This window comes from Xenopus laevis, chromosome 6S (assembly GCF_017654675.1).
Source record: "Xenopus laevis strain J_2021 chromosome 6S, Xenopus_laevis_v10.1, whole genome shotgun sequence".
Taxonomy (NCBI): domain Eukaryota; kingdom Metazoa; phylum Chordata; class Amphibia; order Anura; family Pipidae; genus Xenopus; species Xenopus laevis.
In genome coordinates this window covers 107,356,033-107,500,211 of record NC_054382.1, presented here as the reverse complement: position 1 = coordinate 107,500,211, position 144,179 = coordinate 107,356,033, and the positions used below count along the sequence as shown (strand labels likewise).

General features: G+C 39.5%; 1 protein-coding gene across 1 annotated transcript; it reads right to left on the bottom strand.

Moving 5' to 3' along the window:
* Positions 1–55,647: 55,647 nt before the first annotated feature.
* On the bottom strand, positions 55,648–117,074 carry crispld1.S (cysteine-rich secretory protein LCCL domain containing 1 S homeolog). The gene is made up of 15 exons (XM_018223813.2): positions 116,887–117,074; positions 115,808–116,122; positions 90,299–90,417; positions 90,091–90,223; positions 88,414–88,529; positions 88,083–88,183; positions 82,376–82,555; positions 81,195–81,255; positions 79,285–79,351; positions 75,716–75,846; positions 73,860–73,903; positions 73,686–73,758; positions 62,998–63,073; positions 57,594–57,727; positions 55,648–56,186 (listed from the first exon to the last, which is right to left on the bottom strand). Exons 2-15 carry the CDS (start codon positions 116,063–116,065, stop codon positions 56,135–56,137), a joined length of 1,545 nt encoding a protein of 514 aa, XP_018079302.1. The 5' UTR covers positions 116,066–116,122; positions 116,887–117,074; the 3' UTR covers positions 55,648–56,134.
* Between the last annotated feature and the right edge of the window lie 27,105 nt (positions 117,075–144,179).

The window sequence follows — 144,179 nt, the reverse complement described above, 5'->3', positions numbered from 1 at the left end:
CTGTTGCTCTATGCTCCCAGTGTTCAGTGTTTGAAGCTAATGTTTAGTGATTCTGGAAGGCATCCTAAATTATATATCTCCTCATCCAAACTGGATATTAAGTAGACTCCCTGGAATCATCCACTACATTTAAGAAAGCTTCTTTGTTCAACATTCTGATTTTTGTATATGAATTCTTCATTGTGTACTGTACTGTATATTGAATTTCTAAGGGGCAAAAAATGTTATATATATATACGGTATATATATATATATATATATATATATATATATATAGTTAAAGGGGTTGTTCACCTTCAAATTAACATTTAGTATGATGTAGAGAGTGATATTCTGAGACAATTTGTAATTGTAATTTGTAATTGTTTTTCATTTTTTATTATTTGTGGTTTCTGTTTTTTAGCTTTTTATTAACTAAGTTACCCTAGCAACCATGCACTAATTTGAATAAGAGACTGGAATATGAATAGGAGAGGGACTGAATAGAAAGACGAGTAATAGTTGCAATAACAACAAATTTATAGCTTTTAGTTGGGGTCAGTGACCCCCGTTTGAAAGCTGAGAAGAATCCAAAGAAAAAGCCAGATAACTAAAAAACTATAAAAAAATAAAAAAATAAAGAAGACTAATTGAAAAGTTGCTTAGAATGGGCCATTCTATAAAATACTAAAAGTTAATATAAAGGTGACCCACCCCTTTAACCTTAACTAACCCAAACCATGGACCTTCAAACCCTCAAGACCTCTAATCTAGTCAAGTTTGTTAATATGGAGAAGCAGAGAAGGCTTGCCCGGGAAAGGGCTTAATTTTTGACAGAATCGCAGTCAGGACTTTGATGTGTCAGGGTCGGACTAGTGGGTGCAGGACCCACCGGGGCTGCTGCCCCAGGGGCACCCTTACCCACAAGATGCCCCTGCCACACCCTCATACCCACCCATCCTCCCCCAAGAGTGCGTTAGTTAAGCCTACCATCAGTGCCTCAGGGGAGAGAGATCAGTGGCCTGACAGAGTGCTGGGTATCAGGTCAGGGCCAACAGGGCCCACCGGGTTTTTTCCCAGAGTGACCCTGAGAAGAGAGGCAGCTTATTTTGAGAGTCCAAACGTGAGGATCTTATTAAGAGGGACTGGACAGGTATGTAGCCCAGAGAGTTGTAAGAAGGTGTATGTGATTGTCCTATGTATCTGTGCCAAAGGCAGAATTTACCGTCCCTTTCATTCCTATGACCAACACTTGTGTATGCAGTCATATGAGAAGCTACATACCCTACATTTAGCACTAGCTCAACAATACCTACAAAAAGAATCTGGTACAAATCATTAAAACATGGTTAGAAAGGATCTTCCATTAACCTTATTTAAACCTCAGACATTTGGTTTGGTTTGCTCTTTGTTGTTGAGGTGTATGGTATCACCCCAAGCTTAGATTGAAAGAGCTCTCTGAGACCTTAAGAAATGAGGTTATAGTTGCCTATTAGTCTGGGAAGGGACATCAATCATTCCATTGTCTGGAAGGTTATCTACCAGTAAAGACGGTTTCAAGCAACTACCAACTTACATCTGACAGGTCATCCCAGCAAGTTCAGCCCAAGAGCCCAACACAATAAGCTAAAAGAAGTCACCTAGAATATCAGAACTTCATCTCTGGACCTACAGGTAGCTCTCACCACTGCTGATGTTAGTGTGCACCATACCAGAAAAAGAGCCTGCACCATTCTAAATGGAAGGTGTGTCAGGAGGAAACCTCTACTGTCAATAAAAAAATATCAGGCAAGATTTGTCTATGAACACCTAGGCAAAGACCTAGACTTCTGGATTAATGTGGTTTGTACAGATGAGACAAAGATAGAGTTATTTTGTCATAATACAAGAAGACATTTGCTGAAAACCAAAGACCAAAGCATGGTGGTGGTAATGTTATGGCTTGAGGTGCTTTGCTGCATCAGAACCTGGGCAGCTCATCATCATATAATCCACTTTGAATTCTTCATTGTACCAGAGGGTACCTGATGATAATGTGAGACCATCACATTGAAGCTCAACCACAAGTGAACCGTGCAACTTGACAATGACCGTCAACATTCCAGAAGAGGCTGGAAAACAGAAAGGCCTGTTGTGTGATTTGAAATGCGCCCATGCAATGTCCTTGCAAACTAGATAATTAGATTACCAGTCGACAATACAGGGGATTACAGTCTGAATTTGAGGTTTAAACAATGCAGAGGCCAGTTAATCTCTGTAGTGATACCTTTTAAAGTTTACACATGGTAAGCAGACACAGCAGGCAGACTTTCATGTGAGGGGCCAAGAGGGCCGCCAGTTGAACAGTCCTGGTCTAAAGGGTAGTAGGGGACAATATTCAAGCATTTGTTCAAAACAGACAGTAGAGATACAGACAGTTCGTAGGAAGAGATATTGACTACAAAGTTGTATACCTGGTCTGTTTGCGGTTTCATTTTGGGAACTGTTTCATTGTAAATGATGTTCCTTTGCTGCAGTTCTTTCTCTGATTCTCCTCTTGTGTCCCACAGCTCTGTTCCAAAAAAGAAGAGGAAGGAGAATAGCTTGAAGACGATTGGGCCGACAAGAGTAATTCCTCGCTGCTGTACCGCTCTGCTTCCTTCTCAGTGTGCCTCTCAGGGCACTAACTGTGGGGTCTGCTAAGATGTGTAGGTCTCCTTTCCACTAGTGCTGGGGGGGGGGGACTGGAAGTCCAGTTCTGTGTTTCTTGCCCTAGTCCAGTTTCGTGAACAATCAGAATACTGCTAATGGTAATTAATGGCAAGTTACAGCTTGTAGACATTTTAGAAGCTTTGTAGAATTGGCCGGCAGGCTGAATATATAGGTATTATCGGTACTGCTGATTCTTTTTGTGTTCTTTACTTTTCACAGTACCTTACAACATATGCACTATTTTAATTCCACGGGGACTCACTCTGGAAGAACATACTCATGAACTGGAACTTAATAAGTTGGACTTTGCGCTATTTAGCCTTTGCGATATTTTGACTTTATATGGACACTTTAATTAACCAACCTTTTTATAAGTGACTATTATCTCTGGGGGGAGGGTACTTAACTGTGTATGTCACTTCCTGTAAAACACTTTAAATATGCAGCACACAGTGCTGTGTCACACTTGACAAAGTGCAACACAGGCTTATTGCCACATGTTGTGTGGCAATAAACATTTTGTTGAGCAGTTAATTTCTGCTGGAGTGTCTTATTCTTGTGCACTATTTTTGGATACATTTTGCACCCACGGTGGAGGTGCCCACAAGAATATTGGCATATTGGTGTAACACCCCTAATTATGCGATAAATACAATCAGCAACTCACCACAACAAGGAGCCTGGATTTCTATAGAGTTGCAGGGACAGTAACAGAACTACATTTCCCAGCATGTAGCAGAGCTTAGGACCCTGCATGGGCCTTGGGTCTACCAGAAGAAAGGGCGCAAATGGCTTTGGAGGAGGAGACTGTCCTCTGACTTTGGGGTAAAGGAGAGAGCTATGGGACGGCAGGGAACTTCTGGCTGCTGTGTGTCTCCTGCTTTGGGAAGAGAGATCTGCCAGAGAGAAAGAAAGCCACCTGCAGAGATCATGAACCCAGGGAAGCTGCCTTACTGTTTGTTGAGAAAGTCCCAGGCTGGGAGTACAGAACACATTTTAGGACATCCTGCCGCTAAATACCCGTCCTTCCTGCGATGTCCTATGCCTTCTGAATGGCGCATCAAGTGCTTTTACCGTCACTCATCGTCCAAATCTGCACTTACACCTCTGTCCTGTACCCTCCCTTCTCAGCTGACAGCCATGCTAACTCCGCCCTCAGCCTTCCGCTCTCAGTCTTCTGCCCTCAGTCTTCCATCTTCCGCCCTCAGCCTTCCGCTCTCAGTCTTCTGCCCTCAATCTTCCATCTTCCGCCCTCAGCCTTCCGCTCTCAGTCTTTTGCCCTCAGTCTTCCGTCTTCCGCCCTTAGCCTTCCATCTTCCGCCTTCAGCCCTCAGGCTTCAGTGGGCTGAGGGCTGAAGACTGAGGGCTGAAGACTGAAGGCTGAGGGTGGAGTTAGCATGGCTGACGGCTGAGAAGGGAGGGTACAGGACGGAATTATGAGTACAGATATGGACAATGAGTGACGGTAAAAGCACTCGATGCGCCATCTCAATATCTGCTCATATCTGCTACTTACAGTAAGTGATCCAGTGTTTTAGGAGTACAGACTGTGAGTAAACTTCCAACACCCTATCTTATTGGGGAACTCTGAACTTATTAACCCATAGGACTGAACTAAATCATATGCCAAGTGATTTCTAACCAGGAAGGATGGTGATTTTCACTTAAGTGGCAAGAGTTATACTGCTGGCCAACAAACGAAAGGAACAGCACTAACAGACATTGATTTGGTGAGGATTAATACCAAAGGGCCCCAACGTGAACAAATCATTTGGGATTGTGACAGGGGAGTTCATACAGCATTAAGTTGCTTTATACATTACAGTATATGATTGTGTTAAACTGCTATTATTTTATAACAAGCTGTTTGTTTAATGTTGCTGGTTATATTCAGATCTCTCCCATTTGCTTCTCTCAAATAATAAAAAGGGATCTTCTTGTTTAAACACCATTTACCTTGTTGTGGTTAATCTGGGAAAAATACGGGGGTGTCACTGAGTTACCTATTCATACATATTGGCTTCACCCAAGGGTGTGATACACTAATTAAATTTTTCCCTGCACAGTTTTAAGGATAGACAGTCAAATTTACTCTGTATATTGCACAACATGCTGCAAGTTGGGAGGAATTGAACTGCTACACTGGCAGTTAAAGGGTTAAACATTACTGTGTATGTTCCGTGGCCGTGTAACTTCAGTGGTCTCTATATACAGCAAATAATGTCTAATCACTTGCTAAATACAACTCTAGCATCCTCTCAGTTCTATTATTACCCAGTATTTAGGGTGCCACCTGTACTTCTTATCCATTCCCTCCTCATTTATAGCACTGGCATCAAGCATCATTTTCCAGACACTATGCATACATACAATGGCCACATATAGTACCAGGGCCAGGGAGCCATACTCCAGCTGTGACGTAGCTACACATAAATGTAACTCTGCGTTCACTAACCAGGTAAAGAGGTAGTATATGGGGTGTTGTTACATAGTGGAAGATACACATTTGGGGAGGAGAGCTAACACACTACTTCCCAGCCAGTTAGTGGTTTTGTTTTTCTTTAAATGGAAAGTAGATCCACTCCAATGTTTAGTGTTGCATTTGCTTTTCCACTCAGGTGTTTAGTGTTGCTCTATTCCTTTTAATAGTTGAATAGTCAAAAGTAACATATAACAAACAGAACTGCTCTTTTTGTTTTTCAGGTGTGAATCACAGAGCAGTGAGGCAGTATCTGGATCAGAAGCCTATGTAGCATGAGAAGTTACCGTATATACTCGAGTATAAGCCGTCCCGAGTATAAGCCGAGGTACCTAATTTTACCTCCAAAAACTGGGAAAGCTTATTGACTCGAGTATAAGCCTAGGGTGAGAAATGCAGCAGCTTCTGGTAAGTTTCAATCAAAAAATTGAGGGTTTCTGCTCCCATTGGAGGTGCCGGCGTCTTGTTTTTGGACACCGACGACCATTCTTGGATGCCGGCGACTATTCTTGGAGACTATTCTTGGATGCCAGCGACTATTCTTGGAGACTATTCTTGGACGCCGGCAACTATTCTTGGATGCCGTTGACTATTCTTGGATGCCGTTGACTATTCTTGGACGCCGGCGACTATTCTTCGACGCCGGCGACCGTTTTTGTGCTTGATCCGAGTATAAGCCGAGGTAGAGCATATTTTGGGGGCTGAAAAACTCGGCTTATACTCGAGTATATACGGTACCAGCAGCTTGTTATCAACAAAAGCCAGCGAGAATACTACATGCTTGTCATCTCTGTTTGACACCAAATGCCGCCGTCCAGTTAATAGTGCTGCTCCGTAATTTGGAAATCTAACATGAGCTAGACATATTGTCAGTTTCCCAGCTGCCCCCAGTCATATGACTTGTGCTCTGATAAACTTCAGTCACTCTTTACTGCTGTACTGCAAGTTGGAGTGCTATCACCCCTTCCCTCCCCCCAGCATTCGGTTACATCGAGTAGGAGAAATAACAACCTGCCAGAAAGCAATTCCATCCTAAAGTTCTGGCTCTTTCTGAAAGCACATAATGGAGGTCCCTTTGTAGGTTTTGTAAAGGTTTGTATATGTAATGAGCCCCTATATTCATGGGGTGTAACTGTGTTTAAAGAAAGAGTTTGGTTTCCTTTAAAATATGTGAGATAGCAGAAAAGGCAATATCTGTTATTCAGATATGGGATTTGAGGAGCATTACATCTATTTACTTGCCTACAGTTTTTGCAAAATAGACCTACTTCTGAGTGTGGGGTTAGGTGAGCATTTCACTGACACTGAGCCTAATTGCATAACCTGCAAGACACAACAGGAATTACTCAATTGAAAAGAGGAAACATATTTGTCTGTAGGAATATCCCTGGCAGAGTTAATAACAGGGGATTGGGGTATCAAGCCTGAATAATAAGGGTGACATTTATGGAAATTATTTCTACCTTTCAAGATATTCCTGGAAGCCAACTCTGGAAGACAGTTAGGACACAAATATTAAGGAGAATGTATGTCCATCCTAGAAGTTCTTTAAACTATACCAGAAAGACAGAGACAGGCATGGGACCTTTCCATAATTTGGCTCTCCATACCTATAACTCAAACTGTAAAAAAAAATTGTAAACATTAAATAAACCCAATAAGCTGGTTTTGCCTCCAGAAAGGATTAGTTGTATCTTAGTTGGGACAAAGTAAAAGGTACAGTTTTATTATTACAGAGAAAAAGGAAATAATTTCCAAAACAATATTGAATATAATTATCTATGGGTGATGGCCTTCCTGTATTTCAGAGCTTTCCATATTTTTCATGTATATAACCATAACAATGGGCCTTGAAATCAAAAAGTCTGAAAACCACTAATGCACAGAAGCAGAAATCGAGTAAGATAAAAGGAGATCATATTACCCAGAGACTACATCCTAATGAAATACTTCCTAGTAGTTGTCATTTTAAATATTCCAGGCAGCTATATGTGAATCCTTGCTTAAATATAGGTAATTCAAGCAAGGCAAATTCATTCACAGCACTGGTGCCATTTTTATTCCAAGAGACCCCTTGGCATAGATCATGCAACATGACAACATGAGCCAAATCCTGTTACACATAAGTTGGGTCATTGCATATACTTTACAGGGAGTGGAGCTGAATTAGTGTGACACATCATCATTAATTAACAAATGTCACTGTATTAGTACCAGGGTAGGGTACTGTAGGCACATTTTAATCCATATACAGGTGTGGGATTCGTTATCCGGAAACCTGTTATCCAGAAAGCTCCGAATTATGGAAAGGCCATCTGCCATAGATTCCATTTTATTCAAATAATCCAAATTTTTTAAAATAATTTCCTTTTTCTCTCTAACATTAAAACAGTACCTTGTACTTGATCCCAACCAAGACATAATTAATCTTTATTGGCAGCAGAACCCACTTATTTAATGTTTTAATATGATATTCTAGTAGACTTCAGTTGCAAGATCCAAATTTCGGAAAGATCCATTATCCAGGTCCCAAGCATTCTGGATAACTGGTCCCATACATGTCTTGCTCTCTGTATAGCTCTAAACAGTAAACACAATGCAGTACTGACGCAACAACAACACATTTTAAAAGTAAGAGTATTCTGTTTTTTATAAAATCTAGAAGGTTTAACCATAACAATCATTCTAAAAAATAAATAAATTTCTTCTACAGATGCCTTAACATTATCAAAATAATTAATTCTGCTTTCCTGTCAGATCAGTCTTTTGGTCACTGGATAAATAAGCTTTTTGGGGATTTATAGTATAGTTTTTCCACCTGCTGAATTGTAATCAAACTTGGATGTTTACTTTTGTTCACAATTTCAGCTTGTACTTCTGGCTAATTTTCATTTTTCGTATTGTTTTTGGCTCAATATGAAGACCAAGGAATTTGTCTGACTATATTATGGAAAATAAATTAAAAAATAGAAAAAACAATAATCATAATCTTTTTTTTTCTTAACTGTTTTACTAATTTCTATTTTTAACAGGATCTCAACAGAAATCAAAAGTTAAGTAGACGTTTGGGGTTCTGGTGATGACATACGATTAATGGTCCCATAGCCCCCTAGAATTTTAGTAAGCCCCTTTTAGTAAGCGCATGGAAGAAAAGTCTACATCTTGGATATAAAGTTCAAGGTATGTGGTAGGTTCAAAAGTCAAACTCTCTGAAGGGAATATTTATAAAAATATTTAACTTTACTTCAATAAATGTAAATAATAAATGTAATAAAATGTAAATAATAAATGTAATAAAATGTAAAAAAAAAAAAAAAAGTAAATAAATTAAGCTTTAACATAATTTTTTTTACGTTAAGTCTCTGGGTGCACTCTCTATAATACCATGTACAGAATAGTTAAGAATTTACACCAAAGTTATATACTACACCAGAGTTACCAAAGAAATAATTCTTGAGAACTTCCCTTTCATGAATGTTGTCATTTGTATCAATCTTTACCACAAATCTTTACTGATTTTTTCCTTTGCCCCTTCTAATAGACTGTCCACTAGTTCCATCACACACTGATCCCTAGAAACAGGCGAACAACTCACAGATGGAGTCTATAGGGTTTTGGCAAAAAATTACCCAATACACTTTTCTAATGCTGGAAACCTGTTTCTTCAGCCTGGTTTACCTTTCTATTACTCTTCCTAAATCCTTTTCCTGATTACCTAACCCACAGGGTGTTTTGAGAGTTGAATCACTGCATCCACAAAATCGTCATGCAAAATGGCAGATCTATTTGGGAAGAGCAAGTTGTGGACAAACCAACTTTGCCTTCCATTCACTACTTCCCTTTGTAAATAAAAAAAATGTTTCCAATATCGTTAGTTAGCAAAAATATAATGTATAGGCTGGAGTGGCTGGATGTGCAACATAATAGCCAGAACACTACTTCCTGCTTTTCAGCTCTCTTGGTTTCCACTGATTGGTTACCAGGCAGTAACCAATCAGTGACTTGAGGGGGTGCATGGGTCATAACTGTTTGAATCTGAGCTGCATGCTAAGGATCAATTGCAAACTCACTGAACAGTCATGTCCCATGTGGCCCCCGCTGACTAAAGGTGGCCATACACAGGCAGATTAAAGCTGCCGATATGGGTCCTTTAGACCAATTCGGCATCTTACCTGCCTGTGTGTGGGGGCTCCTGACGAGTCCTCGCGATCTATATCAGGTCAAAAATCAGGCAGATATCGATAGCACAAGTTTGATCGGCTAGTTGATGCGGTCCTGCAACTCGTTGGCGCCCATTCGCAGCATTGTAATCGTAAACCCCAGTGTTTATGACGTTCGGATTTACTCAATATCGCCCAGTCATTAGTGGGCATATTGGGTTAAGATCCGCTCGTTTGGTGACCTCGCTAAACGAGTGAATCTTATAGTATATGTCCCCCTTAACTCAGAGAACTGAAAAGCAGGAAGTTGGGTTCTGTTCTGTTAGACATCCAGTCACTCCAGCCTTATACATTACATTTTTGGCTAACTAACTATATTAGAAACATTTTTATTTACCCAGCTTTTATTTTTACACTGAACTGTTCCTTTAGGACAACATTTCAGGAGAAGTTAATTAGCATATTTGCCAAAAACAATTACCAGGAATGGTTGTTTTGTCAGCAGTGGTTTTTTTTTCTGGACAACTCCCATTCCTAGCATTCCTGATCTCTTGGTTTGACCTTGAGTGTGATCTTAACAAAAACATAAAAGCCTAACATTTGCCTGCTTGTAGATTTCTGATTTGATCTTTTTTCAGATTTAGTTTTGCCTTTTACTTCAGCAAGTTCACCCCCTATCACTGCTTTGACCTGAGACTGTCTACAGTTTCAGTTTCTGTTATGATTAGGTAGATCACTTTGAGCTACTCCATCCAGTAAGAGAATTGGAATTTTTTTTTCATCTTTGTCTCCGGATATCAACACATAATAGGCACCTCAAGGATGACAGTGTTTATGACTGTTGCCTCTGCCTCTACTTTATGTTACTCACGAGTTTCATTAGTGATGTACAGGGCTGTATTTACAGTTTCTGCTGCCATAGGCATTCTTTATTGATGACAACCCCCTACCAAAAAATAAAAAAAACAAGGAAAAAAAGCTCCTTGCTCTGCTGCCCCCAAGATCCTGCCACCCTAGGCACAGGCCCTCATTTGCCTTATGGAAGATACGGCCCTGGTTATGAATGAATCTGTCCCGTTTTGTGGATAAATTCACGAAATGCATAAAAATTGCCGAAATGTATTGAAGTCATTGGCCATTTTTCTTTTGCCGACATTTTTGTCTCAATGACAATTTTGCCATAGTGACTTTTTTGTCCAAATGCATTAAAGTCAATTGGAGTTTTTTCTTACTTTTGGTTTCTGTGACAATTTTGTGTTGGCAACTTTTTTGTTGCAGCAAATTTTTTTGCGGTAGATTTTTGCTGCAGTTTCGTGAAAAAATTTGCAGATGGCAAAATGCTGAAATTTGCAGCGAATCCATGTTAGCTCATTACTAATTAGCATCTAATTTCGTCCAGCTACAGACAATAAGTAAATTAGTTTCTTGTTCTTATCAAGCCACTGCATGAATTCCAAGGGTTAAACAGCCCACATGTTTCTTTCTGCCAGTCACTTACCTGTAGAATTACTTGACACTTGGGAGGTGGAAACTGGAGAGCAATGACGTTGTTCATATTTGTGGGATTTCAGTTTTCTCTGGTTGCATGTTTCCCGTCGCACTATTGAACTTTAACATCCAAGAATTTAATGTTAGTAAAATTCAAGGAAAATGTAATGATATTATATAATTGGTGTATATATGTACCCTAAATTATTTTAACCTAGGTAATGACCCTTTCCAACAAGGAAATATTATCCAGATAAATGGTTGTAATTAAAAATATCTAAAGGAAAAAAGTTCAGCCTGTAAGATTAGTTTATCTTCTCGCTACATCCCACATAAATAGGTTTGTGTATTATGGTGTCATATTAGCCACGTTACTCTATATTTTGTAAACAGTATTCTTGAAACTTCATGCACAAGTTCCCACTTAGCTCTGTCTGCAAAGCTGCACAGAAAAAGTTAAGCGCACGTCATGTGGCATACTTTTACTGGACTAGTCACATCCATAGTGCACAAATACACACCCCATTAAAAACTTGAGACAGCCACCTCTTTTGGATTATTTTACAAAATGTGGCATCTTTGAGGGATGGTAACTTTGCAGTTATTATTATTAAACATCCATTTTGAAGCTGTCACTTGGGAACAATTTAGTATAAACTGATGCAGGGACAGGCCCGATTGCCATCTTGGGGCCAGGAGAGATTTTTTTTCCCTTTGAGGCAAATCAAAGAGACTCCAGGTGGGTTTTTTTCAGCATCTTCTGCATAAACTGCCAGTTAGGCAGGATTCATTCAGGCGAAATGGTTAAATTGGATGGATGTGTCTTTTTCCAACTTAAATTACTTTGTAAAAAAAAGTGATGTTAATATTCAACTGCCAAATCAGCAACTGAACTACGGTTATCTGAACTAACTAACTGAACTCTAAGTGCAATAGAAAACATCACAGCTTTTCTCTATTTCTGTGGAATCTTGTAATGGCTGTACCACAGCCACCATCCATCATTTTTTGAGACCCACGTGCTACTTTACAGGTCTTGACCCCACTGGTCCTCACTCAGTCGAGAAAACTTCTCCAGTGTAACAGGCTGCAATTAAGCCAAATCTTCCTGTTCTACAGTGAATATTTAAAGTGATCATTTAATTAAAAAACCACATCCTTTTGCATTCGGGTAGATATAACCGCTCTTGCTCACCGCAATCCTGTAATTGAAGACTGGCAGCACTTGACACACGACCGGGTGCAGGGAACTCTTAAAAGCTCAAGCTTTTAACAAACAGTCCAGTGTGCGGAACTTCACCTTTTCTCCTTTCATCCCTTTGCATTTGTCTAATGATATTAAGAGGAATGTTAAAATTATCTTTTGGTAGGGGCTAAATAATTCTTTAAATATGCGTCTAATTCTGTTTGGAGATTCTACCCTTCACTATTGTGTACTATGTACTATGTACTGCTTCACATCATTCCTTTTCAATTCCTATGTTTTTCTTTTGTTATTGTGATAACAGACTTACAATTATTCATGATAGTTCAATGCACAATCTCAGCTGGACCATGGCCAACTAGAGTAGCCATAAGAAATCTATCATCCAGAATGGTTGGGAAAAGGGGTTTCGCAGATAAAAGATATCTGATTGTTTTGGCATTATATTGTGATTGCTTTGTACCATGACATCAGGGAAAGAGTGCAAATTGATTTAACATGGCTTTATGGGAAATTACATTGTAGCTGTAGGCTAAAGAAAGAGCAGAACAACTGCTTAAAGCTGGCCATGCATGTCTAGATCTGGTTGGGAAGTTTGTCTGAATCAACCATACTGCCTGGCCATCTGGACATGTATGGCTGGTTAGGGGAACCATTTAGACTGATAATCCTGTGAAGGTGGATGGAGGACTTTAAGAAAGGTTAGGCAGGGTGAGATTATTACTATAGGTTTCACTTTGCCGAAAAATTTGCGAATTTCGCGAAACGGCGAAAAATTCGCGAAACGGCGCCGGCGTCTCGTTTTTGACGCCGGCGCCCGTTTTGACGCCGACGTCCGTTTTTTCGCGTTCGCGGGCGTTACGCGAATTTATTCGCTGGCGGCGAATCGCGCAAATTCGCCGCAAATTCGCCCATCGCTAGTGAAGGGGTTGGCAATCGGTGGAGCATGAATGGGTAGAGCTTGTCAATGCTATTATAACTAATTTGATGCAGGAATGCAGTTCAGCCAGACAGGCTTTATTCTTGCTTACATTTATATGGCGCTTAAAGGGCATGTAAAGGCAAAAAAAAATAAAATCCCCATGTTTACTTTCTTTAATGAAAAAGAAACCTATCTCCAATATACTTTAATTAAAAACTGTGTAATTCTCCCTTCATTTACTGCTGTGGATAGGAATTGTCAGATGGTCCCTAACTGCTGAGCAGGGAAACAATCATACTTATGAACAGCAGGGGGAGCCCCCGCCTTACTTCCCAGCCATGCAGAACTCAAGCAGCTTTGTTTATGACGATCCCTAAGCAGCCCAGACCACACTGAGCATGTGCACAGTCTTAGTCTTGCAAATATGTTTAACAAAGTTGCAAGATGGTGACCCGCTGTAGCCAACTTTGAAAGCATAAATTATTTGTTTGATTAGGCTTGTGGTGCAGTAAGTTCATGTTTATATTTAGTATACAAAATACAGCATTTCTAGCCTTATTCTATTTTAGACTTTACATGCCCTTTAAGTAACCTATCCTTGTCCACACAACCGGGAGGGTTGCAATGCAGGTGAAGGGGTGGTTGATGAATGGCATATTGAAGGGGTATCCTTAGGTGACTCCAGCAGCCGGCTGCAAGCCAATTAGGCGGGTCTGAGACACATTCTGATGCTCATAGACACAGACTGCCTACCCCATACTTTCAGTCTTACAGTCTCCCTGTTCATTCCCTCATTTTAGTGTTTTTCCTGGATTCTCCTTTTTAATCTACTTAGTAAAAGTTATGTTTTAAATCGGTTCACTGAGTGATCAGATTATGGGATGGGGAGGTGCAATTTTAAGGGTCAGTTCTTTTCCTCTCCAATTGATGGACAGTGCTCCGTAATCTATACTTTTCTATACTGGATCGAGGATTATCAGTCCTGACATCTCTGTAGCTTTTCTATAATTCCTGCTGTTCCAATTGTGGGCATAGTTGGCCAATTGAACTGAACAATAAAAAGGTGACCATATATATCTATAGTCCCTTACATGGGATGGTATCCATCTGTTCAGCCCATGGGCCAAAGAGTTGAAGTACTATACCAGTTGACCCATGCATGGCCCCCTTAGGTGTGCTCAATGCAGATTGTTCAGAGGTGTTCCACAAATCTATGTTTCTATGTATACAGGAAAATAATGGCAGCAATGCATGGGCTATACGGATATCCATTGTTCTGTTCTACTGGGCTATGGAAATCAGAGAGGTTCCCATTATCATATCATTTGACCATCCAGTATCAAAATGTTAAAAAGGCAAGCAGTCCATTTTACATGAACTGCACCACTCTTGCTTATAGTTGCCTATTTTAATCCCTACAGAATTGTGGACAGAAAAACAGATTTAATGTATATTACTATGTTCAGCATATATATTTTTTTGCTTTTCCTTTGTGCTCGCATTATGAGTTTTCAGACCCAGACTGAAAGTGCCCACATTGTTCACCTGTTCACATCTCAAACAATCTGCTGAAGGGGCACCAGCACTGTGTACACTGTATCAAAGGTCCATCTTAGAGTCCTGATAAGTTTCCCTGTCTCCTACTCTATTCTGCCTTCTTTATGCTCCCAGTGTATGCCAAACTCTCCCTGCCCTATGCTCCCTAAGTGTGCAATATTCTGCCTGCCCTATTCTCCGTAAGTGAGCCATATTCTGCCTGCCCTATGCTCCCTAAGTGTGCCATACTCTGTCTTCCGTATGCTCCCTAAGTGTGCAGTATTCTGCCTGCCCTATTCTCCCTGTGTGTCATTTTCTGCCTGCCCTATGCTCCCTATGTGTGCCATACTCAGCCTTCCCTATGCTCCCTGTGTGTGCCATACTCTGCCTGCCTTACTCTGTATCCTATGGGACATGAGCTTGGAAGGGTGTGTTAGCATTTGGAAATTGATGTTAGGGGTCCCTAAGAAGTTTAATCACGTGCTGGGGGTGCTGTGTTATCCATAGTGGAGGAGGAGGCTTTTGGATTTAAGGGTATGTTTATGGTATATTTAAGGGTATGACTTAAATTTTCACATATGAGTGATGAGTGATAACCCTGCAGTGAACACCAACCAGTTTTGGGTTTTTTTTTTTTGGTGTGTTATCACCACCATCGGCAAAAAATAAACCTGGGTACATAACTTTTACTTAGCCAGTACTTTTTTATGTGCTGTTTGTAATGCAAGAAAAAGAAAGATAAAGAGGAAAGAAGCTGCAGTCATATTTTACAGCAACCATTTTTGTTGCTGCTTTTACAGTTGATTTCAACTTGATTAGAAACAGTTTCAGCTCGCAGAGTTGTAGCTGGATGTAGCATTCATAGCTGCTGCTCCTCAGTTTACATTTTTTTTTTCTTGGCCTTAGAGAGAGTAGAATCCATTCCTCTTCCTTTCAAGCCATCTGCTGTGCTGTGTTCTATGTACTTCCAAGCAGCTCTGCTCTCCCATTTCTATCACACGAAGGAAACTTTAATGTTCGGTATAAAAGACATCTATCTATTCTACCTTTTTTTATTTTAGCAGACATATCAAAACAATAAAAATATTCTTTGCAGAGATTAGTGTGTGGCTTGAGCAAGCATCAGAGAGATAAGGCTTCTAAGATGAGGCATTTACTGTATTTTGCTTTGAAGAAAAATATGTTTCTATTATAAGATTATATAGTTCACAAATTGCCCGATTCTCTTGGTTCACTTGGCAAACCCTACAAATGTATTTGCCCTGGGATACAATGATTTGTCTAAAGCCTAGAATAATAAGGGGTGCCAATATTTTCCTATATTCTGGCATCTTAAAACAAAATCGATAGCAGATAATGTTTTGGGTTTTTTTTGACACAGTAATCACTCCGATTCTGCGGAGAAAGCTAAAAAATTGAGAAAGGTGTTATGATGAAGAAGAGGTAAAAGATTATATTATTGGAAGCATGGAAGATAAGCTGTAATAAAGGCATACCATACATGGGAACTAAACCCTAAAACAATGTGGCTAGAGGTGCCATATTTTCCATATTGCATATACTGAAGTTATCAGGCCAGCCTAAAGGTTCTTCATCTGCAATGATCCAGGACTCCAAAGTTGTGCACAAGGGATCTACATCTTGGATTTTTTTAGGAGTTTCAGTGACACTGTAAATAGACAGTGGGCTCTGGGCATCTGTTGAGAAGCTAATCTTAGGGGTTAGGGATGTCGCGGACTGTTCGCCCGCGAACTAGTTCGCGCGAACATCGGGTGTTCGCGTCCGCCGAATGTTCGCGAACGTCGCGGGACGTTCGCCAATTTGGGTTCGCCTTAGCTGGCGCTTATTTTTGACCTCTCACCCCAGACCAGCAGATACATGGCAGCCAATCAGGAAGCTCTCCCTCCTGGACCACCCCCACACCCCCTGGACCACTCCCCTTCCATATATAAACTGAAGCCCTGCAGCGTTTTTTCATTCTGCCTGTGTGTGCTTGGAAGAGCTAGTGTAGGGAGAGAGCTGTTAGTGATTTGAGGGACAGTTGATAGTAATTTTGCTGGCTAGTAATCTACTTGATACTGCTCCGTATTGTAGGGACAGAACTCTGCAGGGATTTGAGGGACATTTTAGGTTAGGTAGCTTTGCTGGCTAGTAATCTACCTTCTACTGCAGTGCTCTGTATGTAGCTGCTGTGGGCACTGCTGCTGATCTCTCATCTGCTGACTGCTGCCTGTAACCCAATAGTCCTTGTAAGGACTGCTTTTATTTTCTTTTTTGTTTTTTTACTTTGCTACTATAAGAGCCCAGTGCTATTAGTCTAGCTGTGTTGGGGAGTGGGACTGGTGTGCTGCTCCTAGTAGTTCAGCACCAACCAGAGTAATTTTTTTTTTTTAATATATATATATATTTTTTTATTTTACTTATCTCACTGTTCTTTAACGTGTCCAGTGCTGTTTGCTGTTCTTTATAGTAGTGCACCAATAGTAGTGCACTTGCAGGCATTATTTGCCCAGTGTGTTCTTCAAACAACTGCCACCTAGCTGTGTGAGCTTGTTCACATTCTGTCTAAATATCAATAATAATACCGTCTCCAGAAACACCACCTGAGTGACGTTTTTCAAGCAGCAATAATATATTCCGTATCCACTGCTGTAGTGTATACGTTGACCTTGCAGGCATTGTTTCAATTTGTTTGCCCAGTGTGTTCTTCATTTTCAAACAACGGCCACCTAGCTGTGTGAGCTTGTTCACATTCTGTCTAAATATCAATAATAATACCGTCTCCAGAAACACCACCTGAGTGACGTTTTTCAAGCAGCAATAATATATTCCGTATCCACTGCTGTAGTGTATACGTTGACCTTGCAGGCATTGTTTCAATTTGTTTGCCCAGCGTGTTCTTCATTTTCAAACAACTGCCAGCTAGCTGTGTGAGCTTGTTCACATTCTGTCTAAATATCAATAATAATACCGTCTCCAGAAACACCACCTGAGTGACGTTTTTCAAGCAGCAATAATATATTCCGTATCCACTGCTGTAGTGTATACGTTGACCTTGCAGGCATTGTTTGCCCAGTGTGTTCTTCATTTTCAAACAACTGCCAGCTAGCTGTGTGAGCTTGTTCACATTCTGTCTAAATATCAATAATAATACCGTCTCCAGAAACACCACCTGAGTGACGTTTTTCAAGCAGCAATAATATATTCCGTATCCACTGCTGTAGTGTATACGTTGACCTTGCAGGCATTGTTTCAATTTGTTTGCCCAGTGTGTTCTTCATTTTCAAACAACGGCCACCTAGCTGTGTGAGCTTGTTCACATTCTGTCTAAATATCAATAATAATACCGTCTCCAGAAACACCACCTGAGTGACGTTTTTCAAGCAGCAATAATATATTCCGTATCCACTGCTGTAGTGTATACGTTGACTTTGCAGGCATTGTTTCAATTTGTTTGCCCAGTGTGTTCTTCATTTTCAAACTACTGCCACCTAGCTGTGTGAGCTTGTTCACATTCTGTCTAAATATCAATAATAATACCGTCTCCAGAAAACACCACCTGAGTTGTTGTTGTTGTTTTAAAAAAAAATGCCAGGCAAAGGCAGGCCGCCACGCAGAGGCACTAGGGGCCGTGCTGCTATGCTATCCTGTGGCCCTAGGAAATTGCCCAGTTTTACAAATGCAATTACCCTGAACTCCCAAAATGCTGAAGAGGTAGTTGACTGGCTTACACAGCACACCCCATCCTCTACCGTTTCTAACTTTGCCACAACATCCTCATCCTCCTCTGCTATGGGCACCCCACGTAACACTTCCTCCACCACCGGCGCCCCTTCTTCACTGGAGTCAGAGGAGTTATTTACACATGAGTTTTTTGAACTGAGTGATGCGCAACCATTATTGGCAGAAGAAGATGAAGGAGATGAGGACGTTACACCAGATATAATTCTGGCAGACAACACAACAGAGATGGACATAATGAGTGATGAGGAGGTCCCCGCTGCTGCTTCCTTCTGTGAGCTGTTAGAAGAAATTGATGCATCTGAGGAGAATGATGATGAGGAGATTGATGTTTTGTGGGTGCCCAGTAGAAGAGAGCAAGAGGAGGATAGTTCAGATGGAGAGACGGAGAGTCAGAGAGGCAGGAGGAGAATAAGACTTAGAAGAAGCAGGGAGGACAGCTCGCAGAGAACAGTAGGGCAACAACGTGTATCGCCACCTGTGGTCAGCCGGCCAACGCACCCGCCATTGCCGCCAACTTCTACTGTTACCGCCAGATTGCCAGCTTCAAATAGGTCAGCAGTATGGGATTTTTTTAATGTGTGTGCCTCTGACAAAAGCGTTGTAATTTGCAATGAGTGCAGTCAGAAACTGAGTCTTGGGAAGCCCAACACCCACATAGGTACAACTTCTATGCGAAGGCACATGAACGGCAAGCACAAAGCACTATGGGAGCAACACCTCAAAGGCAGCAGACAAACTAAAAGCCACCCTCCTTCTGGTCCAGCATCTTACTGCTCTACCTATGCTGTCCTTGACCCGTCTGAACCACCCTCCACTCCGCCTTCCACCTTGACCACCAGTTCCCAGTCATCTGCCCCCAGCCAAGTTTCTGTGAGGGCCATGTTTGAGCGTAAGAAGCTAATGTCTGCGAGTCACCCCCTTGCGCGGCGTCTGACAGCTGGCTTGTCTGCACTCTTAGCCCGCCAGCTTTTACCATACCAGCTGGTGGACTCTGAGGCCTTCCGCAAATTTGTAGCAATTGGGACACCGCAGTGGAAGGTACCCAGCCGCAATTTTTTTTCAAAGAAGGGAATACCACACCTGTACCACCATGTGCAGAGCCAAGTCACCGCATCTCTGTCACTTAGTGTTGGGGCAAAGGTCCATATGACTACTGACGCATGGTCCTCCAAGCATGGTCAGGGCAGGTATGTCACCTACACTGCCCACTGGGTGAATTTGGTTATGGCTGGGAAGCAGGGAATGCGTGGCTCAACAACAACAGTGGAGTTGGTGTCACCGCCACGGATTGCACGCGGTTCTGCCACCACCTCTACTCCTCCTTCGCTCTCTACCTCGTCTTCTTCCTCTGCTTCCTCCTCCTCTGCTGCTGGGTCCTCCTCCTCCACACCTGTGCACCCCCAGCTCCCCCTAGGCTATTCGACGTGTCATGCTGTCTTGGGGATGACGTGCCTGGAAAGCAGAAACCATACCGGATCTGTACTCCTGTCATCTCTGCAGTCACAGGCCGATCGATGGCTGACCCCACACCAACTGAAGATCGGAAAAGTGGTGTGTGACAACGGAAGCAATCTGTTGGCAGCACTGAGACTGGGCAATTTAACACATGTGCCCTGCATGGCACATGTTCTGAATTTAATAGTCCAACGTTTTATCTCGAAGTACCCAGGATTCCAGGACATTCTCAGGCAGTCCAGGAAGGTGTCGGCCCATTTCAGACGTTCCTACACAGCCATGGCACGCCTTGCTGACATTCAGCAGCGGTACAACATGCCAGTCAGGCGTTTAATTTGCGACAGCCAGACTCGCTGGAATTCAACGCTCCTCATGTTTGAACGTCTGCTGCAACAACAAAGAGCCGTCAATGAATACCTGTTTGAACTGGGTGGTAGGACTGGATCTGCAGAGCTGGGGACTATTTTCAGCATTTATATGGCATATTTTTTCTGGCCTCTGTGCTTCAGTGGCTGCGACAAAAAAAATGACTATTTTTAGCATTTATATGGCATATTTTTTCTGGCCTCTGTGCTTCAGTGGCTGAGACAAAAAAAATGACTATTTTCAGCATTTATATGGCATATTTTTTCTGGCCTCTGTGCTTCAGTGGCTGCGACAAATTTTTTTTATATTTTTAGCATTCATATGGCATATTTTTTCTGGCCTCTGTGCTTCAGTGGCTGCGACAAAAATTTTTTATATTTTTAGCATTCATATGGCATATTTTTTCTGGCCTCTGTGCTTCAGTGGCTGCGACAAAAAAAAAATCATATTTTCAGCATTTATATGGCATATTTTTTCTGGCCTCTGTGCTTCAGTGGCTGCGACAAAAAAAATTATATTTTTAGCATTCATATGGCATATTTTTTCTGGCCTCTGTGCTTCAGTGGCTGCGACAAATTTTTTTTATATTTTTAGCATTCATATGGCATATTTTTTCTGGCCTCTGTGCTTCAGTGGCTGCGACAAAAAAAAAATCATATTTTCAGCATTTATATGGCATATTTTTTCTGGCCTCTGTGCTTCAGTGGCTGCGACAAAAAAAAATTATATTTTTAGCATTCATATGGCATATTTTTTCTGGCCTCTGTGCTTCAGTGGCTGCGACAAAAAAAACATAATTTTTCAGGAAAGTACACATGCCTAATTTTTCAGGGTTCTGCAACAGTGGCAAAATCGCATCTTTTATGGTCACCGCAGGTGATCAATAAAGTAGACCAAAACTGGGCCCACACTGCAGAATCAGTGTTTTTTGGTTCACTTCACTGTACATTGAATTACCTCTGCCTGACCGTGCACGTGCGCACAAGCACGGTGACTGCTAAACACACCACTACAGAAATATTGCCACCAACAGGACGAACATCCTGGAGGTGACAAGCAACTAGTAATTAAAAACTATTATTTGCTCACTTGACGGTATCATTCATAAAAATTGTTACAAAGTATCTTATTTGCACCTGTTAGCTGTTCTGAGCTCTCTGCCAAAAGCTAATTAAGTTAGAAACTGTTTTTTTCCGGCTGTTCAGTGCAGAGAAAAGAGGGACTTTCCAGTACAAAAGAGGGACAGGGGGTTGAGTGGTCAAAAGAGGGACAGTTGGGAGGTATGCAAGTGCCACCTAGCTGTGTGAGCTTTTTCACATTCTGTCTAAATAATAACAATAATAATTCCGTGTCCGTAAACATCACCTGAGTGATGTTTTTACAGCAGCAATAATATATTCCGTATCCACTACTGTATAAGTTGCCCTTGCAGGCATTGTTTGCCCAGTCTTTAACCAAGTGCCACCTAGCTGTGTGAGCTTTTTCACATTCCGTGTCCAGAAACATCACCTGAGTGACGTAGTGTGATTTCTGCCCTTTACAGCACAAAACGCAGCGCTGTGTCAACAATAGAGATGTCGCGAACTGTTCGCCGGCGAACTTGTTCGCGCGAACATCGGGTGTTCGCGCTCGCCGGAAGTTCGCGAACGTCGCGCGACGTTCGCCATTTTGGGTTCGGCATTGTTGGCGCTTTTTTTTGCCCTCTCACCCCAGACCAGCAGGTACATGGCAGCCAATCAGGAAGCTCTCCCCTGGACCACTCCCCTTCCCTATAAAAACCGAAGCCCTGCAGCGTTTTTTCACTCTGCCTGTGTGTGCTGAAGAGATAGTGTAGGGAGAGAGCTGCTGCCTGTTAGTGATTTCAGGGACAGTTGAAAGTTTGCTGGCTAGTAATCGTTTTGATACTGCTCTGTTATTGGAGGGACAGAAGTCTGCAGGGGTTTGAGGGACATTTTAGCTTAGGTAGCTTTGCTGGCTAGTAATCTACCTTCTACTGCAGTGCTCTGTATGTAGCTGCAGTGGGCAGCTGTCCTGCTTCTGATCTCATCTGCTGACTGCTGCAATAACAGTAGTCCTTGTAAGGACTGCTTTTATTTATTTTTTTGTTGTTTTACTACTACTACTACTACTACTATAAGAGCCCAGTGCTATTAGTCTAGCAGTGTTGGGGAGTGGGACTGGTGTGCTAATCTGCTGCTCCTAGTAGTTCAGCAGCACCAACTTTAATTTTTTTTTTTAATATTCATTTTTTTTTTATTTTACTTTTTTTTATTTTACTACCGCTGTAGTAGTGTATAAGTTGACCTTTTAGGCATTATTTGCCCTGTAGGCATTATTTGCACAGTGTTTTCTTCAACCCGCCATCTAGCTGTGTGACCTTGTTCACATTCTGTCTAAATATCCATAATATTACCGTCTCCAGAAAAAACACCGGAGTGACTTTTTTCAAGCAGCCATAATATATTTTACGTAATCCGTATCCACCGCTGTAGTAGTGTATACGTTGACCTTGTAGGCATTATTTGCACACTGTTTTCTTCAACCCGCCATCTAGCTGTGTGACCTTGTTCACATTCTGTCTAAATATCCATAATATTACCGTCTCCAGAAAAAACACCGGAGTGACTTTTTTCAAGCAGCCATAATATATTTTACGTAATCCGTATCCACCGCTGTAGTAGTGTATACGTTGACCTTGTAGGCATTATTTGCACACTGTTTTCTTCAACCCGCCATCTAGCTGTGTGACCTTGTTCACATTCTGTCTAAATATCCATAATATTACCGTCTCCAGAAAAAACACCGGAGTGACTTTTTTCAAGCAGCCATAATATATTTTACGTAATCCGTATCCACCGCTGTAGTAGTGTATACGTTGACCTTGTAGGCATTATTTGCACACTGTTTTCTTCAACCCGCCATCTAGCTGTGTGAGCTTGTTCACATTTTGTCTAAATATTGATAATATTATCGTCTCTAGAAAAACCACTTGAGTTACTTTTTTTCAAGCAGCATTCATATATTTTACGTAATCCGTATCCACCGCTGTAGTAGTGTATACGTTGACCTTGTAGGCATTATTTGCACACTGTTTTCTTCAACCCGCCATCTAGCTGTGTGACCTTGTTCACATTCTGTCTAAATATCCATAATATTACCGTCTCCAGAAAAAACACCGGAGTGACTTTTTTCAAGCAGCCATAATATATTTTACGTAATCCGTATCCACCGCTGTAGTAGTGTATACGTTGACCTTGTAGGCATTATTTGCACACTGTTTTCTTCAACCCGCCATCTAGCTGTGTGAGCTTGTTCACATTTTGTCTAAATATTGATAATATTATCGTCTCTAGAAAAACCACTTGAGTTACTTTTTTTCAAGCAGCATTCATATATTTTACGTAATCCGTATCCACCGCTGTAGTAGTGTATACGTTGACCTTGTAGGCATTATTTGCACACTGTTTTCTTCAACCCGCCATCTAGCTGTGTGAGCTTGTTCACATTTTGTCTAAATATTGATAATATTATCGTCTCTAGAAAAACCACTTGAGTTACTTTTTTTCAAGCAGCATTCATATATTTTACGTAATCCGTATCCACCGCTGTAGTAGTGTATACGTTGACCTTGTAGGCATTATTTGCACACTGTTTTCTTCAACCCGCCATCTAGCTGTGTGTATTATCGTTTCCAGAAAAACCAACTGAGTTTTTGTTGTTGTTGTTGTTTTTTAAAAAATAATGCCAGGCAAAGGCAGGCCGCCACGCAGAGGCCGTGCTAGGGGCCGTGCTGCTATGCAATCCTGTGGCCCTAGCAAATTGCCCAGTTTTAAAAAGCCAATGACCCTGAACTCCCAAAATGCTGAAGAGGTAGTTGACTGGCTTACACAGCACACCCCATCCTCTACCGTTTCTAACTTTACCACAACATCCTCCTCATCCTCCACTGCTATGGCCACCCCACGTAACACTTCCTCCACCACCGGTGCCCCTTCTTCACTGGGGTCAGAGGAGTTATTTTCCCATGAGTTTCTTGAACTGAGTAATGCGCAACCATTATTGCCAGAAGAAGATGAAGGAGATGAGGACCTTACACCAGATTTAATTCTGGCAGAGAACACGACAGAGATGGACATAATGAGTGATGAGGAGGAGGTCCCCGCTGCTGCTTCCTTCTGTGATGTGTCAGAAGAAATTGATGCATCTGAGGAGAATGATGATGAGGAGATTGATGTTTTGTGGGTGCCTAGTAGAAGAGAGCAAGAGGAGGGTAGTTCAGATGGAGAGACGGAGAGTCAGAGAGGCAGTAGGAGAATAAGACTTAGAAGAAGCAGGGAGGACAGCCCGCAGGGATCAGTAGGGCAACAACATGTATCGGCACCTGTGTTCAGCCGGCCAACGCACCCGCCATTGCCGCCAATGCCGCCAACTTCTACTGTTACCGCCAGATCGCACACTTCCAAAAAGTCAGCAGTGTGGGATTTTTTTAATGTGTGTGCCTCTGACAAAAGCATTGTAATTTGCAATGAGTGCAGTCAGAAACTGAGCTTGGTAAGCCCAACAGCCACATAGGTACAACTTCTATGCGAAGGCACATGAGCGGCAAGCACAAAGCACTTTGGGAGCAACACCTCAAAGGCAACAGGCAAACTAAAAGCCACACTCCTTCTGGTCCAGCATCTTACTGCTCTACCTCTGCTCTCCTTGACCCGTCTGAACCACCCTCCACTCCGCCTTCCACCTTGACCACCTGTTCCCATTCCCAGTCATCTGCCACCAGCCAAGTTTCTGTGAAGGCCATGTTTGAGCGTAAGAAGCCAATGTCTGACTGTCACCCCCTTGCCCGGCGTCTGACAGCTGGCTTGTCTGCACTCTTAGCCCGCCAGCTTTTACCATACCAGCTGGTGGACTCTGAGGCCTTCCGCAAATTTGTAGCAATTGGGACACCGCAGTGGAAGGTACCCAGCCGCAATTTTTTTTCTAAAAAGGGAATACCACACCTGTACAAACATGTGCAGAGCCAAGTTACCGCATCTCTGTCACTTAGTGTTGGGCCAAAGGTCCATATGACTACTGACGCATGGTCCTCCAAGCATGGTCAGGGCAGGTATGTCACCTACACTGCCCACTGGGTGAACTTGGTAATGGCTGGGAAGCAGGGAATGGGTAGCTCAACAACAACAGTGGAGTTGGTGTCACCGCCACGGATTGCACGCGGTTCTGCCACCACCTCTACTCCTCCATCGCTCTCTACCTCGTCTTCTTCTTCTTCTTACTCTGCTGCTGGGTCCTCCTTCTCCTCCTCCACACCTGTGCACCCCCAGCTCCCCCTAGGCTATTCGACGTGCCAGGTACGCCGTTGTCACGCTGTCTTGGGGATGACGTGCCTGGAAAGCAAAAACCATACCGGATCTGTACTCCTGTCATCTCTGCAGTCACAGGCCGATCGGTGGCTGACCCCACACCAACTGCAGATCGGAAAAGTGGTGTGTGACAATGGAAGCAATCTGTTGGCAGCGTTGAGACTAGGCAATTTAACACATGTGCCCTGCATGGCACATGTGTTAAATTTAATAGTCCAACGTTTTGTCTCCAAGTACCCAGGATTCCAGGACGTTCTCACCCAGTCCAGAAAGGTGTCGGCCCATTTCAGACGTTCCTACACAGCCATGGCACGCCTTGCTGACATTCAGCAGCGCTACAACATGCCAGTCAGGCGTTTGATTTCTGACAGCCAGACTCGCTGGAATTCAACGCTCCTTATGTTGGAACGTCTGCTGCAACAACAAAGGGCCGTCAACGAGTACCTTTTTGAACTGGGTGGTAGGACTGGATCTGCACAGCTGGGGATTTTTTTCCCCCGTTACTGGGTGCTTATGCGCGATGCCTGCAGGCTCATGCGACCTTTTGAAGAGGTGACAAATATGGTCAGTCGCACCGAAGGCACCATCAGCGACCTAATACCCTTCGCTTTCTTCCTGGAGCGTGCCGTGCGACGAGTGACAGATGAGGCTGTAGACCAGCGTGACGAGGAGCTGGAAGCGCACGATTTCTGGTCGGAATCACCAGAACGAACCCAGGCACCTGCTGCAACGCAGGGAGAGGTGCCAGAAGTGGAGTCAGAGGAGGAAGGTGGCTTTGTGGAGGAGGAGGAGGAGGACCAACAGGAGCAGGCTTCCCAGGGGGCTAGTGGTGACCTTTTGGGGACCCCTGGTCTTGTACGTGGCTGGGGGGAGGAGACCGTGGATGATGCAGTCCTTGATAATGAGGAAGCGGAGATGGATAGCTCTGCATCCAACCTTGTGAGAATGGGGTCTTTCATGCTGTCATGCCTGTTGAAGGACCCCCGTATCAAGAGGCTTAAGGAGAAGGACCTGTACTGGGTCGCAACGCTACTAGACCCTCGGTACAAGCATAAAGTGTCAGAAATGTTACCAACATACCACAAGTCCGAAAAGATGCGGCATTTACAAACCAGCCTGCAAAACATGTTGTACAATGCTTTTAAGGGTGATGTCACTTCAGGAACTCATCAACATTCCAGGGGCAGAGGTGCCAGTAATCCTGCCACGAGCACACCTGCAAGGACAAAGCCCTTTGGCCAGTCTGTAACGTCAGACATGCAAATGTTTTTCTGTCCAAGGCAGCGCCACAACCCTTCTGGATCCACCCTCAAAGAACGCCTCGACCGGCAGGTAGCGGACTACCTGGCATTAACTGCAGATATCGACACTCTGAGGAGCGATGAACCCCTGGACTACTGGGTGCGCAGGCTTGATCTGTGGCCAGAGCTGTCACAATTTGCCATGAACCTCTTGTCTTGCCCAGCCTCAAGTGTGCTCTCAGAAAGGACCTTCAGTGCAGCAGGAGGGATTGTAACTGAGAAGAGAACTCGCCTAGGTCACAAAAGTGTCGATTACCTGACCTTTATTAAAATGAATGAGGGGTGGATCTCGGAGGGTTACTGCACGCCGGAAGACTTGTTCTGACTTCTATGCAGCTGTCCTTCTCTTCAAGCCTCATGACTCCACACACAGCTGTCCTTTAGCGTCCTCCTCCTCCCTCCGCCACCGTTACAAACTAGGGTGCAAACCCTACTGGTTTAATTTTTTCTGGCCTCTGTGCTTCAGTGGCTGCAACCAAAAAAACTGGGCAAACAATGTCTACAAGGTCAACGTATGGCGAAAAATTACTATTTTCAGCATTTATATGGCATATTTTTTCTGGCAACTGTGCTTCAGTGGCTGCGTCCAAAAAAATGCATATTTTCTGCATTTATATGGCATAATTTTTCTGGCCTCTGTGCTTCAGTGGCTGCAACCAAAAAAATGCATATTTTCAGCATTTATATGGCATAATTTTTCTGGCCTCTGTGCTTCAGTGGCTGCAACCAAAAAAATTTATATTTTCAGCATTTATATGGCATAATTTTTCTGGCCTCTGTGCTTCAGTGGCTGCAACCAAAAAAATGCATATTTTCAGCATTTATATGGCATAATTTTTCTGGCAACTGTGCTTCAGTGGCTGCGACCAAAAAAATGACTATTTTCAGCATTTATATGGCATATTTTTTCTGGCCTCTGTGCTTCAGTGGCTGCGGCCAAAAAACTGGGCAAACAATGCCTACAAGGTCAACGACGTTGACCTTGTAGGCATTGTTTGCCCAGTTTTTTTGGCCGCAGCCACTGAAGCACAGAGGCCAGAAAAAATATGCCATATAAATGCTGAAAATAGTCATTTTTTGCCATACGTTGACTCAACGTATATGGCAAAAAATGACTATTTTCAGCATTTATATGGCATATTTTTTCTGGCAACTGTGCTTCAGTGGCTGCGACCAAAAAAATGACTATTTTCAGCATTTATATGGCATATTTTTTCTGGCCTCTGTGCTTTAGTGGCTGCGGCCAAAAAAACTGGGCAAACAATGCCTACAAGGTCAACGACGTTGACCTTGTAGGCATTGTTTGCCCAGTTTTTTTGGCCGCAGCCACTGAAGCACAGAGGCCAGAAAAAATATGCCATATAAATGCTGAAAATAGTCATTTTTTGCCATACGTTGACTCAACGTATATGGCAAAAAATGACTATTTTCAGCATTTATATGGCATATTTTTTCTGGCAACTGTGCTTCAGTGGCTGCGACCAAAAAAACTGGGCAAACAATGCCTACAAGGTCAACGTATGGCAAAAAATGACTATTTTCAGCATTTATATGGCATATTTTTTCTGGCAACTGTGCTTCAGTGGCTGCGACCAAAAAAACTGGGCAAACAATGCCTACAAGGTCAACGTATGGCAAAAAATGACTATTTTCAGCATTTATATGGCATATTTTTTCTGGCAACTGTGCTTCAGTGGCTGCAACCAAAAAAACTGGGCAAACAATGTCTACAAGGTCAACGTATGGCGAAAAATTACTATTTTCAGCATTTATATGGCATATTTTTTCTGGCAACTGTGCTTCAGTGGCTGCGTCCAAAAAAACTGGGCAAACAATGCCTACAAGGTCAACGTATGGCAGTTGTTTAAAGAGAACAGTAGATTACTAGCCAGCAAAGCTACCTAAGCTAAAATGTCCCTCAAATCCCTGCAGACTTCTGTCCCTCCAATACAGAGCAGTATCAAGCAGATTACTAGCCAGCAAACTTACTATCATCTGTCCCTGAAATCACTAACAGCTCTCCCCCTACACTATCTCTTCCAAGCACACACAGGCAGATTTTTCAGATACATTTTTGCCCTTGATCCCCCTCTGGCATGCCACTGTCCAGGTCGTTGTCTGTGTCTCCAAATATGCCCCAGTAGCTCCTCATCTTCTTTTCTGCTGATTCACTGTACATGTGCTGATGTCACTTACTGAGCTTAGGGACTGATGCACAATATACTGAATATATAATATAAATGTTACAATATATGACCGATTATTGAATAATTCAGATTACTGGTATGACAGCACAGAAACCAGTACATTTATCATCAGTCCTGTAGCATCATCTGATATGACAGACAAATGTCATTTTCTTCTTGATGATTTGTGACTGCCCCTAAGCTTAGCTTCTCAACAGCTGATCAAAGTACACTGAGCATGTGCGTGTCACAGACACTCCTAACAAAATCCAAAGTTGAAAACTCCTGCAACAACTTTAGGCTGGTTCAATAACTTCAGTACAAAAAAAATAGCATTTCTATATTCTTTTTAGAGTTTAGTTCTCCTTTAAGAAACTTATTCAGAAGGCCTCATATTTGTCCTCCTTCTCTTGGGGTTCACTGTCATGTGATCATGACCAAATTGGAGTCTATGGGCTTTTTTTTTCCAGTGACTTTTTCGGCTGTGACTTTTTTTTCCACTCCAATTTATTTCCATGCTATACATTGGATTCTATGGGCTTTTTTGAGCCAATCTTTTTCACACAAAATAAGTTGAGTTTTTTTGTGCCAAATGTTTCTAATGATGACATTTTGTGCTGAAATGATTCACAGAAATGCAGAATTTTTAAAGCAAATTCCTACCTGCTGAAAGATTTCACTCGTCATTCCCGTTGACCCATAAGCTGTTTTCAAACACATTAACACATTAACTCTTAAAAAAGCTTTAAAAAGCTTACAATTCCTAATCAACAATGGCTATTTGTTTTCTAATTTTGTAAAACTGAAGTATACTCATTAGTGCTTAATAAAAGTTGTGCTGAAAACTTACGAGTAGTTTAAAAATAACAAAAAGTAACCCGACGCAAGAGCCCAAAGTATTGAGCTTGATATGGTAATACATTGTTTTTCTAAAAAACACGGCGCTTGATGTGAAAAGGAGTATTCTCTCTAGAGCTTCTAAGTAAAAGGGCAAACGAAATACAGATGTTTTATTTATTCATAAAATAATGAAAACACAGAGGAAAAAACAATTTACACATTCATGACAAGGAAGAGGGGAACCAGGTACACAGAGAGCATGGAGAGGAGCCATGACCTGGACTCTACGTCAAAGCTTTTTTAATCCAAAGAGACCTTGAGAAAGGAAACTCTTTATGGATACAGAGGAAAGGCTGTGCTGAGTTCAGGCTTCCGTGTAACAGATATTCACCACAAATGTTTATATTTTGCATGGATGTAGCTAAGGTTATTGCAATGATAGTAGTACAGAAGCCCAAAAGTGAGCCGGACAGGTAGAGCGGCAGGGGCCATGACAGGGGGTGAATAGGGACCCTGGAGAGAGGGTTGATGGGATTTGTAGTTTGGAGAAGCTATTTCACGTGGACATCTGAGTGGAGAGTACGACGATCCCTCCCGCAAGCCCTTGAAGTAGAGAAATTGGGGTTTGAATGAGGGATAAGAATTATAAAAAATTATTGTAAAAAAAAGAAAAATTTTGTCACAGAGTTGGTGGCGTGGTTGGGCTTTCCTAGTGGTGAGCAAAAAGTGGGGAAATAGATTAAGGTGCAGGTGCACGTATAGAGGGGCAGGCCTGGGGCTAGGCTTTGGTGCAGGAAGTGGGAAGTTTGGAGGTCAGTGCTTAGTCACAGGCTTGGTGTGGTGTGGTTCAAATGGTTTATGCTAATTAAAGTTAAGATATTGTAAGTTGAATAACTGTAAGCAGCCTTCAGCGGCTAAATGTTATGCTACCATGTTCATGTGAGTGTTTATGGAATGTGGAGTGATATCAAGCTTAAATGTTGCTTAATTGTTGATGCATGCTTAACAAAATAAGATGTGGCTTTTTCACCCATGAATTCTGATTGGAGAGTGGTTATTGGTGTAATTGGGGAGGGGAAGATTGATGTTAAGTGATTCCTCTTCTCCCTCGCCGGCTGTAATGAGAGTCGCCTGCGTTATGACACACGCAGTGCTTTGTTTTCCGAAGATGCTCAAAGTTGCCTCAGGGTAAGTCCACACTGGGTGTTTTGGGGAGACTTAGTCGCCTGGCGACTAATCGCCTTCCCTGACTCTGCGCCGGCTAAAATGAAAAAATGCTGGCGCTAATCACAAGTGGCGATTCGTTTTCCGAAGTTGCCCGAAGTTTCCCGGCGTTTTTACATTTTAAGCCGGAGCAGAGTCAGGGAAGGCGTTTGGGGAGATTGGTCGCCACAAAAACGAGGCGATTAGAGGAAACTTCGAGCAACAACAGAAAACGAAGCGCCGGCTGCAACGAGTCAGAAGAAAAAGGCAAATCTATCTATGACATAATAAAAGTTACCTTAAAGGTGAACCACCCTTTGAATACGTCTGTTCTATTGGGTACACTTAGAACACTTAGAAATGCATACTTTTTTTTTTTTTGCTTTCTACAGCTGATTCCAGCATATATTGTAACTGCCAATATTTAGTTCCATTCCAGGTTTATGGTTGTCTATTTGGAAATAACTCTGTTTATACCTCATATGGGTATGAGATTTCTTATCCAGAAACCTGTTATCCAGAAAGCTCTGAAATTACAGGAGCCACCATTTCTTTTCGTGATGGTCTTTGTGCTGCCTCAGAGATCACCTGACCAGAAATACTGCAGCTCTAACTGTAACAGGAAGAAGTGTTGAAGCAAAAGACACAACTCTGTCTGTTAATTGGCTCATGTGACCTAACAAGTATAGTCTGTTTGGCATGTTTGTGTGCACAGTGAATCGTATGATTCCAGGGGGTGGCCCTTATTTTTTAAAATGGCAATTTTCTATTTATGATTACCCAATGGCACTTACTACTAGAAAAGTACATTATTATGAAAATGGTTAATTTACACGGAGCAGGGTTTTATGCGATATCTTTTAATAGAGACCTACATTGTTTGGGGGATATAGTTTTCCTTTAAGGCCAGGGTACTAGTAGTGAACAATACTAGTTTGAGAACAGAATCCATCCAAGTCAGAGGGGCTCCTGGTGGAATCTGCATACACAGAATTTTATTGTCTTTCAAAACAAAGTTATATTGTATCTTTACAGCAAAAATCTAAACAGAATGAAAACGCTTTCACAGAGAAAAAAAGTAGTCCATAAGTCAAATTTATTATGTCTGATGATTTTTACTGTCTATATATTAATATAAAACTTTAGACTATCATTATTATCCCAATCAACCAATTCTCTCGCTATGTTATTTTCCAGGAAGTTTTCAGTTATGTTGCAGTAAGACTTTCTAAGCGATGATGATTTTATCATGATTATTTTTATCACTGATACGATCATGTTAATTGGACACTAGGGTGCCCAATTACTAAGGGGCAGATTTATCAATGGTCAAGGAGAATTTTCAAAGGAAAAAAATTTGAATTTCTGACTATTTTTTGTTTACTTTGACTAGGGAATAGTCCAAATTCGATTCAAGTTTAAAAAAAAATTGAAAATTCGAATATTGAAATTTATCATGTACTTTCTCTTTAAAAATTCGACTTCGACCATTCGCCATCTAAAAACTTGCCGAATTGCTGTTTTAGCCTATTGGGGATCTCCTAGAACTTATTTGGAGTCAATTGGTGGACTATGAAAAATCAAATTGTCCCGAATGTAGACCTATTTGATCGAAAACTGACCTATTCGACCCAAAAAAACCTTTGACTTAATTTAGGTTGGTCTTTTTGAATTCGAATTTCAAAGTTTTTTCAATTCGAAATTTGACCCTTGATAAATATGCCCCTAACAGTGGGGGGATTTCAAGAAACTTGTGACAATTCCGAATACGAAAATACTCCAGCTAAAACTTGTTGAAAAGTTGTAGAAGTCAATGGCAGATGTCCCTTTTACAACTGGAAGATCTTTCTTCATGTTTAAGAGGTTTTCGGGTGTTTTTGATGCTGGCTTTTGTGTGACAAAACGTAAGTCATAATTATTGTCATTCTCATTCGTGCTTTTTTCAGTTCGGATCTTTTAATAAATTTCATGACAATTGTGGTATTAGAGTTTGAGAGTTTAGTCGTAGTTTCAAAAGCCCCTAAAACCACTATAAGACTGTTGAGAATGGGCCTCTGATGACCAAAATTGATTAATTTCCCATTGCTAAAAAAATTTATGAAACAAAATGCATTGAGAAAATCTAATACAGGTATGGGAGCCGTTATCTGGAAACCCATTATCCAGAAAGCTCTGAATTACAGAAAGTCCTGCTCCCATAGACTCCATTTTATCCAAATAATCCAAATTTTTAAAAATGATTTCCTTTATCTCTGTAATAATAAAATTATAATTAATCCTTATTGGAAGCAAAACCAGCCTATTGGGTTTATTTAATGTAAACATGGTTTCTAGTAGACTTAAGGCATGAAGATCTATATAATTAATATCCAGAAAGCCCCAGTGTCACGATCAGCACCCTAAATCCAGAACCAGTGCTAGGCTCCCTGGTCTCGGCCTTTAACAGCTACCTTTCACTTCGGGAGGAGCCCTCAGCTAATTGGATGCTGCCAGGTCTTAATAAGAGAGGAGCCAAGCAAAGGTTCTGGACAGGTCCGGACTGAGAATTAAAATATGCCTTGGCATTTCAGGTACACAGAGGCCCAATCAGCCCACAAAGTGGCCCAAACAGCCCCCACCAGCCCACTAAATACTGACTTTCTATGGCACCTTATAGCAGCCCCTCTGGCATTTGCCAGAACCCACAGATTGCCAGTCCAGGCCTGGTTCATTAGCAAGGTTTTGGATGGAAGGTACAATTCAAGGAGTAGACAAAAGCGTAGTCAGACAGGCCAGGGTTAGTGTGGGCAGAGTACAAGCAAGGTCAGACCGGCAGTGGTTGGTTAAGGCGCAGTGCAAGGTCAATCAGGCTGGGGTCGATACAGGCATCGTTCACGGGTAGTCAGGCAGGCAAGGGTCAATACCGGTAGAAATAGAATAGTCAGGCAGGCACAGGTCAGGATAACCAGAGTTCAGAATAGTCAGGCAGGCAGGGGTCAAAACAGGAATCAAACACACCCAGGATACTAGCAAGTAGACCTAACAACAGGCAATGAGGCTGAACCCAAAGCCCCTCAAATACCTCATGACGCCGGCAACGTTGCACACATAAAACCAGGAAGTCTCAGCTGGAGGCACGACGGGCATCCCCGCCGGTCCACTGGAATACCAGGGTGAATGCCCTTTACACCCACGTCCCGAGAATTCTGGATAACAGTTCCCATACCTATAATGCATTGGAGTTTTTCCTGAATTTATTTTCAGCAGAAAAAATGTATGGAGTTATAATACTGCTTTTTTTTTGGCTAAACTAAACACGTGCTATAAATCACGTATTTGTGAAAATATTGTCAATGGCAAAAACAGAAGCAAAAATGTACCAGGAGAAAAAGTTCAATCATCCTTATTTAACTAAGCAAGTCATATTGTCAGTAAAAGTCATTTTTTAAGCTTTCCTTAGAAGTCTGTTAATTTTTCAAGCAAAATAAGCCATTTATAAGATCATAGTAGCAGCGCTCACATGGAATAGTGTGAATCGCTAAATATATGGAGTGATTGTGGCCTTTAGGCAGGACATACAACCAAGATGTGACTCATAGGTCACCAGCCAACACAAGTGAAGAGACACAGGAAACACCCTCTGTGTCACACCTTATAATGATTCGTCTTCGGTTGTAGGGGGAATAAATGCATGCATTTGTATATTATTAGCAAACATAGTAACTGACGAGGTGATACTTCATGCGTAAAAATGTGGTTTGTTTTTTGGGGAAGATTAAACAGGGAGAAGAAGAAAACACTGAATAGAATTACTGTAGAGCTATTAACTGTGTAGGAGAGTATTTTGGCTTAGCACAGCCATCGCTTATTTTCATTGGCTCCCAGTGTACCCTTGCAGGTTTGCCCACGATTGCCATGTAACATTAGATATTTACATCACTAAACACTAAATGATTGCACAGAATATCAGGCCAATTTCTGAAAATATATTACTATTTGTAGCCTTAACGTTTTACAGCTTTAAAGCCCTAAAGAACCTAAAGAATATCACTAATACATTCAATATAAAATGTATCATCCTAGCTACAGTATGTTCTCATTCGTGTTTTTAGTTGGTCGGTTATTTTACAGCAGTCGTAAATAGAAAACAAACAGGAATTGCAATTTATTTACAAAATTTGAGGTAAAGATTAACAATTGCTTTCTGTCATCAAATTAATTTAGGTGTTCCTATCATTAATATACTTAAAGGGAAACTATACCCCCAAAGTGAAGATATAACAACAGATAGTAACTGATAGTTTATATCAAATTAAGGGGCATAATAAAGTATCTTATCAAACTGGAATATATATTTAAGTAAATCTTGCCCTCAGGGCCGCCATCAGGGGGGGACAGGGGGGAGAGTTGTAGGGGGCCCCCGGCCACACCACACTTACTTGATTAGCCGGGCCCCCCATCTTTCTGAGAGCTGCTGACTTCGGGAAGGCATGGACGTTTAAGGGGCCCTGGCCACCAATTTTCTTAAAATGTGTGGAGGGGGGGCACTGACCACCAATTTTTTTTTCTCATGTGGGGTCCTAGCCACCAATATTTTTTAATGGGGGGGTTTTTTATGGTGGGCCCTGACCACCAATATCTTTTTATTTTTTATTAACATGTGGGAACCCTAGCCACCAATATTTTTTTTGTTTTTTTACTGTGTGGTGGGGAGGGCGGACCTGTAGGTGGGGCTTGCGGTGTGTGCAGCCCAGGGGGCCCAGGAAATTTTGTCGTATGGGGCCCTGCGATTTCTGATGGCGGTCCTGCTTGCCCTCATACATCTCTTGCCTTGAACCACCATTTCATGATGGTCTGTGTGCTGCCTCAGAGATCACCTGACCAGAAATACTGCAGGAAGAAGTGTGGAAGCAAATGACAGAACTCTGTCTTTTAATTGGCTCATGTGATCTGACATGTATCAGTTGTTTGGTTTGTTTGTGTGCCCCGTTTTTAAAATTTTTTTAAAATGGCAATTTTATATTTAGGATTACCCAATGGCACAGACTACTAAAAAAAAGTATATTATTATGAAAATGGTTTATTTAGATGAAGCAGGGTTTTACACAAGCTGTTTTATGTAATATCTTTTTATAGAGACCTACATTGTTCGGGGGGGGGTATAGTTTTCCTTTAATATCATTAATATACTTAATACAGAGTTTATTATAGCGGTAAACGGAATCCAAGATTTGGATCTGGCCAAATCCAGAATCCTTAAAAAAATATTTGTCTGAATACCGGACCCAATCCTAATTTGCATATGTGAACTAGGGAAACGACAGGAGAAAGAGAACTGAGTGTGCAACACGTGCCTAACTGAAACGTCACATGATTTTTAGGATTCCCATTTGGTTTGGCCGAATGCTGCTGAAAAAGGCTAAATCCCAAATCAAATCTTAGTTTATTATTGTAATGTGTTTGTCTGTCTGCTGTCATTAAAGAGGACCTGTCACCCACACATAAACAGTCCTATAATAACAGTCTTGTAGGAAGAATATCTAGTCAGAAGCCATGGCCTAATATCTTGCACTGATAAGATCTAACAAGATCAAAACAGGCTGTCTGCAAGTTTGGATATATAAGGCTCTTAACTATAAGGCTGTATCTGTGCTATAAAACCAGCGGTTCTGGATGCATAATTCGGCAACATGTGGTTCTGCAGCAACTCCCCAGGCCATGGAGCAGTAAAGATCTGTGCCTTTGAAGATGTCCTCATTTTCTCACCTGAGCTAAGGAACCAACTCACAATATACTGATATGATATATTATAATTGTCACAATATAGTGTAAGGCTGAGACTGTTTAGTAAATAATTATTGGTATGAGTTAGCTTTAAAAACAGCTCAGTTGGCATCAGAGTTATATAATCAGCCCTACAGAATCAGCTTCTATGACAGGTGAACCTCATTTTCTTTTTGATGATTTCGGACGACCCCTAAGCTTACCTTCTCAACAGCTTCTCAAAGCACACTGAGCATGTGTGTCACTGACACTCCTAACAAAATCCAAATGGGAAACTCATGTGACAAATTAAAAGACCTGGATTGTTACTACTATAGAGATCCTAAACGTTTTGGCGAAATTCGATTTTGCATATTCAACAAGGGGCAATATCCCCAATGTTAGTAGGTTTAAGATGTATGTAAATTAGAGCTCCTAACCTAAAAAGCAAAGGTTCAGGTTTAGGGAATGTTAATTTAGTACAAATATTTCCAGTAAAGTTCACTCACGTATTAAAGGAAGAATTTTTATCGAATGAATACATTTTATATGATTTACTACACTTCAGTTTATTTTGACTGGCTTGAGAGTACGAGGGCATGGAAAGCAATTTATTATGTCCTTCAGTGTAATTGTCTAGCTAGGTATGCCTCAGAACAGAAACTAGTACAAAATGAAAATAAAGCCTCTCTAATTATAAAACATTCCTATTACATGGCTAACATTCTTGATAAAATCCATGTGGTTGATATACCTCAGGAAGTACATGCAAATATAGTAAATATGTGAAATAGGCTGTGTTTTCTGTCCAGAAAAAAAACAACATAGTACTATAATAGAGAAATACAGTATCTCTAAGGAGGTTTAAAGAATAAGGAAAGGTCTTTTAACTTGGGAGTGCCAAAAGTTAGGCACCCTCAAGTGATCGCATTTACTTATCTGACACCCCGGACTGGTGCACCTATATGGAGAAAGCTGCACCGGCCTGGGATTCTTCCAGAGCAATCGAATTTTTCAAACCATTCCCCAGCTCTTTTTCAAACTAACTGATACAATCACTGGACTTCCTTTTAAAACGATTAAAACGGCGCCATCGATTGTTCACAATCGCAAATAGATCATGGTCACTATAAACAATAGAAATAAGTCAATACCAATTTATACTGCTTTTAGAACTAAATGCCCAGGGCACTTATATGTTTGTGTTATTCATATTATTCACGCTATCACGAATAATTTATATCTGTATAAAGAATAAATAATAAAACTAACTTTATACTCCAGAGTTAATTCCATCCAATGGACAGCACTCCTTTTTCCATAAAACCGTCTTTATTTTTCTTAGGACAGCAACATGCAACGTTTCGAGTGGCACTCCACTCTTTATCAAGCATAAATCACAATGTTAACACCTGGACTTAAATACCCTGGGGCACAGTGCCCCCTGGTGTCATCACACATTATAGCAAACATATGTCGACATCATAATTGTTACAAAAGATATATATCTCTTCAATCATAGTTACAAAGTATCAATAAACATGTATATATAATTTCCTGTTCTATTGCAAATTCATTTATCTTAGTTGAAAATAGACCAACTTATCTGTAGCATGTCCAATACAGATTGCAACCCAACCAGGGTAAGGAAATTTAAAATGTCCACATAACGACCTATAAAAATAAAATCAACTTCAGGTTAAAATCATTTCAATAAAAATGTATGTAGGTCATATTCATGGTTCAGACCGTTAGGGGCTAGTGTACCCAACCTTCTGATCCACTGAGCCTCCCTTTGTAATAATTCTTTATCACGGTCTCCCCCACGTCTCTTTCTTGAGACTGTATCTAATATTTGAAATCGCAGTTGACTTATAGTGTGACCACTTTTATTAAAGTGCTTAGCTAATGGCTGGTTCAATCCATTTCTAATTGCAGATTTGTGTTCAGTTAGCCTATCACGTATACAACGAATGGTTTTACCCACGTAAATTTTCCCACAGGGGCACTTAATACCGTACACCACATACGTGGATGCACAGGTAAAGAAACCCCTAATGGGAATACGTGTACCTCTCAGTGGATGGTAGATCCATTCTCCCTTTAGGACATTATTACAATGGCTGCAACCACAACATGGGAACGTCCCATTTTTTCTTGGTGCCAGTAAAGTCTGTGTATGTTTTATAGAAGGGCCCAAATCTGCTTTAACCAATTGTGTCCCTATTGTTTCAGCCCTTGTATAAGACATCACTGGTGGGGATTTAAAGGTATCTTTATTAGGGAAATTCCTAGTTAGTAAACTCCAATCCTTACTCCAGAGTTAATGAAAGATTCCCTGTAGATCAGGGAGGTTAAGCTTAGGTATTGTCATAAATTATCAAAACAGCCAAGTCAAATAATATCTGCCATAGTAGCTGATACAGCAAGACTGATTAATTATCAAAATATACAGACTGCACTGGGTCTGTGGATACAAATCTCTACTTGGTTGCCGGCTGCTCTACAGGGAAACAAGCAAAGCTGCTTGAGGTCAGCGAAGTAAGGTGGGGGGCTCCCCCCACTGTTTGAAAGTATAATTGTTTACCTGCAGAGCAGTTAGGGACCGTCTGAAGTTTCCTATCCACAGCAGTCAGAGCAAGTAAAACGAAGGGGGAATTTCACTGCATACAGTCAGGTTTCTTATAAAAACGGTAGACATTTTTTAATAAAAGTATATTGGAGATAGATTTCTTTTTCATTAAAGAAAGTAAAAATTGGATTTTATTTTTTTGCCTTTACATCCCCTTTAAAGGTGGAGAGTTTAAAAAATTTAACAATCAGGGCAGGCCTGCATATTAAGCAACAATATATTTTGCTTACCAGACACTCATCATGTATATGAGGAGGTCCAGATGCTCTGCCCTCAGTCAGCTTGAGGGAGTGGAAATCACAGTATTTTCTTGTAGAGCAGGCCCTTAAGGAGCAATCCTCCAGGCAGACTAAAAAAAACAAAACAGGTGATTATTGAAGTACAAAAATCAATAAGTGTTGTGAGAACACAAAATGCATAAGGCTATAATTGCCTTTTGTACCTCAATAAACACCTGTTTTTTTACAAGTCTGCCTGTAGGATTGCTCCTTGACTGCCTGCTCTACAAACACTCCTACCTATTAACCTTGAGAGGATCCATAAGTAGTCTTGTTATGTGTGGTGTATAAAAGCTAACAATGAAGTGGTGCTGGTGATTCAAAGGCGTTATATGTGTTATTACAGAAAGTGAGGCACCCACTGCCTATATATCAACCCTTCCTAACTCTTACCTAAAAGTAAAGCTGTGGAACAATTAGTGGAGTCTAAGCATTACCACCATATAGATCAGAATGCCACTGGACTAGACTGAGCACTCAAACACATTCTGTTGAATAGACACATGGTTCTGGTTTGTATCTTTGGTGAAAACATTTCTGATTGTCACCACAATGTTCCAGACAGTCAGGAAAGTTTCGATAAATCACATTTGAACTATCAAGAATCTTTCAGGTTTCCCTAGTTTAATTTGACAAATCTCGACAGACCCTCCTTATCATTGAGGATGTTGCACCAATCACCTAATCAAAATTTGGGGAGTTTGCTACCCTGGCTTGCGCTGAGTGGTTACTGTCTTATAACACTTTCTCACAATAATAACCTGACTGGACTACAACTCCAGAAATTAAACTCCAGCTTCCTTATGTGAATTAAACAGCATTTCTCTATAACAAATGATAAGGTGAAAGAGATGTGCCCCACAGATCATTTACAACCCCACTCTGCTCCTTAAAGAGGCTGTTAACCATAAAATTGACTTCTTGTATGATGTAAAGATTAATATTCTGAGACGATTAGCAATTAATAATTTAGCTTTTTATTCAGCAGCTCACCAGTTTGTTATTGCAGCAGCTTTCTGGTAGATTGGGTCTAAATAACGCTAATAACCAGGCAGTGGTTTGGATGAAAGGATGGAATATGAATTCGAGAGGATCTGAATCAAAAGACAAGTAATAAAAATTAACAATAATAATGTAAATGTAGCTTCTAAAATGTTGCTACCCTAGGCATGGGCCTTTGTGTCCTCACCACAAATCTGGGCCTGCAGAGAGCAAAAGTTTTTTTGGCTGCTGGGGACAGTGATCCACATTTGAAGTCAGAAGAAGAAGGCAGATCTTTAAAAAAAAACTATAAAAAAATGAAGAACAATTTTAAAAATTGCTAGAAATTGGGCATTTAATAATATACTAAAAGTTAAGTTAAAGGTGAACTACACCTTTAAAGTCACCATATGAAACTGGGATAAAATAGGGGATAAACTAAAAATATGACCATTTGATACCCCCACTTATTTGACTTTTTCCCGACCTTAAATGACAAGCTTTTAATTTCGCATTATTCTCAGCCTATAGAGTGTTTTGTTTATAAGAGAACTCATGACTGTGATTCTTAATCTTACTCGGCCCTCTACAAAACAAAAGGCCAGGTTCCATGTTTTCTAAACATCTTCGGTTTTTCTTTATAGTCCTACCTTTGCTCTTCTTTGTCTGAGCGCCTGCTTAAAAAGGGAAACATCTATGAATGTTATTTGAATTTCTTATATTGTATGGATATAATGGATCTACTAAAAATCATTTAAATAAACATTAAATAAACCCAACAGGATTATTTTGCCTCCAATAAGGATTAATTATATCGTAGTTGGGATCAAATAAAGGTACTGTTTAATTATTACAGAGATAAAGGTAATCATGTTCAAAAAAAATGACTCGATTAAAATGGAGACTGTTGGAGATGGCCTTCCCATAATTCAGAGTGTTTCTGGATAATGAATCCCATACCTGTATTCTGCAAAAGTAGTGTGAATATTTAGGTAAACGTTTTTTGTGGTTCTACTTCTTGGATAATATCTACCTGGACAGGTATAACTGGAAAGTATCTGAAATTGCCTCTTATCCTTTAGACAAACAGCACAGATTATTTTTCTTAATGCATTTTACTTCCCTTTGGTATATTCCTCCGCTTCTGTATAAACTTCTGTTTAACAAATCAACCTATTGACTCATCTAGAAAAGCAATTACGGAATTCTATAATTGTTCCTTCATTTTCCATTAACATGTTCCTTCCATTTGAGTATTGTGTTTGATGTTATTACATTTAGTTTTATTACCTTTTGCCATGTTATTTTTGAATGCTCTTAAGAATTTTCATTGGCATCTCAGCTAAACTAAAGCTTTCAACATTTGCATGTTAAAATAAAGCCAGACTCAAGGAAAGTGGAAAAATGTAGCAATCTACTGTGGCACCACTGAATGATAGAGGTTTCAAAACAATGTTGTTTTAAAGATGACATATTAATTAGAAGCCCATGCAAACACAGCTAATATTAAGGTCCTGTTCATAGGAATTTTACCATTAGTCTTACATTTTAGCCAGCTTGAAAAACTTGTGGTTAGTAGTGATGAGCGAATTTGTCCCGTTTTGCTGAAAAAAATCGTGAATCTGCAAAAAACTTTGCAAAATGGCGAAAACTCTGCGAACCTCTTTGAAGTCAATGAGTTAAAAAAATGTCCGTGTCAATTTTGAGACTTGAGCAAAACTTTTTTTCACTCCAAATGCATTAACGTCAATGGGCGTTTTTTTTAAAGGGGTTGTTCACCTTTGAGATAACTTTTAATATGTTGTAGAGAGTGATATTCTGAGACAATTTGTTTTCATTTTTTATTATTTGTGTTTTTTGACTAATTTGCATCTAAAGCAATCTGGTAAATAGGCAACTTGTATCGTCCAAATGCATTTAAGTCAATGGGCATTTTTTTCTTAAGTCAAATTTTTATTTTTTTTCCAAATGCATTAAAGTAAATTTTCCGCAGTTTTGTGAAAAAATTTGCAGATGGCAAAATGTGAAATTTCACAAACAATCAATGGCTGGCTAAAAAATTCACCCATCCTTAGTGGTGAGACATTTAATGGAAGGCCATCCATTAGGGCATTTTAGAGAGGTGCTAAAACATAGTTGCCCATAGCAACCAAACAGGCCTTTGCTTTCATTCAACTGGTAGTAAACTGATCAAAACTAATTGCTAATTTGTTGAGCAACTGAATTTTAATTAAACTTAAAAAGAAAACGTAATATTTGTTTTTTCTCTTTGCTTTTTGTCTCCTGTTCCAATTTTTGTAAGGTTACGTTTGTCCCTAGTCCTAGAAGAGGATTTTTGGGGGTATCAAAGGGCCATTTTTCCACTTGGAAACCAAGTCAAGGCTCCTGCTATTATTGCCCTTCTCCTTCTGGGGACAACCAATTTTTTGGGGGATTCCATAATAGTTATGGGACTCCCCGCAAACACAAGCACGCAGTACCAATATTTTTGCACACCCCTTTTGAATGTGCTATACAAATCATCAACTAGCAGTTAATTAGGTTTTGCTCGGGAAAGAAGATTGAACTTGATGATTGTGGGTTTTTTTTGCAGCCATAGATACTATAATACAAACTCACAACTCATTTTACTGAAAATTAGGGGTGTAACTATAGAGAAAAAGGCAATGCAACTACTAGGGAAGGCAGGAGCAAGAGGGGCCCAGTGGGAGTTGTCGGTCTTTTCTGCATCCATAGATACTATAATACAAGCTGACAACTAATTTTTATGAAAAATGTCTTGTTCCCAAAGTTAAGGGGGCTCAATGGCCTTGCTGTGGGACCCAATACCAAGTCATTCCACTGCTGGCAAAAAAGAAGCAAGGAAGCAGAGCACAAGTCGGCACAAGGAGGGGAGTGGGTGGAGTCGGGTGGGGAGTAGAAGGAGTCAGGGTGGGAAGTGGGCGGAGGTGGGAAGTGGGCGGGAGGATGGGGATTGGAGTGTGCTGGGCCCCTCTGAAGATATATTTTATGCCACTAGAGGGAATGTAAGTAAAGGAAATTAAAATGGCAGCCACAAAGGGATGCATTTTTTGAAACAGGGAAAGCCTGGTAATGGGGAATATGTGTAATTTCAATGTAGCAATTCACTCTGGGCACTCATCAACTGGGCAGGGGTGCTAAGAGAAAATGTACAGAGGGTTTAGTTCTCCTTTAAGGAATGGAGATCCAAATGATGTAACGTTATCCATAAAACCCCAGGTCCTGAGCATTCTGGAAAACAGGTCCCATCCATGTATTCGAAGATTTGCACAAATGCATCATTCACCACTAACTTTTAAAGCTCTAGACACATTCAGATTATCAGAATCTTACTGTATGTTGGGCAGTTGTCCAATGAAGTGGACTCCTATTTGCAGTGAAAATGTATTGATAGGAGATCTAACCTCAATCACAACAAATCGTCACATGACGATTTACAGCATTTTCTAGATGATTAAAATATATCCATTGAAAATGATTCTAATCAAGCATTATGTGATAGAAAATCACAGTATCTTTATAAATATAACAGAGAAGAAATGTTAAGCACCTATTTTCCATTGGAAAAGTATATGTACTTATTTGTTCAATTCCTTGATATGTCATGCAGCAATGTACAGTATATTCTTCTGCTATGTTTATCTTGATTAATATGTGAATCATAATCTGTTGTGTTTATGAAAACCCAATTAAAATGTTTGTTTGTTTCCAGCTATTTTCATGAAGTCGTTTTCAAACCAAGTGGTTTGGTCCAAGCCGGGAGGAAACGTTATCGATGGAGTGGGATGAATTTTGGATATAGGTTGATTTGGAGGAAAAAGGTAAAAAATCATTTTAAGTGAATGTTTGAAGTAATTCAATGGATTAAACACACATTTTTAATGAGTGTATACTTATTTCATTGGGGTAAGATGCTAGGAAAAGTCCCGGCATGTTCCAAATGAAATATGGTACAGCTGAAATGTATACTCCAAGTCTGATTACTGAATTCTTAAGAAAGTTGAACTGGCTATAGTTGTATTAATGTTGGCGCATAGAGATTTCTGACACAATTTTAAACAGATGGCTTGTTGTATTTTTTTCTGCGGAAGCCACACAATTAACATTAGAAAGAATTTTCAAAGTGCGTTACGCTGAAGCGAATCACTGCCATGTCTATTTGCAAAGCAGGGCTTCAAGTGCATCTGTTGCAATTTTTCTCTGTAACCTGTAGGTACTTTCAACTTAATAAAATATCATTGCTGCTCCACCGAGAGCAAATGTTACATGTATAAAGTTTCCCAAACTACAGTAAAGTTGGTTTTTTTTAAAGAAAAATCGTAAATATATTCCCATTCTTTGTAAATTTGTCTTTTCTTTGTAGTTGGGCACTTTGGGCGCATAATAGAGAAACATTACTCAGACAACAAATATGATAAATGTCAGAAAAAACAGCTTTTTATACTTTTTAGAAATATGTCCATCGTGCCTTCCACAGCTTCAATGCATTAAATGAATCATACATTGTGTGTGATTGTGGGTTTTTTTTCCACAATGAAAATTACGATATGTTTAAGACTCTGCTGAGGTTAAACCCAGGGACCATCTGGTTGTTGGCTGCTCACTTTAACCACTGGGATGGGAGAGTAGCCAATACGTTTGTCTCCTTTCCAGGGCTGGTCCTATCAAATGTGGGGCCCAATTGGGACCATGTTGGCGGGGCCCCTAGACAAAGTGTTGCTGGCTACTGACACACCAAGTATTTAGGAAAATAAGGGCATACAGGCACAAAATAGAAAGGAAAGGGGCAGACAAGGTAACATAATAGGGGCACACAGGGTAAGAGAGAGAGGGAGGAAATAGGAGAGTGGACTGGGCCAATTAGTTTGGGGCTGGGCCGATTCAGCTTGGGAGCAGGCTTGGTTGGATTGGGGGCAGGCAGGGCCTATCAAGGTTGGAGGAAAGCTGGGCCTATGAGAGTTGGGGGCAGGCTAGACCTATGGATTTGGGGATGGGCTGGACTCTCAAAGTTGGGGGCAGGCCAGGCAGCATCATGTGCTGAGGGAAATATTATCTGTGCTGCCCTGTGGTGCGGGGCCCCCCAGAGGTGCGGGGCCCAATTGGGCCCAATTGGTCCAATTGGCCTAAGGCCGGCCCTGCTCCTTTCCACATGTTTTCCTTGTTTCATTACATTACCTTATTGGTTGGGTGTGGTAAGCAAATCTGCTCTATAAAAGCCCCTTCACAGCTGGTGCCTGAGCATTATACTTCTTTCTTCAGCTCTGAGGCTTGACCCTAGCTCTTCTGGTTCTAGCTCTAGTCCTGCATCCTGACCTGTTCTTGTCATTCTCCTGGCTCTTGTTCCCAACTCTTGTTCATAGTCCTGCTCTTGCTCTGTTCCTACTCCAACTCTTGCTTCAACTTATTCCTGTTCCAGTCTTTGCCCACACCGCCCTGCTCCAATCCTCTACCGGCTCTGTGCATGTCCTGTTCCAGTCTTTGCCGGGACCATCCTGATAAAGTTCTCCATCTGCTCTGTGTCAGTGAATCAGCAGAAAAGAAGATGCCACTCAAACTCATGTCTAGTGCAAATGTGCCTATTGACACAGATGAACCCCGGAGCTAGTGATGAATCAAAGGTGGCAGTAGCTCCAGGGTTCTCACAGTGGTCTGCATTAATTGACACAACAAAGAATCAGAAGCAATTTTCTTTTGCTAGGTGCCCTTAAGTAAAGTTTTGGGAATGTGCTCGGTAGAGCCTGAAGCTGATGTTCAATCTTAGTAGATGTTGGGCCTATAGGGGTAAGGCTACATTACCTTATTCCCTAGTCTCAGAATGGAATGTATCTAATTGTGCTTATTTGCATAAGAGTATTATTGGCCCAGAGGCTGATGACAATTTCCAACCATACTTTAGTATAGTGATAGGCAGAGGTTGAATCTTCCTCTTTTGCTTTCCACTTGAGGTACAGGGTGGATGTTGCTGGGAGTCTGGGATTTAGGCCCTTGATGAAGTCAGGGATACAGGGACCCTGTGAATGCCTGTTGCTCCAACTAGGAGGGATAGCAAAGGGCTAGCTCTCCCCTCAGGCAAGACTGGCCTGTAGTGTAGGGATCACAGACCAATAGGGATTTAGGTTTAGTGATTTCCCTGATCCAACATGTGGGGACCCAGGTCACTGCTCAGAGATCCTGAAAGTGCATCTATTCATGTGGTACACTATCTCCACAGGGATGTCACTGCTGGCTCTGAAATGCTGTGTTGTTACCTAATGTGTGTGTGAATACCTCAAAGGATTGTGAGTATGAAAACCCTGATTTGCACTTTTAGAGAATAACACCTCATTTATTTGCTTTGTTCAAGAGGCTTCTGCCAACCAGATTTTTTATTAAGTCACACAGCATAAGGGAGCAGTAGATCAATTACATCTCGCCCTTCACCCTTTCATATAGCAAGTCTAGCAGGACAAGGTCTAGCCTAGCTTAGATGGAGCTGGCCTAGCTTAGATGTATGAGCTAAAGCATCAGACTGTTTATAGATTGTGTGGCTCACTTAAGTTCTACTGGCAAACATGAGAGGCCAAATAGAACTAATTTGTTTAAAAACTTTTAGAAACGTGAAAAATAAATAAATAACACAAATCAATAAATCATTATCTATTGTGTAATATTTAAAACCGCGGACAACTTTGAAGTAGACACTTACTTGTGATCTACAGAACTTATGGGTGCAGTCACAGTAATGAGACTCTCTATATGATATGATATTCCATTAGCTTTTTCAAGAAGACGCTACAAAGTCTTGGGCATTAATACATATTCTGTAAATGGCAAGATTAACATGACATCAACTATAAAACATGTTAATAATTTGAACAGCAGGTTTTTGGGAAGGCAGCAGTACCTGTACCGTCAGAATAAAATGTTCTCTGAGGACATAGGGGATATTAAAGTTCCTATGTACGGCTGCGAATTGGTATTGGCAAAGCTATACCACAATGTATTTAATAACAGGCCACAGGAGTAAAGTGTCTTGAGAGAGAGAGAGAGAGAGAGAGAGAGAGAGAGAGAGAGAGAGAGAGAGAGAGAGAGAGAGAGAGAGAGAGAGAGAGAGAGAGAGAGAAAATAGATGAGTGATATACAGAATAGAATAGATAGATGATCGACAGATAGGTGATAGCTAGACAGGCATGTTAAAGGGGTTGTTCACCTTCAAAACACTTTTTCCAATTTAGTTGTTTTTAGATTGTTCCCCAGAAATAAAGACTTTTTTCAATTACTTTATATTATTTATTTTTTACTGTTTTTCCAAAATCTAAGTTTAAAGTTGAATGTTCGTGTGTTTGAGTCTGGCAGCTCAGTAATTCAGGTGCAGACTCTAAACTGTTACAATTTTGCAACATTTCTCAGCAGCATCTCTGGAGTATTAGCAACTAGTGTATCAATTCTAACAGCTGCCTGTAATGAAACCCAGAGATTCTGCTCAGCAGGGACAAAGATAAGAAATGTATCAACTAAATGTATACATTTAGAACAGTTTACAGGGTCGACGACCCCCCCCCCCCCTCCAGGGCTGCTTCCGAAGGTGAAAAAATTACACTTTAGAAAAACGGTCACACATAGAAATTAGAAAGTAATTGGAAACAGTTGTTATTTCTGGTGATCTATCTGAAAACAACTAGTTGTTTGAAGGTGAACCACCCCTTTAAGGTTTCTGTCTACCAAATTTCCAGTGGGCAGGCCCCATTTGAGGACCCAACAGTGCCCATCTGGTTCTCATTTGTAAAAACTTCCCATACCCTCATCCAAGCAGCTGTGAGTGATCAACTGGAATGATACTCATTCTGAGTATTAACAAATAACCCTAGTGTTATGGCTGGTAGACAGAGACTTATTAATATTTCAAAAAAAATAATAACGAGTCAGTACTATATTTTATAGTAACATTTAATACTTTATTTTTAAGTGGAAAAAAACAGACAACACTATATGTCTAACCAATTACAAAAACATATCTACAAGTTTGGCACACAAATAATATTCTGGAATATTAGGTATAGCAAAACATTTGAGTATATAAAAAAGGAAAATCCAAGGTTCTGTAGTTCACCCACTTTTTGCCAGTTCGGATAATCCGTTCACCTCCAGATAGGTAATAATTATATTTGTGTGAATGGACCAGCGCTAGAAGCTCAGGGTAGACAAAAATAGAAAAATAGTAGTGTATATGATAGTATTTCGTAATTCGACAATTGCACCCTTTTGTGCAGTTAACTTATATTTCTTAAGCAGCGTGCCTATTATCCATCACCTGCAGGACTAGCTTGCCCTTTAACCAGTGTTTTTAAGACAGTGGCACCTTCTGTGTGTACAGATTTTATACTCACAGACATTTAGGAGTACTAATTGGCATTGAAAAGAATAGTTGTTCCCCCTCTATAGATGTTATGGAGCGAAAAATTGGAGCTGCAAACACCTACGGACTGATTGTCTATACGCTAATTTTAAGTGTACACATAACCAACAGAAGTCCATAACATCTATAGAGGGGGAAAAACTATTCTTTGCAATGCCAATTACTACTCCTAAATGTCTGAGATCTGTATAAGATCTGTACACACAGAAGGTGCCACGGTCTCTGAAAAAAACACTGGTTAAAGGGCAAGCTAGTCCTGCAGGTGATGGATAATAGGCACGCTGCTTAAGAAATATAAGTTAACTGCACAAAAGGGTGCAATTGTCGAATTAAGAAATACTATACTATATACTACTATTTTTCTACTTTTGTCTACCCTGAGCTTCTAGCGCTGGTCCATTCACACAAATATAATTATAGCAAAACATTTACAGAAACATTAGTCAACAACCAAGCAGGTTAGATTGAACTTGCACAATTCTACAAAATACGAAATACAAAATACGAACATTGTTGGCAGACAGAAACTTTAATTATATTAAAACCATAGAAATACATTAAACCAAAAAAAAAAAAAATTTCGTTCAACGCCGCATTTCTTTTCTATCTGGTGTGGGTTTCAGACTGAAAAACATATATGATTCGCACAATGCTTTCCATTTTCCTGGCCTGCAGGAATTTTTGCCAGGAAGTTATAAAAGTGAACCTCACTATAAGTGGCATCACTCGCTAAAAAGACTAAAACGGCTGCATAACTCTTTGGGTTACTTTCTGGTATATATAAACAATATTTACACAGCTTAGGTGCCGACTGCTCGGCAATTTATTAGAACAATTCTAATCTTCATAGGAATTAGCAGCAATAAATGATACACTACATGTAAAAATATTTCAGACTTATTCTGTAGTTGAGATTAATATACTCAGAATGTGTGTTATACATCAGTTATTTTTTGTATAAATGTAAGCCCTCTGCAATCAATGCAAAAGTATGCCAGTTACTGGCGATATGTTACAGATCCACGAGGAGAATAGATCCGAGCACCTCAAATTCACTTACATGAATGCTCTCTGCTCAAATAAAGCAGCTTTAGACATTAGACTAGATTGGATTCAGCTTTCCGAAGTCGCCCGAAGTTTCCTCGTGAGGCGACTTCGGGCAACTTCAGAAAACGAAGCATTCCAAGTGCCATCCCCCTGGCGATTTACATTTTAGCTGGCGGAAGGCATTTAGGGGAAATTAGTCGCCCGAAGAGGCGCTGGGCGATTAATCTCTCCCAGTAGCCAATCTGCAACCTCCCTTACAATTGCTACAATTAGTTGATAGTATCTGTGGAATATTAGCAACTATTGTATCAATTCTAACAGCTGCCTTTAATAAAACTGTTCAGCAGGGACAAAGATAACAAATGTATCAACTAAATGTATAAATTTAAAACAGTCGGCTGGGTTAGAAGGTTGGAAGCCCCCCCAGTAGGGATGGGTGCATTTTTTCACCTTATTTTGCCGCGAAAATGACGCCCATAGACTTATATGGCGGTGTGCGTCAAAAAAAAATTTTTGCCATGCGTCAAAAAAATGTTGACGCCCATAGACTTTAATGGGCATCGGCGACTTTTTTCCGGCGGCGAATTTTTGGCGAAACGGATCAAATTCCCCCATCCCTACCCTCCAGAGCTGGGTTAAAAGGTGAAAAATTCAACTTAATACTTCAAAATTAGAAAAATAGTCACAACTAGAAAATAGAAAGTAATTGGAAAAAGTATTTATTGCTGGTGAACTATCTGAAACCAACTGAAACTGTTTGAAGGTGAACAACCCCTGTCTTGTACCTCGGCCTGCAGTGGTTTAGGGCATTTCTCCGCTAGAGTGTTTAAAACAGAGGAGAAATGCACCACCCCCAGCAGTTCTTGTCCGAAAAAGGCCTGCAGAAGACCCACCCCCCGCGCCTTCAAGCTACAATAAGCTTTTAACAGGAATTCTAGGGCATTTCCCTGCGATTCTTTGGTTTATGTTCACTGTAGTTTTATTCCACATGGTCCCACTTCATCTGTATGACCTGCAAGAACATAACTAGATTGGCACCCGGCCAAAAAAAACCAATAAGATAAAATAATAACTACAGTCATATGAAAAAGTTTGAGAACCTCTCTTAATTCTTTGGGGTTTTGTTTATCATTGACCGAGCTTTCAAAGTAGCATCTTCCTTTTAATATATAACATGCCTTATGGAAACCACTGCAACTCACCTTTTGGACAGTTTATTAAACATTTATTCACTAAACACAAATGTCACTGATGCATCACTAAAAGGTAATGGTTTAATATCTGTGGTATACAGTATCTAGATGTAATGGCACATGAGTTACCTAAGGATAAGCCTTTCTTATACGATATATGGGCACAGTGCTACCACGGTGCATATTTGTTTCACTGCTGTATCCTATAGCACCCATTCAGCAGTCAGCTGTTATTAGCATAGTGCAGAAAGAACAAATAGAAGCAGCTGGTTGTCATGGGTTGCTGCAGTGGATTGTACCTGCACCACATTGGCAAATGGGTCCTAAACAGTGTTAAAGTGCTTGTAAAGTGTATTAAAAAGCAGTTTTTTAGAACAAAGACTAATGTCACAGTGTACAGGTCTACTGTGAAATAAACAAGAAGCACCATGGCCAGTAAGTCTACAATATGTGGTATGACTGTGGTTTTCTGAGAAAGCTTAACAGAGATCCATTCACAAACAGCTTGGAAATAAACCATAAGGAAAGCCTGCTCCTCTGACTATGCACCTTATAGAGATGTTCACCGTAAAGTTAACTTTTAGTATGTTTAGTATGTTAAAATTTGTCTTCATTTTTTTTATATATATATATATATATATATATATATATATATAGTTTTTGAATTATATGCCTTCTTCTTCTGCTTCCAATATGGGGGTCACTGACCCCACCTAAAAACAAATGCTCTGTAAGGCTACACCTTTATTGTTATTTGTATTACTCATCTTTCTACTCAGGCCCTCTCCTATTCATATTCTGGTCTGTTATGCAAATGGATGCATGGTTGCTAAGGTAATTTGGACCTTAGCAACCATATTACTGAAATTGCAAACTGGAGAGCAGCCGAATAAAAAGTTAACTCAAAAAAACAAAAATAATAAAAAATGAAAACCAGTTGTAAATTGTCTAGGAATATCACGCTCTACATCAGGGGTCCCCAATCTTTTTCACCCTTGAGCAACATTCCCATTTAAAAAGAGTTGGGGAGCAACACAAGCACGGAAAATGTTCCTGGGTGGTGCCAAGTAAGGGTTATGATTGGCTATTGATAGCCCCTATGTGGACTGAAAGCCTACGGGAGACTCTGTTTGGCAGTGCATCAAAACTTGCCTCCAAGGATGGAATTCAAAAATAAACACCTGCTTTGAGGCCACTGGGAGCAACATCCAAGGGGTTGGAGAGCAACATGTTGCTCATGAGCTACTGGTTGGGGATCACTGTTCTACATCATACTAAACGTTGACTTGAAGGTGAACAACCCCTTTATTCTTATTATGTAAAGGTATTTTATAGCTGATAAGGAAGCAGTGCGCTGCTTACTATACATTGCATACTCCCTTCACTAAATATTTTGTGAATGTATTCTATAATCTAAAGCTTCTTCTCACTCATGGAAACCCTATATAAACATGATTAGCTAAAATCTTCTCAAAAATAGAACCTTTGGTTTGTTTTAGTTACGAATATGCTGTATGCAGGGATTTGCTAGGGTTGCATTGTTTCAAGTTAAAATGGCATCATTGTAATGAAGATCTTTAAAAGCTTTATGTGAGTTTCTGTGACTGTTTCCGAAGACAGAAACGGCTGAAGGAAATATACACTCAGAGCATCTGGGAATTATAAAGAATACAGTCCTTCCACTGTTACTAAGAAGCCTTTACAAAAAAAATCCCCAAGAAAAAAAGATTGGGTTTGTATGAGAAAGCAAGGGGCAAAATCAGGCTAAAATGTTGACGTTTATTGAGTATAAAAGCCAGCTGCCTGTTAACACAGTGGGGCTCACTTATAAACTTTGAACAGCGCGGAATGATTCGCACAGAGAATTTATTTACCCTGCGCATGGTTATATTTATAAAGCTGGATAAGAGTGATATATTCAATGTGCAAAGAGAATTCCAAGTAGAAAGCACTGGTGGGCACATGATGTTATAGAGCCCTGTCCTTGCCACCTTCCTGGTCAGGCAGTAAGCACAGGGATGCATGGCACCCACGACACTGAGCATTGTACTTAAAGGGATACTGTCATGGGAAAAATGTTTTTTTAAAAAATCAGTTGCTGCTCCAGCAGACTTATCCATTGAAATCCATTTCTCAAAAGAGCAAACAGATTTTTTTTATATTTACTTTTTAAATCTGACATGGGGCTAGACATATTGTCAGTTTCCCACCTGCCCCAGTCATGTGTTTTGATTAACTTCAGTCACTCTTTGCTGCTGTACTGCAAGTTGGAGTGATATCACCCCCTCCCCCCCCAGCAGCCTAACAACAGAACAATGGGAAGGTAACCAGATAACAGCTCCCTGGCACCAAGATAACAGCTCCCTGGTAGATCTAAGAACAGCAACTAAACTAAAAAAAAAATACATTTGCTGGTTCTGGAATGAAATTTTATATTGTAGAGTAAATTATTTGCAGTGTAAACTGTGTAATTTAGAAATAAATCATGACAGAATAACTTTTAAGGTGCACGTGTAGGCTGTGCACACATCCTCTGCTGTAAGTGAGCACTAAGGGGCAAATTCACTAAACGCCGAAGCGCTTAACGCTAGCGTGAATTCGCTAGTGTTACTTCACACCCTTACGCCTGGCGAATTTGCGCAACAGACGTAACTACGCAAATTCACTAACACGCGCATTGTTCTGAACGTTACCTTTTACGCCAGACTTCCTTCGCCACCTCAGACCAGGCGAAGCGCAATAGAGTAGATAGGGATTGCTTCAAAAAAAGTGAAAATTTTTTCTAAGTCCCAAAAAACGCTGGCGTTTTTTCATTTTTTATGGGTGATAGGCTGAAAAAGATCGAAATTTTTTTTGGGGCTACCCTCCTTCCCCCCTACATTTCCTAACTCATGGCACATTAACTATACAGTGGGCACATGTGTAGGGCAAAATAAAATGTTATTTGCTGTTTTGAACGTTTCCCAGGCTTGTGTTGTGCTGCTACTTATACCTCCATTGTAAATTCAATTTGGCGCCATATGCAAATTAACCATCGCTAGTGTAACTTCGCTTTGCTTGGCGAATTAACGCTAGCCCAACTTCGCAACCTAACGCTACCACTGAGCGCAACTTCGGATTTTAGTGATTTTAGCGTAGCGCTGGCGAAAATACGTCTGGCGAAGTGCGGCGCAGTGCGGCGAAGTGCGGCGAAGCAGATGCTGGTGCAATTACACATTTTAGTGAATGTGCCACTCAGAGATTTTGAGCCCTTTTCTGTTCTAGCACTTGTTGCAGGGGATTCATAAATGACCCCTATAGTTATATTGGTCTCATTGTAGACCTATGCAAGATTACTGCATTTTGGTAGCTCATGTAGGAATTAAATTGATCCCAAATAGAATATTAGTTCCTCAGAAATATTGTGCACTGCACTGTGTTGATCAAAATCAATTCCTGGGACAGGTAATATAAAAAAAATACATTTGTTAAATGATTATTAAATCAACGCACCTGGGTTTTATGAACTGTCAGTTGGGTGGCTGCCATGTTCAGTAAAGCCAACTTCTGTGGCAGGTTTAATGGTGTACTTTATTTATTTATTTAAAATCACATGGTTCACCACTACACATTTTGTTGACATGGTGAACCATCTGAGCCAAACGTCTAGAAGTTTGCTCCACGTCAGAGATCAGAGATTCCAAATATCCTGTCCAAATAGAAAGTGGGAATGCACTAAATCTAGGATTCGCTCTTGCACTCTTTGCAGGATTAAGATTGAGCCAAGTTTTCAGCAGAACCAAATCCCAATCATGTGACTTTAAATCTCTGAATATTTACACATGACAATTTTTGTTCACAATGTTTGCAATTCAGATTTGTATGTGCACATTAGAGTTCAGATTTGGTATTGAATTTGGAAGAATGCAGCAATTATGGATTTGGTGCATCCCTAAATTAATTCTGGATATTCAAATTATAGTATTGCATCTACATAGCAGGAGTTCTTTACATTTCTGAAATGTTTATCAATAAACATTATATTTAAGGGTTTTAACCTGTCCTTAAAGGTACAGCATTGCTCTTATTTAAAGGGGTGGTTCACCTCTAAGTTAACTTGAGCAACTTTTCAACTGGCCTTCATTATTTCTATTTTATAGTTCTTTAAATATTGGTTTCTTCTTCTGACTGTTTCCAGCTTTCCAATGGGGGTCACTGACCCCATCTATAAAACAAAGGCTCTGTCAGGTTGCAATTTTATTGCTATTGCTAACTTGTATTACTCATTTTTTTATGCAGTCTCCTTAATATCACAGTCCATTATTCAAATCAATGCATGGTTGCCAGGGTAATTTGTAACCCCAGCAACCAGATTGCTGAAATTACAAACTGGAGAGCTGCTGAATAAAAAGCTAAATAAATCAAAAAACCACAAATAATAAAACATTAAAGCAAATTAAAATGTTATTCAGAATGGTGCTCTCTACATTATACTAATAATTTATGGTGAACTACCCCTTTAATATGTTTTGACAATCTCAGGTTAGACCGCATTGTGATGTCAGCGCCCGTTTTCTGAAATGCTTATGACAGCAGCGCTAGGTAAATCGAAAGGTCTATAAGCAATAATATGACATCACAGTAAAATCTAAAAGATACTGAAATTCCCAAAATCTAAAACTATACATTATGCATTCAATCATAGATACAAAATAGTAAAAAGTAAGACTAAATACATCCTATGATACAGGCAGAATTGGCAAAACATTATCCATGTGGTGTTTTCATTTCCAAAATATGCTCTCTTTAAATAATGGGTTAATTATTAGGATTTACAGTTGCATTAGCAAAGTATAGATCATTTGTTTTCCTGTACATTAACAATACATCTTTATACAAACAAACATCATGATTTGTCATCTTTCCAAGTGTTTATCTTTAGACGGCCTTCATATTACAGCAAATATTCTAAATGCCTTGCTTTCTATTGGGTTGTGCAGACTGGAAAAAAAAGAAGAGAGAGACATATAATTGCACTTTTATACAACAGTAATCCTGTAGCATACCTTCAGTAGCATACCTTCCCACCACTGTGAGATTAGAACTGTTAAGCATATGCTGTTTGTAATGAAGATAATACCGGTATTTGATCTGTTATCCGGAAACCCGTTATCCAGAAAGGTCAGAATTAAGGAAAGGCCATCTCCCATAGACTCCATTATAATAAATTAATCCAAATTTTAAAAAAAATGATTTCCCTTTTCTCTGTAATAATAAAACAGTCCATTGTACTTGATCCCAACTAAGATATAATTAATCCTTATTGGAAGCAAAACCAGCGTATTGGATAAAGTATTCTGTAAGATACACTACATTCATTAAACACAATAGCTAGGGGCTGATTTAAAGGAGAAGGAAAGGCTGAGATTACTTGGAGGTGCCAAAAGTTACGGAGTTATCCCTTTCATCTTCTTCTTTCTTCGCGTGGGTGCACATGCGCAGTACTGTGAAAGGTTAACTTTAATGAAGTCACTATTTTGTTCTACTATGCATGCATCTTCCCAGGGAAATTGGAAGAGAGAAGAAGAAGGAAGCCAATTGCTCCTTGATGCTCGCTGAAAGAACCCCAGACTGGTGCAGTTTTCTGCTGCCAGGGGTTTCAGGTAAGTATATTTAATCACTTGGGGGGGGTGCCTAACTGAGTAAACTAAGCCTTTCCTTCTCCTTTAAAGGAGAAGCAAACCCTAAAGCAAAAAATACCCTACCCCCCTACCCTACATAGACCCCCCCTCCCTCCTCCCCCCCAGCCTAGCTGCTACCCTGGACAAATGCCCCTAAGTCTTTACTTACCCCTCAGTGCAGATTCTGTCCAGCGGAGTTCACTGGCGCCATCTTCAGCCGCTCCGGTAATCTTTAGGGCTTCTCCCGGTGAGTTTCGGCGCATGCGCAGTTGTCACGAAAAAGAAAATTGCTCCAACTGCACATGCGCCAATGCGGCAATACTTCCCAACGATTACCAAAGAGAAGAAGATGGTGCCTGTGAACTCCGCTGGCAGAATCTGTACCGAGGGGTAAGTAAAGACTTAGGGGCATTTGTCCGGGGTAGCAGTTAGGCTGGGGGGAGGAGGGGGGTCTATGTAAGATAGGGGGTAGGGGTTTTTTAACTTTAGGGTTTGCTTCTCCTTTAAGAACCAACAAGTGTTAGGGTTGGCCATCAATTTCTAGATATAAAACCAAGGCCTTGAAAAAGTAAACTGCACACTGATATAAAGCTGATAGGAAAAACCATCTCCAGTTCACAGCTCCAATACTAAAAAGCACTGTATATCAGCGACTGACAAATCGTCTCTTAGTAACTTCTAAAGCCTTACATGGTTACTTCCTGAAGCTCGAGTATCAGTACTGTACCTTTCAGATTTTATTCCATTTTGAGTTGATCCAAAATAATGTTTCTTTCTGTCCATTGGCATAATATCTATGTAGCCTCCTAGGTGGTTGCGAAGAACCCCTGCGTGCAGAGCGGCCTTGCAGATACTTGAAATCTGAAAAACATATAGATTATGTCAAATCATTTCAAATATTTCTCAAATCATGAATCATCTGAGCAACCAAAAGAGGGTTGACCCTGAAACACTTCTAGTATTGACGCAGGAGTAGCCTTAAATATTAAATAGCCCAAATGGAACTAGCTATACAGCAGCGAATCCAATACCAATCCATATACAAAGCTCAGCTTCTACTTGTGACATACAAGTACTTTTTGGATACTTTCAGTCTCCAGTTATACATTATGAGAGAATAGATCACCTGCCCTCTGCCCTGGGCTTTTGGACATTGAGTAACAATTTGCATGGCAAGGTCATGCACAGTATTTACTATATTGATATACAGGTATGGGACCTGTTATCCATAATGCTTGGGACCTGGGGTTTTCCCAATAAGGGGAATGTATCTTATATCTACTAAAAAAGTATTTAAACATTAGTTAAACCAATATGAGTGTTATGCTTCCAATAAGGATTCGATATATCTTTGTTGGGATAAAGTACAAGGTACTGTTTTATTATTATAGCGAAAAAGGAAATTATTTTTAAAAATTTGCATGATATCATTAAAATGGAGACGCCTTCCTGTAATTCAGAGCTTTTCCAGATAACAGGTTTCCTGATAACTGATCTTTCACCTATCTGGTAGTAATAGTGTTAAGCCTAATAAATACGATGGCTTTGAGCTAGCTTTACAGCACTGTGTCATGGATGTTTTGATCCCTGGTCAGCAGTAAGGAGCTTTGTAATAGGCCTCTGCAGGCATTATGTTGTGGAATATGCATTTCCCTGAAGAGATTTCCGATCAGGCGCACATATCACATATCGCTGGGGTGCACTTTGCTTTGGCCAAGCTGTTATTTTAACAAAACAGGTGCCACGGGCAACAATATCTTTTCAACGTGTCAGCGATATTTTTAGCCCACTTCACTTGTTGATGCTTAAAGCAGTTATTTTAAACCCATACAATAATGCAGATTCAGCTTGTAACATGCATGCGTCTGGCTATGCTTACTCACCAGGCCCCAGATTCTGAAATTTTAAGGTAGATGTTAGGTATTTAAACAAAAGTTTAATAAAAACCTGTAGATATTGGGATGTAGAATATCCAGCTGAACATGGGTGCACCAGCTCCATAGCATAAGATTTGGTGCAATATTTCAGGTTCCCACTGTAGTTAATGGAGCATCATTTGATGGAATTAAAAAGCTGTTAACAATAGAAATATCTATCTGGCTCAATCCTTTGGCCTTCCTGTTGGTCTATGGCCATCTACCCAGTTGTTTGCCAGTGACTCTATAATATACAGATATACATGCAGGTAAAGGAAAAAAGACAGCTCAACAGAACAGAACCCCAAATGTGCAAATTCTCTTCCATCTACTATGATAAACCAAATGACACATTGTCAAGAACTCACAAATTTCTGCCTTACTCATTCACTTTACTGTTTGGAAGTAAACCTTTGGATCTATAGCTCTACAGTATCGTTGCCTGGACAAAGAGTAGTAATTTTATGTGCATCCATATGCACTAATATTAGAGAAGTGCCAGTTGTTTATCAGGTGTGCATAAATAATGCTAACTAGCCACTTGAAATGAAGAACTGGCTTTACCTTGCCACTCTAAAGGGAATAGATCAAAATCAGAGATTATAATCCAGAAGGAGATGGTGCTTGATGACATCTAACAATGTTCAAAGCATCCTCATGTTTTAGAATCTTCTATTATCAAATTGTGAATTCTAAGTTTCACCCATTGATTCAAAAATTTCCATAGGGATGAATAGAAAGTGGATTTGTTTTTCTGTGGTGAGCTCTAATTCCACAATTAGACAAAGCGTCCCCATAATGTTAGCCATGAATTTTAGTCTGATATAGAATGCAATATAATCATAGCTATCACAGAATTTGGCCATAAAACATAAATAAACTCGAAAATAATAGGATCAACTGTGCCCAATTTGCAGTGAAAGCCATGCACTATTGCAAAAAGCTCAGCACATGAATTACAGAAAGCACAGCTCCTTTGCTAATGCAGTGGTGCCAGAATTCTGGGAAAAACATGGCTGCATTTTCAGACATAGTATCATTCAAATAGATTTTTGGTCTAAGTGCTTGTAAAGGTCAAAGAAGATGCTGAAACTTTAAATGCCCAGAGGGTGTGCATATTAGAGAAATATGTTTTTTATATGTCACTCATTGAGATCAAAGGGACAAATACTAGTATACATAGTAGTATACACAGTATTTTATGCAGATATAATAGTGAAATAGTGAGTACATTTCATAGAGTATTACATGACTTTACATTAATGCAGTGTTGTAAACCCCTTTTATTTGTCTGTGCTTCACAGGTCATGGGATTGAAATATCCAGCTACTTAATGGTTTCCTTTTAGTCACATCTTAGCCAAATGCCAAACTATGTAATACTAATCTACAAATGGTAGTACTGTATAGCTATTCAAAGGAAATGTATATACACAGGTAAGGACAAATATACATTATACATGGGTATGTTTTATTTCACTTTCTTCTTTTTTTCTATAAAAGTTCATAAAAACCTTTTGGCATACAGTAGGTTATTCCACCAAAGAGTTGGCACCAGGGAGGCTTATAGAGTCTGGTTTGGATTTGTAATTGTCTTTTCTAACATACATTTGCCTGAAATACTGCCATAGACTTGCACATTTTAAAAGGCTCTACTTCAACAGTTTATAGAGGTTATTAACTACGTAACTGGTAAATGATGATTCTGCCACTCTGTGTACTTAAGATGTAAAAAATCTTTACGTACACATAACAGGATTACTTACATATAAAGTGAACTTTGTCTGTGAATGTTTAGAGGTGGATCTAAGTTTTGGGAAAGTATATTATTTATACAGGCCCATGATACAAGTATGGGTGCCAACATGGCGCCAACCCATGCTAACCGAATTATATATGTTTGGGTAAATATCTTGGATCATCCATTTTAACGTTAAGTATGGAAATGCTTGAAGACGATAAGTTCCTCCTCTGGAGTGCTTCCTGAAACATGTTCAAAATTTCTTTTTACATAATAATGTGAAGTTATGGAGGGTGGTCCCAAATTATCATTATGTCAAGCTAATTGCACAGAATTGTTAATTCAGTTCAGATCTCTTTACTATATCCTTGGGCAAGAATAGTTTACTGTTGAGAATCAGTATGTACCTGAAATAACCAAAGTCATTTAATTGGGTCAGTAGAATTACTGTAAATGCCTTGAAAAACAGCCCTTGTTACTAAATTTGCTGGAAGATGCAACGAAGAAGGGAATTTTGTTACTAAAAGAAAGGGTTTATGAAGAAAGGAATTCCAATCGTATAACACAGGATGTATGTTAATTATAAGAGAAGACATTCTTAATACTACTTTATTGCTTCAGTCGATAGAGAGGTCTGATTCAATCAGTGCAATAGTAAATAATGAAAAAAGAAAAGAAAAAACCCCTCTTCTGACTAATAATTCATTGGTTGGTTCACTTCTAAATTTTCAAAATTCAAAATTCATCCACTTACTAGATACTTTAAATTGATTCCATAGCTGCAGGATCTTGAAAATATAAATAGTGAGTAATTCAATTAGTTAAAATTAATACTAATTAATTAAAAATTAGTGAACCATTTTATATCGGGTTGAGTTGCTGGTTAATCTATTTATTGCTAATTAATTTGGTTTACTAATTTTTTTAATTATTTTTTCACTATTTATTACGTCCCTGGTCGGACTAAAGCACTTGCACTTTAAGCAAAATTTATTTAATATTTTTATAACACTTATGCACTTTAGGCAGTGGATTAATTGTAAAGGAGTGATTTAATGGCAGAATTGAATTGATTTGGTCTGCCTTCTGTTACAAGCGAATGAATTAGCACGGAATAAGCACTTGAAATTAATTAGTATTAATTTTAACTAATTGAATTACTCACTATTTATATTTTTAAGATCCTGCAGCTATAGAATCAATTTAAAGTATCTAGTAAGTGGATGAATTTTGAATTTTGAAAATTTAGAAGTGAACCAATGAATTATTAGTCAGAAGAGGGGTTTTTTCTTTTTTTTTTTTTTTTTTTTCCTTATTTACTACAGGATGTATGTTACTAAAAGAAAATAAGATTATAAGTAAGACTGTCCTATAGCTGGTTGCCACAACTGCTCAATTCTCTGAATGCTAATGTAACTTTAAGATTGATATCTACACACTTAAGCAGTACCTACTCTAACTTATTCATGTTTTTCTTCATTAAACACTTAAGCAGTACCTGCTCTAAGTTATTCATGTTTTTCTTCAATAAACATTTTACAGGGATCCATTATCCGGAAACCCATTATCCAGAAAGCTCAGAATTATGGAAAGGCCTTCTCCCATAGATTCCATCTTATCCAAATAAACCAAATTTTAAAAAATTGTTTCATTTTTGTCTGTGCAATAGCTTATAGTTTATCCAAACTAAGATACAATGAATCCTTATTGGAAGCAAAACCATAATTATCTAGTAGACTTAAGGTATGAAGATCTAAATTATGGAAAGATCCGTTATGCAGAAAGACCCAGGTTCTGAGCATTCTGGATACCATACCTGTATTGAAGAAAAAGAGTAAGACTGGTAGGATTGCAAGTATAACATTATTTAGCCACATAACCTATACTTCAAAATATGAACTAGTTTGGAAAGCATTTCTCCAAAACACTTTTTTATTATAAAAAAAAGTCATAAGGGCAGAAGATGGCCATTACAGTTATTAAGGAGAAAAAAAGAAAGGGAAGGGTCGGTACATTTTCTTCTTACAACTGAGGATATTAATCTGCTGTGATTTGTGTTAATAATATACTATAAGCATTCATCCTCCTAAGGTATCCTATTGGTTTGGAAGTTAAATAGAATATCTTATTACATGATCTTCATAAGTGGAACCTATAAATAAGCAAAAGAGTGATGTGTACTTCACTATGGAATGCACACCAGATTTATACAAGTGGCCATCATAATTATATACACTACTATACCAGGCATGGGATGTAGGAATGTGAGGGCATGACCTATAATAGCAAGTAATGTCATATCTATATGTATATATAGACTTGATTTGTAGGCCAATAGGATTGGGAAACTGCTGTGTCACATCGCACGTCATACAATATCTGACTGAAATGAATAGCATTGGTAACTTTTCCCACACTTAACTACAAGGCAGTATATACAGTAGATATCCCAAAATATGCGTTGAGAAAACTTACATCACAATAAATCTGTGTTCCAAACACACGTGCATAATGTGGACTTGCTTGTTCGCAATTGCGCGGACAGTAGACCCTAAAAAATAAAACACATTTTGTTACACTATAGCCAAACTAACTGAGTATATGAAATACTTGCAGTAATGTTGTTGTTTTATGTATTTAGAGACCGATCCTATGGGTGTTAGTAGATGATCTTGGAATCAGAAATATTCTAATGATCATATTGACTACAAACGGATTCTAGCCTTGTCTACAGATATGTCTATTGAATTAGGTTTATCAATCTAATATACTAGATAAATATTTGGAACGTTACAAAGGTAAATTACCATATTTATCAGCTCAGAGAGGCTTAATTATTGTGACATTATCATTGTTAATGTGTTTCTGCATTTAAGCACTTTTCATATTTTCCATCTAAAGAAGCAACAGGCAACAAGTAAACCTTCCAGAGGTAAAAGACTATTTAGGGATTTTCTATTTATAAGCACTATCAGGCTTATGCATACAGCATGGCATATAAACCTGAATTACTCTTGTAAAACTGGCAATCTAAAAAAACGCTTTTTTAGATGCACTAGCGTGATATTTTCATATTTGTATGGGAATAAATGTATTTAATGCAGCGTTTTTCCCCCCTCAGAATTCCAGCATAATTACAGGCCCTACCTGCAATGCACCAGTGCAGAAATGTCTGTTATGATAAATCACATGCAAGCACATACCGTTTCCCCTAACGTTGTCACTTGTCTGAATTTGACCCTAATTTTCCAAATTAGGAAAACCGTCAGGTTTCCCTGTGATTGATGTGGCATTCTCCTCTATGTCATGTCACGCCCCTCTATGTCACACCCCGCCCCCATTATGTCACAGCCCTGCCTCCTACTACTGCACTACCTCCCTGCCCAGAGTAAGTCGGGAGGAAAGGTGGCAACCCTAGTTTCCCCTGTGTATATGAGAATGGAGGCACTTCTGGTGATTGGTATCCAATGCACCTGCATCTATTAACACCACCCACTAATGGAAACCTGGAATATTACTACCACATCCATGCTAGCAGTAGTTTCAGGGCTCACTAGCAGGCTAGATAGGTGTGTAGGGATGTGTAAAACAGCCATCCTCTGTATTATTTAGCAGGCAGTCCCCTAGTTATAGACACCTAACTGGGTCCTAAAATACAGTTAGGAGGGGGAACTGTTTCCTATTCCTGCTTTAAGCTATGCTCCTTGCTGTTTCTCACAGTGACCAGTAGATGGCACTGTGCTAGAGTATAAAACTCTCTGAAGCCATGCTTTCGGCGTCCATCTTGTGCTGGCTCTAGCCTGAGCAGGCCGGCAGAGCTCGAGTGGAACCTAGACAGGTCAAGTCTAGCAAGGATAGGCTACTCACCTTTATAGGTCACTCTAGGAGTGACAGACAGTCAGGATATTTAGCTGAGCATCTTGAGGCTCCTCTGAGGATTGTGAGTGGGATTAAGATCCTGGGTACTAATTGCCCAGAAGTAGGGACTAAGTGTACAGACCAAGGGTAGAGTTTCCCCTCAAGGAAAAGGCTGAAAGCTGGGTGTACCTCCTCAAGGCTGCATACATTGTTCTCGTTCATGAGGGAACTTATATTGACCAAAGGTGCTGTGATTATTGCCTAACCAATATTGATGTATGATCCTGCATGTTCTCTTTTATGTACACTTCACTGAGGATTGTATGTGTCCAATAAATCTTTTCAATGTTTAAGTTATAAGAAACACTGGCGCCCAATTATTTGCACCCTGAATACAGTTACACTACACCCTGATTCCACACAGCTGCCAGGGCTTACTCCCTAAGATTTTTAGGTCTCATCCGGAGCACATTTATTGGGAGTGGAGCTTATAGTAGAGTAAGGTGCACTCAATTTACTAAAGCGCTACAGGTGTATTACCACTCACCCTAAGTAAACGCTAGGAGCCTGTACTGCTGCAAGCACAGTTGTGAACAGCGTCAATGCACACTAAGGGGGTTATTTACTAAACTCTGAATGCAAAAATATGAAAAATTTGTGATTTGTTTTATATAAAATCATACTTTTAATATATTACAAATTTTTTGGAATTTATTGAACCCTGAGGATGGTCTTTATCTGAAAATCCGGCATCTCAGACCTGTCGAGGTTGCATATAAGTCAATGGGAGAAGTCCCAATGATTTCTTGATGTGCACTGGGTTTCAGGCAATACCCCAAAGTTTTCTGAGTTTTCGGGTGAAAATTATGAAAAATCTTGAAAATCTTGAAAATTGGATGAAAAAGTCCGAAAAATTCATGAAAAATCAGATTTTTTTCCTGCAAAGCAAATTATCGGGAAAATGTAATAATAAATAAGCGTAAAAAAACCCAAGCAAATTTGATTGGAGTTTGTAGCAGAAAATATTGAGATAAATTTGAACTTTGATAAATAACCCACTAAGTTTTGCAACCATGTGTGCACTTTGCACATTGTACTAGCAATTATAAATGTGGGGTATATATTTTCTGCCAAAAATCTAGCAGGATTCCATAACTTCCTTGGTGGCCATAACTGGCCAAACTGGCCAAACATACAGTGAGCCTCGTTTATAAAGGGCCCTGGATGTTAGACTATTACAGGGCTCCAAATCATGCTTTTTGGTGCTCATTCAGTAAGTACTTGCTGCACTCTGTACCTCTCAGGAGATTAAAGGGTAGGGCTTATTTGCAAATTGTCTCTGCTGGTGCTGACTATCTTGAAAGTCTGAATGATATGCAAGTTAGATGGGTAGGTAGGTGCCATAATGAGGAATGCCTGTTACCTCCCCCAGCAGCCCTAATGAATACAGCACTGGTTAACACAACCACCACTGTATTAATGATGAAAACCAAAGTCTCTGTAGTGCCCATGAAAGGATAATGAAAGAGAAGGTCCCCCAGAAAGTGTCCATGGACACCAATGGTAGAGCAGGGTGCAAAGTCTATGGGCTTTTTTTCACAAAAAATAAATTGCAATTTCTAAGCGTTTTGTGTTGCTGAGACGATTTAGGCGAAACATTTGCCAATAACAAAATGCAGAATTTTACAGCAAATCCATTCCTGGTGAAAAATGTCACTCGTCGCCATTTGTAAGTGTCAGTACAATTACTGTTATTTAAATGTGACAACAGGTAATATATACAGGTATGGAATCTGTTATCCAGAATGCTCAGGACCTGAGGTTTTCCGGATAATGGATCTTTCCATAATATGGATCTTCATATCTTGTCTACTAGAAAATCATTTTAACCTTAACTAAACCAATTGGCTGGTTTTGCCTCCAATGACGATTAATTATATCTTAGTTTGGACCAAGTACAAGGCGCTGTTTTATTATTACAGAGAAAAATCCAAACATTTTGGATTATTTGCTTAAAATGGAGTCTATGGGAGAAGGCCTTCCCCTAATTCAGTGCTTTGCATAATGGGGTTCAGGAAAATGGATCCCATACGTGTATATATTTTTTTTACGCTATTTACTACAAGAGTTTCATTTGTTCATTTCCAAGTCCCGAGTTGGGTTGAAAAGACAGATCCTTTACTTGTTATCACTTCCCTGCTTACTGACACAGATCCCATTACAAGACATCTCTAGAGGTCACTTGCTGACAACTCTTCATTACCAGAGCACAATCCCTTCTAATATTTGGATAGATTTAAAAGGATTTCCAGAGGAGGGAAAGGTGAATGGCAGCAATTACCTACAGCGTTGGATAATTGCCTTTGGATTACTTTTCTGTAATCAGAAGACGTCTAAATGAGCGTGTGTGTTTAAGTTAGCCAGGCTTTACACAGCAGCCTGCCGGGGGTTTTCTTTGCAGGGGAAAAAACACCATGCTGGTGTAATATATGGTTCAGATATTCCAACACAGCAGTAAGTGTAGCAGGTATCAAATGACTTAATTTGAAACTTCATTCTACATTCAAGAATACATAAAATAGCCGCAGGGAAAATAACCTGCGCGTAGGAGGGGATTTGAGTAGACGTATAATCATAACAAATAACAGTTTCAGATTCCTTCTGCTGTGGAATTTGGAGCAATTCCACCATACCACAAAGGCATTTCATGGATAAATTACACATTTTTATGTAAAAAGATAAAAATCAGAAAGTTCCGTCTCTCACTGAACTTCAAATAAGCCTTGAATGAGAAATCAGCCCTATTTGCTGTATTCATTTGCACTAAATAACAAATACGGCTATGAAAAGCCCTTTAGCTGTTGCAGTCTTTGACCTCAGCATCTGCGTTTTCTCTTATCCAAGCAGCTTCAACCAATATAGAGGGATGGGAATTGTTATCCAGAGTGCTCAGGACCTGGGGGTTTTCAGATAAGGGATATTTCTGTAATTTGGATCTCTATACGTCTGCTTAAAAGATCATTAAAACATTAAATAAAATAAAATAGTTTTGCCTCCATTAACAATGAATTACATATTTGCTTGGATTTAGTAGAAGGTTCTGTTTTATTATTACAGAGAAAAAGGAAATAATAATAATTACAATTATTTGTTTAAAGTGGTGTTTATGGGAAATTGCCTTCCCATAACTCTTAGGTTTCTGGATAAAGGATTCCCGGATAATGGATCCTAACCCTGTATAAGTATGATTTTGCTCGCCCTTCTTTGGTCCACTACAAAGTAAAATACAATGAGAATTTTTAACGTGTCATGTTTAAATGAGAAGGAAAGCTACCAAGGCAGTTTATTGTCAATAGATTAGCCACATCAGTGCACGCTATAATACAATTTTATTTATTAGAATGCTTTTTCATACCTGAGTAAACAGCTCTAGACACTGACTCTGTTAGCTTAGGATAGCAGCTGTCATATTTGCTGGCTGTGACATCACTTCCTGACTGAGTCTCTCCCTGCTCGTCTGAGCTCAGTTTACAGCAGGGAGGGGAGGAGGGAGGGAGAGAGAAGCAAACTGAGCATGCTCAAACCCAAGCCCTGGAGGTTTAAGCTGAAAACAGGAAGTCTGATACAGAAGCCCATGTGTACACAATAGAAGGAAAGAAATGCAGGATTTCTTTTGACAGAGGACTCAGAGCAACATTACTTTGAGGGTTTACTGGTGTATTTATATAGACCTTTTTGATAAAGCTTAATTAGTTCTAAGCGTTCCTTCTCCTTTAAAGGACAAGGAACCCCCTTTTTTAATATACATATCCATTCAATTGGTACCCCCCTTGTTCTCCCAGATCGCTAGCTTTACTTTTACATTCACGTTTTTAAAAGCAGTAACATTATCCAGGAGTTTTCCGTTTCCTAAGTCCGTCATGTCCACCATGTATGAGGCTAATTAATCCTTATTGGAAGGTTTATTACATGATTTTCTAGAAGACTTAAGTTACGAAGATCCAAATTACACAAATCTCTGTTATCCAGAAAGCCCGAGGTCCTGAGCATTCTGGATAACAGGTCCCGTACCTATATTTCATTGTTATGTTATCCTCTGCAAAAGACTACTGTAAAGTCTGATTACTCTTGCTTTTTACTCTAGCTACTCTAGCATCTCGCACATTCATTGTTATGGATTTTTTTTCTGCAAGAACCACTGTATGGCCAAACATGCTCATGGTTATGGATTTTTCTTTCCTACCAGAGAGCTACTGTACAGTCAGAACAAGTCATGCTTATGGACTGTGTTTTCCTGAAAGGACTAATGATGGGTCTGAGTAGCATACATTATAGGCTTTGCTTTTCTGCTACTGCTCTAGCATCAGACTAAACTCATGGTTATGGACTTTCCTTTCCTGAAAAAAAACACCTACTCTAAAGTCAGAATAACTTGTGTTTTTTTTCCTTTCCTAGGAGAAGTATATAAGGTCAGGCTAGTGCATAATTATATGCTGATAAAGTTATGGTGAGAGGGATGAGAATGTTAGAAACTCAGAGCATGCAGATGATAACGGCAAAGGTTTCTTATGGAATGTGCAAGAATTCCTGGTTAGAAATCATTATTTATCTGAAGCAGTCTGATTATTGCATAATTAAGAACAGGTTGAAACTAAAATGTGCACATGCTTTATTTTGGCAGTATGCTTATGACTGGTTTAGTCGGTATTAACTGTGCTTTTGCTTTTTACTTGCTTTGGAATTAGCAATCCCTGGAATCATGAAGCAATACAGCTGGAAGTACATAATGGACTTTTTTTTATATAATTTTTAAGACCCCAGATTATGGGGGGAGTGTCTAACAAATAGGCCACTCAATGAATGCATAAGATTTGTGTTCTCCTTCAAATAAATGGTCAGCTAAGAAAATAAGACATATAAAAAAAAATTGCTCCATTAGTAAATGTGACTAGCTCCACCACCAGTTAGCTATTCTTCCGTTAATTCCTCCACTGATCCCTGACTATGCTTCTATAAACCATTAGTTAAAGGTATTGCCCTTTGCCATCTAACGTCTATGTTTATTGACAATAAAGAAAAGGAAACGTTTCAATACCATGACCTGGATGAATGAGAATTTTCACAAACACGTTTCAATACAATGGATTAAAATAGGAGAAAATGTGTTTATTGATTGATACATTTTGCTTAAAATTAATATACTTTAATTTAAAAATGTGTACCGGTTTTTATAAGAAACCTGACTGTATGCAGTGAAATTCTCCCTTCATTTACTGCTGTGGATAGGAATTGTCAGATGGTCCCTAACTGCTGAGCAGGGAAACAATCATACTTATGAACAGCAGGGGGAGCCCCGTCTTACTTCCCAGCCATGCAGAATTCAAAGCGGCTTTGTTTATGACGATCCTTAAGCAGCCCAGACCACACTGAGCATGTGCACAGTCTTAGTCTTGCAAAGATGTTTAACAAAGTTACAAGATGGTGACCCCCTGTAGCCAACTTTGAAAGCATAAATTATTTGTTTGATTAGGCTTGTGGTGCAGTAAGTTCATGTTTATATTTAGTATACAAAATGCAGCATTTCTAGCCTTATTCGATTTTAGACTTTACATGCCCTTTAATGCATTTGGACAAAATAGTCGCATGTATACAAATTGTCGCTTGCGTCAAAATTGTCATGCTATAAAAAAAATTTAACGCCCATTGACTTTAATGCATTTCGCAATTTTTTTGCCGTTTTGCATATTATTTCACCGTTTTGCAAATTTTTGTGCGAAGCAAAACTGGACAGATTCACCCATCACTAGTTTTTACCATATTTTCAATTTGACCCTTGATAAATCTGCCCCTATAGTGTATAACTTGCATTTGTATTATTTTCTGTTAATTAATGGGTGCGATATTGATCTGATTATAGTGTGTGACCACTTACCTGCCTCCAGGGCCATATTTGTATATAGGCCCCGCGGGCCTGTGCCTGAGGGCAGCATGGTTTTGGGGGCCTATTTTTTCAGTTTTGTTTTTTTTTTAAAAAAAAAAACCCTCCTCACCCTCTGCCATGGATTTCCATAGGACGGAGCTGAGGGGTAGGGGTTAGAGGAAGACTGCGGAAGTCTAGGGCAGCATCAGACCTAAATACAGCCCTGTCTGCCTCTGACTTTGATAATTGCTGCTTGTCCTGACCTTATTGCCTGTCCCTGACTATGATTTGGATTCTGATTTGGTACTGCACTGCTTTCACAGTATTGACCCTAGCCTGTCCCCTGACTAAGTACTACTTGATCCCCATCATAGGTGATTTTCATTAAGGCTTGGAGAGGCTAAGCCTCCCCAAACCTGTTTGCCTAAAACATTAAAAGAAAAGTTCAAATAAAATAAAAATCTTCTGTCTCACCAATGTATCTATTTGAGGTTGTCTCGAGGGAGGGGCAGAGGGTGCTGCCGATAAGTGTCTTTATAAACAAAAAACCCTACCTGGTGACTCCAGTGATGTCATTGTGAGATTTTGCACTGAATATTTTGTGATATTTCAGATGGGAAGGCTGAGCTAATCTGAGTGCCAAGCATAGTTACTTGGTGAGACTGAGCTTTACCCAAGGTGGTTGTTTGTGCTGGTGATCTCGGCCAAGAGACAAAGCAGTTGCTGATCCTCCACCTGCTTGGGGGCAGGTAACGCTACCTGGGAACAATGTACTCTTTGGGGAAAGGGAATTAAGACTCTTGTCTACAGGATTTTGCCTGGCACGGAGGGCCAGGATCTTGGACTGCATATATTCCCAGGGGAATGGGTATTGAAAATGTATATGTGTTTTACTTTGCCTTAAATGTTACATAAAGTTATGTGTTATTTGTGTATTTGAATGTTTTCTTAACGGGGCCATCCGCATGTATATTCCCGTATCCCATTAGGTGGAGGCACTGCCAGAGAGGAGTTCATGTGCAACTGACATCCCAACTCATCCTGGATAAGTGGTTTTGGAAGGAGTTATTAAAAGGGGTTACTGGCACAAAACATAATGATCAATGGTAGTTCCATTGAACTATTCAGGTAGACATTTTCACAACTTGTGAGTTTCACCTAAAACCTACCTAAATAGTTTAATGGAACCATTGTGATTGGATATTGGTGACATTTTCCTTAAAGGAACAGTTCAGTGTAAAAATAAAAACTGGGTAAATATATAGTATCTGCAAAATAAAAAATGTTTCTAATATAGTTAGTTAGCCAAAAATGTAATGTGTAAAGGCTGGAGTGAGCAGGTGTGTAACATAATAGCCAGAACACTACTTCCTGCTTTTCAGCTCTCTAACTCTGAGTTAGTCAGCAACTTTAAGAGGAGCCACATGGGACACAACTGTTCAGTCAGTTTGCAATTGATCCTTAGCTTAGCCAAGATTCAAAAGTAACAGTTATGTCCCATGTGCCCCCCTCAAGTCTCTGATTGGTTACTGCCTGGTAACCAATCAGTGGAAACCAAGAGAGCTGAAAAGCAGGAAGCAGTGCTTCCTGCTTTTAATAAAATTAATTTTATGCATGGCAAATAATTTACAAGTAGGTGTAGTAGAGTAAAAGAAAACCAACAATGCCAACAGTCATGACATGCATGCTGCTGATTCTGTGTAATTCAATCATTAGTTGGGGCTTGTTCAAAATAATATTAGTGTTAAAAATAATAATAGCTAGTTCCAAAAAATAGCATTGCGGAGTTCAATTAGTGAGGTCATTCATTCTGTGAAAAAACAGGTGTCAATTACGGCCCTTATTTAAGTAAGGAAGGAGCATATGTTGTTCATGCTGGTTATAGTGCATTTCTCTCTGAAAATCTGAGTAAAATGGCTCATTCCAGACATTTTTTCAGAAGAACAGTGTACTTTGAAAAAGTTGATTGGAGAGGGGAGTACATATAAAGAAGTACAGAAAATGATTGACAGCAAAAATGATCCCAAATGCTTTAAGACCTGAAAGACGCAGAAGAAAATGGAAAACAACCATTCGAATGGATAAAAGAATAGCCCAAATGACAAAGACTCAGCCAATGATCAGCTCTAGGAATATCATAGAAGGTTTAAAGTTATCTGTGATACTGTTACAATTAGAAGATGCCTATGTGAAGCCAAACTTTCGGCAAGAAGCCCCCACAAAGTCCCATTGCTGACGAGGTTACAATTTGCCAAAGAACACATTGACTGGCTTAAGAAAAATGGACTGATGAAACCAAGATTGTTCTTTTTAGCTCTAAGAACGTAGACAGTTTGTCAATTCAAAACACAATACACTGTGAGGACAGTGAAACATGGTGGCACACGCATCATGATATGGGGATGTTTCTCATACTATGGTGTTGGGTCTATTTATCTCATACCAGGGATCATGGATCAGTTTCAATACATCAAAAAACTTGAAGAGGTCATGTTTCCTTATGCCAAAGAGGAAATGCCCTTGAAATGGGGGTATCAACAAGACCATGACCCCGAACACACCAGTAAATGAGCAACATCTTGGTTCCAGACCAACAAGATGGACACTATGGAGTGACCAGCCCAATCCCCAGACCTTAATCCAATAGAAAACTTGTGGGGTGACATAAAAAATGCTGTTTCTGAGGCAAAACCAAGAAATGAAGAAGAATCGTGGAATATAATCCAACCATCCTTGGCTGGAATACCTGTTCACAGGTGCCAGAAGTTGGTTGACTCCATGCAACACAGATCTCAGAAACAGTGCTTATACTAACTGAATATTAGTTCAGTAATTTAAAGGAAAGCAAAATTTTAAAACATTTTTCAGTTTGTGCAGACACTGCTATTTTTTACCAGCATAATCTTGGGCCTAATGTTGGGAATATGAACCTAACTAATGCTATGAATATGTTAGTGCCTGTTATTTTTGTATTTTATAATATATCTCATTTGGCCTACACATTTATCGTGAAGCCACTTCCCACACTTTTTTTTAATTCAGGAAGGAGCTAGGGGTTTTCATTTATTTTTGGCTATGTTATGCCTTCTTCCAGAATGCAGCACTTGCTATCACTTGTCACTGTGTGCAGTCAGTGTGGCCAGAAATGCAATTGGAGGATGGGTTGTTATGGTATGACCTGGCATTCTTAGATGTGTAGGAAACATTTTTATTCTGTGATCCATTCCAAATTCAGTTTCAAGTAAATACTATGTATGTTAGGAGAAAGATCAGTAATGGGGAGGAGTGAAAAATCACATTGTCAGTGGATTTTGACAGCAAAGTTTCTGTTACATTAGGACAAGATATAAGTAGTTGACTTGTTAAAGCAAATACTGGAACCCACCTGGGACAGTGTGTGGTCGGAGGCTGGAAAGGACACAGCTGTTCAACTGTTGTTTCACATGTCACAGCCTGAACTGCAACAGAAGGAAACAGTAAATAATCCCAAATTAGTCATTTTACCACATCATGACATAAAAATTCCCCTCTGAAAAGAAATCCCACAGAATATACTCACAAGAGACTTTGGAGATCACAAATGAATTAGCAGATTGATATTTTCTGCAAAAAAAAAAATGAAAAGAAATAAATGTTTGTATTTCTATGTATTGGGCTGCTGTTTGCATACCGCTTCCTCATTCGAGTCCTGTAGAGTTTATAATACAGGTATGGGAACTGTTATACAGAATACATGGACCCTAGGGTTTTCCAGATAAGGGTATTTCTGAAATTCCATAAAAAAATAATTTAAACATTAATTAAACCCAATAGGATTTATTATACTTTAGTTGGAATAGTAAAATGCACTGTTTTATTATTGCAGAAGAAAGTAAAATATTTTTTTTTATGTGAATTACTTAATTATAATTGAATCTATGGGAGATGGCTTTCCTGTAATCTGGAGCTTTCTGGATAATGGGTTTCTGGAAAATGGATCCCATATCTAAAGGTCAATTTATCAATTTTTCGTATTCAACCTTTTTTTGTTGCTTGAAAAAGACAGAAATCATCAGGTCAAGTTTTTTCAAAGCTTCACATTTTTATTCTCAGCTGCTTGCATATTTACAATACAACTTGATGTGGGAAAACTCAAACATGTTAATTCGCTAAAAATAATTTAATCGATACATCGTATTGTTCGACTGATTCATAAATAATGATTTTCATAAAATTCTAATTTGAAAACATTCTCTCGTTTTGGTTTTTGCTTGAATTCAGTTTTTAATTAATTTGCCTAGTAGGTTTGTGTCTAGTGATGAGCGAATCTGACCCATTTCGCTTCGCCAAAATTCATGAAATGGCAAAAATTTACCGGAACGCATTGAAGTCTATGGGCAAAAACTCTTTGATGCGCAACAAATTTTTTAGACATTAGAGTCTATGGGCATCATTTTCTGGCGAAAAAATTTCCTCATCACTAGTGATGTCGAAAAACATTCTTTGACTTTATTGCAATTTCCACACTTGTACTCACATGAATTACAGGGATCAGTACATCCTAATCTTTCTTAAAGGAACAGTTCAGTGTAAAAATAAAAACTAGGTAAATAGAAATAGGCTGTGCAAAATAGAAAAATTCTAATATAGTTAGTTAGGCAAAAATGTAATGTATAAAGGCTGGAGTGACTGGATGTCTAACATAATAGCCAGAACACTACTTCCTGTTTTTCAGCTCTCTAACTTGGAGTTAGTCAGCGACTTGAAGGGGGGCCACATGGGACATAGCGGTTCAGTAAGTTTGCAATTGACCCTTGAAGAAACAGTTCAGCGTAAAAATAAAAACTGCATAAGTAGATAGTCTGTGCAAAACAAAAATGTTTAGTTAGCCAAAAAATGTAATGTATAAAGACTGGAGTGACTGGATGTCTAATATATTGGCCAGAACATTACTTCCTGCTTTTCAGCTCTCTAACTCTGAGTTAGTCAGCGACTTGAAGGGAGGCCACATGGGACATAACTGTTCAGAGAGAGTTTGCAATTGATCCTTAGCATTCAGCTCAGATTCAAAGGTAAACAGTTATGACCCATGTGCCCCCATTTTGGCTAACTAACTATATTAGAAACATTTTTTATTTTGCACACACTATCTACAGTATTTACCCAGTTGTTATTTTTATACTGAACAATTCCTTTTATCAAACTTCATACATAGCTCCCAACACTTTTTCTAATAGATCCTCTGAAATTTCACATTCGCCTTTTTAGAAAAGGGGAAGGGGCTAATGACAGTTCTTTTTAAAATGTTAACCAGTAATATTTTTGAGAGGACATTCAAACACAGAAGTGGAAAAAAAGTAGATCCATTATTGAGAAGGAGCACCATTATGATACAGCAGAGAAAAGCAACAACTGCTTACTCTACCCATAGCTTACCCTATGGATTGTACTCCATTTCTGTATGATTTTATGAAGTAATTTCTTCTTCCTTGCCGCGTGACATCTACCCATCCACCATCATTGTCTATAACACCAGAATGTATTGCTGCTCTGCAGATACTTGATTGCTAAAATGTGCAAAAAAAAAAGCACAATGTCTTGGTTACTGCAAAGAATGATTTGCACATCTATGTAGTTTTTACAGTATTTTGATGCATTTAAAACATAAGTGAGGAGCAAACAAGGAGGATAAACTGATATTTCAAAACATGTGATGATGAATTCAATGTCTACTGATTAAAACTACTTTTTAAGATCCTGGTGCTGTACATGTAATTTGTCTGTTTCCATCCTAAAGAGCTACAACCAAGCTGCAAGTTGTCTGCAGTTTTACAAAAGTTGTGAATCAGAAGCGTACCTCAGTGACCCAGGACTACATTGCAGGTACTGGAATTTGTATATGATGTGCAAGTATTTGGTGTTTAGGTTCACACTTGCCAAGATCAGCATACCATTGATTTTATGAAGGTATATTAGGGTTAGGTTTGGTACAGTTGTATTCAGAATAATAGTAGTGCGTCTAAAAAAGCTCAAAATCCAGCTTTTATTTCCATGCACACAAATGCATTGGGAACACTGCACATTATATTCCAAATCAAAACATGAAAAAAAAAATGTATCAAATTTGTGCTATTCCTTTACAGAAAGTTTGGAAAAGGGAATATTAGGCTGTTCCAAAATAAAGCTGCATTCTTCTTTACAAACTCAAACATACACTGTACAAACTGAAAAATGTTTCAGGATTTTGCTTGCATAACTGAACTAGTATTTAGTTGTATAATCAATGTTTCTGAGAACTGTTGCACATGTGTTGTATGGAGTCCACCAACTTCTCGGACCTGTTACATTCCACAATTCTTCAGCATTTCTTAGTTTTGCCTCAGAACCCGCATTTTTAAAGTCCCCCAACAAGTTTTGTATTGTATTCAGATCCGAGGATTGGGCTGGTCACTCCATAACGTCAATCTTGTTGGACTGGAACCAAGATGTTGCTCATTTACTGGTGTGTTTGGGGTCGTTGGCTTGTTGAAACCCCCATTTCAAGGGCATTTCTTATTTGGCATAAGGCAACACAACCTCTGGTATGAGATAAATAGGCCCAAAACCATAGTATGAGAAACATCCCCATATCATGATGTTTGTGTCACCATGTTTCACTGTCTTCACGCTGTACTGTCAATGTGTTCTTTGGCAAATTGTAATCACTTTAGCACATCTCTTTTTTTTTAACAATGGGACTTTGCATTGGCTTCTTGCCGGTAGCTTGGCTTCACATAGGCGTCTTCTAATTGTAACAGTATCACAAGTAACTACAGACCTTATTTGATCTTCCTGAAGCTGATCATCTGCCATTTTCGCTATTATTTGATCTATCCGAATGGTAGTTTTCCATTTTCTTCCACATCTTTCAGGTTTTGATTGCCATTTTAAAGCACTTGAGATCATTTTAGCTGAGCAGCCTGTCATGTTCTGCACTTCTTTACATGTTACAAGCCTGGAAATGTAGATTTTCAGGGAGAAATGCCCTATAACCAGCATGCACAACATTTGCTGCCTTCTTTCCATTAATAAGGGTCATAATTAACACCTATTTTTTCACAGAATGAATGACCTCACTAATTGAACTCCACACTGCTATTATTTTGAACAAGCCTCAATTAATGATTCAGTTACAAAGAATGAGCAGCATGCATGTCATGGCTGTTGGGTCTGTTGGTTTTTTATTACTCTACTACACCTACTAGTATATTATTTGACATGTACAAATATTACTTTGACCAAAAACAGTGATTGACCAGGTTAGTGATGTCAGATTTCTATTATTCTGAACACAACTGTATATTTATGTGTTATGGGACAAGAACTTTAGTATTTTCATCTAACCTGCCGCCCTACATGTATTTTTGAGCTGCATCTTGAAAGTAGAAAGTCTGACCTCCTGTCAATCTCAGGGACCTCCCTTTACTCCTGATATCATGATCCACACACTAAAATATTGATATCAAAACATTTGAACTGCAGCACCAAGAAAACATCTACAGTTCAGAAACAGCTGTGAGGTACCATTGTGATACTTCTGTACTGTTACTTTACTAAGGCTAGAATTCCTCACTTGTATATATACAATGGTTAAATATATGTATTTATGGAAAGGAGAAGCAATGACTATTTACAAATTACTGAACGGAGCAGTATACCTAATTGTTTTACAAGATGAGTGCATTGAATAGGGCTAGTGCTTACTGATTAAGGGCAGAGACACACATGGAGATTCGGGGAGATTAGTCGCACTCGGAGGCAACTACGGATGACTTTGGCAAACGAAGAGCTCAGAGTGCCATCCTGCCAGCGATTTACATTCTAGCCGGCGGGAAGGCAGTTCAGGGTGATTAGTCGCCCGAAGTAGAGGCAATTTCTCGCCGGCCGAATCTCCACGTGTGTCTCTGCCCAATGAAGAAAAATTTGTTTTTTTTTAGTTTGATCCTTAATGAGGTAGATACATTACAAGTACAAAACCCCCTCTCTTCACCAAATGTTTTAGTTTCCAGCAAAGTAGGACTGGAGGGTCCATCATCCACAGGGCCCCTTATCCCCCCTACAGGCCCCCCAGCCCAACCACAACCACCTCCGTGCCTCTAGGGGCAGCACAGGCCTGTGCAGGCAGTAGACCCAGGCCTGGGTCGGCAGGGTCCACTGGGTATTTATCTGGTGTCCCACGAACCTGGTTTTCAGAGAAGCAGAAATACATTATGCGGGGAGTATTTCTGTGCTCTGGGAATCGAATTATCTACCACTCAAGGTGTTTTGTGATAAAACAATAGGCAAAAAAAGATGATCAGTACAAGCCCTAATCATTGTACTCGCATGCGCGAATGGCGGTGCGCAGAGCCGCAACTTGTTTTATTGTAAGGGCCGGGAGATCTTTTAGATGCATCTGAATTTAGGGATTAAGCACATACTTTCATAGGTATAAGTGTCTGCAGTAGACCTAATTTGCTCAAGAACCACAGACATTGGAGTGAAGCCAGAACAATATTAATAAATCTGTAGCTACACAACCAATGAAACTATAGCAAATGGACCTCTCTGGGATCTAGCCATGTGGTGTGAATAAGAGATTGCCTGGCAGGCAAATACAGCACATTCTATGAGCACCCCTGATGTGACTTTGAAGTGGTTACTGTCTTTTAGCCTTGAGACCTAAGCTCCTTAAACCAAACATGGTGAGTAAAATAGTGATCCCTAATGATTTCTCCTCTGCGGGATGACATATGCATGTTGACAGTAATGATAACATGACATATTTCATTTGAAATCTGGGCTATTCTGCTTCTCCAGAAGCCGCACATCTGTCTTTAGATATAAATGTAAAGTAAAAATACCAGAAGTATCCTGAAGACCAATTGTTAATTACTCCACAGTTCATGCACTCACTTAAAATAAAAACATAAGCATGGATGTTTTTACAAAAAAGGCAGTTGGGGCGAGAAGTAGTATATAGTTACCATTTCATAATGTACACTTCCAATAACTTTGGCATTGCTCTCCAAACAACCAGCAGAACACTCATATCTGTAATTAAAATATACATATATAGGATATAAATAAAATACAACAGAAAAGAAAACAACAGCTTTTCAGAGTGTTTAGAGTGCCAACTGTTGGCTTTTTTTTAGATAAAATCTTGTCTTAAATGTTAAAAATCCTCATCTGAAACTTTAGTTTAATCAGAGGAAAGCATCTTTAACCCGAGGCTCAGCAGGTGTTGATGATGTGTAGTTCAGAAGATACCAGAGAGACAAAAACATATACAAGTCAGGTAAGGCCAGGTAGGTTACCTACTTTAGGGGGGTTATACACGTATATCAAAGTCCGATTTTGTCTTAACATTTTCTGTTACAAACTCAAATCATATCCACTCGGGTTTTTTGCACTTATTTATTATTACTTATTTATTATTTTTTTGGATCTTTCATCCGATTTTCACGATTTTTTCAGATTATTAAATTTGTGATTTTTTAAATTTTTGCATTCGGAGTTTAGTAATTAACCCAGACTCCTGCAGTTAATATATACCTTGCCAATTTTGTAATGTTAAACTACTATTGGAAGGTTAGTAGAACTAGTTCATTGGCAGTTGTAAAGCTGAAGCTGTAGCCCCGCCACACAGAATCAATTACAGTATGATATGCTCTAGTTGACAAAGGCCCAATCACCACATTAGACACAGTAGACACAGAAGGGCTGTAAAGCAAAAATAAGCAATACACAATTGAAAACATAAAACTAAAAAGCAAAAACTAAAACTTAAAATACTGGAACATGCCTATATCTTGGGCAACCCCCAGTGAAGCAAATTGCTAACCTTGTAGCCTATATAAATTGCATTAACCATGGGTACTTTCTACTAGAATATAGTGCTAGTACCCAACGCTATCCTGGGCAAGTGCATCCACAATATGGTATTTACTGAGTTTACTATAATCTGTTTTGCGGGGAAAAATCAGATTTTCACGTTTTTTTTTGTTTTTTTTTTCATCCGATTTTTCACCCAAAAACGCAGATTTTTGTCCGAGAAGCTCAGAAAACTTCGGGGTATTGCATGAAACCCAGCACACATCAAAATATCATTGGGACTTCTCCCATTAACCCCCTAAGTAGCTATGTTAGATGTTCCATGTATTCAGGTTCCAGGTAGTAGTGTGTAGCCGAAAAAATTCGCAAATTTCCCACGAAATTTGCTAAACGGCGGAAAATTTGCGAAATTAAAATTTTGACAGAGGTGACAATTCCGACGCTGGTGACAATTCTGACCGCAAATTCGCTCCTGCCAAATAAATTCGCCCATCACTAGTAGTAGCACACATAGATATATGTAGTGTTTTTTTCTTCCCAACAATTCATTGCTCCGAGGAAGGGGGCCCAAAAAATTCAATCCCGCCCCCGTTTAAAGTGAAATGGAAGTTACAGTAATGCATTGTTTTAGCAACACACGCATGACATGAAAATGCAGGTCAACATGTTTTCAAGAGATATACATCTGTCAATAGACAGAAAAGATCATTTTGTTCCCCTCCCTCAGAGTGATGAATCGATGGGGTGACAAACCTCTACAAATCTCCCTGTGTGTGGTTACTCTAACAGTGCAGAAATACACAGCACAATCAACTACAGGGAGTAAGTGAAAGTTGTGTTAGAAGGTAATCCCCCGTATGTAATAAAATGTGCTAAGTTAACCCATAGCAACCAATAAAATACTTACTTTTAAACAAGTGACAAGTAAATTCTACCTGCTGATTGGTTGCTATGGGTTACTGCTCCATGGCAAACTTTGTGCCTTTTATTACATAAACCCCAAAATATATTACGCAGATGTTAGAAAACAATAAAAAATTTTCATAATATTGAAAATCACCTGTTGCATGTTGTCCCTTTACACTGATCCCTCAACCGCACCTCACATGACACAATTTGAGCTAGAATTTAAAAAAAATAATAAAAAGGTTAAACACATAGACAGAATTCTGATATTCTGATGCATTCATTTAACAAGGTGGACGTGTGCTTTGGTGTTTAACTAAAGGAATCACTTGTTTGTTTCATCATTGGAGCCCTTGTAAGTCTGGAGTATAATCTTACAGGAGATACAATATTCATGCTCTCATTTTTTATTACCTACTCTATACCCTTGGCTTGAACTATGGTGAACACTAATGAGTCCTTATCGCTCTTCTGCTAATTATAGGGTCTTGCAAACCTTTTTTTGGCAATTCATTTAGTTTATAAATGAATGTCGTGAAACATTTCGTGATTCAGCATCAATAAAGGCTGATTGCAGACAAAAGCACTGCCTATGTCCCAGTCTGTTTCAACTTTCTACATTTGGGAATCTTACTACACATTGGATGGTGTGCATATGAAACACCAGGATAAAGGAATCCTTTCACTCTGAAAATAAGTTTCCATTTAGTTTATATAATTTTATAAGAATTTTATAGTATTCAATTGATATTATATATGTCCAATCACTTTGATATATTATGGTAGACCATTTGTTCCCTAGTACTAATACTACTTGTATAAAATCTGCCAATTTCTGCTAAACAAACAAAATTCTGTTCTGATTCTGTTTAAGATTTTTCACAATTGAGAGAAATCTTATTTTATTTTTACTGAAACATGCCTGTGCCGCTGTCCTTTTATATACTGGTTTCCTTTTTGGGCAATAAAATTGTTGCATGTCAATACTAACGACTGTTCATTGCGAATACTACTACCATAAGGAAATTTTGATTGGCACTATTTATATAACATTTAAATAGTTACTACGTGTGATATTCAAACACAATGTTTGACAGCTCCAAATCAAACAAATGACTAAAGCTCTTGCGCTGCCGTTTCCAGTTTCAATAAGGGGGAACCTTCTAGTGTTTCTTTTCATAAAAAAAAATCTTGCTGTCCATCTGCAATTCTTCAAAATATACATTTCAAATAATCTTAGATCAATGTATGCATTCAGTCTGAAAGCCTCAGCTATAATAACTCAACATGAGTGTGAGAGTTTACTTCTGGTTGTTTAAAATGAAAACTTCTTACACATTTGTTCAGTGCTGATGACTTCATTGTTATCGAAACTCTCCACTTTGGTAGAAGAGGTTGGGGAGTTGGTTCTGGCTCTGCTTTGGGATGTGGTGTCCAGAACTTTTGAACTTTGTCTCTCAATTTCATTGGTCTCTTCTTCAGGTTCAGGAAGGGGATAATGGAAATCTGAACCATCTGTAAATGTGAATACAATATTACTACATGGAAGCAGTTTACCTATACCTTATATTAAGAATGAAGAAGATTAGATTTATCTGAAAAAAAAACATATATATGCATAGACATAGAAAAACCTGACAACTGAGCTTGTAATATCTCTGCATTAGCGTTTACAACCCAAGTGACCTTGTTTGATCTCTAGGAAAAGACCAGCAATAATCATCTTCCCTGCACGGCTGCCTCTGCCCTAACCCTCTGCCTAATTGCTAGTTGTGGTTTAAAAAAGAAGACTTTGGTTCATTGGAGACTGAGGTGAGACCACTAAACTATTTATCCGAGGGACTTCAAGATGGCCATTAATCCTTGTGTCAGGAGACATGACTCCAGGGTGGAAGAGTGCTACAAACATGTGTTATTCCATATGAATACACAGAAGTACAAAATACACAGACCTTTCACAGCAATGGGTGAATAATTTTAGCTGAGTGCCAAGCTTTTCAGAAAAACAATGCCTCAAAAGCTATTTTTAAAGTATGTATGATGAAAAAAAATGTAACTCAACAGTAAAGGTATTCATTTTGCATAAGAATGGTTACAATGCACATTTAACAGATAAATTGCAAATATTTGTTAAGATCGTGCATTTAAAAAGTTAAGTAATGTTGCTTAAAGGCCAACTAAAGAGCATCTGTACCCACAGCAACCTTCAGAGATTCTTCAGCATGGCCAAAGTCTGCTTTTGCATGTGTGCACTGAGCTGCCCTGACATGTCCTATGACTTATGTATATTCCACTGTAATAAAGGCCATCTCCCATAAAGTCCATTTTTAGTAGGGATGTAGCGAACTGCCGATTTGGTGTTCGCGAACGCCGTTCGCGAACACCGGCAAAAAATGCGAACGTTCGCGGACAGTTCGCGAACTTCGAACACCCGCTAAAATCGTTCGATTCGAACGATCGAAGGATTTTAATCATTCAATCGAATGCTTTTCATTCGATCGAATGCTTACAATCGTTCGAACGAATGGAAATCGTTCGATTTTTAGCGGTCGAAGGAATTCGAATGGTCGAATGGTCGAACGACTTGTATTCGAATCGAACGCGAACTCAAAATGCGAACGTTCCCAAACGTTCGTGAACATTCGGCGGACGCGAACGGTCGAAGTTCGCGCGAACTAGTTCGCAGCAGAACAGTTCGCTACATCCCTAATTTTTAGTAAATAATTAATTTTTCAAAAAATGATTTCCTTATTCTTTTAATAATAAAACTATACCTTATACTTCATGGTAACTAAGTTGCATGCTTCTATATTGGTGGCAAAACTATCCAGTTGGGTTTATTTAAAGGGGACCTATCGCAAAAATGAGAATTTAATATAAGCTCCAACATACTGAAATAAGAAACGTTGTTAATACAATCAATTAAATAATCGGCATTTCTGAAATAATCAAGTTTATCTTCACTATTCCTCTCTCAGCATCTGTTTCTCGTCATTCTGTCTTCTTGCGGCAGTTGTGAGTGAGAAAATCATTGACAGTTAGATCCAAAAAACTGCCTTTTGCACAAATTCTGCATGTAGAGAGACAAGATGCCTTGTGATTTTAATAGAGTGAGCTCTAATACATCTTCTAGGCCCCCTATAAGATATATTGGATCTAACTGTCAATGACTATCTGACACCCAACTCCTGCATGAAGAGAGAATGAAGCAAAACAGAAGCTGAGAGAGGGATAGTGAAGATAAACTTGATTATTTCAGAAACAGTACAGAATTTTTAATTGATTGTATATAGAAATTTCTTATTTCAGTATGCTGAAGCTTATATTAATTTTCATTTTTGCGACAGTTCACCTTTAATTTATTTTTTTAGCAGACTTAATTAAGGTGACCCAAATTACAAAAAGATCCCTTATTAGGAAAATCACATTCCAGATAACAGATTCTACACCTGTACAGTACATATTTTTACTTTGAAGACAGAAGTAAATCAAAAAATAATACGCCAAAAAAAAAAAAAACTCTTGGTAGACTATAATTTTCAGCAACAAATGCCAACAATTTCACAGTGGAATCACATTAAAAGGCTGAATAAACTTCATTCACTGTTCTGCATACTTTCCCAACTATTAACGTGCTAGTCAGTATTCCAATAGTCCCCCACCTACTACCCAAAAGAAATACAACCACTTTTAAACATTTGGGGGCTCATTCACTAAGCTCGAGTAAAAGGAATAGAGGAAAATAGAGGAAAAATAGTTTGAATTTCGAATGTTTTTTTTGGCTACTTCGAACATCGAATTGGCTACTTCGACCTTCGACTACGACCTTCGTCTTCGAATTGAACGATTCGAACTTAAAATCCTTCAAATCGTTAGAATTGTGCTAAATCCTTCGACTTCGATATTCGAAGTCGAAGGATTTAACTTCGACAGTCAAATATCGAGGGTTAATTAACCCTCGATATTCGACCTTAAAGGGGAAGGAAACCTAGTCGGCGCAAACCCTCCACCCCCCCACCCATTTGTTGCCCACCCTCCCTCCTCCCCCCTGGCCTACCCGTCCTGCTGGGCAAATGCCCCTAACTTGTTACTTACCCTTCTGCGCAGGTCCAGTCCAGGGAGTTCACAGACGACATCTTCTTCCAAGCAATCTTCTTCCTGCTTTGAACGGCGCATGCGCAGTAGGATCATTTCGCCGGTACGATCTACTGCGCATGCGCGTGACTTTTGGCGCATGCGCAGTAGATCCGTACCGGCGAAATGATCGCGTGGAAGAAGATGTCGTCTGTGAACTCCCTGGACTGGACCTGCGCAGAAGGGTAAGTAACAAGTTAGGGGCATTTGCCCAGCAGGACGGGTAGGCCAGGGGGGAGGAGGGAGGGTGGGCAACAAACGGGTGGGGGGGTGGTGGGTTTGCGCCGACTAGGTTTCCTTCCCCTTTAAGTAAATTTGCCCCTTGCTGTAGCCAGCTAATAGTATCACTAATATGGCTTATGCGCTCATTCCCATTCTTCTGCACTCCAAAGAACTTTGTCCTAGAAAGGTGGTTTTTTTTTTTAATGATTTTGTTTTTGTGACGAAGCTGAAGAAGATGTTATACAGTACAACACAATTTTTAAACTACTCCAGTGGCAGATGAACTTTTTTCCATTTCATTTGCATTGATCTATGGGTTGTGCTTTGCAGATCTGACTTATCAGAGGCTCTTCTGCCAGTGATATCTCTTGCTCAGCCAGATCATGTTTTGACTTCTTCAGTAGTCCTGGGTAATTTCCATTTCTAAAGATTGATTTTCACAGGATATGCTATTTACAGAGGTATATGGCATTTGCAAGAGTGAATTATATTCACTTTTAATCCTAACAGGGTTTATGGTTGTTGAAAGCAGACAGAACAACTAGTCCATCATCTTTTTGGCTTTCCTTAAATCTTTTTTTTACATAATAATGAATAATTTTTGTGTATACTAGGGTAACTTTTTAATCTTATCAGTTTATGAATATCGACAAAGACAATCAAACCATCTAACAGCGCTCTGCATTTCCTAATATAAATACTATACACAAAAAATAAGATATAAAAAAGAGGCATACTCCGTTATTCAGTATCTATTCCATATTTTCAAACTACATTTGACAGTAGCACCCAGTCCCTATGATTGCTTATCTATGATATAAAGAAAGATTAAAGGGATACTGTCATGGAAAACAAGATTTTTTTTCCCCAAAATATATCAGTTAATAGTGCTGCTCCAGCAGAGTTCTGCACTGAAATCTGTTTCTCAAAAAAGCAAACAGATTTTCTTTTCTACCGTATATACTCGAGTATAAGCCGACCCGAGTATAAGCCGAGGTACCTAATTTTACCTACAAAAACTGGGAAAACTTAATGACTCGAGTATAAGCCTAGGGTGAGAAATGCAGCAGTTACTGGTAAGTTTAAATAATCAAAAAATGAGACATGAGTGGGTTAAATGTTTTTGAATACAGTACTTACAGTATTATCCCACTGTTACTATAGGCACCATCTCTCCCTACTATACCTCCATAGTTACCAACTTACCATACCTTCCCAAAGGGTATTATCCCTTGGTTAGATTTGCTGATGTAGAGAGCATAACTTTAAATTTTCAGATTGAAAATGTGGATGTTAAGTTGCTGCATGTGGCACAATGAATGGCTCCACAACTGTGATCTATTTCATATTGCCCAGTCAAATAAAAAACAGGTCTCTATTTGTTATCTATTTGTATTGACATCTCTTAGGTACTGCCTGAGCTTTTCTTGCCTCATGTCAAAATCAGCACTGCAGATACTGCCATAATTGGAAAAGGGAAGCTGTTATATATTCATTTATATGTACGGTACCGTATTTTTTCCCTGCTCCCCAGGGCCTGGGCCTGTCAAATTGCCGTGGTTGAAGACAAGTGTGTGTGGCCGATGACATTGCGCCGCTCGTGAAGTCACACACAGCTTTCGCCCTTCAGGCATCTGATTTGACAGCCTGCGGCGTGCAGAAGATTGGATGTCCGAGCTGCTGGGGCCTTGCAGTGCACAGAAAAGAGGATGTGCGCGAGCTGCTGGGGCCCTGCGGCGCACAGAAAAGAGGATGTGCGCGAGCTGCTGGGGTTCTGCGGTGCGCAGAAGAGACGATGTGAAGTCACACGCAGCGTGTGTTCAGCTTCCGCCCTTCAGGCATCTGATTTGACAGCCTGCGGCGTGCAGAAGATTGGATGTCCGAGCTGCTGGGGCCCTGCGGTGCGCAGAAGAGATGATGTGCGCGAGCTGCTGGGGCCCTGCGGCACACAGAAGAGAGGATTTGTGTGAGCTGCCGAGGGCCCTGCGGTGCACAGAAGATGTACAGGTCAGCGCAGCCACCCGCTCCAACCGCTAGGTACCCTATATACGCTTTGATCAGCAAAGGATAATTTTTGTGCAAGGCCCTGACTCGAGTATAAGCCGAGGTAGAATTTTTCAGCATATTTTGGACGCTGAAACTCGAGTATATACGGTATTTAATTTTAAAATCTGTCATGGGGCTAGACATATTGTCATTTTCCCATGTGCCCCCAGTCACCTGACTTGTGCTCTGATAAGCTTCGGTCACTCTTTACTGCCGCACTGCAAGTTGGAGTGATATCACCCCCTCCCTTCTCCCCCCACAGCAGCCCATCAGCAGAACAATGAGAAGGTAACCAGATAACAGGTAAACAGAACAGCACTATGTATTAAAAACCCATGTCCCAAGAGACACCTTCAGTTACATTGAGTAGGAGAAACAACAGCCTGCCTGAAAGCAGTTCCATCCTAATGTGCTGGCTCTTTCTGAAAGCACATGACCAGGCAAAATGACCTAAGATGGCGCCTACATACCAATATCACAACTAAAAAAATACACTTGTTGGGTTTGGAATTAAATTGTATATGTTAGAGTGAATTATCTGCAATGTAAACAGTGTAATTTAGAAATAAAAAATGCCCCATAAAAATCATTACAGAATTATTTGGTTGGTAAAAAAAACATATTCTTAGCAGTACTATACCTTTGTAGCAGAGATTGTCCTTGCAGCCTCCTCCATAGCTGGGTGGGCAAGCAGAACATGGATGTCCATGCTTGTATGGAGCATGACCCCACCAATTACCCCTAAAACAAACCATAATAATTAAGTAAATCTAATGAAATGATGTGTTGTCTCCAGTGCCTCAGGCAGGCAAATTGTTTTGGCTAAGTAGAAAGTTTAAATTACCTACCATTCTGATCTTTGCTCCAGTTTAAAAATGACATGTCAGTATAGTTAAACAGTATATATGTGTACTTTCCATTAGAGCAATTCCAAAATGTCATTACACATGAATATATAAATAATGACTTACTTTGGAGAGTAATTGCACACAAGATATATTGCTTTTGGCCAAATCATTCCCCAGACGTTCATGTTATGGCACAAGTTTATAGCACAGCCAATTCTGCTACTTGTTGCCCATACCAGCTGTAAGGAAAGACAAATATATGACTATACCATTGAGTTTTGTTATATTCAGAAAGTCAAAATGTAAAACAATAAGTAATGTACATCTTAAATAGGTTTACAGGTTTAGTGATATTGGATTACGGATTTGAGAAAGTTGGGTGACTGTGTTACACCTAATTCTTTAGTAAATGATTCAAAACATAAATACTTCAGTCAACAGAAATGAGCAGGAATTGCCTCCAATGCAATTGTGTTGCAGGGCACATATAAAGATGCACATTTATCAAGGGTCAAATTTCGAATTCATGTGAGTTTTTTAAAACTCCCATAAATTTTAAATTCGACCAATCAAAATTTATTATTAAAATCGAATTTTCTCAGCTAGGACGAATTCAATCGACCTGCAAAAGGTTAATCAAATTCGATTTGAATTAGAAAAATGATTCGAGTTTTTTTCTCTGAAAACTTGAATGTCAAGTTTTCAATTCAAGTTTTTAAAGGGCCTTATGATATGACAAATCTTGAAATTCGAATTTGAATAAAAACTCAAATTAAGTTTGGATAATTCAGAATTCGAATTTGAGAGTTTTGACCAAAATAAAATTTGAAAATTTGAATTCAAATTTTCACTTCGACCCTTAATAAATCTGCCCCTAAGATTTTAAAAAGATCTTTAAAATGTCATTTCATCAAGCTGCAGATGAAAATATGAGACTGTTAGGAGAACCATACTCTTTTATGATTGCATTAAATGGCAGAAATCATTGTGGCCATGCAAGAAAACATCGAAAAGGTACTCAGTCACGTGGGTCTAGAATAGACAACATGACAATATCCACCATCCCTGGAGTATTCTTGCTACAGACTCAATTGTCTTAATTATGACAATCAAAATGAGGTGTATAAACTGGTAACCAAGCTACAATTGGATTATCATGAATCCAATTTTGCCTAGCTTATTGGTTATCAGTGACATTACCCAGCCTCTCAGTAGCACTCCATTGCTCTAACAGTCTAACACTATAGCTATACAGGTAGTGGATCCATCATCCTGAAACCTGTTATACGGATAATTCCGAATTACGAGACAGTCGCCTCCTCCCATAGGCATCATTTTAATCAAATCATTCAAAATTTGAAAACATATTTCCTTTTTCTCTGTAATAATAAAACAGTATCTTGCACTTGATCCCAACGGAGATATAATTAATCCTATTGGGTTTATTTAACATTTAAATAATTTTTTAGTAAACTCAGTATGGAACTCCAAATTATGGAGAGGCCCCTTATCTGGAAACCCCCCAGGTCCTGAGTATTCTTGTTAACAGGTACCATGCCTGGTTAAAAAGAATTAGATCTACCTCTCTAAAGCTAGCAATTACAACTCACGAGGCTGCATGCATTAGATCGGAAACACATTGCATGACAAACTGCATGAAGATAACATTTTTGCATCGAGGAATGACAATAAATAGGCAGATAGGCATCTTCAATAGCATTTTGTATTGTTGTATCTCATAATCTTTTGCGTAATCATGTTTTTCGATAAACTTAAATTAATTTTATGTACGTACCATACCTGTGTATAATGTGTGCAGACAGGACCAGAGCACCTAAATGGGCAGTATGGGTTACATTCTTGTGGATAAGGAAATGTATAGTCTCTCACTTCATCATACCAAGCCTGGACATGATATGTAGGTGGTCTGTACCTTTAAAAAGAAAAAAAAAAGTTATAATGTGAAAGTATTTTATTCCATCTTAAGGGTTAAACTAATAATACATACCTTCCCCAATGGGCACCCAAATTCTGCCCAATTGATGGAAGTAAGTTAGCTGGCCCATGTTCCCATAGACATGTTTCAGCCCAGGCTTCTGCAGACCTTTCAAGTTCCATATCCCATACCTAAAGAAACAAAAAAAAAACCCCATCATTTCATCACTCAGTTTTGATTCTTTATGATCATGGCAAAAAAATATACATCATATTGTGTTAATATATTTCGGGGGTTATTTATCAAAGTTCAGTTTTTTCTGGTTGGACTTTTAAAGGGGAAAACCACCATTTTTTCATAGGAAACCCCGATGGTGTTAAAAGTCCAAATAAAAAAGTACTCTAACTCAGACCTGCCGGCCGAGTTCATGTAGAAGTCAATGGCAGATGATTGAGCTGGGTTTCCAAAAAAGTCACGGTATTCGTGCATCAAATCCGAAAAAGTTGCAGTATTTGGGCATTAATTCCCAAAAAGTTGCAGGTTCAGATTTTTTTTTCGATCTTATTTGGAAAATTGAATGATAAATAGGGGGGAATAATCTGTGTGGATTAGGTCGGAGTGGCTTTCCAAAAATTGAGTGAGTGAGATGAATTTGGATTTTGATAAATTCATGCCATGATTTCTTTTATAATTGTATATTTCATTGTAAGAAGCCTTCTTCAGTGCCCCTTTAAAACAGTCGCTTATGGTTGTACCAATGATGCACAGATTATTAGGTTTCTAATATCAAATACTCAGCATGGTCCAGAACTCTGGATAGCACCAAGTCAGCTAAAGAATAAAATAGAAGAAATATGTGGACAGAAAGAATCAATATACAGGTATGGAACACATTATATGGAAACTCATTACCCAGAAGTCTCCAAATTATGGAAAGGCTATCTCCCATAGGCTCTGTTTTATGCAAAGAATCCAAATGTTTAAAAAATGATTTCCTTTGTCTCTGTTATAATAAAACATTACCTTGTACATGTTTCAAACTAAGAAATAATTAGTTCCTATTGGAGACAAAACCAGCCTATTGGGTTTATTAAATGTTTCAATGATTTTCTAGTAGACTTAAGGTATTAAGATCTGTTAACTGGACAACCCCAGGTCCCCAGCATTCTGGATAACAGGTCCCATACTTAACCAAGATCTATTTTACACTAACAAACACAAAATAAATATCCATACTACTAATACCCTTGACAACATGGAAGTGACAAAATTAAAACACAATGCCAGGGGAAAAAAAACACATGACACAACTTTTCAAAATTGACACTTATTAGCGCATCAAGGTTGACAAAACTTAGCATACACTTATAATAATGCTGGAATTTTAGAAAAAAGGCTCCATTGTGGGGGAAAAACATGGCGATTAGAACCAAAATGTGACAATTTGCCTATTGACTTTATTCGTAAATTAGCCTTTTGATGTAAGTTTTACTTTCCAGTGTGCCAATGTACTGTTACCTTATTTCACTTTACAGTGTTACCTTATAAAACTCCTTTCTTTTGTTGTTTCACAAATATTTTTAACTTAGGAAATTTCCCGCTTGGTGATTTCTCTCTTTTCGTCCAGGAAGAGTTTTTACTTTCTCTGTACTTATTTTGGCCCTTCTTTCTTACATTAGGCTTGCCACATTGGCTTCTGAGGAACTTTTCTCACCTCTTCAGTCGAGTTACTTTGACTTAAAAAAAAGGATTTGTCGTTCTCAATTATAGGGACAGAAACAAGGCTTCTTGTTTTGTTGTGTAGACACATACAGGCTGTGTCGAACTATATATTTTAGAGTATTTACTGCTGAAGGGAAAGTTTCTTTTTAGGAAACAATATATTAATTCATGTATCGTGTATTCATATAAAAAGTAGTAGTTGAGCTTGAAATGTAAAATAAGAAGTCTAAGTCATCATGTTTCCTTTGGGCAGGGATATAACAGTAGGGGGTAATAGACTTGTAGGCTCTTGGGGACCCAGGAGTACAGAGTGACCCTAGAGTGACTAAGATAATGTTTACAAAATAGGACCTCTTTCTAAAGGTTTGTGGAACCCTAAAAAGTTTTCCATGTGGGGTTCTAAGATAATTTGGAGGAAATATAGTGACTTCCCCGAAGCAACACATTTATTAACACAGAAGACCAGTCACTGCCAGATTTCTAAGCCTATAAAGAAAACCAGAATAAAAATAAATCTCTGTTGGAAAAACCCAGTATAATTTACTTGCAGATTCAATTTAGCCAGAAAAAATATGGGATATATTTGCATACTCAGGGATAACTTCATAGCTGCCTTTATGCTAATTGAGGTGAATTGAGAAGACAGATTCTCTTTGAGCCAATGAGGTGCTATAACTGCTGATCATTTATTATGGTAGAGAAGTTGCACCATGATCCTTTAGCAGCTGAATTGAAACTGCAACCTACCACTACTAGACCGTTGGGTTCAAAACTGATTTTGGTAATTTTTGCAATACAGTCAAGTTTAGCCCTGACTTGGATTATTATTATGTCAAAGCAAATATGGCATGGCACCTGCTGACTTGATGGGCATGAACTTTAATCAATTATAACCTCTATGTTATTATGGTACTTAATCAATAGAAGCACCTCAAAATCCCTGAATTTAAGGACTGTGCGACTTTTCATTCTTTGAAATAATGATTCCCTATGCTGAAGATATAGCCAGCTAAACCTGCTGTATGTATAGTCCCTGCTCCTGAACGGTGCACTCCTGGGAAAGCGATAGAGGATATAGGCCAACATATGCAGTCATTTCCGCCTTACCAACCAGGTAAGGGATAGATGCAAACAAAGCAAGGCCCTTTAAATTCATACACATTTCAATCCATATAATAGCCCCTGCTACCCAACCTGGAGCAGAAGGCAGCCAGTGTTGGGTATAACCCCTGATGAAAAAATGTCAAGATCCTTGTACAGTTGTTAAAGGAAAACTATACCCCCCAAACAATGTAGGTCTCTATAAAAACATATTGCATAAAACAGCTCATATGTAAAACCCTGCTTCATGTAAATAAACCATTTTCATAATAATATACTTTTCTAGTAGTATTTGCCATTGGGTAATCATAAATAGAAAATTGCCATTTTAAAAAATAAGGGGCGCCCCCTGAGATCGTAGGATTCACTGTACTCACAAATATACCAACAAACCATACGTGTTAGGTCACATGAGCCAATTAACAGACAGAGTTGTGTCTTTTGCTTCCACACTTCTTCCTGTTACAGTTAGAGTTGAAGTATTTCTGGTCAGGTGATCTCTGAGGCAGCACACAGACCATCACGAAATGGTGGCTCAAGGCAAGAGATGTAAAAGGGCAAGATTTACTAAAATATATACTCCAGTTTGGTGAGATTCTTTAATGTGCCACTTAATATGATATGAACTATCTGTTGCTTAAGTGTTCATTTTGGGGGTATAGTTTTCCTTTAATTTCCATGTAAAGCTCATTGACCATCTCACTAAAGTCCGGCACATTATGGAGAGAACAGCAGGAACTCACAGACCCCACAGACATGCGTAGTAAAAGAACTACAGACTTTATTTTAGGCAAACAGTGAACATAATAACATAATAAAGCCTTACTCATTTCGCACAAATAGGCACTACATCATAGGCTTTGGTATACTAAATATACAATATACCCTGGACCCCCCAAGTAAAGAAAAATAATCAACCAATAAAAAACAACAAATAAAGAGACATTTAAACCAAAGAAGTGTATATGTGAGCACCCACTGTTCTCTCTATGGTTTGATACCTCCACCTTGAGCTATAGGTTTAGGGCATGCACCCAGACCCAACTTACATGGCTAAACACCAACATTTCTCATATGTTTAGCTCCTGCACTTTGCGTAGGACCAGAATCTATTCCAGGCATACAAACATAAAACATTGCAGAGAAAAAAAATATTTGTATATATTATAATATGCACAATAAGCATGAGTCAAATACCCAGTTAAAAAATAATACCACAAAAACGGTTATTTTCCATATGACTCAACAAACTGCTTTCGCACATGGTGAACTTTCCTGATTCATACACTACAAATGTCACGTTTCATTTGTACCTTTTATCTAAGATCACCTTCTGATGGTAGGGGCCCATACTAAATGGCTGCCTTACCCTCCAACTGCTTGCTCATGAGAATAAAGAGGGAACTGACACACAAAATAGAGCAAAGGTAACGTCTGTAATAAAATGTTCCTTCACAGAAAAAATAAATTGTGGCTCATATGCAGTTCAAGTACTTTAATACATGCATCTACATTTTCTGTTTATTACGCTTTTTAAGTGAAGTAAAACTCCTGTTGGATATGCAGGATTCCAAGAATGTCCCATTTATATAAATGCCTGCACATGAGGCATGAAATGCTTCCTTTGGAGATGAATACACACACATGCAGAGAAGACAAATACAGACTGTAAAGCCAAATTCTTTTATCGTTCTTGATTTTACATTTTGGCTTTAGAAAAATGTTTTGGTATCCTCTCCCAGGCCTTGCACAGATTTACTCTTCTATGTTACTGCTCGCAAGCTCTTCCTGGATATCTACAGCAAATACCATGACATAAATATGTCCCTGGTTCAAGAAACCCTTTGTCTGAAATAAACCTGTCAGTAGTCATCAATCACTTCATGTCAACAAGTCTGGGGCCTTCTGGCTTCCTTTGCCTTTGCTGTCCATTCCCCTTTGTTATCCTTTCGTTTTTCTCGCCCTCAAATCCTAGTGCCATATATCTTTTTAAAAGCATAGTACAAGTTGTATAGCTCTCTGATGCCACTTCAATAAATAATTCATTCAAAAGTTATGATTAAGGGAGTTGCTCCCGAAACGCGTCAGGTGATGTTGGTTTGTGACCTGTTTCAATAAACCACGTTCTTCTTTTTACCGGAGTGACGCCTTTCCATCCGTTTGCACAATAGATTACAGTGGGAACGCTGATGGCTGAATACCCGGTGTACCATAATGGAGCTGTACTGAATTAAGCATACAGGGGGTGAGTCTTGAGCGGCCAAAATCATTTTGTTCTAATTCAAAAGTTATAACCTTGTTGGATTTAGGCTACATAGCTTATTTGCGCTGCTCACCCAGCAGTAAAGGAGCCCATTGGGGAAATGTATAGAAAAGAAGAAACAGCATATGCTGTGCAACAAATGTTATACAATTTTAACATATACATGAGGGATGTCATGCCATTACCATTCCCCAGATGGTGCAAATCAAAATGTCATAAGAGGGGAATAAATGTCGTATGGAAAAAGGGATGATGGTTGAGGTATTATCCATAGGCCAGGGGTCCCCAACCTTTTTTTACCCATGAGCCACATTCAAATATAAACAAAGTTGGGGAGCAACATATGCATGAAATATGTTCCTGAGAGGTAACAGATAGGTCTGCGGTTGGTTATTTGATAGCTCCTATGTGAACTGGCAGCCAACAGGACACTCTGTTTGGTAGTACACCTAGTTTTTATGCAACAAAACTTGCCTCCAAGCCAGAAATTTAAAAAGAAGCACCTGCTCTGAGGCCACTGGAAAAAACATCCAAGGGCTTGGTGAGCAACATGTTGCTCCTGAGCCACTGGTTGGGGACCATAGCCATAGACCAACATCCTGCAGTCTTTAACAAAAGGAAATTTCAGTTAAATCAAAGGTTCTTTCCTCCTAAAAGTGTAGGCTTCATCATAGCAGTGGTTCCCAAATGTGTGGGTAGGTTGTCTCAGTGAAGATTTTCAAAAGATTTTAAGGGGGATTTGCATAGGATTAACACATTGCGGAAAACAAAACCAGTAAGACAGAAAAGGTAAATAAAATAGCAAAGTATGTGCAAGTTTTTCAGTACACCTACAGGATCTGTTCGGAAACCATTAATGCAAAAAGCTCCAAATTATGGGAAGGAAATTTCCCTTAGATTCCATTTTAAGCAAATGATTCTAATTTTTAAAAACAGTAGGTTGTACTTGATGGTAACTAAACAGCACAGATTCATATTTGTGGCCAAATCTATTTGGATTATTTAATGTTTAAATGTTTTTTAGCAAACGTAATGTATGGTGATCCAAATTACAGAAAGATCCCCTGGAAAACCAAAGCCCCTTAGCATTCTATGTGTAGTACTCTGCACCAACTACAATGTTTCAGCTGTTGCAGACCCACAATGCCCAGGATCCTTCTCACTAGCTGGGTGGCTTTGGCGATGATGCAAGTTGCAGTTTGATAGCAGCTGTATAGCTAATTGTTGCCCGTCCTTGATTCAGAGAAATTAATGTAATGCAGATTTTTCTAATGGCAAAGATGTCTCTACTGCATAGGAATGTTCTACAGTCACTTCTACCTATGAATGATTTAAGTGTTTATACACTTGTCAGATTGAAAAGAGGCAGCTGAGAACAACGTCAGGCTAAGAGTTCTTTTCTGCATATATTTCCTTTTTCATTAATCCAAAGTTTCCAAAGACTAGTTATTCTAAACTGTAAAATAAAGATTAAAAAGCTTGAATAAAACAAAATAGACCATAGCTCTACTCTATGGGAAACCACATATCTATCAAACTCCAGCCTTTTTCCTGTAAAACTGAGCTTGGTACAGAGGAAATGTATCCATGGCATAGTTTTATTACACACTATATGGCCAAAAATACTAGGACCCTTTATATGGTCAAAAATATCGTTTCCATCTACTTAGTTTTAACACTCAGGGCTGAGTCCAAAACTGTCTCTGGAAGCAATGTCAGCACAAGAACTATTCATTAGAAGCATGGGTTTCTTTGTGGGTCAGCAGCCGCACACAAGCCTACACCAAGGGGCCGATTCACTAACTTCGAGTGAAGGATTCGAAGTAAAAAAACTTCGAATTTCGAAGTGTTTTTTGGGCTACTTCGACCATCGAATGGGCTACTTCGACATTCGACTACGACTTTAACTTCGAATCGAAGAATTCGAACTAAAAATCGTTAGACTATTTGACCATTCGATAGTCGAAGTACTGTCTCTTTAAGAAAAACCTTCGACCCCCTAGTTCGCCATCTAAAAGCTACCGAACTCAATATTAGCCTATTGGCAAGGTACCCATAAGCTTGCCTAACTTTTTTTGGTCGAAGGATAATCCTTCGATCGTTGGAAGGTCCCCATAGGCTTGCCTAACTTTTTTTGGTCGAAGGATAATCCTTCGATCGTTGGATTAAAATCCTTCGAATCGTTCGATTCGAAGGATTTAATCGTTCGATCGAAGGATTTAATCGTTCGATCGAAGGATTATTCCTTCGATCGAACGATCGAACTATTTGCGGTAAAATCCTTCGACTTCGATATTCGAAGTCGAAGGATTTTAATTCCCAGTCGAATATTGAGGGTTAATTAACCCTCGATATTCGACCATTGGTGAATCGGCCCCTAAGTGTAATGTCATGCTTTGGGGGAGTAGTGTAAAGTTCTATGCCTCTGAACTCTGGAAAGGTAGAAATGGGTTCATTAATGTGGTGGCTTATGCATTGCACCTGCCAGTCAGATGAGTCAAGATTTGGTAAATGTCATGAGAACTGCTCCCTGCCTGAATGTAAGTCCAACTGCAAAAGTTGGTGGACAAGGAATAGTGGTCTGAGGATGATGTCCATGGATGAGGCTAATGTCCATAATGGCAAACTTTAATGATATAGCATATAATTACATTCTTGACATGAGTGTGCTTATTACTTTGTGGCAGCAGTTTAGGTATGCAGTGCCCCTTGGATTTGGAAAGTAATAATAGCTGGGGAATGGTGAAAGCTCCAATAAGCTTTGGTCAAAATAAATACCCCTATGCATCAGCCAGAAAATATAAATTACACCCATCCCCCCCCTCATAAATTGCATCTAAATCCAGGCCAGACTAAATTCTCCTCAACTCTCTTTCACAACGGATTTCCAGAAAAAAAGATAAACTTACAGAAGCCACATGAAATAAATCTGAAAAAAAAAAGGCAGAGTAACATAAATGTAACATGGTGGTGCCATATATCCTCAGGTGTTAACGTCTCTTCAAGAAGACTGGGTCACTGCTCCTGTTTGCTGAAAACCAGCCCTGGGTGTTACTGTAGGAGCACCACATCACCATCTTCTTCCTCCTGATCCCTGTATGGTCCTTGACCTGGTGTGCATGTGCAAAGAATGAAAAGCCATCTTTTCTTTGAATGTTATTGTGGATTGGGTATTACCCTGTGATAAAAGGTGGCCATACACTGATCGATCCTACATGGTAGTTGACCAAAATGAAACCTGAACAAGCAGAACAGAAGCAGAAAAAGAAAAAGAAGGATGGCACACCACTTCCATCCTATACCCAGGTGCATGGTAAAATATCATACAGCATTCAAAAAGACCAGCAACACCAAATTTTTGTGCAAAAAAAAAAAACGATTATACAGCCAACGTGACACTTCGGTCCACTCTGCGACCGTTCTCAAGGCAACCACCCACACTTCATCAAGTATAACTATGATAACCAGCCATTAAGGAAGTGACATGACCATAATAAAGTGATATAGTGCAATATAAGCTATAATAAATTACAATAAAATCCAAATATAACATTTTTGAAATTACTTTTTGATTTGAGCATTTTGAAAAACAGGTTCCAGACCTGTACAGTGAAACCTCAATTGTGCATACTCTGCTTTTAAGTTTTCTCTCATTTTATAGTCACCTGTGCCTGTTTTGGTAAATCTTGGGCATGTTCTGTTCAGAAACTACTTTTCCAGATTTTGTGCAATGGCCTGCCTTCCAGCCACATGGCGTTAATAACAGTATTAGCTTCCATTTGGCACAAGTCAGTGGCGTTTATTGACGCAACCTGGTAAGGGAAATCTCGATTTACTGGCAGTTACAGGCTGATGTTAATTTCGGGTTTCCCTTGCACCCGTGGGTGCACATTTCCATAACTCATCAGAGCAGTATGAAGGAGAACATTGCCGCTCTCTGAATTTAAAGGAGCATACAGTATATGGATGAAAGTAATGTGTATCACATTTGTATCCATTTATGTGTTTTGCACATTGCACTTGCCGTTGTAAAGAGGCCTAAAATGCAAGTATTTCACAGTGCTGTATTAAACTGTTTGGTGGTGGTACACTTGGAACAGTTAGGAGGAGTTATCCTTCATATGTTGCACTGTATATACAGAATATTTTATCCGTGTAAACAGGGCTGGTCCTATCAAATGTGGGGCCCAATTGGGACCATGTTGGCGGGGCCCCTAGACAAAGTGTTGCTGGCTACTGACACACCAAGTATTTAGGAAAATAAGGGCATACAGGCACAAAATAGAAAGGAAAGGGGCAGACAAGGTAACATAATAGGGGCACACAGGGTAAGAGAGAGAGGGAGGAAATAGGAGAGTGGACTGGGCCAATTAGTTTGGGGCTGGGCCGATTCAACTTGGGAGCAGGCTTGGTTGGATTGGGGGCAGGCAGGGCCTATCAAGGTTGGAGGAAAGCTGGGCCTATGAGAGTTGGGGGCAGGCTAGACCTATGGATTTGGGGATGGGCTGGACTCTCAAAGTTGGGGGCAGGCCAGGCAGCATCATGTGCTGAGGGAAATATTATCTGTGCTGCCCTGTGGTGCGGGGCCCCCCAGAGGTGCGGGGCCCAATTGGGCCCAATTGGTCCAATTGGCCTAAGGCCGGCCCTGCGTGTAAATATGATGGTTTAAGAAAAATAATGGAAGCACAGAGCCAAGAGAGATTAAATGTGAGCAGGATATAGTAACATATAATTGTCTGAACATTGTTTGTGCTTGATAAAGGATCTTAGATGTTCAAGCCTATTTCTTAAATACTGTATATACAGGCATGGGATCCATTATCTGGAAACCTGTTATCCAGGAAGCTCTGCATTATGGAAAGGCCATCTTCCATAGACTCAATTTTATCAAAATAATCCAGATTTTTAAAAATGATTTCCTTTTTCTTTGTAATAATAAAACAGTACCTTGTACTTGATCCCAACTAAGATATAAATAATCCTTATTGAAAGCAATAGGTATTACTCTGTGAAAATCAGAGGACCTCGTTTTGATTGTACAATTTGCACCAGCTTTCTAATGGGGGTCACTGACTTCATGTAAAAACAAATGCTCTGTAAGGCTGCAAATTTGCATGATCACAGTGCAATCCAAGACGAAGGCTGCCAAACCACGACAACACAGGAGACGTGCCTGCGATATCTCCTGATCCCATGCGGCTGTACAAAATCTTTCCCTGGGCAGAGACACTGACACAAAGCGAACAGATGATTAACACGGCTTTCCCTATATATGCGACTCGGTAAGTTGCCATTACCCGCATAAGCATTATTGAGCAAATACTGTATTGCACTATTGCGGATCCCTTTTTCAGGTGTACCAATACCGGCTTGGTTTCTCCTACTGTGCGGCGTCAATCCTATGATAAGCGATTAGCCAAGAGACCATGTGTGAGTAGATCCGGTAATTTTGTATCTATTCCTGAAGAGGGAACGTACTTCACTATACAATATATTTTACATCTAGGTATCTGGGGATTTACATACCAATTACTAGCGCACCGATCCTATTAAATATTTGTACCTACCTGGTGGACGAGTGGATCCACAACAACCAGGTGCTGCTGATTATTCAATCCTGAAGGACCTTTGCGCAGAGCACACATCAAGACTGCTACCTTTAGGTGAGTCCACTGTGCCTGCACCCAGTAGGAGTTTTCCTGCTATCTCAGTTGGCCAGTCCATACCTGTCCCTATATAAAAAAAATTCTATACACATATATTTCAGAGATAGGAGGAAAAGTGGGGCACCTTTTGCAGAGGATGCCGTTACACCTACTAGTGTACTGTCACAATACTGTCTCCATTATTACATGATGTCCAAACATCTATAGAAAATAGGTGACATACATCCAGTACCATACAATTTAAATTATATAATCTACTGGGAACATAGCTGTCAACCAGGGGCGTAACTACCGGGGGAGCAGGGGGTGAGATCGGGCCAGGGCCCGCACCCCCTAGGGCCCCCGGCTGCTCGCGCACCACTGTGTTTTTACCTAAATGCGGCTGTAAATGCAACCGTTTTCGGGTGTACGGAGGGGGCGGGGCCCGGCTGCATGTCCCGCACCAGGGCCCGTCCCCCTCTAGTTACGCTGCTGCTGTCAACTAAACTGTTCTGCACACATGTAAATGCTTTTAATGCTTCTAATAAAGGTGACATTGTATTTGCTTAATAATCCTAACCAGTTATCTCTGTTCAGTGCGGTTGTAGTAATAAACAAATTCTGTTTTTGCTTGTGATGTGAAATTGTTGCGCAGTAAGTGACAGAGCTTTTGTTAAATAAAGATTAAAGGACATGTAAAGCCTACATTTTCCTACCAAGTATATAAATTGGGCATAGATTCCCCACCAAGCCACATCATTTGTACTGCATATACCCTCCAATTGCCAGCACCATCAGATTTTCCTACAACAAATAGCAGCTTTCACCCAGCGGCCATTTTCCCTCTGACACATCATCAGTATCATTGACATGTATGCTGTAAAGTTCATGCAATGCAAAATGTAGGTTTACACAGGCACAACATAATTTGATAAAAAATTCTGCTGGAGAGGTGGTTAGTAGAAAAAAATAGGATCAGACAGCTAGAGCAGAGTTTCCATGGGAACCAGTAATGCTATCTCTTCATTGGCTGTTAGACTGGAGGGTGTGTTTAGTAATTTGAGCTGAGAAGAACTGAGCATGCTCATAATTCAACAGCCAAAGCAAATTCCTGAGGGAGGGGGCAGAGTGGGTTAGAGGAGGAGACGGATTTCTAAATTAAGGGGATGCTGCAGCCTTACTGTAAGCCATTTAATAACCAGAGTGGCAGTTATCTAAAGGCTGTTCACTGATTAATTTTTTGTTGAGAGGGTTTAATTGTCCTTTAATATGCATATACGGCATATCAAACAAAGTCAGGCAGCTGACAATTACGCCTGTGTAAACGAAGTTGCCAACATTCTTAGAAAAAAATTAGGCAGTATTTTGTTTCAGAACAAATTAAGGAGCAAAGCTAAACGTATGGCGTATTTCAAATATATGCTGCTGCTTTCACCTCTGTACTTTAATGGAGTATATGCAATAAAAGGTAAAAAGTTTGCCCAGGTCTAGGAGCCATAGCAACCAGACATTTGTTTTTATATAGCTGACCAGTAAATGTTAGCTCCTGATTAATGTTATATTGCCCCGTAAAAGGTTAAAAATAATTATTCTTTATATGATTTTAAAAACAATCAATGTTGTATGGATCATAAGCAGGTCCAGATTTATGGCAAGGTCACTAAGCCCGGGTCTAGGTTGGTACAAATTAAGGGGTAATATGCCACCCAGTCACACCTATAGTTTGGGCACATGCAGGTTACTGGAGTTTAAGGTTTGCAGGAGATTTCTACATGTTCTTTCTCCTGTGTGCACGAGATCCTAGCAGGATCCTTGCAGTGGAGGATGTTGTCCTTTGGGAGCATGGAAGATAAGTCTGGCCCTGCTCATAAGAATAAATTGAATGATGAAGAACACAATCTACTCATGACAGTAAAACTTCACTCTGAGAGGCTCAATACTCTTGGAGCCAAACACCATACAAAGCCCAATTGAATGCTGTCTAAATCAAAGAGCTATTTTCAACCTCAATAATAGATACAGTGTCCACCAAACCTAAACATGTTTCCTAGACCCCAGGACCAGTTCCTCAGAAGACAACAAATTACCCACAAGTCCCTATGACCTCAAATAGCTAATGATGCATGAACAGTTAGGTCATCACACAAGCTCTGGTAACTGACAACACTATCAGGCACATCTATGGAAAGAACAGTATGCGGGAGCCCTAGTAATAATGCATCATTACACAAATGATTTTGTCCCTGTTCTGTATCTGACACAACATATCTATTAATGATCTAATTGCGCAAAACTATAATTGTTGTGTAGGATCCTGCAACTTTGAAGAGAAATTTGACTTTACTGGAGAACTCTGAAGCAAACTCGCAAATGAGGTTATGCAAGGTACACCCAGCTCTCAGCCTTTTCCCTAAACAGAGTGAACTCTAACACTTAGTCCCTACTTCTGGGCAATTAGTACCCAGGATCATAATCCCACTCACACTCCTCATTGGAGTCTCAGCTGCTCAACTAAATAGCCTAACTATCACTCCTAAGACAACGCTGATTTACTAAAATGTATAGTTGCCTCCAGGGCGCCGAACGCTGGCAAATTTTCTCTAGCGTTACTTCGGAAATGCGAGCAAATCCTAGCGCAACTTTGTTACAGGTCTTCGCTCAGGCTAATTTGCATACGGGGGGAAATTTAAAGTTGAATGGACGTATATGTTGCAGCAAATACATTACATTACACAAGTCCAGGGAACCTTAATAAAGGTTAAGTATAAGGTTAAGGTTAAGTTAAGTATAACTGTATAGTTTATGTTCCATATGTTAGAAAATGTATGGGGGAACCCGGTTACCCAAAAAAAATCTAAAGACTTTTGCAGGCTATCACTCTGACGACGCCAGCGTTTTTTGGATTTAGAAACTTTTCCCACTAAAAAATATAAGTAACAGAAGAATGAGGAAGATCTATTTACTCCAGTGCACTTCATCTGGTCTGAGCTGGCAAAGGCAAGTCTGGCGAAAGAGTAAAATCCGCATCTTACTGAATTTGTGGAGTAACGTCCATTCGCCAGAGTGAGAATTCGACCGGCGATAGAGTGCGAATTACCACTAGCGTTTATCTCCTCGCTAGCAAAGTCTGGGCCCGTTAGTAAATCGGCAAAGTCCCTGAAAACGGTAACTCTGTCGAATTTCACCAGCGTTCACTGTTCACACAAAAATTATGACGCACATCAAAATTATTTTGACACCCATTGACTTCAATGCATTTTGCATATTTTTTACCATTTCGCAAATTGTGCAGTAAATTTGCAAATTTTTCGGTGAAGAGAAACGGCACAGATTCACCCATCACTACTTATCGCTTGATAGACCTGACCTTGTCTAGGTGCAAACCCTTCCTGTCTCATCTGTTGCTTCGTATTTGTGGTGTTTATACAAATGGTACAAATCAACAAAATCCGATGGCACACAGGACTAAAGGGATTCTTCCAAATTTTATTTCAAAGCGGAATGCAAATGCAACGTTTGGGGGAATAAAACCCCCTTTGTCATGGCCCATAGGTGTCACTGTGCACATGAGTTATACTGTGTATACATAGTACTTTCTATACATCTTAAAAGTGTAAGCGTTCAAGTTACTGTTGAAGTATAATGGCTGCATGAACCTGCTAATAAAGCACTGTTATACTCTACTCAGACTTGGCTACCAAAACATAACAAATTGGAGACAAGACGTCGCTTCTATCTCTGCAGCAGCCTACATCTTTTCTTCAAAACCCTGGTGAGCCTACCATACCTTTTACTGCTTGGATCCTTGTTTGATAATTACATTATTGTTGCTGACCAAGGGGAGATACTCATCGTCGGCTACCAAAACATAACAGTATTGTCTTGATCCCACATGCTTTGTGTTGGCAAAGAGACCCAAAGTCAATATGAAGATGATGACCGGGGGCTCCTCTGCATTTCACTGCATTTTTTTTACTAATGCAGCAGGGAAATGGGGCTTTTGGTACAGGTGGGTTTAGTTCTCCTTTAAGGGGGATATTATTCAACTGAAGACGTGCAACTAAACTGGTACAAGGGAAGCATGGTTTAAACTATGAGGGTAGATTGTCATGGTTGGGGTTGATTTCCCTGCAGAAAAGGAGCTTGTGAGGGGACATGGTTACTATTAGCAAGTATGTTAGGAAACATTATAGACAGATAGCAGGGGACATTTTTATCCAAATAAAAGATAAAAACATCAGAGGTCAACCCTTTAGTTTAGAGGAACAGAACTTTCATTTGAGGCAATGTAGTGGGTTCTACATGATGACGGCAGCGAGGTTGTGGAATGCCCTGATGGGTGATGTTGTAATGGCAGATTCTATTAATACATTTAAGAGAGGTATGAACAATATCCAAGGCTGTCTGATCTTAGTATAGATATTGGTATATATAGTTTACATATGAGAGTGATAGAGAGATCTGTATATGTATATGTGTGCACTTGGAATTTCTGTCCAAATTAAAGGGATCCTGTTATCAGAAAACAAGTTTTTTTCAAAACACATCAGTTAATAGTGCTACTCCAGCAGAATTCTGCACTTAAATCCATTTCTCAAAAGAGCAAACAGATTTTTTTATGTTCAATTTTGAAATCTGACATGGGGCTAGACATTTTGTCAATTTCCCAGCTGCCCCATGTCATGTGACTTGTGCCTGCACTTTAGGAGAGAAATGCTTTCTGGCAGGCTGCTGTTTTTCCTTCTCAATGTAACTGAATGTGTCTCAGTGGGACATGGGTTTTTACTATTGAGTGTTGTTCTTAGATCTACCAGGCAGCTGTTATCTTGTGTTAGGGAGCTGTTATCTGGTTACCTTCCCATTGTTCTTTTGTTTGGCTGCTGGGGGGGGGTAAAGGGAGGGGGGTGATATAACTCCAACTTGCAGTACAGCAGTAAAAAGTGATTGAAGTTTACATGACTTGGGGCAGCTGGGAAATTGACAACATGTCTAGCCCCATGTCAGATTTCAAAATTGAATATAAAAAAATCTGTTTGCTCTTTTGAGAGATGGATTTCAGTGCAGAATTCTGCTGGAGCAGCACTATTAACTGATTCATTTTGCCATGACAGTATGCCTTTAACCATTTAATTATCTGTTGCTGAGACCAATAATCACTTGACAACTTTTCTGTGGAAAGTTTATTTGTCTGTTCCATCATATCTAACTTATGAATACAAAACTTTTCTCTTTGTCTAAGCATTATAAATCTGTTACCTCCCCTGTCGGTATGTGGAATGTGCTGAAATCCTAAAACAACATAAACTTGAGCCTGCACTACTGTGATGCACTGACTCTTCATGTGTTTGTACTTTATAACTAATATTTCTTGCAAGTTCCAATGGCCCCTTTAGTCCTTTCTATATTCTATCACATGAACAGAGAATAGCATGGAGTACATACTTACATCTCATGCCACTAGATGACAATACCTACATCTTGAGCTCTAACATGCTCTTACACTCGACCTCTGCAAATCCCTTGAATTACTTACTTTTACTTTAAATATATTTGTTGGTGCTATACAGTTAGCAAACATTTCATGACTTTTTATTAATACATAACTGGAGCTTCACATAAATGTGGACCCAAAACCTTATCAGCTTTTATGATTTGCCAATGTTTTGTTCACTTCCCATACTGTATAAGAAGCAGGGCTGTGGATTAGGAAAATACTGTAAATCTCCGACTTCCTCTCTGTTTTTAAAGGAACAGTAACACCAAAAACTGAAAGTGTATCAAAGTAATTCAAATATAATGTACTGCTACTCTGCACTGGTAAAACTGATGTGCTTGCTTCAGAAAGACTACTGCTTTAAAACGCTTTACGTTCTTGGTGTTACTGTTCCTTTAATATACTAATGCATTTTCCATGTTGATTGAAAAAGGTTAAGTACACAACATACAAGGCATTATCACTGCCAAAGCTCAAAAATATAAACCACATCCTTTGGTAATTTTAAACCAAAACCAAAGTTAAACAACGTAAACCTTAAATAACATATATATTAATTGAACCTGGAATATAGCTGTAGAATAGTTGTTAAATACAATTCACAGTTAACTAAATTATTGTTCTTAGAAACAGAATTGTTTCTGTCATATCCACCTTCATAGAAGCTTTTAAATCTGATTTGATTATTTTCAGCACTTGTATTTTAAGTTATTAGAGTTCAAGTCGGTACATTTTTGGTGACTCCGACTCCAGATAACGGAAACTGCTTCTGACTCCAACTCCACGACTCCAACCCTAACTCCACAGCTCTTATATGAAGGGGGATTAATCCTACTAAAAAGGTACCCACTAAGGTTTTCTCTTTTTATTTTAATTAACAGGAGTGCCTAGATCTGGAAAGAGTCAGAAGAAGAAGAAAAATTATAAATTAAATTGTGAAAATTTATAAAAATTAAAAAAAGAAGGCCATTTGAAAAGTGAACCCCTTTAACAGCAGGACAATGACTAACTGTCTTAACCGTATTAACCACATTTTACTGTCGGTGGTTGTTCACCTTCATAAACTCGTCACTTTCCATCTTACAGTCAATAATACAAAGGAGAAATTCCACTATAAAGTATCCTATTCACAGGAAGGCTTATTTATTGTAGGTCATTTTGGATTTTGTGGTTTTTTGAAACCACGACTAAACACACAAACTCTAAAACCACAACTGTCATTGAATGTATTGAAAGATCTGATTATAAAAAGTGCGAATGAAAAAAAAATCGCTGAACGATGCAGTAAAAAATACAAAAATCTCAAAAAATTTGATTTTTTTCTGGCAATTTCTAGCGCAGAAAAAAATCTGAAAACCTCTAAAAGTCGGAATTGATTTAAATCAGTCCAATTTGATCAGCGCAACTCCCCATTGATTTTACTTGGCAAAGTTTGGCATTTAAGGTTTTTTTCACAATTCAAATTCATAGAGATTTTTAGAAAAATAAGAAAACCACATTCGTGGGAAAAAAACGCAATTTGATTGTTAGTACATGGGCCCCTGAGTGTCCAGTCCAGGTCTACACCCATTAAGTGTAATTCAAAAACATCTGAATCAATTTTAATATTGTATTACTGCTGTTTTTGAATTATGGGAGGAGTTTTTTTTTTGCGAGCACAATCAGAAGTTTAAGGGATACAACGAGCCAAATAGTAAAGTGTGGTGTATGAAAGCAAACAATCCCTTTAAGTTAACTAGACTTCCACCTTGCTCATTAAAACAGTCCATCATCTGTTTCATCATCTGTTTCACTTCCTGCTGCCTCCATTCCCAGGCTGTGCAGGGGAGCCAGCAGGATGCAGTACACCAAACTGTGGGATAGGCAGCAGTCAGCAGCTAAGCTTGATAGTAGCGTAGGGTCCAGTTTTGACCCGGACAGCCTTGCTTTCAGACAGGCTGCCTAGGTCAAAACTCCCTGCCTGGTTTTCTAAACAGGAAAACAGGGCAGGACTCCCTGAAACTGACCCGGTTTCTGGTTGTGATATTTCCAAAGGACTACCTTTGGAAATATATTATATATATTATATAGTATTCTATTATCCCAGACAAGCCACCAGGGAGATGTCAGATCATCATAGCTAGCAGAATAGTGGGACATATAGTACTGTCACAGTCAAATTTTTGTGGGGGTATCACCAGGTCATTTTGAATAGGAGGCATAATAAGTTCTGAGCAAAATTTAATTGACTGCAATGTTTTAAACAATCACATACCAGTTTCAATGTGTGCTATACATAGCAATGGAAATGACCTCAAAGTAACATCATGAAGTTTACACTCTGGTTTAGCATATGAAGTTACCATCCATGCATCCAAATATAGAGGGATGAGACGCCACTTTGTTCACTACTATTTTTGTCCAGGCAGACCTGTCACTGCTTTAGAGCAATACCTCCACTTGGGGCACAATGTAGCATGCCTGCCCTCTACAATTATATGTAGCTTACCTTGCCATGTTTAAAACCTATAGGTTAGGGCCAGCTGTTCTGCTGTGTATCCACATTGTAATGAATATGTGATCATTTGAGAGGTTTAAAGCCACTGCTTTAGGAATATAAATACCGGGGGGAATGGGGGGAATAATGAATGTTTTTGGGGTTTTTTAGTGAGCTGTAAAAGAAAATTCTTCAGCATGACATTTATTGTTTAAATACATTTATTTAACACTGAATTCAACTTACCCTTCATAGCAACAGTGGGAGAAAAAGAAAAATGATTTTAGGACCATGACACAAAGGCAATGTACAGTATACAAAAAAATGCAAATATCTCTTTATTCAAAGCACCATGAGATAAAGGTGAAACAATATTTTTCCTGTGCAAACAAATCTCACTACTTAATTAAAAAAAGGGGGAGCCTGCACCATAAAACTGCAGGTGCAGAAAAAGTCTGGGAGTCATGGGACCCTTACACCCAGACTTGGCCTTTCCAGGAGGTGTATTGCTTCACACACACACAAACACATGAATACTGTGGTTCTTGAAAAAAAACATACATCATACAACTTATCCTATACCCTTTTAACTGTCACTGGGGCCCCACATTGATACTAATCACCAGGATACTGACCTCACTAATGCTCTGTATCTGGGCTTTGAGGTGACCTTGCCTTCTGACACACATGCTACTAAAGAACTTATTTCAACAATCTAGGCCTCACACTACTCAACACTGACAGGGTCACCTTTCCACGTTCCACCCTTCAGAGGGCCTTCACTACCTTCTGCTCTGGATACACACTCATACAGTGGTTACTAAAGTGCCAACCTTAGCCTTTGATATTACTATGGGAGTCTTAGTGATTGCCTGTACCAATAACAAAAAACACAAACAAAAAAACACAAAGCAGAAAAAACACAATTATAAGGACAAGAAGAAGAAGAATGTAAGAATAACACAACAAGAACATAACAACACCTACAGCATCTGACATCCCACATAGCCCAACATGTCCCACCAAGAAAACCTCACCAAGAAAACTCACTTTGTATAGGTTGGTTCCTTGTGCGCGATCATTAGGAGGCCCTCACTTCTGTATGCGCAATACATCATTAAACATATGAAAATTGTGCTTATAAAACTACAGTATTTCCCCCCACCAACAGCATGGGTTCACTGTATTGCCAGACCACCACATACAGTAAAATGACATTTGCTGAAAAAATCCACACAAACCATTCCTTTACTAGTACTACTCATCAATCCAGGCTCTTCCTATATGTAGATGGTCCTTCAGTTGGGCACATTTCCACAGCCTAACACTGCTGCCCAGGGGCATTCCTTAGGGCCGCCATGCAGTTTAGACGCCCCACTGGGGGGGTTTACCTTTTGATAAACTTTTAGTATGCTGTAGAGTAGGGTCCCCAACCTTTTTTACCCATGAGCCACATTCAAATGCAAAAAGAGTTGGGGAGTGTGGTGTTCATGCAAATTGCCTGTAGATGTCACTGTGCTCATACTTATACTGTGCATACTTCCTGGTAGCTTAAAAGTGAAAGTTAATTTTGTGTAATGCCTGCACGACTCTGCTAATAAAGCAGTTTTACTCTACTCATCCTTGGCTACCCAAAAAAAAACAAATGGCGACAAGGATGGCTCTTCTACCTCTGCAGCAGGCTGCACCTTTTCTTCCAAACCCTGGTGAGACTACCATACCTTTTACTGCTTGGATCCGTATGTTTGAAAATTACATTATTGCTGCTGACCAAGGGGGAGATTTCTGCTGCTAGAAAGCGTGCTTTACTTATTCACTGCCTGGGAGCAGAGGGACAGCGTATATTCTATACATTACCATTACCTGATGAGACTTATGAAACTGCTCTTACTGCTATAAAGAACTTTTTTGTGCCAAGAGTAAATGTGGTTGCTGAAAGATATAAATTCCGCCAACGTGGACAACGTAATGGCAAATCCACAGAACAGTTTGTAGCAGCTTTGACAGAGCTGGTTATTACCTGTGAGTTTGGCAATCTAACAGATGAAATGCTAAGAGACCAAATAGTGGAAAAAACAAACTCACCTCACATTAGAGAGAGACTGTTCCTAGAGCAGGATTTAACCCTAGCAAAGGCTATTACAGTTTCTAGCCAAATCGAAACAGCAGTGGCAGAGGCTAAAACTCTCAGTCAGGGAACTGCTGAGAATGTACAGATTGTGAATTCAGCACTGTGGCCTAATAATGCAAAGTCAGGCAAAATACAGTGCTAAGGAAAGGGATTCACCTACACTGCAAAACCGTGCAGAAAATACAAATAGAAAATACTGCTTTCGCTGTGGTTCAACACAACACACTGCAAATTATGTTACATGTCCTGCAAAAGCTAAACGGTGCCGCAACTGCACAAAAGTAGGACATTTTGCTAAGATCTGCCGTAGTTTTGCTAAAGATGTTCATGAAGTCACTACTACAAATGTTACAGGATTTAGTGTGGATAAAGCTGGTACATTTATTCCAGACAGTTTTTATGCACTGTCAGTGTCAGTACTGCTTCTGCTGACAAGGGACACTACATTAACCTGATGCTTGATACAGGTTCAGCTGTTTCTATACTACCAAAGGATATTTTCTTGAAATACTTTGCAAAAGATCTGCTTGTTGCACTTGCCCTGAAACTGGTCAGTTACTTAAAGGATCCAATCCCTGTGCTTGGTTGCTTGCCAGTGACTGTAAAATTTGAATCAAATACTGCAAAATGTGACTTTTACATTGTGAATAAGGGTACTGCTATACTTGGAAGGGATCTCTTTGCTGCATTAAACCTACAATTAGTTGATGGTCTCATTACTACAGCACCAGTGCCTGCCACACAGCCAGTGTCTAAAATTTCACCACAAAGCAACACTTCACTGGGCTGTGCAAAGAACTTTGTACACAAAGTTAAGTTGAGACCAGATGTACGTAAAACCAGTACCATTCCCTGATTCAGCATGGGAAAAACTTGCGATTGATATTGTCGGTCCTTTTACAGATGCTCCTATAAACTGCAGATTTGCTATTATTTGTTTCTCATATAACATCAGCTACAGTAATAACATTTCTGTCCATAGTCTTCAGCAGAGAAGGTAATCCAAAGGAGTTAATATCAGACAATGGACCACAATTTGTCTCATATGAGTTTGAATTCTTTCTGAGAGAGATATTGTGCATAGGAAATCTTCAGTGTATTACCCACAAGCAAATGGAGAAATCAAGTGATTCAACAGAAGTCTGAAAGAAGCGCTACAGACAGCATATCTAACTGGGAAATCTTGGAAAGTATTTGCAACAGAGTTCCTACATAACTACAGAGCAACATGCCATGCAACAACCCAATCATCTCCTGCTGAATTATTACATGGCAGACAGATGCGCACTAAGTTACATGTTGCAGAAATCAAAGTTCCACAAAACACTGTGCCTACAAAATCATCTACTGCTGACATTGTGAAACGTCACCAAGCCAAATGCAAGGCTTATACTGACAGAAAACGTGGTACAAGAGAAGTTCACTTTCAGCCTGGATCTTTAGTCAGAATTAAGAAACCAGGAATACTGAAACAAGGGCAATCTAAATTTACTACACCACTTGAAGTGAGACGCCAGCGAGGACCATACACATATGAACTGTCTGATAGACGCATATGGAATGCAAGTCGTCTTGCTCCTGTTAGATATGACTTTGGAGAAGCTCCATTTGATGAAGGACATTTCCTACTCCTGATGTCAACTGCAATAGGCCTGAAGAAAGTGAACCTATAAGGTGTTCTGAGAGAATCAGAAAACTACCTGCATGGACCCAGGACTATATGATGTGAATAATATATATTATTGCTTTAAGATGCATTGTTGTTGTTTAATACCCAAATGCTTTCCTATTATAGGGGGAATATGTGATGTTTATGCAAATGGCCTGTAGATGTCACTGTGCTCATACTTACTGTGTATACTTCCTGGTAACTTAAAAGGGAAAGTTACTGTTGTGTAATGCCTGCATGACTCTGCTAATAAAGCACACTCTACTCATCCTCAGCTACCCAAAACATAACAAGCAGCCTCTCTTTTCGGGTTACTTACAGTATAATGCTCTGTTGTAGGACTGTCCTGATGCCTAGCAGGGAACATGAATTGAACCCATGGGGCTTACTGCTGCAGGAGGGAGGGGGTCTTACATGCATGCCTTACAGTACATATAAGTGATTTATAAAACTAAGCACAACCTGTATTTATTACTAATAGGAAGGGGCGAATCAGGGGCTGCTGCCGCCCCCCCCCCTCCCTCTCCGTGCTTAAAAATTAGCATCGGAGTGGTTCAAAAGAGGGCAGCATTACTAGTGATATGAGCGCAATAGTACTCTCTGCACGAGCAGAGACTAATTTAAAACCCAGAAATGTGGCTCTTAAAACTACAAAACGTTGTTTTTTTGCCTCCCCTTGTAACTGCCAGTTTGCTGACGTCTGAGGCAAGGTTCTCACATTGCCTCATGGCAGGAGCGGCCCTATTAATAGGAGGCTTATAAAAAACTTTTCAGTATGTTATAGAAAAGCCAATTGAATTGAAAAGAAACTTTTCAATTGGTTTTCATTATTTATTTTTTATAGTTTTTCAATTGTTCGCTTTCTTCTTCTGACTCTTTCCAGCTTTCAAATTGGGGGGTCACTGGTCCAATCTAAAAAAACAATTGCTAATTTTGTTTACTCATTTTTCTATCCAGGTCTCTCCTATTCATATTCCAGCCTCTCATCCAAATCACTGTATGGTTGCTAGGGTAATTTGCACCCTAGCACCAGGTCATTGAAATTGCAAACTGGAGAGCTGCTGAATAAAAAGCTAAATAACTCAAAAACCACAAATAATAACAAATGAAATCCAATTGCAAATGGTCCCAGAATATCACTCTCTATATCATACTAAAAGTTAACATAAAGGCGAAACCCTTTATATTAAAATCCCCTACCCCCTACCCTACATAGACCCCCTCCCTTTCCCCCCCCCCAGCCTAGGTATTACCCTCGGTAAATGCCCCTAACTCTTTACTTACCCCTCGTTGCAGATTTAAGGCATTGTTCACAGGCTCTATCTTCTTCTCTTCGTTAATCTTCGTGAAGAAATCACTGTACCGGCGCACAGTGATCGATCTGCTGGTTTTTGAAACTGTATGTGCGCCGAAAGTGACGGATATTGCCAAAGCGCCGGAAGAAGACCCGAAGAATAACAAAGAGAAGTAGATGGCGACTGTGAACTCCAATACCCTGAATCTACAACAAGGGGTAAGTAAAGAGTTAGGGGCATTTACTGAGGGTAACACCTAGGCTGGGGGGGAGCAGATAGTGGGGTCTATGTAGAGTAGGGGGGTAGGGGATTTTAATTTTAATGGTTTGGTTCTACTTTAAGTGCGACGGACAATGACCTCTTGTAGCCATAGAAATCCTGTTCCACAGGCAGAAAGTGTCTTTTCTTACTTTCACTGCTCAAATGGTAGGTTGAATGGTTCATTGCACAGTCAATAGAGGGAGAGAAATCTCATAACCACAGAGACATCATCAATACCAGAGTCACATTTCCAGGCAATGTTAAAGAGGAGGCTCTTGATACATCACTGGTATCATTCATGAACATGGTGGGCAGAGACAGGGAGCCAGCAGTACACATAGGTTGCCTATGTACAGTTGTTACAATTTTAACTTAGAGGTGCAAGTGCTTTTTATAATCAGAATTTTCCTGAAAGCAGGTCTGAGAATTAAAGAGCATATGAGATATTGTGGGAATAGGGGCCCTGGCTGGAGGGAGGTTGACTACTGCTACCTCTTTCAATGGTGCATGCAGTCGGGACTGACAGTGCAGAGAATAGCAGAGAAAAGGACGGGCAAATAATATTGTTTTCTATCACAATTACATGTTCCAAATTCCAATAACTCCAAAGAGATTGAAAGTGTACATTGGAAAGCTGCTCAAAATTAGATTTGCTTTTATTATGAATGATATTACAACTTACGACCCCTGACAGCTGTATGTGAAACAAGTGTGCATCCAAAGAGGGTTACAAACAAGAAAAGTACTGTATTCACATAGCTATATCCACACAGTATAGCTTATATGTCACCATTAGCACCCGCAAGGTGTATCCCAGGCACCGGGGGGTCTGATAAAAGGCAAGTTTTCTTGAAAATTTATTTGCATGATCATTGCATGTTTACCATTCACACAAGCAAATATACTGCAGTGTGTGTGTTTCACTGTTATGGGGACTTTAGATTGTTAGCTTCACTGGGGCAGGGACTGATGTGAATAATGACTAGGGATGCACCGAATACAGGATTCGGCCTTTTTCAGCAGGATTCAGATTCGAGGTCGATTGTGTGACTTCTTTTCACAGAACAAGGAAGTAAACATTTTTCCCCCTTCCAACCTCTAATTTGCATATGCAAATTAGGCTTCGGATTCGGGCGAATCTTTGGCAAAGTTTTCGGGGGTTCGGCCGAATCCAAAATAGTGGATTCGGTGCATCCCTAATAATGACTGCAGAATATGTGGGCACTGGAAAACGAAAGGATAAATAATCATACACCGTATTCTCCTTTATGGTGTAAATACAGTAAAAGATGAACTTGGGAAAGTGGATTCTCTCTCCCACGTTCTCCCCCCTTCATCCTCTTCCTGCTGACTAGTGCAGCCTCCCCTTTCTCTCCCATACAAAGCAAAGCTCCAACAAAGCAGGCTCTTAGCTCTGCACTTATTGTTACTTGGTCTCTGCTCAGGGAGACCAACATTGAACTTGAAAGGGACAGGCAGAGTGTGTGATGTGGAAGGAAAAACAGAGAATCAGGAGCTTCTTACCATGTATTCCATGTTGGAGGCTGGAGGATACACTTCCCCTCTCAGTTTATTGTGCAGATCCAGTATAACTTTCATGTCACTCTCCGTTATGGCTCTCTTCCCCCTGTGCTTGGCTGTCCACCACTCACCATCTTCATCCGTGTATTTTTCCAGGAGATCTTCCAGCTGCGTGGCATTGGGAATAACCAATGTGACGACGGACTGAACTAGGAGTAGCGAGACAGTCGCTCTGAGACAGTTCTGGGCTGCAAACTGCATTGTACCGATTCTCTTTGGGGGGTTTAACACCAACTGGGTCCCGGGGATCTTCTCTTTCTATGCAAGGGAAGAAGTTGGGAGATGAGTGCACTGCTGGAAATGTTATACTGTAGGCAAGGGATATCAATGAGGAAAGGCAATAGCACTTAGATTATCAGCTGCAGCCAGGGGCATAACTACAGAGGAAGCAGACCCTGCAGCTGCAGGGGGGGGGCAGGAGGTATAGGGGGCACCATAAGGCTCAAACTAATGAGCAATTTCAACATGTATTTGCAAAAAAAGGACAAACTATGGATTTGTTGGGGGCCCTAAAATGAATTTGCTGTGGGGCCCAGTAACATCTAGTTATTCCACTGGCTACAGCTACGACAGCCTCAGGGTAAGCTCAATTACACATAGGTGGGGGGCAAGTAATGGGGAGATCCTAAGAGAAAGAAGGAGGGAAGGAAGGAAGGAAGGAAGGAAGGAAGAAAGAAAGAAAGAAAGAAAGAAAGAAAGAAAGAAAGGAAGGAAGGAAGGAAGGAAGAAAGAAAGAAAGAAAGAAAGAAAGAAAGAAAGAAAGAAAGAAAGAAAGAAAGAAAGAAAGAAAGAAAGAAAGAAAGAAAGGTTGCAATGGTATAGATCAATCAGTCAAACTGGGACTGACCTGGAATTACAATGCAATGTCATTTAAAAAGAGCACCAATGTAAAATGCCCTGTATAATGTGGACTAGATCACAACACATGGGGTACAATGGCCAAAGTGCAACAGAAGGATAGGGTCAGGGTGACTGTAAAACAAGGAGGTTTCATGCAGCAATAGAGAGAAAGTTTAACTTACTGCTGCTAATCTGCCGGTGCTAATTGTGTGCGACTGTCGCCGGGTACAACTGCTGCTGCTCAGTCGGCTTCTCCTTGCTGTTGTGCCGGGCAGTGTTGTGCGAGCGGCTGCAGAAGTGCCTGTCACTCAGTACCGGCGAGGAGCTCACTAGATTTGTATCAGCAAAAAGCCTCGGAGGAGGAGCTTGGTTGGTTCTCACAGTCTGTTCCTGAGCGAGGGGAGCTGTCAGGAGCTGCGAGTCGCTGGTGAGCGCGATGCTTTTCCTGGGCAGACACAGCAATTAGTTCTGAGCATTATTATCCGCGTGTGTGAGCCACAAGCACAGCCGTGTCACTGAATTCGTTTATGTGCCACATTTACAGACTGGAAGCGGTTTCGGTACAATAAAATTAATGTTTCCCAAAGTATAATTAAATATATTTATGTGGCTTCAGTCTTCTCTACTTCTTTCCCAGGGATCACGTTCCTCTCTGACTTGTATTCATTTGAGACTGGTGTCTGCTGCCCCCCTGCATTCCTTACAGCAAGCTTTCTCTAACTGTCAGGCAGCCTGCACTGCAATTGCCTGTTGCCTCAGTCACAATGCCAGACTGCCAGAGCAGCTTTGATTTTGGATGTGCAAGAAATTGTTCCTTCCAAGACACTACTTTCTCTGAAGCTCGTGTCTGGCAGATTTGCATTGCCCAGGTTCCACTTATCTATGTTTCTTGGTGAGCAGTGGAGCCCACAGCATTAAACATGCATTTTTATCAAGAACCCTAATGGCAGAGTAGGAGAAAAGGGGTCATTGGGGGTCATTTATAAAGTTCGGGAAGCGCATATTTTTTTTGCAAATGGTTGTATTGCCCTATGCCCATGTTTTTTCCTGAACGCTAATATATTGCACTGCTCTGCCCGTCTTTCCGTTTCTGCGAATTCGCATTGTGAATACATTTTCCCAAATGGCTCGCAAATGAGACGGGTTTATGAGTGCGCTAAATAGCGTTGACAGTAACTTAAATTCCACCAAAGGTTGTGGCGTAATTCGAACGCAGAGGGTGCACATAAATAATCGCAATTTGCAACTTTTGCCATATTTAAAAAGCTCTTATAGACATTCGCATTGTGAAAAAAATTTCGCAATTCTGTTTGCACCACACTTATTCAGCTTTATAATTGTAACCATGCGTGGGGCAAATATATTCACTGTACAAACCTGCCTTGCGCAAAGTTTATAGATGAGCTCCCCGAATGTCTGCAAGTGCAATGAGCAATGTGCCATTTTGAGCGCAGGAATTTTTCCCAATAATGCTGAGTTCTTTTCCCCCCACAGAATTCCAGCATCATTGTCAAGAGCATATTCAGATGCTGCCCTTGGCACTGGACCTGTGAGAACCTCTGCATTAGAGGAAGTGATGTCATGGTGCAATGCACATGCGTGTGATGTGACTTCCATAGCGCTCTGATCAATGGATAAAATCCCTAAGCTTAGCTTCTCAACAGCTGCTCAGAGCCCACTGAGCATGTGAGTGTCACAGACACTTCCCAAGATGGTGACCCCCTGTGACAAGTTTGAAGTCCTGGATCATGGCTGCTATTGACAAGCTGAAACTTTAGGCTGGTGCAATACGTTGAGTATATAAAATAGGCCATTTTTAGCCATATTCATTTTTAGGGTTTAGTTCTCCTTTAAAACTGAGAGTTGCACTGCAAGTTTTCCAATTATGGGTGATGTCATTTTGGGTGTCCAACATTCTTTATACACAGGGAACCTGGGCACTACCACCTGGTCCACTGGCAGAGGCACAACTACACTTGGTTATGCCAAAAAGGCTGTAAAAGTCTGTTTAATATTGAATATGTGACATACCTATAAAGTTCCAATGTTGTCCTAACACTTGAATTCACACTGTGGTACCCATTCATGGAACTCATACATTACAAAGGGGTAATTAGCATATTTATAAAAATGTCTATATATATATATATATATATATATGTGTCTATATATATATATATATATATATATATATATATATATATGTGTCTATATCTATATATATATATATATGTGTCTATATCTATATATATATATATATATATATATATATATATATATATATATATATATATATATATATATATATATATATATATATATATATATATATATACATATATACACTTATGCCGGACTAGCTACTAAAACGACTTTACAACGCTCTGTACCTGGCATGACCCATGGACAACCTAGTAGAATGTAGCCGGTACAACACTTCAAATCTTTGCGTAGTGCAGGTTCCTCCAATGTCCACTTCCCATTGGTACATACACGACAGCCAAAATGGAAGAGCACCATCTTATCTTATGAAGAATAAAAATGGCTTTCTTGAAAAAAGAATTTTTAGGACATTTTCCCAGGTAGCAAAGAATTTCTGCAGCGAAAATTGGTGTCAAATGCACCAGCCACCGTGAGAGTGCAAGAAATGGAAAAGTAAAAAAGTCATGTGCAGGCTAAATGTAATACTTACACATTCCAAGGGCAGTCAGGGAATGGGTCAGGCAGCTGGAAGACATTTAGCAAAATCTGGAGGGCTCCCATGGGCGATCTGTGGCAGTGGGGTGAGGATGGACACATTTAAATGACCCAAGCAGTAAACATTGGGCACACATGGTCGGCTACTTCGCTCTAATGCTGTAGGAATAATGTTACAGGGCTGAAAATCCACCACTTCCACTCTATTAGGTAGTAACATTTATGCTACTTTTTATCCACACTAAAAATGTACAACTAAACTCTGTGGCACTTAGAGGGTTAAACATTGCAGCTTATATCAACAGCCCTACTATAACTCTCTCCTCCAAATGAGGCCTCCCACATCCTCATATCAGTTTATAGACTTCATAGCTGAGGGTCTAATGGAATTGCTGCAGCCATGGAGTTTGTTAAGAAAAAACAAAAAAAAAACAGACTTTTGCTCCACTTAGGGCAGCTAGCAGTTCATCCCTATCATGCTTTATTTACATAAGGACAGCAAGTTCCACAGCACAGCTGGAGAGGGGATTGAACCTGACTCAGCTCCAGCAGGGACACTTTGGGCAATATCATATGTGCCTTTTACAGGTCTCCAAAAGTCAGCTAAGAAGTGTAACTCCTCTAACAAAATGTTTTGTTCCCCCAGATTGGTGGCAGATGCTCAGCACCACTGAAGAGACTGTATTCTTACTCATCATGAACTGAAAACATTTTGTCCAGAAGTCACAATGCAGTGACTAAAAGCCATTTTGTTCCCCGTGATTTAAAAGAAAATATGAAGTGGAGACAGGGAAATATTTAAGAACCAAATGTCTCTGCAAGCGACCCTGATACTTGTCATTATGGAATTTATTAAGAACAAAAAGTTCTTCCGATATCACACAGCGCACTCCCATAGTCACTTAAAGGGGTTGTTCACCTTAACTTTTAGTTTGATGAAGAGAGTGATATTCTGAGACAATTTGCAATTGGCTTTCATTTTTTATTATTTGTGTTTTTTGCGTTAATTAGCTTTTTATTCAGCAGCTCTCTAGTTTGTAATTTCAGAAATCAGGTTGCTAATCTGAATTACCATAGCAACCATGCATTGATTTGAATAAGAGACTGCAATATGAATAGGAGAGGCCTGAATAGAAAGATGAGTAATTAAAAAGCCCCAATGACAAAAAAAAAATTGTAGCATCAGAGAACATTTGTTTTTAGATGGGGTCAGTGTAGGGTTGCCACTTGCCCAGTATTTAAAAAAAAAACGTAAAAACGTTGGTTGATCCCAATGTTATTAATAGGGGAAAAAAGATCAATATATAGGAAGGCCGGTAGTTTCTTCCAGAAAAGGTGGCAACCCTAGGTCAGTGACCCCCATTTGAAAGCTGGAAAGAGTCAGAAGAAAAAGGCAAATAATTAAAAAAAAACTATAAAAAAAGAAATAATGAAGACCAATTGAAAAGTTGCTTTGAATTGGTCATTCTAAAACATACTAAGGGGCAGATTTACATAGGGTCGAATATCGAGGGTTAATTAACCCTCGATATTCGACTGCCGAAGTTAAATCCTTTGACTTCGAATATCGAAGTCGAAGGATTTATGCAATTCGTTCGATCGAACAACCGATTAAATCCTTCGAAACGTTCGATTCTAAGGATTTTAATCCATCGATCCAACGATTTTTCTTCGACCAAAAAAGCTTACAAAGCCTATGGGGACCTTCCACCATAGGCTAACATTGAGGTTCAGTAGGTTTTAGATGGCGAAGTAGGGGGTCGAAATTTTTTTTAAAGAGACAGTACTTCAACTATCGAATGGTCGAATAGTCGACCGATTTTTAGTTCGAATTGTTCGATTCGAAGTCGTAGTCGAAGATTGAAGTAGCCAATTCGATGGTCGAAGTAGCCAAAAAAAAACATTCAAAGTTTTTTTCATTCTATTCCTTCACTCGAACTAAGTAAATGTGCCCCTATAAGTTAACTTAAAGGTGAACTACCCCTTTAATACAGGAAAGGGGAACATGTATGAGTTCCTTACATGAAGTTGCTGTTGTGTACCTGTTAAAGTATTTGTTTAAAGGAACACTAACACCAAAAAATTAAATTGTGTAAAGTAATTAAGATATAATGTACTGTTGCCCTGCACTGGTAAAAGTTTGGTGTTTGCTTCCAAAAGACTACTATAGTTGATCTAAACAAGCTGTGTGTCGTGATCGGGCAGCCGTTCAAGTTGAAAAAAAGGCTCAGGCTACATAGTAGATAACAGAACAGCTCTGTAGAATAGAATGGTGTTTTACTAAAATTATATGTTATCTGCTACTTAACCTGTGTCTAATCTCATTTATTCCTGCTTGAATGGCTGCCCCCGTAGATATACAGCAGCTTATTTACATGAACTATATTAGTTTTCCTGAAGCAAGCACAGAAATTTTACCAGTGCAGGGCAGCAGTTCACTATATAGTAATTACTTTGATACACTGTCATTTTTGGTGTCACTGTTCCTTTAATTTATGCATTTGTTTTGGGCACTCGAATGAAAGGCAGTCTGGGGTTATGCAGGACTCTTCAAGTTATCATGATTCAAGCAGAATGAATTTCTGATGCCATATGTAAGTTCTCTGGAGTTCCACACTGGTAAGCAGTGAATGACAGGTACTTATATATCCCCTATATAAGATTAGATGCAGAGAACTATACAGAGCAGCTGTCTGTTTCCAGACTGAAACACTTAGGCACCATTAGCTCAGCTTCAATTCTCTATATTTAACAGCAGTAGATAATGTGCAGTCCTTCTCCACTGCTGCATGGAATTGCCTGGTTTTACCATTGTGTTTAAACGGGTAGTTCACCTTTAATGCATATATAAGTATGTCATAAAATGGCTATTTCTCTTTTAAGAAATATCATTTTTTTTTCTTTTTTATAGTTTTTGAATTAATTGCCTTCTTCTTTTGACTCTTTCCAGCTTTCAAATGGGGTTCACTGACTCCATCTTAATAATAAATGCTTTGTAAGGCTACACATTGTACAGGTTCGGGTTTTTCTGAAAACAATTAGCCTTTTAAAACTCCTTCTTGATAATCTTAGAGCTTTGTCCTTGAGCTGAAACTGGAGCAACTTCTGCCGGGTATTAACTGGGTGTACAGATGTATAAAGTGAATCTCATCAATGAAAGGACCATCACGTCATTGAAATTGGACAGTAGAGCCTTGTTGCTCTATAACAAAACATTACATTACATATAAAAAGGGAATAACCACTGATATATTGTTAAAATCATTTATCAAACACAATCAGACCTTTGTCTTGATTTTCCCAAAAGCAGAAAAGTAGAGACTTCTGTATATTCATCACGTGTCATCTCTCCTGGTCTCATTCTGCTCTGATGCTTAATACAAATTGTTTTAGCCCATCAAACCATCAAAAAATGACAGTTAAAATAAATATCATATACTCATATATAAATATATATAACATTATATATTTTTCCCCTGAGTTTTAAAGGCACTACTAACAGTCAGTCATAAACAGCAGAACATTGTGGAACATTGTGAATTGTATCCATATGTAAAGTAGAAGATATCCAGCTCTTAAACGCAGAACTTTTACTACAAACCGCATTCATTCATTCTGTTATTTACATGTCACTAGCAATTAGTCACTAGTTAGAACTGGAAGTACTTTTGCATTTCAGACATAATTCTCGTGCCTTTTGATTTTTTTGTTTATTTGTGCCCCGGAGGAAGACCCTTAAGGTCGAAACGCGTTGGGCTCATCTTCTTATATTTAATATATAATTTTTTGTATAACTTTTTGGGGGGTTTTTCTTCTTTTTTTTAAAAATAAATTCACTTTTTTTTTTAAATTGGGTGCGCAATCCATTACTTGTTAATGTTTGGAATCTTATCTGGAGACCCTCATGGGGAGACCCCTATGGATTAGCACCCGCATTTTGATTTAAGGGAGTGTGCCTTCTCCTTCTACTTTTTATAATTCTCGTGAGACACATGGTCGTAATTTAACTCTCCAACTCAAACTGTACAACTGTAAGACTTTTGAACTGATTTATGACAGGTATGAATGTTTTGATAAAAAAAGAAGAATTTAGGCTTCATGTTTAATTTGAAAAGGACTTTTATTATACAATGTTTTACGTTTGGGTGACAGGTCCCCTTTAAGGTAAGAAGATCCAAATTATGGAAAGATCCATTATCTGGAAAACCCCAGGTCCCTCACATTCATCAAAACAGCTCCCATACCTGTATTACATTTCTTAAACATTGCATTTGTTAAACACTACTTTCGTGACACTACTGTCCATAGCTTACTTTATACATAACTAGTTTAACAAAGGGCTAAAGATCCGTAACTCAATTAAATGGAACATCCTATTACAGGTATAGGACCCACAAAAAATTGATTTTCTGCATAAGGGATCTTTTTGAAATTTGGATCTCCATACCTTAAATCTACCTAAAAATCATTTAAATATTAATTCAACCCAATAGGATTGTTTTGCCTCCAATAAAGAATAATTATATCTTAATTGGGATCAAGTACAAAATACTTTTTTATTATTAAAGAGAAAAGGGAAATCAATTTTACTGATTGATTTGATTAAAATGGACTATATTGGATATGACCTAAATTCGCAGCCTTCTAGAGACCAGGTTACCAGATAACAGATCCCCTAATTGTACTATGATTAATATTATAACTTTATATCAAAAAATGACCTTATTGGACAACTTGTTAAGTTTAATAGAAGCAATGGATTATCTCAGCTATCAAGATAGGTTTTCCAAGTTCTCATTTGGAAAAGAGTTATGTTAGGAAGGATAGGGTGACTGTAAATGAGTACATGTAAGGGAATGTGATGCTGATTTTTGGTTCCTTTTTCACTTTCTCTTGAAAGGAGGTCAACACTTTAAGATTTGGGGGTTTTATCTTATGTTGCGGAAAATGTTTTTGGACAAAATTATTCCCTGTATCACTGTGTTAAAATGCATGGCAGCTATATTATTTTTTCCACCAGACTAGCCAATCCTCTCGAGACTATACCAAGAGGGGAAAAAACAGGAAGTAAAGATTTTCTTTAATTTTTCCATCTTCTATTGATTCTTTATTATCAACCAGGCTTGGGAAGACGTAGCCTCAACTAGCCTTAAAGGAACAATAACACCAAAAATGAAAATGTTCTAAAGTAATAAAAATATAATGTACTTTTGTACTGTACTAGTAAAACTGGTGAGCCTGCTTCAGAAACTCTACTTTAGTTGATAATAACAAGCTACTGTCTAGCCATGGGGGCAGCCATTTAAGCTGGAAAAGGGAGAACAGGCACAGGATACACAGCAAATAACAGATAAGCTCTGTAGCATCCAATGGGATTCTTCAGGAACTTATCTGTTATCTACTGTATATCCTGGGGCTGGAAAACAGCAGGGGGCGGGGCAGATAATGTCGGAGGCAGGGGCAGGACCAGTAATGTCAAGGACGGTGCCAGTGACATTGGTGCGGTAACGTAATTGGCTGATCGCTATGTCATTATTTTCAATGTCCTGTCCAGATTTCCTAATTTGGAAATCCAGACAGGAAGGTTTCACCCAGACAGCCCTTCCAAATACTGTTCGGGTGAAATCCAGACAGGTGACAACCCTAATGTATCCTGTGCTTGAATGGCTGCCCCCATGGTTAAACAGCAGCTTGTTTATATAAACTATAGTAGTGTTTTTGAAGCAAACACACCTGTTTTACCAGTGCAGGGCATCACTACATTATATGGTCATTCCTTTAAAACACTTTCATTGTTTGTTGTTACTGTTCCTTTGATGAAAATCGGCCTATGATTGCAGTATATGCTACATATTACTAATTATGCTCAGTAATGTTAATTAGATGTGGATAGTGATCATGTCCATGCACACAGAGGGCATGGTGCATTGACCCTTTAGCGCAGATTTTCACATGAATCTGCCAGTTCAGATGAAAGTCAATAGGGGGGTCATTTACTATTGCAAGTGCACGTGTGTTTGTGCACATTTCCCACAGTTATTGCACATAACCCACCCTTTCATTAAAGCTATTTGCATAAAAATGCACTTCTGTATAGTTGCACTCGGCGCCGCTCAGTCCTTCCTGTGGATCAGGCAGTATCTTCATGGTTCCCTCAGTGCCCTTTGTCAATAGGGTAGTGCATTTACAACTAAAGAATTTGGTGCAATGCAAGTGTAATTGCATTAAGTTTGATTCATGGGACGCAATTGTGTCAGGAGCAACACTGAAATTCTGCATTATGAAAAAAATACATGGTGCATGCATGAAATTGCACTTTCCTCACTGCACTTGCAAGCGTTAATGGCTCCAATAATGTTTTAGAGCAAATAATATCCTTTTTTTAAATATTGTGAATAATGTGAACACTGTATCAGAAGCCACGGAAGACTATAGAAAAAAATACAGTACATGTAGTGGGGTGAAGGCATAAACCCCTACCAATTATCTGATGTTATGTGTGTCTTGGGTCCATAATGAAAGTTCAACACCCTGCAGCATCCAGGACTGACCTATAAACCTTTTTTTTTTAATGTCAAACCAAAAATGCAGGCAAAAAGACAGACAGGGCTACCGTACAAGAATGCATAAAAAGTAAATATAGGAAAAGAAAATCTACACTGAATAGGCTTCTGTGGCATGTTTCCATATATACTTATAAAGCTTCCAAACAGTTTATAGAACGGCTATATAGCTGCCATTTATCTGCAAAACTATGTAAAAGTTTAAGCGTGCCAGATGATATTACTCAGTTGTAAAAAAAAAAACACGCATAACTGAAATAACAAAAATACTGCCTTTCAGTAGGGGCCACCGTGCAGCATAGTCAGCCGTTTTAAATTCATTTCTTTTCTAATTGTGGACATGTATACTACTCCCACTTAGTTTGTAAAAGTGCTTTTGGCTTAGTATGATGTTTTAACCTTGCTGATAAAGCCATTTTTTATATTGTGTTATAATGGCCTTACAGCTTATTTTATTTTCCCTGATCCCACCAGGGGCTAAACTACTGGATCAGCCCGATCTCACCCATCTCAAGGTGGACATGTTAGTGAAAGATCCACTTGCTTGGTATCTAGGGTTACACCGAACCCTACTTTTCCAGATATGGGCGAATTCCCAATACTTTACACAGGATTCAGCTGAATTCAAATCAATTTGTAGGATTCAGTTTAGCCAGATTCTTGCATTTGCCCGAATCCTGCTGAAATAAGCTTAAAGGAGAACTAAACCCTTAATTAAAAAGCCCCTACCCTACATAAACCCCCCTCCCTGCTCCCCCCAGCCTAGCTATTACCCCTGGTAAATGCCCCTAACTCTTTACTTACCCCTCGGTGCAGATTCAGGGCATTGTAGTTCACAGACGCCATCTTCTTCACTTTGGTAATCTTCGGGTCTTCTTCCAGTGCTTCTACAATTTCCATGATGTTCGGGCGCATGTGCCGTTATCACCCATGAATTTCAATGCCCTGAATCTGCACCGAGGGGTAAGTAAAGAGTTAGGGGCATTTACCAGGGGGAGCAGGGAGGGGGGGTCTATGTAGGGTAGGGTTTTTTTAATAAAGGGTTTAGTTCTCGTTTAACTGCCAAACCAAATCCTGGATTCGGTGCATCCCTTTTGGTAACCCCACCAAACAAATGGATCTTTGCATGAATTGGCAAAACCCAGTATACTATCTGGACCAGCCCTAAAAATATAAATGCAATATAATTTTTCCATTGATTCAAATGCATTTTGATCGAATTTTGCAGTTTTTGCTATTTTTTCAGAGGCTTCTCAAATTTTTCAGTGAAGTAAAACGGGATAGTTTTGGTCAACCATGTTGAATAAGGCTGTGCCGAATCCATGATTCATTCGGGGATTCTGCCTTTTCCAGCAAGATTTAAATTTAGCCAAATAAAATGTAATAATACCTTTTCCTATTTTGTACAGTAATGTAAGCATACTATGCTTTAATACAAACGAAAGGAAAACTTGTATGAGGAATAGTGTGAAGCCTTAATGCCCCAAGAGGAAGTACCAAGGAAAGATTACTAGTACGAATTATACAAAGGAATGTGGTACAGTTTCTGTTTTACATCTCCTTCTTTCTGTTATGACCAGGTTAAAAAATGCTTTGTTTCCCCTCAGACATTTAAGAACACAGCAGCTATTTTTCTTTCAGTGACTGCATTTGTGAAAAACATTTTATAAATAAAGGAAATTGCATTGGGGAAGCTGATATGACCTCAATAGAAGATGTTTAATTTAGCAGGGAATGAATGAACAGAGTTTGTACGTGCAATGTGCTCTCTAGGTCACCCAATTTTTGTTTTTGCACCTGTTTTTACTTTTAGGGCAGCCCATGAATTACCTCAGTCGGCTGTGGGTTTCAGTGATGTCATAACCAGACCACTTTCTAGTAAAACATAAAATTGAAGCCGCCAGTAAAGCTCAAGCGTTTGCCACGCTCTAAGCATGTAGAAGAGATTTCGGCAACATTGACTGACGGAACATTGTTCTCTACGGATAAAGTAACAAAGTCTAAAACATTTTTCCCATAATGCAGTGTTGCAACCACTGCAATACACTGCAAAATGATGCATGCCTCAGTGTTAGAGATGTTCTTCTCTGCATGGTTATAGATGCAAGATCTTTATGTATGACATTTTAGCATGTTAAACTTTTCAAATCTGTGTGCCTCATATTAAATAGTCTTCTACCTTTTCAGGATGGGCTGGCAGGACACAAGAAAAACCCAGTGGGCCATGCCAACCCAGGCCCACTCCCTTGTCCCACTCTGAACTTTGGGTGCTCCACTGGCTCAGGTATCTAGCAATGTATCTGTACAAGTATTTATGAGGATTCTCATGGCAATGAAAGAAGTACAGAGACAAGTAAGAAAGAGGCAGTTCAAGAGCGTTCAACTTTAGCTATATAGTGCTGTTGTATTCTTCTTTATCATGAAAATACTTGGGTTTATGGGTGAATTGGACATTAAAGTTCACTGGAATCCAAACTAGTGAATAGTTGCCATTTTAGACCATTAAGTGTAATATTTGTGGTGAGATACAAAAATAAGATTGCTGGGAGGGCAAGTTTGGTAGGTAGTCCCACCCGCGTTCCCTCAATTAGGGAAGTGGTGATTTGAAACTGGGTGATGCTCTCAGGGTTGGTTGAGCCATTCTCTCACAGCGTAAATTGCTAACGAAGTTAGTGTTCCCTTCAGTACCTACTTGGGCATTTGGAGCAAGTTTTCACTTGCCCATGTAAGTGGAATTGCGTCAGATTAGATGACCGTTTTAATTACTCATGCATGGGTGTTGATGGTCGGTGGGGGAGTAACAAATAAGGAGCAAGAGGTGGGGTAGGATTAAGAACAGCACTAGGGGTGCAGACAAGTTACATCCATACCCCCCCCTCCAATGCTGTCCTGATGGTATGGCTTGGGTACAACTTTGAGGATAGACAAACTGGTTTCACACTGCCATGCTCAAATAGCATCATGCTTTTATAAATAGTGCACGACAAAGAAGGTTAGGGATTAAAATGCCAGAACTCTTAGATATATGTAGCAAAGCAAGATGAAAATTAAAAATATATAGAAGCTTTTGTGTTTGTTAGCTAGTAAATATGTGCCAGGAACAATACAAGGCAATAGGAGTAGTAGTGAAAGGAAGGCTGACATTACAGCATATATTTATTTTCTACTGGTGTGCTGTATAAGTCAGAGCTTTAGAAATTGTGCCAACGTACTGGTTGTGCCACCATGACTAATAAAGCCACAGACAGAAAAACAAATAATGTTTAAATGTATATTTTAAACATAGATTGGATAAAATGGTATATAGTTTATCTTTAAAATGAAAAGGCAGAAAAGGCTATTTGGAAAAACGTAAAATTCACTTTAAAATCCCTAAGAGGTTTAAAAAAAACTGCCTATGCAAAATAATTTCTAGAAGAATAAGAAATTCCACATGAAGTCTGCAGTGGTGTGAAGAGAACAGAAAACAATTAGGTGGATTTTTCTTCACAGCTTACGGAGTCAAAAACTATTTCAGTTCCACATCTGGAGCTGAAGTTACATCCAAACTGAATGAGACTGAGCGCTGCTCCAAGGGAATGGCCCTTTAGTCCATGAATCAGCAGTTTCTCAAAACAAATTGACTGGGAACCTGGAAACGGCTGCCACCGAAACAGGAGCTAGTAATAGTATACTGTATGTGTGAGTTAAAGTGATGCTGACATGTTCCAGGTGTTTTCAGAAATGTGCCAGTATCACTTTAAAAAGTTTCCTGGCACTAAGATTACTAACCATCACTTGCCTGTGTTGAGCACTCACAAAAAGGCCCGCTGCTCTCATGAGGGGGTCACCTACCATTTAGATGGGCAACTGCTACTTTAATTCCTTAAGGGGTACTGTTATCATGAAAAGACTCTTTATTATTGCAGGAGCATTAGATACCATTTGGGCCTTTGGTCCTCCTCTTGATTGCACCCTCTCACCCCTCCAACACTTACTAGAACTAGAATCAGGTGGCAGGGCCCCACTCTATGGTTACCAGGTGCAGCAAAAATGGTAATTCTAAGAGCCAGATTTCCATTTTTTAAACAAGCCGCCTCATCGAGCAAGGGGGCTCACCCCTGACTAGAATGAGGGTGGGATAACTAATGCAGAGAACACAGTTGTACCCGCTACACTAAAAGATTCTGTAAATTAGAAAGTCGCCTACTTATGATATCAATGCAGCTTGTAAATGTTAAAAAATCGAATTACAGGTATGGTACCTGTTATCCAGAATACATGGGACCTGGGTTTTTTTAGATTCCATAATTTGGAATCTCCATATCTTAAGTCTACTAAAAAATAATTTAAACATTAATCAAACCCAATAAGATCGTTCTGACTCCAATAAGTATGAATTATATTTTTGTTTGGACCAAGTACAAGGTATTCTTCATTATTACAGAGAAAAAGGAAATCATTTTTAGAAATTTGAAATAATTCATTAAATTGGAGTCTATGGGAGATGGCCTGGCTGTAATTTTTTAGCTTTCTGCATAACAGGTTTCCTGTTAACGGATCCCATACCCAGGGCTGTATTTAGGTCCGATGCCGCCTTAGGCGTATGTGACGTCACTTCCACAGTCTTCCTCGGACACCCATACCCCACTCCCCCTCAAGGGGAAGGGTTTTTTTAAAAAAAAAAAAAAAAACGAAAAAAAATAGGCACCCCAGGACTGCCCCCAAAACTGTGCTGCCCCAGGCACAGGCCCTCGGGGCCTATATATAAATACGGACCTCCCCATACCTGTACACAATTATTTCATCTCTCGCATTCTGTCATCTGGGATCTCTTTTTTGTTCTTTCAACTGAATTTGTATTAAAGTAAAGTTTAAGAGTCTATATGCTATATTTGCATAAGTGGTGCCAAGATATGTAGTTTTATGCCTGTGTATATGGCTATAACTAACAGTTCTTTACCCCAAAAAAATTACTAAGGCCTACACTCTCACTACAATGAGCAGCTATAAAGAGCACTACAGATATTTTTAGGTATGGTTTCTAGCTACTCTTAAGGGTACCGTTCTGCAGGTGACTCCTGACCATGTAGATGTAATTTAGGAACCAGGGCTGGCCCAAGCCAACTGGGGCCCAAGGCAACCCAGAAGGCCACCCCCCCCACACACACACACACGTACCATAGGGGAGGGCAAACTGGAGGGTTGTGCTGAAAAAATGAAATGAAAAGCATTCAAACCATAAAAAAAATAAAAAATGAAGGTTAGCTAGAAGTAGGTCCTTCCTTAAATATTCATAAAGGGTTTATTATAGTGAGAGCTGTAAAGATATGGAATTCTGTCCCTGAATCAGTTGTACAGGCTGATACATTAGTTTTAAGAAGGGATTGGTTGGCTTTTTAGTAAGTGAGGGAATACAGGGTTATGGAAGATAGCTCATAGTATAAGTTGATCCGGGGACTAGTCCGATTGCCATTTTGGAGTCAGGAAGGAATTTTTCAAATGGGGTTTTTTGACCTTCCTCTGGATCAACTAGCAGTTAGGGAGGTTTTATATAGACATAAAGGGTTGATGGTTGTGTGTCTTTTTTTAACCTAACTGACTATATTACTATGTAATTAATTGCACTTGTCCTTAGCATATCATTGTACCAACTGATTTCTGGTGGGAGCACATTTCAGAGAGAAGGAATGCAAGCAGACATTAATTACTCAGGCTTGTACGTAAATACATAAGAACCCTTTACATTGGGATATATATTTTTTTCAAGCATTCCTTGCCCTTTAATTGACAATTGATTAATCAATGTTTGTGGATAACTGACTGTACAACTCTATGCAGTGTCATCAGTGACTACTATAGTGAATAATATTGGCATGAAATTTGTGGGATTAAATTACAAGTGGGATATAAATTAGCTAGAGAGATTGCAAAAATATGCATCTAAACTGGTTAGTGGCCTCAAAGATTAACTATGAAGGTTTACATGGAGCATCATGTAGTGCTTGCCAGGGGATATGTACATTAGATGACACTATACACAAATAATAGGTTATCTCTTTCCCTTGGAAAGGAACAAAGAACCAGAGGTCACCCAATTAGGTTTGAGCAACAGAACTTTCATTTGAACCAGCACAGATGGTTCTTAATGGTGAGGGCAGTAAGGTTGTGGAATGCACTCCTGGGTGTTGTTGTTATGGCAGATTATTTAAATGCATTAAAGAGTGGATTATGTTTGTGTTATGTATGTGTGTGTGTGAATATATAAATGTATATATACACACATATATAGCGAGAGAGAGAGAGAGAGAGAGAGAGAGAGAGAGAGAGAGAGAGAGAGAGAGAGAGAGAGAGAGAGATAGATAGATAGATAGATAGATAGATAGATAGATAGAACAGTGCTTCATTGTCAAATGTCTTCTTGTCTTTTTTTAAACCCAAATTAAATATGTTATTTATGGTGCATAATTTTCGGAAGAATCTGCTATACAATCTTCTAAATGACCTGATTTGGTACATATTATATGAAAAGTACTCACACTTCGAGCAATGGTGTTGTACCGCCCTCTCCTGTCAAAGTAGAAGATGGACAAATTGGTTTTCATTTTCTATTATTTGAGTTGTTTAGCTTTTTATTCAGCAGCTCTCCAGATTGAAATTTCAGCAATCTGTTTGCTAGGATTCAAATGATCCTAGCAGCCAGGCAGTGATAAGAATGAGAGATTGGAATAGGGATAGGAGAGGGCCTGAATAGAAAGATGAGTAATAAAAAGCAGCAATAAATGTGTAGGGTCATTGAACCCCATTTGAAAGCTCAAAAGGCGTGAAACAATTAAGAACTATAAAAAAAGAAAACATGAAGGGCAGTGGAAAAGTTGCTTAGAATTAGCCATCCTATAACATACTAAAATTAACTTAAAGGTGAACCACCCCTTTAACCAAAGGAAAACGCCTGTATTTTCACTCATTCATAAATACATCCTATAATAATAACATTGTATCTAGTGATGGGCGAATTTGCGTGAAAATTTTTTTTGCCGAATTTTTTTTGATGCCGGCGAATTTTCGCCAGCGAATTTTTGCGGGTGTTTCGCAAATTTTTTCGGCGGCGCGAATCTCGCAAGTTCGCTGCGAATTCGCGCCTGCCGAATAAATTCGCCGATCACTTATTGCATCCATTCCTGCATATGCTGGGTGTTTATAATGCACTGCCTGAACCAACAAGATGAGCCAATGTGGTAGTTGAAGAAAGTGTAATAAACTGGCCTGAGTTTGAGCCCACATTGAGTACTTGGGCAAGTACATCATCTTACTGACAGTGTTAAATGCATCTGCATCTCATTCAGAGTAATTCTTGGAGTAAATTGCTTCCATAGAATCTGACTTGCTTTGTTTCTACAAATGGTACATTTCAATTAAGCCTGATAACAATCATGCAAACAAGAAAAGTCAAGTAAGAAAGAAATCAGGAAAAATTAATAATACAAATCATAAAAAAGGATAAGAAATCAAATAACCAGACCTCTAATAAGAGTTTGCTATCAAAGTATCATAATAATATAGAATTTCTTAAAAGACATGGATACATTGGTGAAGGCCTCACCTATACTGAGGTTCCTTAAAGGGGAAGTAAAGTCTAAAATAGAATAATGCTAGAAATGCTGTATTTTGTATACTAAGCATAAACATTAACTTACTGCACCAGAAATATAATTCTACAAATGATTTATGCTTTCAAAGTTGGCCAGAGGGGGTCACCATCTTGTAACTTTGTTAAACATCTTTGCAAGACCAAGACCATGCACATGCTCAGTGTGGTCTGGGCTTCTGTTAGGAGGCTCTTATTGTCATAAATGATCAAAACAGCACAAGTTAAATAATATCTTTATGCAGTGAAATTTGCCTTTCATTTAATTGCTGTGACTGCTGCAGATACGAATCTCTACACGGTTGCCGGCTGCTCTACAGAGATACAAACAAAGCTGCTTCCCTACTGTTTGAAAGTATGATCCTTTCCCTGCAGAGCAGCTAGGGACCATCTGAAGTTTCCTATCCACATCAGTAATAGCAAGTAAATGAAGGGAGAATCTCACTGCATACAGTCAGGTTTCTTATAAAAACGGTAGACATTTTTTGGTTAAAGTATATTGGAGATAGGTTCTTTTAAATAAAGTAAAAATGGGATTTAATTGTTTTGTCTTTAAACCCCCTTTAATGCAACTGCTTAAAAATTCACCACCTGCTGCTTGCTTGCTAACCAATGTTTTTTGTGGGGGGGGTATGGCAATCCATTGATAGTACACGGCTGTCTTATTAATCTCATTATTTTATTATGTCTGTTAAAATGACATCTGCATGTGATTCATTAGGCACTGCTGTGTCAAATGATGCAGCTCAAATAGGGAACCCCGGAATTACCACAACATTAAAGGGATACTGTTATGATTTTTACCATGGAGTTTTTATTTCTAAATTACACTGTTTACACTGCAAATAATTCACTCTACAATATAAAATTGTATTCCTGAACCAACAAGTGTATTTTTTTAGTTGTTATATTGGTGTGTAGGCGCCATCTCAGGTCAGTTTGCCTGGTCATGTGCTTTCAGAAAGAGCCAGCACTTTATGATGGAACTGCTTTTTAGCAGGCTGTTGTTTCTTCTACTTAATGTAACTGAATGTGTGGCAGTGGGGCCTGGATTTTACTACTGAGTGCTGTCCTTAGATCTACCAGGCAGCTGTTATCTTGTGTTAGGGAGCTGTTATCTGGTTACCTTCCTATTGTTTTGTTGTTAGGCTGCTGGGGGGGAGGGGGTGATATCACTCCTGCAGTACAGCAGTAACGAGTGACTGGAGTTTATCAGAGCACAAGTCACATGACTGGGGCAGCTGGGAAACTGACAATATATCAAGGCCCATGTTACCTTTCAAAATTAAATACAGAAAAATCTGTTTGCTCTTGTGAGAAAAGGATTACAGTGCAGAAGTCTGCTGGAGCAGCACTATTGACTGATGCGTTATGAAAAAAACTTTTTTTGCCATGACAGTATCTTAAGGATGGAATAATGTCAGGCTTACCAGGATATCCAGCAAAGGAACCAGGTATTTTCAAGGAGGAAGCAACCCGCAAGCAGCTCACACTACACATAACCCAACCCAAGTATTAAACAGGGGAAGCGTGATTGGAGAGAATCCATTGAAGCTAACCAAGCGAGGTACAAGGGAGCAGAGAGAAGGTGTAGTCAGCAGATCCGAGTCAGAGGCAGGCAACTTAAATTCAGAGTTTCGTCAGCTAGGACAGGCAGTGATGGTCTAGAAACAGGCTGGGTGTTTAGAACAGCAAATAGTAATGCATGATGACATATAAACATCAATGTCTGTACAAGAATGAACATCATTGTGATGATGCTCACAATGACATCCTGGCCAGAGAATGACATCACAGTGTGCCAAGGGACAGAAGTGTTGAGTATTCTTACACGTTGCTTCGAGGTCCTCTTTATCAACAGACACAATTGTGCAAGATTCAGAAAAGATACACCACAAACAAATGCAACTATATGGAAGTGAGTATGTTTGGACCTTTAATGAATGGCGTCAACTTGGACCACAACTGCTTCCATTTTTATGTGACTGTGGTTGTCATTGCCCTTAGATGCTTTGAAACCATTTTGGCTTTTTGCATATATTTTCAGTAACTGGAAATCAATTAAAGTCTATATTGTTAGAAATCATACATATCTAAATTGATCCTGGACAGACAACAACAAATGTGGAAATTGCCAAGAAAACACAAATGTGCAATATCTCTAAATAAAACTATAACATTTGGTGACATTCTCTAGTGCGTCACTTGCATGTAATTCTTTTTTCCCCTCTTTCTTTATTAGAATCTAACTATTGCCAAAAGGTGGTAACAAACAGAATTACTTTTCATGTGATGAATTTAACTTGCGCTTGTTGGCTCCCGGCCTCACCACAACATCAGGCTGTTTGTTTAACTAGTCAGAGAGTCATATTGGGCAGTGAAATGGTTTACCCATCACCACTTCAACCACAGTCCCACCGTGGCACAACCACAGTACTTGTATTCACAAAACTCTATTTGCTTTTTTGACTTGTCATGCGAGGAAAAATATTGGCCAAAACTTCTTTAGGGAAAAAAAAAAAGATGAATTGCAGTACAAGCGAACGTCTTCAAAAAGAACTCCAGGATGAATATTAAAAAACTTCAATGTTTCTTGTATTGATATAGACCTTTTACCCATCTGTGGAAAACTACTGTCCTTTGGAAGTAGTGTAAAAAAGGGTTTTTTTTAGAAAATTTGGGCTCAGGCTCCCCTTTGACAATCAGCATTTGGGTAGTGTGATAAACTGCTTGGCTAGTAGTGGGTTAGATGCTTCTCCTGTGTTGTTGTAGGTGAAGCAGTCAGACAAGCACAGGAACTTTGGTACATTTATCACAACATGACAGATAAGACTGGCCTGCTCCACACTTGCTCTCAGCTTAGACAGGAGGGAAACCGGAACAGGAATAGGAATCATAAGGCAATGGCAAAACAGCGGGAATGCCCTTAACCAAAATGTTCACAAAAGCTGGTTACTACAGATAGTACCACCAGTAACCTCACCTTTCCTCCCCTCTAGATCACAGAAGTGCAACTACTTATTTACAACTTGAAATAAACATAAAATCACATACCTCCTAACATTTTGGAAATAAAAAGAGGGACAAACAAATTCGGCATGCATAGCGCTGCAAATGTTTTTTGACCACACCCATTTTTTTGGCCACATTTACCATGTTAATTTTACAAAATTTGGCAGCTTATCAAAGTTTGAACATATTTCTGTTATTTTTTTCAGTTATTACAGTTTTGCTAATGAGGGTGAATTGCCTTGTAAGCTAACTTTTCCCAAGGGACCTCTTTATCTAAATTGTTACAATTACTTATTTGCTTATCTTAAAATTTTTACAAAGTATCTTATTTGCACCTGTTAGCTGTTCTGGGTTCTCTACCAAAAGCCAATTAAGTGAGAAACTTTGTTTCTTTTTCTGGCTGTTCAGTGTAGAGAAAGTCGGACTTTCCAGTACAAATGCGGGACTGCAGGTTGAGCTGTCAAAAGTGGGACTGTCCCACTGAAAACAGGACAGTTGTGAGGTATGATATCAATAAACATCAACTGAGAAAAATAGGACTAGAAAAGTCCAGATAAGAGAGAAATGCTCTATACTCCAGGTGGAGACTGTCCTATTGACTTTATTGTAGTGGAACTTTAGTTGACTGGAAGCTACATGTTCTGGGGACATTGTACATAGATTTCACCAGTGGCCATGGGACAATTAGTAGTATCAAGTATTATTACTAAACTGTTCGTGGAGATAAAGTAGGCACTTTACACAGGGGAGGGAGGGGAGAGAGGCAGTTGGGAGGGAGAGTAGCATGTGAATACTTCAATTTCAACCTATCAATCTCCAGCTTGGAAATCATGATAATGCTTTTGTAATCATTTAAAGAGGATGTTTAGGCAAAAGAAATAAAATCCCATTTTTACTTTCTTTAATGAAAAGGAAATCTATCTCCAATATACTTTAATTAAAAAATGTCAACCCTTTTTATAAGAAACCTGACTGTATGCCGTGAAATTCTCCCTTCATTTTACTTGCTCTGACTGCTGTGGATAGGAAGCTTCAGATGGTCCCCACACTACTCTGCAGGGAAACGATCATACTTTCAAACAGCAGGGGGAGCCCCCCACCTTCCCTGACCTCGAGCAGCTTTATTTGTTTCCCTGTAAAGCAGTCAGCAACGGTGTAGAGATTCTTATCTGCAACATGTGCATGGTCTTGGTCTTGCAAAGATTTTTAACAAAGTTACAAGATGGTGACCCCCTGTGGCCAACTTTGAAGACATAAATTATTTGTTTGATTAGGCTTGTGGTGCAGTAAGTTCATGTTTATGTTTAGTATACAAAATACAGCATTTCTAGAATTATTTTATTTTAGACTTTAGTTCACCTTTAGGCAGGGCCTATTTTAAGTGCCGTTAAAGAGAAAGGCAGGGACCACTGAAAGAAATCACTTCACTGTATTAGCTTCTTCTTACAGCTTTATACTTTTTTTTAAGTGGATGTGACTTTACAGTATATATTTTAGAAAAGTATATTTCCTGTTCATGGATTATTTTTTTTTAAAAAAAGGACAAGCTTATAATGTTAAGCTAAATTTGTTTGAATTAAATAAAATATCTTTAACTTCTTTAGACTGTAGAATTCTTATGATACCAACAGATGGCAGCAGGTGATAAGACTACAGGAGCTGTTTAGAGCAAGTATTATTACGGTATGTTATACCCAGAATGATCACACCAATCCAGGCAATAGTCAGGGCACAGAACCGTATGTGGGTTGGGGAATTTACAAATGCAAGCTCTTAATGATAATTAGTCTCTGCCCCAATGGAGCTTACTTAAGGGCTCTTACACAGGATGTTTTTTCCTGCGCTCCCCTGCGTTGCACTTTCTTCTGTTCAGCCGCAGGGGAGCACAGGATTAGACAAAGAGACAATTATTTTAAAGGGGGCGATTTTTCGCTCTTTTGTTTTTTGTTTATTGAGAATTTTATATGTATATATTTCTCAAGTAATTGGGTATGTAGGGGTGGTGTGGGATGCTCTGGATACCTATGTATTAAGCACATGTCTTTGTTTATGGATATGGTTTATGGATAACATGTATTATGTTCTAATTAATTAATTTTGTAATGGGAAAAGTTAAGATATCCCTTATGGGGTTAATTCTTATTTTACGGGAGGGGTTGAATCATTCTTGGATTTAAGGAGGATGGGGAATGGCTGTCAGTAGCTTCTGGTGAAGTGGCGGGAAGCCACGAAACGCGTAGAGCGGACAGCCCTCATTATGTCTGGGCACTCTGTTTTTGGATTCTAATGATGACCAATAATATATTTTTTTAAATGATTGCTACTTTTGCATCCACATTGGCTTTGTGCATATGGCTGCAACTGTGGTTCACCTTTAAGTTAACTTTTAGTGTGTTATAGAATGGTCAGTTCTAAGCAACATTTCAGTTGGTCTTCATTATTTATTTATTTTTATAGTTTTTTAATTCTTTGCCTTCTTCTTCTTCTCACTTTTCAGCTTTGAAACGGAGTGTCACTGACCCCGTCTATAAAACAAATGTTCTGTGAGGCTACAAATGTATTGTTTTTGATACTTTTTATTGCCCATATTTCTATTTAGGCCTCTCCTATTCTTATTTCAGTCTCTTATTTAAATCAATGCCTGGTTGCTGGGGGAATTTGGACCCTAGCAACTAGACTGCTGAAATTGCAAACTGGAGAGCTGCTGAATGAAAAGCTAAAAACGCAAAAAACACAAATAAAAAAAATCAATCTATTGCAAGTTGTCTCAGAATAGCTCTCACTGCATCATACTAAACATTAATGCATAGGGGAACTACCCCTTTATCTAGGCATTCTGGAGAAATTGGCACTAATTTAACATGAATATTAGTGCTGATTAGCTTTTAACTCTGGTGATATGATTCCATATAATCTAGTGTTAGTAACATAACTGATTTTCATAGGAATGACTGTAAGGCTAGGGCGATGGCCGATATCGGCTAGCTGAAAAACGCTGGCCAGTAGCCTGCTCTCTTTTCCTCATTCAGAAGTACGTACCGGCGGATTTTGGCTAAAAATGCTAAGTCTGTTTGTGCAGACTTCAACCCTTCTGAATAAGGAAAAGAGAAGAGATTACTGCCCACAGTAGGGCTAAAATCAGACAGAATATTTCATCTTGCTAAATTCAGCCTCCATGTGGCCCTAGTCTAAATACATAGTTGACCTATTCCCGTCCCGTACATATTATATTAGATTCATTGTCCAATAGTGAAGCTTATCCATGTTTACTTATTCCTTCCAAGGTAGATAACTAGAATCCCAGTGCACAAATAAGCAGAAATCCATTATGCCGGGGGATTATCTGTGCACTGAGAATATAATTATCTACCTCTCAAAGACCAAGCATGAAGTCATTTCAGTTGCCTTGATTAGCTCAAGAAATAGCAACAAGCTTGGCTTTTAGGGTAAGGGCTCTTACACATGAGCGTTTTTACCTGCGCTCCCCTGCGTTCCGTTTTTCGGCGTTCAGCCGCAGGGGAGCGCAGAAATAGACGCATTTAATTATTTCAAATGGGGCTGTACTCACACAGGTGCATGTAGGCGCCGAACGCAGGAAAAATGCAACATGTTGCGTCTCAACCTGCGTTCGGCGCCTACATGCGCCTGTGTGAGTACAGCCCCATTTGAAATAATGAAATGCGTCTATTCCTGCGCTCCCCTGCGGCTGAACGCCGAAAAACGGAACGCAGGGGAGCGCAGGTAAAAACGCTCATGTGTAAGAGCCCTTAGGGCACACACGAAGATTCAGGGAGATTTAGTCGCCTGGCGATAAATCGCCTCTTCTTCGAGGCGACTAATCTTCCCAAACTGCCTCCCGCCCGCTAGAATGTAAATTGCCGGCAGGATGGCACTCGGATCACTTTAATTTCCGAAATTGCCCGAAGTTTCCATGACATTCGCCTTTTTTTTCCCAACCTGAATTTAATTTTTAAAAGGAGTCAGTCTGGGCCCCACAGAGCCAGTGCCCACTGGGTTATTTCCCGGTGTCCCGCCGGCCCAGTCCGACCCTGCTCACAGAAACGCAATAGGCTACTTTTAAAGGGGTGGTTTATCTTTAAGTTAACTTTTAGTATGTTCTAGAATGGTCCGTTCTAAGCAACCTTTCAATTGGTCTTCATTATATATATTTTTTATAATCTTCTAATTATTTGCCTTTTTCTTCAGACTCTTTCCATCTTTCAAATGGGGGTCACTGACCCCATCTGAAAAACAAATGCTCCATAAAGCTACAAATGTATTGTTATTGCTCATTACTTTATTCAGACCCTCTCCTATTCATATTCCATGTCTCTTATTCAAATCAATGCATGGTTGCTAGGATGATTTGGACCCTAGCAACTAGTTTACTGAAATTGCAAACTGGAGAGCTGCTGAAAGAAAAAGCTAAATAACTCAAAACCCACAAATAATAAAACATAAAAAAACAGTAGCAAATTGTCAGAATATCACTCTCTGTATCATACTAAAAGTTACTGTAAAGGTGAACAACCCCTTTAAATACCCAAATGGCAGTGCACTATAAACAGGCAGAATAACATAGGACTTATTAGGTGATGTGTTTTAGTGCACCCAAACCTGCATCTCAAGTAAAAATGGAAAAAAAAATGCCCTACTGATCTCATAGAGAAAAGTCACTGTAATTATAATATGTTAGCAATTATGGCCTTGTTCATTATTCTCAGACACAATTTGGGGTTTATATTGGCTACTTTTTTTCTGGAGAAAAACCAAGAGCAGAAAGAACATCATGTGCCAAAAGCCGTCAGATTCTAGTAAGGAGTCAGAATGAAAGGCAAAGTTACATAATGAACTAAAAGCCAAATGAGACTACAGGTGCTGCCAAAAAAAAGTATATTCGTCTGTTGCACTAGTCCCTCTTGATTTAATTTAATTGAATTACCAGTGATGTGCAACCTGTTAATCTATCCATCTGCCTCGACTGCACACATTTCAATCTATCCATGCGAATATAACACATGCTTTTTATTTCTTTTTTTTTTTTTAAAGTCGCCATCCTAAAAGCCTGTGTCGCCTCTCAGACACGGCATATGTTATAGATTAGCAATGGCTTTGTAACCTGGAAAGCTGAATGTCTTCCTGTTTAGGTCAAATGGGTTACACAGCTGTGAATTGCTCCGGAGTCTAGAGAGCTCAAATCCAGGGGCTGCTGCCCCCCCCCCCACAAGGTTGCCAATTCACCCCTTTCAGGGTCGGGGTGGGGGGCCCGGGGGGCTGCTGCACACCGGGGCTGCTGTCTCAGGGGGCCCCTTGCCCCCTCCCCCGCTGCAATGCACTGCAATTGAGTGTGTGCGGGCCGCAACTGGAAGATTGTTTCTGCAGGGAGCGGGTCTGGACCGGCAATGCCCACAAGAGCTGGAAAGTGGAATGAATTTCACTGGCACTCAGGTAAAAGAGATACTGACACCTGAAATTAAACTTTTTTTTACATCTATTATAATATTGGCTTTGCAAGCTACTTCTAACTTTGCCATAAAGTATTTGCATGATGCTTTTACATTACCTGTCTGATCCCCCATGTTCCTGTATGAGGGGGCTGCCATGTTTGTGCAGCAGGAGTCCGTTAGCATTAGAAACTGTAACTAACAGGCTGAGATGGGACAGTCAGGTTGGCAAAGTCAGAGTGTCATAGAGTCAGGCTTAGGAATTTCAACTAACAATTATATACAAAAACAAACCTCTCAGCAAAAAATGATCAACATGACCTATAGGTAACATTTAATGTACATTCATATGCTAAAATTCATTTTTTAGTGTCAGTATCACTAAAGAAGAAGAAGGGACAAGCCCTTGCTAATTTTATTTTGCGAAGGTTTACCGAGCACCAGGCATTCGCTTTTTGCAGAGCCAGGGTGTGCAGGCGTGGGGACTTTCTAATATTCCACAAGAGCTGGGACCCACCAGGTTTTTTCCCGGTGTTCCCACGGCCCAGTCCGCCCTGACCCCTTTAACACCAAACACATATGGAATCCACAGCTTGCATGGTTAAGTAGCAAGTCATTTAGATGTATGATGCATGACTGCACATAAATCAGTCTGCAGCATGCATCTAAATGAATTGCTTATTAGCCATGCAGGCTGTGGATTCCATATGTCTTTGGTTTTAAAGGGGAGAGGTGGCCACCCTAAGCGGGTCAAAAGGGGGCAGCATGGCTAGTGCAATGAGCGCAATCAGTGTCAGACTGGCCCATCTGGATACCAGGAAAACTCCCGGTGGGCCCAGGTGCTAGCGAGCCTCTTGCTTCTAACCATTTGGCCTATTTCATGGTCATTCCCTATTTTCTATGGGACTTCATAATAAGAATAGAGTATAGTAAGTTGATATAAAAGACTAGGAGAATAAAGAGGTTGAGAGAGGAGGAATAATAGTTGGAAAGTGGGCCCACGGTCTTAGATTTTCTGGTGGGCCCCTGGCATCCCAGTCTGACACTGAGCGCAATATCGCTCTTTGCACTAGCAAGCCGAATTCCCGGGTTAAAGCCTGGAAATTCGGCTCTTACAGTTATAAGGGGTGGCTTTTTGCCACCCCTTATAACTGACCACTCACCTTGCCTCATGGCAGAAGTGGCCCTGTTCGGTGCAGAACTATAAACCGTTTGCTGACTAACGGGCTTTCTGCAATACTGCATTGAAATGTATTAATAACAATGGTTCTATATAAAAAAATATCAGGTTTCACTTGTTGCATTTAATGATACAGCTATTTTCTGTGCTTCAAAAACACAGTACTTTCTTTAATGGTCAACAAGACCTGCCAATTACAACAAATGTAGTATAGATTTAAATCTATCACAATGTAAAGCCACAGAGAGCGTTATATTGTATCAGCAGGAGGCTTGAGCCGGGCTAGTTAAAACTAATTACAAATTCAGAGCAGCCAATAATAACATGCCTCTGCTTTGAGGACATTGGTTGTTATATTTATGGGGCACCATCAAGCTATATGGTGATTTCTGGTATGCAAACTATTCTAATATCTGCACTATATATTCTCTGGTGTGCTGTATTAGAGGAGAGAATTCCATTCAGTATGATTTCACAGAGAAATAGAAAGGATTTACACTGGCTGTGAAATTTGGAGCTTTAAATGTTTCGAAATAACAAAATTAAAACTTATTTTAAGATAACAGACTAGGGATCTCATCTATTACAGAGCACACGAAAGTGCTATAAACTCTTAGGGGGTCAGAAAATCCATTACCTACTGCACCAGCCCACGCTCCATAACGTACATGTCTGAATAAGGCACAAGTTAGGGTATGGGTAGGGGGTGGTAGAGGAGATACCTATGTGCCTCCTTTTACTCATCCCTCATGAATACAGCTATCCCAGACACAAGCAGCACTGTGTTCAAGGAGGAGCATAGATCCTTGAGCTCCATTCAGGGGGCAATCATCTTTTTTTTTTTTTGCATTTTTGAACCCTGTCCCACTGTCAGCAAATGTACCCTTGGAGTTTGTATAATGTATCCTTTTATTGAAGCATTTTACACATGAATACGGACAAGTGCATGTTT

Bases quoted from the DNA above. Each gene is read 5' to 3' on its own strand.
- crispld1.S (XM_018223813.2), bottom strand. From the start codon at position 116,065: ATGCAGTTTGCAGCCCAGAACTGTCTCAGAGCGACTGTCTCGCTACTC. The intron at 73,759-73,859 runs GTGAGTATATTC...CTTCTGTTGCAG, and splicing joins TGTGATCTCCAAAGTCTCTT to TTCAGGCTGTGACATGTGAA. The intron at 56,187-57,593 runs GTACAGTACTGA...TTTTTTTTCCAG, and splicing joins AATGGAATAAAATCTGAAAG to TCTGCACAACCCAATAGAAA.